General features: G+C 39.4%; 4 protein-coding genes, 1 long non-coding RNA gene and 1 other non-coding gene across 6 annotated transcripts; 4 read left to right on the forward strand and 2 right to left on the reverse strand.

Moving 5' to 3' along the window:
- Positions 1-34471: 34471 nt before the first annotated feature.
- LOC124284803 lies at positions 34472-46288 on the forward strand. The gene is made up of 3 exons (XR_006900648.1): positions 34472-34988; positions 39018-39023; positions 46278-46288. It is a non-coding gene; the product is annotated as an uncharacterized LOC124284803 (long non-coding RNA).
- Positions 35775-100637, reverse strand: LOC124284771 (RING finger and SPRY domain-containing protein 1-like). Its single transcript, XM_046720889.1, has 14 exons — positions 100490-100637; positions 94477-94941; positions 92824-92989; positions 88704-88830; positions 86308-86366; positions 84543-84609; positions 83105-83245; positions 80857-80966; positions 78252-78395; positions 75187-75298; positions 41719-41821; positions 39535-39687; positions 37112-37216; positions 35775-36742 (listed from the first exon to the last, which is right to left on the reverse strand). The coding sequence occupies exons 2-14, from the start codon at positions 94815-94817 to the stop codon at positions 36601-36603; spliced, it is 1770 nt and encodes a 589-aa protein (XP_046576845.1). The 5' UTR covers positions 94818-94941; positions 100490-100637; the 3' UTR covers positions 35775-36600.
- LOC124284783 lies at positions 58606-68058 on the forward strand. The gene is made up of 2 exons (XM_046720898.1): positions 58606-59567; positions 66333-68058. Exons 1-2 carry the CDS (start codon positions 59549-59551, stop codon positions 68003-68005), a joined length of 1692 nt encoding a protein of 563 aa, XP_046576854.1. The 5' UTR covers positions 58606-59548; the 3' UTR covers positions 68006-68058.
- Positions 100638-100717: 80 nt separating the features above from the next.
- Positions 100718-107162, forward strand: LOC124284794 (uncharacterized protein C5orf49 homolog). Its single transcript, XM_046720908.1, has 3 exons — positions 100718-100894; positions 103111-103230; positions 105617-107162. The coding sequence occupies exons 1-3, from the start codon at positions 100754-100756 to the stop codon at positions 105758-105760; spliced, it is 405 nt and encodes a 134-aa protein (XP_046576864.1). The 5' UTR covers positions 100718-100753; the 3' UTR covers positions 105761-107162.
- A 7557-nt stretch (positions 107163-114719) lies between these two features.
- Positions 114720-126078, reverse strand: LOC124284809. Its single transcript, XM_046720928.1, has 2 exons — positions 125882-126078; positions 114720-120160 (listed from the first exon to the last, which is right to left on the reverse strand). Exon 2 carries the CDS (start codon positions 120158-120160, stop codon positions 116555-116557), a length of 3606 nt encoding a protein of 1201 aa, XP_046576884.1. The 5' UTR covers positions 125882-126078; the 3' UTR covers positions 114720-116554.
- Positions 126079-143363: 17285 nt separating this feature from the next.
- Trnastop-uca lies at positions 143364-143450 on the forward strand. Its single transcript has one exon. It is a non-coding gene; the product is annotated as a tRNA-Sec (tRNA).
- The last annotated feature ends 729 nt before the right edge of the window (positions 143451-144179 follow it).

Raw genomic sequence — 144179 nt, forward strand, 5'->3', positions numbered from 1 at the left:
TGGTACATCATTCTACACAGACAGAAGTATATATATATACTGGTACATCATTCTACACAGACAGAAGTATATATATACTGGTACATCATTCTACACAGACAGAAGTATATATACTGGTACATCATTCTACACAGACAGAAGTATATATACTGGTACATCATTCTACACAGACAGAAGTATATATACTGGTACATCATTCTACACAGACAGAAGTATATATACTGGTACATCATTCTACACAGACAGAAGTATATATATACTGGTACATCATTCTACACAGACAGAAGTATATATATACTGGTACATCATTCTACACAGACAGAAGAAGTATATATATACTGGTACATCATTCTACACAGACAGAAGTATATATACTGGTACATCATTCTACACAGACAGAAGTATATATATACTGGTACATCATTCTACACAGACAGAAGTATATATATACTGGTACATCATTCTACACAGACAGAAGTATATATACTGGCACATCATTCTACACAGACAGAAGTATATATATACTGGTACATCATTCTACACAGACAGAAGTATATATATACTGGTACATCATTCTACACAGACAGAAGTATATATATACTGGTACATCATTCTACACAGACAGAAGTATATATATACTGGTACATCATTCTACACAGACAGAAGTATATATACTGGTACATCATTCTATGCAGACAGAATTACATATGGCACATCATTCTATATATAGACAGAAGTATATATACTGGAACACCATTCTATATAGGCAGAATTATATTGAGTTGAGTTGGGTTTTGCGTCACATCGGCATTATTCCAGCCATATAGTGACGAGAACAAGTTTGCATTAATAAACAGTGTAAGTACATACTCGGAATGAGTTTTATTTCAAAAACATATATTCATTACATTGTCATTTAAAAGCAGAAAAAGTCATAGCACCAAATTTAAAGGCAGGCAATTTGTAAGTCACATTTCACAGTTACAATTTATGATAGTTACATTTCACAGTTACAACTTATGATACAGATCAACTTCCCTCAGGTAGTTCACTATCAGATGAGCGCTCACGCTGGAGGACAGAATTATATATACTGACACACCATTCTATATAGACAGAATTATATATACTGACACACCATTCTATATAGACAGAATTATATATACTGACACACCATTCTATATAGACAGAAGTGTGTATACTAGCACATCATTCTATACACACAGAAGTATATGTACAGGTACATCATTTTATACAGACTGAAGTATATATACTAGCACATTATCCAATACAGATAGAAGTATTCACGCTACACCATGTATATAGTACATATAGAAATATATACACAGGTATATCATTCAGTACAGACAATAGTATATGAAACGGTTTATCTTTCTGTACAGAAAAAAAACTTTCAAAAACATATATTCATTACATTGTCATTTAAAAGCAGAAAAAGTCATAGCACCAAATTTAAAGGCAGGCAATTTGTAAGTCACATTTCACAGTTACAATTTATGATACAGATCAACTTCCCTCAGGTAGTTCACTATCAGATGAGCGCTCACGCTGGAGGACAGAATTATATATACTGACACACCATTCTATATAGACAGAATTATATATACTGACACACCATTCTATATAGACAGAATTATATATACTGACACACCATTCTATATAGACAGAAGTGTGTATACTAGCACATCATTCTATACACACAGAAGTATATGTACAGGTACATCATTTTATACAGACTGAAGTATATATACTAGCACATTATCCAATACAGATAGAAGTATTCACGCTACACCATGTATATAGTACATATAGAAATATATACACAGGTATATCATTCAGTACAGACAATAGTATATGAAACGGTTTATCTTTCTGTACAGACAGACGTATATAGATACATATATTAGCACATAATTCAGACAGAAGTATATATACTTGTACATCATTCAGACAGCGGTATACACGCTATACCATTACACAGACAGTATATACACTGATATATCATACAATACAGACAATATTATATACGGTGGTATATTTTTCTATACAGACATAAGTAGTTCTGGTAGTATATCATTGTATACAGACAGACGTATATACACTGATATATCATACAATACAGATAATAATATATACGGTGGTATATTTTTCTATACAGACATAAGTAGTTCTGGTAGAATATCATTGTATACAGACAGACGTATATATACGGTGGTATATATACAATACAGACAATATATACACTGATATATCATACAATACATAGATAATATATACGGTGGTATATATACGGTGGTATATATACAGACAGACGTATATACACTGATATATCATACAATACAGACAATATTATATACGGTGGTATATTTTCTATATAGTTCGGTATATCATTGTATACAGACAGACGTATATACACTGATATATCATACATAATCAGACAGATACTATATATACGGTGGTATATTTTCTATACAGACATAAGTAGTTCTGGTAGTATATCATTGTATACAGACAGACGTATATACACTGATATATCATACAATACAGATAATAATATATACGGTGGTATATTTTTCTATACAGACATAAGTAGTTCTGGTAGTATATCATTGTATACAGACAGACGTATATACACTGATATATATATACAATACAGATAATAATATATACGGTGGTATATATACAGACAGACGTATATACACTGATATATCATACAATACAGATACTAATATATACGGTGGTATATTTTTCTATACAGACATAAGTAGTTCTGGTAGTATATCATTGTATACAGACAGACGTATATACACTGATATATCATACAATACAGATAATAATATATACGGTGGTATATATACAGACAGACGTATATACACTGATATATCATACAATACAGACAATATTATATACGGTGGTATATTTTTCTATACAGACATAAGTAGTTCTGGTAGTATATCATTGTATACAGACAGACGTATATACACTGATATATCATACAATACAGATAATAATATATACGGTGGTATATATACAGACAGACGTATATACACTGATATATCATACAATACAGATACTAATATATACGGTGGTATATTTTTCTATACAGACATAAGTAGTTCTGGTAGTATATCATTGTATACAGACAGACGTATATACACTGATATATCATACAATACAGATAATAATATACGGTACGGTGACAGACGTATATACATGATTTATCTATACATACAGATAATAATATATACGGTGGTATATTTTTCTATACAGATATAAGCAGTTCTGGTAGTATATCATTGTATACAGACAGACGTATATACACTGGTATAATACTTGGGATTCCGGGTTTGAATCGGTGCCTTGTAGCCAAGAGGTAAAGGGTGGTTTAACGGATCAGGTTGTCAGCCTCCGCCAAGTGGTAGAAATAACTACCAACGTACCCCAAGGGCGCCGGTCTTTGCTCATGATATTAAGGGACCGTTCATAATTTATGGCTTTGTTATTGTGTGTGTGTGTGTGTGTGTGTGTGTGTGTGTGTGTGTGTGTGTGTGTGTGTGTGTGTGTGTGTGTGTGTGTGTGTGTGTGTGTGTGTGTGTGTGTGTGTGTGTGTGTGTGTGTGTGTGTGTGTGTGTGGTGTTTAAAAAAATGATGTTTTTGGGGGGTCACCCATTTTGTTCTGGCGAGGGGTCATCAATTTTGTACACACATGGGGGTCATTCATACATAAATTTTAGGGGGGGTCACTTATTTTGTACATAAATTTTAGGCGGGTCATTCACAATTGATAGCATGCTTCTCCATAAAAATCATCATCAGTCCCCTTACCTAGTCGCCATAAATTATGCATAAATTATGAACGGTCCCTAATCACTGGATTGTCTGAACCACACTCGATTGTTTACAGGCCTTCAGACAGCTGTTATATTACCGAGAACAGCATTAACACACAAACAATGAAATATATGTACACAGAGAGATTATGAAGGCCGAGGTTTCAAATGCCCCTTATAAATTTAGGATTTATATCAGCCGTAGAGCTGCCTTAAATACACAGATATTTGTATTATATACATCTAGATCTCGAACACACCCCCTCCACCCCAACCCCAAAACCCCACCAGAAATCATATAACTGAAATATTTCTGAGTGTGTATTCAATGATGATGAATTATATATTGTTTAGAGATTAGGGGCCCTATTTTATGAAACAATGCTGACCGAGAAGAAAAAAGCTGCAAAATGTAGTCAAACACGCTTGTTTTTGTAGCACCAGTAACACAGATGTCGAGCTCCCTGATACAGACAAAACAGCGAATCACGAAACTGAGAAAACATAGCAATATTCAGATGGTTGTCGGTTGTGTTGCCGTTTGCACATATTTTCACATGTTTTGTATATTTTCTCTATCTATCGTGACAGGACAAGCCGTCACCCCCTCCCCACAGAACACCCACACCTTCAGTCCCGCCAGGCCTCAATGGGGTGATGACGGTCATGCATATATTACCCTGTACCTAACCCAAATCGCGAGGCATAGACCAAGCTCTAACCATGACCTGATCTAGTTGAGAAATCTGTGTCAAAGGTCGACATGGTCGGTGCAACTATTTTGTCCTAAAACTCGCACAGGCTGAGATTTTGGGTTGTTTTGGGTTGTCTCGATTGCCAGTTGAGGCATTTGCGTGACATATCACTGCGTTCTGTCCGAAACACCTTAGCAGTTTACTGCAATAGTACTTAGTCAGCGCCCTCTAGTGCCCGACTCGAAAAGAGCCCAAGCTTAGGTTGTTGACACGGCTTGTGGCAGCGCATCGCCACTGCGTAGTTGAGCGCTGATCGATATTATCCATCCGGCTATTTTAAGACGCGACCTCATCAATATAATACATACCCTAACCCCGTTAGCCAATCAGATGGAAGGTTTCATTCTGTGGGCTGCGCAGATAACAGGCACGGCGCATAAATGATTCACGTGCATTAATTAACAGACAATGGCTTTCTGTGATTAATTATGACAAATACACCGAATGGTTAGTAATGGATATCGACTGTAGTGACTGTTCCACTCGAGTAGCTATTTTAGTTTCCTAGACTCCATTCCTTGTAAGAATACGCGTATTAATTTATTACGGTGTCATGGGACATTGGTGTAACGAGGAATATAACCAGATGTAAACAAATAGATCCATAGTCACATAAAATTGCGTATTTTGGATGAAACGGTATAAACTGTGCCATTTTATTCATATCCGACGAGGATAAACTAGGTGGTGATATCGAATTGTCATTATCACTAATAATTAATAATTAACAATTATGAGTGAAATGACTAATGAATATTTTACAAAAGCGTAATATTTGGAGTCTTACGTGTCTTTGTTAATTCAAAACCACTTGACCTATATTTTTATGAGATCATTCTCAGGTATAGTATAGGTCTTTCAGCTGAAGCAATGCGTTTACAAGATGTTGGGTGCTATGAACTCTCGACTACATTGTTCAGACGCAGGAATGTATTGAAAAAAACAATAACACACGAATAGCACATCTTTATCAACGGTCATTCCTTTCTTAGATGTACAATGTGTATTTATCAAATATTTTTTCTGATATGTTCCCTGTCTCTAGATAGTGGTAATTAATTGTTATCAAAAATAACCTGTGCCGTAGCTCATATATGTGTTTTTGACAGGATCAAATGATACGCTATAATAACACAAAATATTTTCCGTCCCATGTGATTCTGATAATGACGTCAAAACCGCGATGACGTCAAGCGTGTTATAAAACATTATATTATAGCGACCCTGACAGTGGTCCGAGCTAGTCACTGACCTACCAGGGCTACGCGGAAATATAGTTAAAGCAGTGTTTTCGTACACCAAATCCGTCCTCAGTAACACGAAAACCTTCCGTCTACAGTAGTTTCGACAATGTCGTTAACTATTAATCATATTCCGGGAGTGGTTTTCTGGTGTTAGTTTTATATTTAACCCAGAGATACAAAACGCAATGTTCTGAAGTCAAACTGTTATAGATGTTCTGTACAGCCGTATCGATCCTTTAAATACCTCACGCGGAAGCGCTTCTTTCCAACGGATTGTTTCTGGGCTAGCTGAGTAGCTTGGACCACGTCGACTGACAGCGGTTGACAGGTTACCTTAAAATGTCTGAAATAAAAGAGGACAAAACAGGGTTGGTTGTAGGTATGCGGAGTTCAACATCGCTACAAGGAGCTCGGGATGGGTTGCGAAATCAAACCAAAACTGACCGCGTGTGGTTCGTTCTGATTGTTTGCTAAATAAATAATGTTTTGAATACGTTTTTTAAATATTTTCGGATATAACGATTTCACATTAATCGTTTTTGTTGTATCCTATGTTGTACATTGTAGGTGATGTGTGATGATGACCATCTCGCTACTCATGCTATATGTTAGAGGAGGTCCAATTACCATATTTGCTGCCAAGGGGCGACTAACGGGATCAGGTGGTCAAGCTCGCTGACTTGGTTGACACATGTCATCGTATCCCTATTGCATAGATCGAGGCTTATGCTGTTGATAATTGATTGTCTGGTCCAGACTCGATTATTTACAGAAATAGTTATATAAAATCTAAACCTGAGTTGAAATTACAGTTACGCATGTATGTATGTGTGTGTGCGTGCGTGCGTGCGTGCGCGCACAGCGTACATATATACACACATAAATATATGTCAACTATCAACTTTACACAAAAACACAAGCACGCACGCGCGCACACACACACATACATAATGCACACATAAGCACATGTAGAGGATTCCAACGCGCGCGTGTGTGCTTGTGTGTGTGCGTGCGTGTGCTTGTGTGTGTGTGTTCACATTTGAGCTGGTGTGCTTGTACTAAATGCTCTGACACAGTATCTCCGCATGTAAGTGCCACCATCTTTAAAGTCTCTAGTTATGATGGCCCCGGGATCGAACCACAGACTACACGAGCCGGCACAGTTTCCTATATGTTTTTAAAAACATTATTCATTTTTTTTAATAACCACTCGCACAATGTCCATTTTTATAGTTCTGTTTATTCACGGTTATTCACATTCAAGTACTGGTTTTTATATGTGCGCCAAAACATCTGTGCACAGGTGGCCGGAAGTATTACCCTGCATGTCAACTGATAAGGTGATACGCTTCAAGGTATGATTGCTCACGCAACCGTCATCAAAGAAAATATCATATACCCTCACATTCCTATAACGAACTCTCCGACCAGTATCACGCCTCGCCATGTCAGCCTGTCTCACAGTCATTGAACTACATAATCCCCCTTCCGAGCCCGTATACTGAAATGGTGTATCTCGAAAAGAAGCGAGTCTGGATTTCATACAGATCTGTGAATCCTATATCCCACTGTAGCCTTACTCCAAGGATGTACTGAAGGCTATCTCATGTATGTATAGTAATTCTTTGACTAACAACTAGTCTCTGAAATGAACATATTTTACAGATAAAACAGTTCATAATAAAAAAATGTAACGAAAAGGAGCCCAGAGAGTTTCTTCATTTTCCCGAAACTGTGGCTTGCCACACATTCTGGACTTGCATGGGCGTTCTTGGATGTATTTGTTTCAGGGTCTGTATGACAGACTAAGAAATTCTATCCTTATAAGAGGTAAGTCTAGATAAGCGGGCAGTACAGGACTCCAGTCTGTTAGAGGGACAATGTGTTCTTTTTATTATGTTGTTTGTTAAATTATCACTTAGATGATTAATTATTACCATAGAGTTTTGTCCAAGTCTAATCTCACTAGAGCCCCAATCCAGATTCTGTGCAGTTCCTTGTTTGTTTAAATTAATATATTTTCAGAGACCAAACGTTTTTCAAGGTCAGGCCATATGACTCCGAGGGGACTAAGAGTTAAACTACTCGACGTGAGATCGTAGAACGAGCTATGATTCACGCCTTGGAGAAGAAAAAATATATTTTATTACCAGTGTAAAAGCGTCATGTGAGAACGGTTTAACCATCAAGCTATCGGCCTCTGGGGTTTCATATTTGAGAGTATTGCTGACTACAGACTGAAAAAGTATCAGTTAGACAAAGTACTTCATGACCCTGAGCGGTGGGTAGCCTAGTGGTTAAAGCGTCACGATGAAGATCCGGGTTCGATTCCCCACATGGGTACACTGTGTGAAGTCCATGGTGTCCCCCGCAGTGATATTGCTGGAATACTGCTAAAAGCGGTGTAAACCTTACTCATTCACTCTTCTTCTGTTATATGAATATTTTTTTGAGAAACAGGTTCACGTTATTTTGTTTTTCTCTTTCATAAAGTGCACTGCGAATTATCAATGCTTTTAAATTTATAAACACAACAGTAACTAGACTAACACTTAGTCTCTGAATATACATACTCTGTATATAATTTTGATACAAACAAACAATTCATTATAAAATTGAGAAGGAGACCCAGAGAATGGAGATTCAGAACCTGAGGAAATCTAGACTTGCTTCATTTAGGGCTTTAGCATTGCAGATAGGGTTAGGCGGAAGGAAAAATAATGTGGTTCAAGGACTGTGAGACGGGTTTTTACCAAGGAGGAAGAGAAGCAAAGGAACAGTTTCGGAAATCAATGAAGAAGGTAGTTGTATTTGCTCTCGTCTGTATCTAAACAAGTAGACTAACGCCACGTCAATCTATAGTTTTTGTATAAAATTTATTCAAGTATTGAAAGGGAGCCCCACTGAGGTGGGTGGTTCTGAACCAGTGGAAAATCTAGACTTCATTCATTTAGAACTTTTGCATTACACACAGGGTTGGTTGAAAGAAAGAATGATATGGTTCAGTGGCTCCGAGTCAGCAATATCACGGCGGGGGACGCAAGAAATGAGCTACACTCAATGTCCCGGGTCCTCAGCGTGACGAGCAAACGCTTTAACCACTAGGCTACCCCAGCGTTCAGAACATTGACACAGCACATGGACGCATAAGGTGAGACACCGCCTGGCTGAGAACGTCAGCGTTCAGAATATGAGCGCATTCTAAACGTGTAACCTCCACGTTTTCCGTCTAGTGTTTTCAGAAGTAGTACACCTGGAAGTTGGGTGCTGGACTAACACTTTGTCTCTGACTATATTAATTTTGATAGACAATTAATTCCTTTTAATCTGAAAGGAGCCCCAGTGAGATGGGAGCTTCAGAACGTGAGGAAATCTGGACTTGTTTCGTTTAGGGATTTAGTGTTGCAGAAAGGGCTGAGCTGAAGGGGAAATACTGTGGTTCAGGGACTGTGAGACAGACGAGTAGGGTGCATGCAAACTATGTGACAACCCAAGTGAATGATGCTCCTACCTTTGTCACTGTTCACATGACGGGAGATGAAGATGGAAAGATGGAGGCTCGGAGATTTTGCAATTCAGAAAGGTGTACAACTGTCACCACTGTGAAAAAAGGTTATTAACAGTCATTAACATACATGATATGATTATGGATGAGAGAGGTGGGACGGTCTCAGGAATGACAGGAATGTTCTGGGCCAGTTCCACAAAAAGTCCTTCTGACCTACTTTTACATATGAGTAGCGGTAAAGTTGCTGATGCGGCGTTAAGCAATATTCACTCACTCACTCACTCACTCTGTATTGTGTAAAATAAAACTAGGAATGACATCCTTGTCATTTGCATTTTTCTTGTCAGACAGGGAGATTTGGAAATCTAACGGTACAACATCTGGGTCCCGTTCCTCAAAGCAATCGTAGCGCTATGACAGTCGTAAGTCTATGTTAAGGTTTGGGAGTTGCGATCATCTTAGCTCTACGATTGCTTTAGGGAACGGGCCCCCGATGTGGTACCGTCAGATTTCCAAGTCTCCCTGTCTGACAAGAAAAATGCAAATGACAAGGATGTCAGTCCTGAGTTTTATTTTACACCCAACAGAAGACCAGCAGTGGAATCCAGGTACTTCAGCATGGACGGCTGGACTCGGAGGACCCCGGGGTTGATTATGTCAAAGAATAAAAAAGCCACATACCCCCATCAACTCGGCGCATCATATTTAGTCTCAGATCTTTTGAGCCACAATAAATAAACAAATAATACATGAATGGATACATGAGAATAAATGAATAAATGAATAAATGAATAAATGAATAAATGAATAAATGAATGAATGAATGAATAAATGTTCAGCGACTGTTTTCCGCCTAGTAACGTTTTTATAACGTTGATCACACGTAAAGATCCGGGTTAGACTTGGTCTTCAGTAACCCATGCTTGTCGTAAGAGGCGACTAACAGGATCGGGTGGTCAGGCTCGCTGACTTGGTTGACACATGTCATCGTATCCCACCAGCGTAGATCAACGCTTATTCTGTTGATCACTGGATTGTCTGGTCCAGACTCGATTATTTACAAACCGCCGCAATATAGCTGGAACATCGCTAAGAGCGACATTAACAACAAACAAATGATAAAGTTTGTAATAATTTGTTAAATCAAACGAAAACGGCGAAAACATCTTTCCACATAAATTTGTCCAAAGTACTCAACACAATATATACTCTACTCCAATTTTCAATATAAAAGTATTTAATTGTTCATATTATGATCCATATAATAAGGGCTGGATATTGCCCTGATTTTCATATTGCGATATATTGCAATAACTTCAGAGATATTGCAATATATGCTATGACGTGAAGGTTGACTACCGTGAAGGTTTCTTAATGAAAGTGCGTGCGTGATGATAAGTTTCATAATAGCTCTCTGTGTGTGACATCATCTTCTTAGTTGCTGTTACACCATTTGTTCAGGCTTCCTGTCCCCATTGTGTATGGGTGTATGCCAATGGTTTACAGATAAATAAAATGATATAGAGCTTTTATGTGGAATATTTAATTGAAGTATTGCAACAAAGTTTTGCGAACATAATGATAAAGGTAATAGTATAACATGATTTTCATGGTCAGTGTTGTTTGCTTCAACAGAGTGCACTTCAATGCAGGATGTACTTATTGTTACGGTATGAGGGTCGATCAAAAAGTACGTAGCCTAACTATATTCTCTATGTCCAATGTTTGAAAAGCTTCCAGTTTATTTTGAAGGAATCGTTAGCAAAACCATATCCAAAATTTCCCATGTGTGGGTAATGTGGTTAACCAGATATTTGTCATCACAACACATTGGGGTATAATATTTCTAACAAAATTGCAGAAAATGAAAAACGATTTGTCTTTTGGTACCTCTTGGATAATGGTATGCCCTCAGATAATGTCATATAAAATATGTTCAGTATAGTATTGGATGACTTCCCGTCATGATCAACAGTCAAAGATTTGGATTGCCTGATTTATATTTAGTCGGGGGGTATTTTTAAGGACACTCCCATTTTAATCTTTCAAAAACATTGTGTCCAGATATTCAAGCTGGCACAGTTTACAATATATTGTGAGCTGACACTTGTGTGACCATTCAGTATTTAGTTTGAACCCTTGGCATCATGTATGCATAAGTGCAAACATTAGAATAAGCTATACCTTATGATTACATCATCTGAAAGAGGGATGGGTAGTGTCTCCAAAACAAGCTCTTTCAGTCAACATGAAGGTGGAGTCACTTTAACAAGCGATTGTAATTTCAAATTGCTTTTTTATGAACTTTAATATCTAAGTGTGATTCTAGGGGACTTCTATCAATCTCAAACACACAAAATATTTCTTGCATATTTTGTTTCCTGAAGTTTTTAATGCATTTATTGTAGATTTTGCGGGTTTTTTAGGGTACCAAGATAAAAGGTCAAACAAAATGGGGATTGTGAGACTGGAACATAGCAAAACCAAATTGCTTGAGCTTGACAGGTAATATGTAGAAAAATAAAACATATCGTATCGTTTTCTTGGTGATTCTACATACTTTTTGATCGCCCCTCGTATGTCAGTGATTCATTCAGATTCAACTCCAATATAAACATGTGTTAACATGAAATATTGCAAAATGAAACAAAAACATGATTTAGGTGAACTACTTGAGCTTAAAAACTCATGTAACCTCCAATGCTAAGATCCTTGACTAGAATGTCATTATACAGTCCTACAAAATATATAAGACTTAAGCCCTTATGATAAATTGATAATATATGTCCCATTATGAAACAAACAAAAATAATAAAATATTTTGAATTTTGAAATGGACCCTCAGAGCCAGAGGCTCTTCTTATAAGTCCAAATAAAACATTGGCCCATTTTAGGCAACTTAATTCCTCCAAACTGTCGCATATGAAACCATTCAATCCCACAAAACTTGGTAGAATATTTGGCTCTTTTGGAGCCACTTAATAAAAATACTTCCACTTTTAAAATGTTACATGAAACCAACTGAAATAAAAGTATATTTGGCACTTTTAGAGCTCATATTGTTGCCATGGAAGTCAAGGTCATATAATTCAAAGGGGGCTAACTCTGGATGACCCAATATATTGCAGAATCTGAACCATATCGCGATAATCGTATCGCGAGATACTGTACCGGTATATACCGGTTTACCGGTAATATTGCACAGCCCTACACATAATACTTAAATATTGAATATTGGGGTGGTCCTTAACTTTTTTTTGTTGAGTATATTTCTTAACACTCGCGTATTTCCAGTTTTCAAATCAAATCCCAGTCCGCGGAATGTCAAGTATGTGCCTTAATGTACTTAAAAGGTGTGAAACAGCCAACGCGTGTGTCTCCAGCGCGTCAACACACAATATTTGTATTTACAGGGCTGTCACCAGTCCAGCTACGATCTAGACTGCTCGCCCCGTTTTCTGTTGTCTCAGCAAATTTGACGCGTGGAGTCATACTCAGTTTAAACTCGCTAACTTTCAGATTGAACCGGGCTTTCTTTTAGAAACCACAGTCCACACAAACAACTTGACAGCAAATTACAATCATTATCTTTCCCTGAATATAGTATGGGAACACATGACGGTTTTATGATGTTTAGGTAAAGTTATTATGTTTGAAAATCCGGCTAATGTAATCTGTTTCACAGTCCATGAACCAACTTATTTTCCCTTCCGCCCAGCTCTTTGTGCTATGCGGGGCGGTGGGGTAGCCTAGTGGTTAAAGCGTTGGCTCGTCACGCCGAAGACCCGGGTTCGAATCCCCACATGGGTACAATGTGTGAAGCCCATTTCTGGTGTCCCCCGCCGTGATGTAGCTGGAATATTGCTAAAAGCGGCGTAAAACCAAACTCAGTCAGTCAGTCTTTGTGCTATGTTAAAGCTCTGAATGAAGCAAGTCTAGATTCCCTCAGGTTCTGAATCTCCCATCAATATAACGAATGAATCAATGGATGAATGAACGAATATTGCTGTAATTATCGCATCAGCAATATTACAGCTATTATTTTTATTTATTATAAAAATCATTTGTTTCTATGAAAATTATACATATATTCAGAGACTAAGCGATAAGCTAGGACTAATGGTATTCAAATATTTTAACATACTCCAAGGCCAAATGTAGAGATAGTATCAAACCAGGTAATATGATACACCCGGCCTTATCACCCATACTCCATATCTTGACCATGCTGAACATCAGTGCTTGTCACCCTTCATTAGACCAGAGGGGTTAATACTCGTGCAAATTGTTGTGGACTGTGTGGGTTCATTCTGAGGCTAGTTCCCTAGCGACAAGAATTTGTGGAGGGTTGGAGGTGTCATGCTAATTACTGGATAACTACTTTTACTTATACCGAGAGATCCTAAATATAGGTACTTTTTTTGCATTTGACTTAGGATTAAACTCACTTTCAAAGATGTCTACGGACTGGAGAGATATCAGTATATATCAATATACATATCAATATCAAATATTTATTGTGAAAACGTTCCATACAGAAACAGTGACAATATTCTATAAACTACATAAACAAGATATATAATGAATCACATATATATATGATGAGCAACAAAACATATAATAATGCAGATGTGTATAATAATAATAATAATGGCCTAGGACAATCAGATCTTCTATATTTGTTTAAAGTTGTACATGTGGTAGCAAATAATTTCTATACTATTTGGATCATTATTTCTAAAAAGGAGGTTAAACTTTTCAGTGGTAGCAAGTCTGAGAAAGTTATTAATTTTAGAGGAAAGGGGGTTAAATAAGGACTTTCTTGCATCTGAATATTTAGTGCAACACATGAAATGGTGTGCTTCATCCTCAAGGACAGAGCATTTATCACACAGACGGTCCTCCAAAGGTGTAGGTGGTCTATGTCAGCTAGACGCTGTAAGCCAGAGAGAAACAGACACATAGTAGTTACATTATAACCTATTACTATTAAGGTGATCTTTACTGTGAGTGAGTATGGTTATCCATCGCTTTTAGCAACATTCAAACAATATCACGACGAGGGACACCATAAATGAGCATGAAGGGAATCGAACCTGGACTTGACAGGGGAACGCTTTAACCACTGCCCCTATTACACTGCACTGTTATACTACTCGAAACAAGTTACAGATCTCCTGATTAATCTGTCCGTGAAGATCAGGGTTAGAATATTGATCTTCAGTAACCCATGCTTGTTGTAAGAGGCGACTAACGGGATCGGGTGGTCAGACTCGCTGACTTGGTTGACACATGCCATCGGTTCCCAATTGCACAGATCGATGCTCATGCTGTTGATCAATGGACTGTCTGGTTCAGAGTCGATTATTGACAGACCGTCGAAATATAGCTGGAATATTGCTGAATGCGGCGTAAAACTCAACTCACTCACTCCTGACTAAACTGGCCGTGACACATTAACTATTGTCAATGTTCTTTAACTATAGCTATAGTGTAAATCCGAACGTAAGCATACTTTTAAAACAAATGTATAAAAAGGTACAGTTTAAAAATAACGCTTCGTCCTAAATAAGTTTTCAAAATCAACATTGTTTTAGTCATCGTTTGATATGCCGAGTGCAGGGTGACGGCCCCAATTGCTCCTTTGAAACATGCACAAGTCAACGTATGAAAAAATGAAACCGAAGACATTAACTACATTTTGATGGATCAACTGTAAATCTCAGATTATTTCGCAAAATATTTCCATTCCCTTAGCACATTGTATAATAAATCCACCCTCTAAAAATGTATTTTAGGTATATATTGCTAATCGTTATAACACGTCCTTATCGTCACCTGGGTGGTCGGGTAGCCTCGCGGTTAAAGCGTTCGTTAGTCACGATAAAGGCACGAGTTCGATTTCCAACAATGTGTGAAACCCGTTCGTGTGTCCCTGTTGGAATATTGTCAAAGCATAAAGTCCAGCTCATTCAGTCCGTATCGTCATCAACCCGTCCGCTACCTGTGTACCCGACAAGGAAGATGTTCTACGGCCAATGATTTATGTATTTCCTCGTTGTATAGGCCTTTATTACTTCGCCACGGATTAGATAAGAAGGACAGGATCTTATCGTGTATAGGGACACGGATCAGCTTCCTCGAACGGAAACATGTTTAATTCAAGTATTTCTCTCCATATCTAATGTTATGGTAATTCGATCTAAGATTATTCCGGCATAAACTTGAGTCAGTTGTCAGTATATAATCCGAATGTTTGAATTGTCTTCTCTATATCTTGATCTTCGTGGTATCTCTAACGCTGTGTGTATGCGGTACTATTGATAATTTATATGTCGTCAAACCGGAAGTTGTTATGGTGCAGCTGTTCTTTGTCACTCGATAATATGGTTTTATGTTGGATATATTTATCGACTTATATATCCTGCATATATGTTATCGTACGTCTAGCATAAAACAACAATTACAGGGTGATGTGAAAAGATCTTTAACGTAATATTGTTGTTTTGTATTTTTGATGTGTTCTGTTGTTTGAGAGAACGCGTGTGTGTGATTTTATTTGTTGGAGACTAATGCTGGTTTGATTGAGCATGCCAACACAGGTACCCTACTCAGGCATAGTATACTGACCTAGATCCAAAAATTCATACACCAGGCAGGGCAACAACAATTACCATCTTTTAACGTGTAGTGGTATAAAGCATCCGAAGGGACGCTTACATGTTATGATTAATACTTGTAAGGAAATAATTTGGCCTCATGTTTTACACAAAAATATAATTCCCCACTTGACTTGCTGGATTTCTCATAGGTGGATTAAGAGAGGGGGGGGGGGGGGTTTGCAGGGTGCGCACACTCCCTTTTGTCCTGAAATTTTATTAAATGACCATTGAAACGCTCTTGAAAAATGCACCCCCCTTCCCTTCTCAATAGTGTGCACTACCCCCACCCCTTCTCAAAAAGCTGTATCCGCCCCTGATTTCTGAAAATGATGTATTTCTACCTATTCAATCATCTGAACATCTATGCGGTCGGTCTCCATTTTCTCGGTGGATTTTCCTGTACTCGTTACATGCATGGAATAGCGTAAAACAGATCTCTTCTGATGCCAACGCTTTTGTATGTCACTGATGTGGCGTTCATAGCAGATTACAAAAAGAAAATCACGCCTGCAATTCGGACCCAGTGCTGTGGCCTTTCTTTCTCTTGTTTCACACAAGATGGTACTTCACGAGATCAAATCACCACTTGAGATCAAAGACTATGCCGCCGACAGCAACGAACCAATCAAACGTCATTTTACAACAACGTCTTTCATCCGGGACAACGCCATGTATAATCTTTGAGATGATTCCAGATAGACTATTGTGCAATAATAGTTTCAGTTGGAAATGATTTATTTTGTCGGTTGATTCGAAAGGATTTAAATGGTTTAGTTGGTTTAAACGGACCGAATCGTTCAGTTTGACAAAAAAAACACAGCAACATTTGGTCAGATGGGGTGAATCAAATGGATTGGAATTGTTTAATTATTCGATACAGGCTTCATCGTTCAGTCCTAAATTATTCAATTTCCGACAAGCCTTGCTGTTCGGTTTGAAATTCTAAGATTGGTCTAAACGGGCTGAATAATTCAATTTGAATTTTTTCGTTTTTGTTTGTTGTTTAACACAACACTCAGCAATATTCCAGGTATATGGCTGTGGTCTGTAAATAATCGGGCCTGGATCGGATAATCCAGTGGTAAATGTAATATACACAACTGGGATACGATGACATATGTCAACCAAGTCAGCGAGCCTGACCACCCGATCCCGTTAGTCGCCTCTTACGACAAGCATGGGTTGCTGAAGATCAATTTTCGGTTGCACTGCATGGATTGAGTGGGTGAGATGGATTTCATGCCGGACCATCACGGACCGGGACACCAGAAATGACCTCACACCATACCCATATTAGGAATCGAACCGTCGCCTTCGACGTGATGACTGAACGCTCTAACCACTAGGCTACCCCACCGACCCAATTCAAAGATTTATCTTTACATGTGACATAAAGAGGATTGGGGTCCACTTTGGGCCTGCGCCCCCAAACCTGCAACCCAACACCTGTAAGCAGGTATGTATCGTTCACGCAGCGGTTTGCATTAACTGACTGACTTACGTGGGCAGGAGATCAGTATATGTACAACATACTTAGCCAGTAATATCATATCTGATCGGTACACAGGCGGGACATTTTACAAATATTTTAGTTTTTCGAAACAGATGATGTAGTTAAAAAACAGTCAGAACAGGTACGACATTGCTCCTCGCCTTTGAGGATGTTTGTTCATACTATCGACCTCTGCTTTATCTCTCCAGGTTAACGGAAGAATTGCCGATAATGACAGATGTTTTATTTTAGTTATTTCCGCCAATATTAGTGATGAAAGACTGAAATGGCGACCTCATCTGAGACAACGGTTTGGATATTCTCATTGTTTATCAGGGGCGGTGGGGTAACCTAGTGGTTAAAGCGTTCGCTTGTCATGCCGAAGACCCGGGTTCGATTCCCCACATGGGCACAATGTGTGAAGCCCATTTCTGGAGTCCCCCGCCGTGATATTGCTGGAATATTGCTTAAAGCCATGCTCACTCACTCACTCATTGTATATCGCCGCACTCAACAATAGTCCAGCTATAGGCCTATATATGCTGGTGGTGGGTACATAATGGAGTGTGGACCAGATAATCCACTGGTCAAGATCTTGAGCATCGATCTATTCAATGGGATACGACGAAATGTGTCAACCAAATCAGCGAAACTGACGACCCGATCTCGTTAGTATTGGTTGACCAATTCTACCCCGGACCCGATAGAATAACTAAAATATGTATAATTTTGATAGTAACATATATTCCCATGCATTGAAAGGGAACCCCAGTGAGATGGGAGATAAATGACCCGGAACTGGGCCTAGATTTTCGAAGCTCTCTTAGCGCTAAGATAGTCGTAAGTGCCGTACATTAACATTAACTTACGACTATCTTAGGGCTAAGAGAGCTTCGAAAATCTAGGCCCTGGGGAAATCCAGACACATACAAGCGTCCCGGCGCTGTGGAGGTGATCAGGTCCGGGTTATTTATTGTAACCGACAGGAGATATAAATTCCACTGGGTAAACGAGAATGGTAACTACTCTTTACGTTAACTTTTAAAATACATGTATTTAAAATTTCGGCAGAACACTATATTGATGGAAGTCTACGATACTGCGTCCAGAAACACGAATCTACCGAACATGTGTTCAGTATTACCATGTCCAAATACGCGTACAAAATGACTAGTGACAATGGCGGCCGTGAACCGTATGTCGAATAATTGTGATAAAGTCAGCAACAACGAGGATAGGACGCCATGCATTCCACACAGAACATAATCTGTCAAACGAGACACAGCTTATAAACAGTCGCGAGACAGTGGTGGGTATTTTTATCACTGACAGTCTCGCTTCTTTCGCCGTCCCTCCTTATCTACGAGGAAATAATTCTCGAGGCTTGGGCTGGGCAAACTGACGTCACTGCATAGATGCCAGGTCAAAGGTCACAAGCCAAGGCTTTAATACGGAAGTGTTAGTATGTCAGTAGGTCAACCCACATCCGCTGCTTGATGGTGGCCCAAAGCGGGGGAGGAGAACAGAATAGCTGTGACGTCACAAGATCCCATCCTCTGCCCTAGTGAGGTTCGCTCCATGAAACCAGAGACCCTCTATTATATGGTCTCTGATGAAACTGAGATTAACAAAGAGAATCGTTCGTCTTCGTTTGTTTATGAAACTACGTTCAAGATATTGACAATATAATTTTATGTTATGCTTAAAACATTAGGAAACGGACTGTTAATAATTTACAACGATTTCTTCGGAGGATCCGCGCGGGTTTTTTATTCAGAAATATTGGTTAAATGTGAGGTATTTTGCCTGTATGGGTAAATTTCAATGGTATTTTCATCAGTGATTGCAAACACATGTCGACAATATAAAAAACAACAACTTGCAACATCAATATATCGAAATAAAACCACTGATTAGTACTTCAAAGAGAACAAATACCAAACAAATAATTACATTCACTGAGAATGTTCCGATTGTAGAAATCCAATAACGAACAAACCCGAAATGTTCTACCTTCCTTCAACTGTGAGGAAAACGAAACTGAAAGTAAAACAGAGGTGCGATTATGATATGAAATTTGTTTCGCAATTTCGTCGCAATACACGGATGTTTTCCATCAAACTCGCTTGATAATAGCGCCGAATATTAAGCAGTGTAAACTTTACATTTAGAGACGCTATTCCACGTTGTATATAATTAAATATTTATCTATTAAATTAGACTCAATTTTACTTTCTAGTCCCACAGCTTGTGATATCTTGTCACAATAGAGTGACGACTAGTGTTGGGAATTGGTTAAAATCTCATAATTGATGATTGGTTCATTACAACCGATCAATCATCGAAAATAATTGGTTAGCGTCATTTATGAAATGTGTTAATGCACACAAAAATAGGGAAAACACATGTAGTTTTTTGGGGCAAACTTTCACATCTTTAAAGGATGACTAGTATGGAGGAACATAAATTTCTTAGAGTCTTTAAGATAAATTATCATGACTTGGAACGAGCTTGTAGTGCTTATGAAATGTAACAGACAAAACCAACCTAGTGAAAAATACTGTTAATGAAAACATGTGTTCTAGAATTGTTTGTGTTCGATTATGAGAAAACATGATCGATTGCTTGGTCGTTTAGTCACTGCGATCAATCTTCGATTATTTCAATTAATCGGACCACCACTAGTTACGACCGACAGTATACTTTTAGATTGTCTTAATCATCATGATTATTCATAGGGAAAAGGATCGATCGGTATTAGACAGGTAGTGGTGGTAGTAGACAGGTAGTGGTGGTAGTAGACAGGTAGTGGTGGTTGTAGACAGGTAATGGTGGTATTAGACAGGTAGTGGTGGTAGTAGACAGGTAATGGTGGTAGTAGTCAGGTAGTGGTGGTAGTAGACAGGTAGTGGTGGTAGTAGACAGCTAGTGGTTGCAGTAGACAGGTAGTGGTGGTAGTAGACAGGTAGTGGTGGTAGTAGACAGTAGTGGTGGTAGTAGACAGTAGTGGTGGTTGTAGACAGGTAGTGGTGGTAGTAGACAGGTAGTGGTGGTAGTAGACAGGTAGTGGTGGTAGTAGACAGGTAGTGATGGTAGTAGACAGGTTGAGGTGGTAGTAGACGGGTAGTGGTGGTAGTAGACTGGTAGTGATGGTAGTAGACAGGTAGTGGTGGTAGACAGGTAGTGGTGGTAGTAGACGGTAGTGGTGGTAGTAGACAGGTAGTGGTGGTAGTAGACAGGTAGTGGTGGTAGTAGACAGGTAGTGGTTGCAGACAGGTAGTGGTGGTAGCAGACAGGTAGTGGTGGTAGTAGACAGATAGTGGTTGTAGTAGACAGTAGTGGTGGTAGTAGACAGGTAGTGGTGGTAGTAGACGGTAGTGGTGGTTGTAGACAGGTAGTGGTGGTAGTAGACAGGTAGTGGTGATAGGAGACAGGTAGTGATGGTAGTAGACATGTAGTGGTGGTTGTAGACAGGTAGTGGTTGTAGTAGACAGGTAGTGGTGGTAGTAGACAGGTAGTGGTGGTAGTAGACGGGTAGTGATGGTAGTAGACAGGTAGTGGTGGTAGTAGACAGGTAGTGGTGGTAGTAGACAGGTAGCGTTGGTAGTAGACAGGTAGTGGTGGTAGTAGATAGGCAGTGATGGAAGTAAACAGGTAATGGGGGTAGTTGCCAGTTAGTGGTGGTAGTAGGCAGGTAGTACATGGGTAGTGATTGTAGTTGCTGGGAAGTGGTGCTCAGATGAATCAAGATTTGCGAAGCAAAAAGTTATTTTTCATTGCTGCCATTAAGAACACGTGCCCACTGTCTTGGGTGGTCTCAAACAGGTAGTGGGGGTAAAAATATACAACGCTGAAACAAATAACATTTAAATTGAAAGTGAGCCCAGGTTACGTGGGGGATCCAGTATCCTCAGAAAATCTAGACTTGCTTCATTCAGAGTTTTTGCATTGTAGAAGGGGTAGTGAGGAAGGGAAAACAATGTGGTTCAGGGACTGTGAGACGGTGTGGGAGCTGTCAGTCAAGAAGGTGCTGCAGTTTGCTGTGAAGGGTAGCCTCCCTTGGGTGTGCCAGGAACCTATGATTCTAATTCCCTGTTAGGTTTGTCACTGTCGTTTCCCAAATTTCATCGCAGTGGAAAACATCTTAGTCCGGCATCACTTACAGCTCTCCTCCCACATCCAGAGAATAGTCGTTGATATAACGAAAATACGGTCCAAAAGCGGACCACTCACCCTGCTTCTGGTAAGTGCCGTGGAATGTAGTTCGGTTGATAATAGTTGTTTGGTTTGTTCAAAGTTTAACGCCGCACTCAGCAATATTCCAGCTATATGGCGGTGGTCTGTAGAAACACGAGTGTGGACCAGACAATACAGTGATCAACATTATGACGCAATTGGGGATACGATGACATGTGTCAACCAAGTCAGCGAGCCTGACCACCCGATCCCGTTAGTCGCCTCTTATGACAAGCATGGGTTACTGAAGATCAATTCTAACCCGGATCTTCACGGGTTGGTTGGTTTAAGTGCGTACCTGTCCGACTGGTGCAATCGTTTCCTGACAGTGGCAAATGGGGCTCCGTCTATCAACCACTGTTTTGTCTTAACCAGACTCGATCAAATACAGGCAACCGGCGTTAATCAACACCCGATCGTTCATACACACTGCCAACTTGCTACTATCGCCAATACACGACAAATGTCTGAGAATAATGTCAGCACGTATCGCAAAACAATGAACACTTATACCGCCGACTGCTTTCATACACCTATCTGATTACAATAAAGGTTGGGTGATACAACATATGTTCAGCTAGAGACCATTACTGGTACATTGTTACTGGATTCCTGATTAAGTCCATTTTCCTGAGGTCATGAAGGTAGGCCGGTGTTCGTAAGTATCGGCGATTAGGTGGAATTAGTATAGTTTGTGACAACTACATAAAGAACTTATAGGATCAGTTCACCCGCCCACGAATATTGTGCAATGAGAACTAGTTACGGCGAGGGTAGGACTTTGTGTCCGAGAACTAGTTCTCCGTCTCTTCCCAGTGGAAGGGAACTAACTCTGTTGCTACCAGCTGTGATCTGAAATGCATGTTTCAAAAATAGTTTGACAAGGTACGTGTATTCTGCTATAGGAAAACATGACCTGGTAAACGGCTGAGCGTTTTTGCGGCCTTGTAATGAGTGAATGAGTTAAGTTTTACTCGCTTTTATCAATATTCCAGCAATACCACAGCGGGAGGCACCATTGCACCCATGTGGGGAATCGAACCCTGATCTCCGAGGTGACGAGTGATGGCATTAACCACTAGGCTAAACCCCCCCACTCCAACACCTGTGAGGAACACCAGTCTATTGAATTATGTGTTCAAGATTAAATGCGTATTTTTCTTGCGCTTTTGATAATTATTACCATATACAAGTTTCTTACAAATGACAACATGTATCTTCTTAAGATGAAGCCTTCCCCATAACAGCATGTGGTTTGTAGTGCATATTGCTGTATGCCTCAGTCAAAAGTGGTTGATGGTATAAGCAACCATTCATGCAGCTTGAGTATTATGACACATACTCAGCCATGTGTAACCACCAGTCACAATTAGTCAGCTCTCAAAACAAGCATAGGGAACTGAGAACTTGGTTTGCCTGGAATCGTCAAAGGGAGACAATCAAGGAACTGAGAACTTGGTTTGCCTGGAATCATCAAAGGGAGACAATCAAGGAACTGAGAACCTGGTTTGCCTACCTTGAAGAACTGGGACCTTGGTTTGCCTGTGATCACCAATAGTAGACAGTCTCAATACATGGGGCCCTATTTTATGTGGAATCCCCAAAAGAAGAGTCATGAGGAAATGGTAACTTGGTTTGCCTGAAATCTCCAGACTGGGAGACAGTCATGGGACATGCACCCTCTTCTACCCGACAATACAGCTGGGAGAATGCATCAGGGACCTATTCTGACTATAAATCCTCAAAAAGGAAGGTTCCAACAAAGGAAAGTATTGTTCTGTTAAGAAAGCAAGAAAGTTGTGATGTGAACTTAAGATTGTATTATGGAAGAATATGGGCATCTCATTTTCATGGGAAATGACTTTGATGTAGCTTGAACTTTGGAAACAAGATGTTATTATGTGGTGAAATATAAGTGTGTTGTGAAGGTCTAGAGGTCTTGTCTCATTGTTAACATCATTTGACGAATCAGAGGTTGTTGAACTCAAGATGCTGTTTGACATGCATGAGAGGTTGCCTTGTTCATCAAAATATCTTTGTTCTCGTAAACCTTGAAGATCCCTTTGTTTGTTTGTTGTTTAACGCCACACTCTGTAATATGTGTAACTAATCGAGTCTGGACTAGACAATCCAGTGATCAACAGTATGAGCATTGATCTACGCAATTGGGATTTGGTGGCATGTGTCATCCAAGTCAGCAAGTCTGACCACCCGATCCCGTTAGTCGACTCTCAAAACAAGCTTAGGTTGCTGAAGATCAATCCTCACCTGGATCTTCACAGGTCAGTTCCACTGTGGTGTCCAACTACAGTTTTGTTGCAACAGCCAGGCAGTCATAAATCCAAGTGTCCGACATATAAAAACATATTTTCGTAAACTACAAGGGTTGTTTTTCTTCCACAAGGATCTTTGTTTGAAGTCACAGTAAGACAACACCTGTGGTATGAAAGAATTGTTTTAATCAGAAGTATGTATGGTACAAAGGTGTTGAGTGATGCAACACAGCTGACTGTACTATGTACATCGTATGGGCAGATGATACACAATGAGTATAGACAAGCAGGGAACGTCAGCAGCAGCAAGAACAACGGTGTCACTTGGAAGGAACTCAGAACGCTGGAATACATGGCTGTACAAATACCAGGGACCCATTCCACAAAGCGATTTAAGGTAAACGTAACTCCAATATGTTAACATAGACTTAATAATTGTAGTGCTAACATTGCTTTGTGGATAGGGGCCGTGGTCCTGATTCCCTCTTACACTGTGACATAGATAAACATACTGAAGTATTTTCTCTATCACCTACCCTCAGTTTTCTTGATGTTCAATACCCTGTCCACAGACAACTGTACAGATATGGCTGTTACCTTAACAAAGGAACAGCTTGTTAGGATGTTCTGTGGAATGTCGCCTAGATATGACCCTGTTCTGTGTTGAAAGCACAAACTGTGTGCATATACTACTCCATTTTTGAAAGGGATATTTCATCTGTCCAAGATATACAAAACTGATGCTCAAGTAAGCCAAGCGTATATCTAAATAGAGTGAGTGAATTTAGTTTTACACGCACTCAGCAATATCCAAGCTATATGATGGCGGTCTGTAAATAATCAAGTCTGGACCAGACAATCCAGTGATCAACAGCATGAGCATCGATCTACACAATTGGGAATACAGAATAACATATCTGACAATCCCTATGAAAACTGGGTAGTACATGTTTCTCTCAGATACAATTATGTAAGCTGTTTCTGTCAAATACAATTATGTAACCTGGCTCTCTCAAATACAATTATATAAGCTGGTTCTCTCAAATACAATTATGTAATCTGGTTCTCTCAAATACAATTATGTAATCTGGTTCTCTCAAATACAATTATGTAAGCTGGTTCTCTCAAATACAATTACATAAAACGTTCTCTCATATACTATGTACATGTATATGTACATATGTATATATAGGTTACAATCCACATAGAACCAGTCACTATGAAAAATACACACACGTTCAATAATAGGGCTGATTATACAAACATAGAAAAATTGGGATGCCATCTTATACCTACAAACTTTCACAATTAGGCCAGACCAATTTTATTTCTTGTTTTACAGATCCGCCTGTCGTATTTTTTCAAGAATAAGAAATATAACAAAACAATTTTCCCCGCACAAAAAATAAAATTCTAATGTTTTTATGGGCAAAAAATGTAAACTTACAAGAAAATTGTTTTTAGATTTTTTTTGCCCCATATGCACTTAATAAATTGCCAAAAGTAAAATACTTTGATTATTTAGAAGGAATATTACTTTGACTGGTGATTTTATTTTTTTTTTTTTCCCTCCTGCCTTTAGGTTTTCTGAGGACAAAAATCCATAAAACAAGAAATAAAATTGGTCTGGCCTTAGGGGTATTTGAGTCATAGTGTGAAAATACACCCTGAGAATGTGCCACAAATTATGAAACCAAGACCATTAAGGGTTGGTTAATTTAGCATTCATTTTCATATTGTATGAGAAAGGATGTATGGTGTATAAGCTTGCCCAAGGCTATGTTCACAAAGCAAGCTAAGCATGATGACTACTGGTAGGTAATACTCATTGCAACTCATCTTCTTTGTGGAACATCTCTATGGATAGATTACCTTGACTGACTGATATACATGTGTAGTTATTTACTGTAGGAGCGTGAACTGTAGTTTTGATATCTCAGCGCAATCTCATTTCCATAAGATCTGAGTGCTTGCTACCACTAGCGACGATCCCCGACCGCGTCATACCAAAAGACGTTAAAATATGGTACTTGTTGGTCCCTGTCTGGCGCTCAGCATTAATGGGTACAACAAGGACTGGTCGGCTTGGAGTCAGTATAATGTGTCTGAGTGGGGTATTCCTGCTTCACTGCGGCATGGTATTTCAGTGGGCTAGCACTATAAAACCAGCTTAAGTCTGGGCTAGTACAAGCAGCCGCACATACACATACATACGCATGCACGTCGTCATATGAGCGAAATATTCTCAAGCACGACGTTAAACCCAATTTCACCTCACCTCACCACTAGCGATGTAGTGACAGCAAGCACTAAGATCTGGTTTTGATGAGATTAACATCAGCATGTCAACTTGACGGGTGAGGAAAGCCCAAGGTGATGCAGGACTCAGACGTTTATCACTGTGGTCTAACATATGAGTATGATGCTGACAAATCTAGAAACATTATCAGGTTGAAAAGGGATCAAGGCCTGGATCAAGTTTGGCACATCTAAGCGAATTGTAGAGATTTAGATAACTGAGCCACTCCTGACAAGTTGTCAAGGGTGATTAACCAGTTTCTCTACAACATAATGCAGTCTTCCTGATACTTAGTGATGGACATTGCCATGGACTAGATGTTCCCTTCTGGAGAAAAGACCAAGGTTGATTCTTGACATGAGAACCGCAAGTAGGATTGGTCTCTCCTTAGTTCTGACCATTCGTATCATCCTGGTTCACACATTTCCCTCGGAAACTCCGACCATATTTGACTTTCTCAACAAAAAAACAGATCCTATGCTTTACTTTCTAGGGGAACCTGTGGCCTAGATCTGATTTCCCCAGAGAAACCTTGGGTCTCAGGAGGTTTTCCAAGTGTGAACATTTCCATAGACTGGTGATTTCTGTTAGGTCTTGAATGCGACCTTAGTCAGATTTCCCTGTGATGTGGCCCAAATTCCACAAGAGGCAATATTCCTACTTCTGTAACGTCTACCATGTACAGCAGGAAAGAACAATCAGGGCCCTTATTCTCAAAACGTTCATAGCCCTAAGAATTCTGAACTTTGATCGTAGCCAATGTGTTAAGAATGGGCTTAAGAAGTTTGCAGGGCTATGAACGTTTCGAGAATAGCTAGCCTGGACACAAGCAAACTAATTACAGAGAATAAACCTCATTCCTGCTGGCAGACAGATTGATACAAGGTCAAAAGAAGATTATATACTTCTCAAAAGAAGTTCAAGAACATGCGTTCAAGGACATATGACTATACATACTCTGTCATGGCTGGTATGTATCACGACACAGCCTTATTATTGTGGCTGTTCTTTAACCTATTTTGTGTACAAAGTATCCATAAAAATATATAGCTATTTTCCCTAACACTGATGATAATTTTATCTTTGAAAGTATATGTTACGGTTCTAATTTCAAAACAGCATTCCCTTCATAATAGACAGAAAATTACAATTTAATTTTGTATCACTTCAACATTTTGATCACATTTGTCCAACTGAGTTCCTGAGACAGGCTGAGTTCAAGAAAAAGTTTGATTAATTAAAAGAGAATGAGTAGAACAAGTGTGCAATTAAAGAAATTTCTCAACTTGAAGTTCTGAAAGCTTAAGCAAAAGGTTTTGTTTGTTGACAGTGTTTAGTTCAGAATATCCATGTTTAAAGAGTAAGACGTGAATGATGAATGGAATGATTTCTCATGTCAATAAATTCAATATCACACAGTCAATATCAAAATACCATCATGTGCAGTCAACAGTGCAATTTATCACACATAGTCAATATCGCAATATATTCCACAATCATTCAGTTTTAGTGTTACTGTGTATATACTGACACAATCAAGGATTCTGGCCACAGGGTAGCCTGCATCAACAGTTATTCCATACATCTGTGTGGTTTATTTGCAGAGAATATGACAGTTATTATCATACTAACTGAAACATCAAACATGCTCGAGTACAAGGAACATGATGTCGGCAACACATGAAACTTCTGCAAATCATACCTTTTCTCTAACTATGACTACAACTTTATTGATAACAACTTGTTTATTGCATAGAGCAACGTTTCCGTGTAGATTCTTGCACTGTTATCAAACTAAAAGCTAAAAGCTTGATGGTGTGTCAATCTACACCAAAATGTCAAAACATCACTCTATGCATAAAACAAGAAGTTGTTATCCACAAAGTTGTAATCTTCGTTATTGACTTTCCAACTTCTAGAAAGCTGATCAAACAAGCAATACATATCTTTCTTCAAGAATATAAGGTTCGGATGGGGTTGAAAGAAAGTTGAATGAATGAATGGCAAATTTGGAAGGGAGATTGAGGGAGGTATATGGATGGAAGTGAGTGAGTGAGTGAGTGAGTTTGGTTTTTCGCTGCTTTTAGCAATATTCCAGCAATATCACAGCAGGTGATTCCAGAAATGGGCTTCACACATTATACTCATGTGGGGAATCAAACCCGGGTCTTCAGCGTGACGAGTGAACGTTTTAACCATTAGGCTACCCCGCTACCCCATATGGATGAATAGATTGGTTCGTAGGTAACATGGATGGGGGTAGGTAGGGGTGGCAGGTGAGAAGAGTCACACTGGATAATGGTTCTACAAACTCTATTTCAGTCTTATCCTGACATGGCATCTAGAACAAAACCCTGAAGTGAAGCACCTATTGTTCACCCACTTTGCTGAAGCCCACTAGAAGGTATGGTGCTGACAAAGCTAAAAACATTATCAGGGCACATCTAGGATTCAAACACATGCCCGTAGGTTGCTGGATCCCCAAAGGGACATAACTCTGCACTGCACCATCAACGAGACCTCCCCTTCACCAACAGGCAGGAAAATAACTATGAAAAGTAAGTTAGGCAGGGAGGTGGAATGAAGACAAGGACATGCTTGAAGATAAAGTGCTGTGTTTGAGAGTTACCAAGGTTACAGTGCTTTGCTGGATATACCTCATCTCTACAGCCCCTTTGTAGTGCTGTAGAGTTTATTTGTTGTTTAACGCTGTACTTAGCGATATTCTACCTATATGGCGGCAGTCTATAAATAATCGAGTCTCTACCGACAATCCAGTGATCAACATAATGAGGAACAATCTATGCAACTGTCATCGTATCCCACTTAAGTAGATCGATGCTCATGCTACACCAGGATTGCTGGTGTAGTACTGGTATATACAGGCCTACCCGTGAAGGTCCGGGTTAGAATATTGATCTTCAGTAACCCATGCTTGTTGTAAGAGGTGACTAACGGGATCGGGTGGTCAGGTTCGCTGACTTGGTTGACACATGTCATCGGTTCCCAATTGCGCAGATCGATGCTCATGCTGTTGATCACTGGATTGTCTGGTCCAGATTTGATCCTGGTCCAGCCATATAGCTGGAATATTGCTGAGTGCGGCGTAAAGCAACCAACCAACCAACCCTGTGTGGTGTCAACAACACATCCATTATGACAAGCAGCAGCATATGCTAATCAGCAGCAAATAATCGACAGTCAGCATAACCATTTGTTTTTGCTTTGTTACAAGGACTTCAAAGACCTAATAACCACTCCATACTCTTTGTACATGTCTGTCAGTTTGGAAATCTATATGTTTGTGGGATCTAAACTCTCTGGATTAAACAAGCGTCCCATAGTATCTCATGTTTACTTATCTCATAAACACATATACGACATAACAAATGCCATCATTATAATAAAACTGACAGTAATAAATGTATCTCAGTAAACTTTGCCAACACAGAATATATTTACTCCAGTACATCACTCAAACAGTATATAAGGTAAACATGTGTCTTATTTCAGCCTACTTAATAGAAGACAGGGTTTCTTTCAAATTGTCTTGCTGTCATAGGCTCACTTTCTGACCCAGTTTACAAACGTTGTTTGTTGACATAAACTTTCATCTCAGTATTACTAATGATCACAAGAGAAGTCAGTAAATCCAAGGCTGAAGTTAAGTGATTAAGAGCAACACAGTTATCCCCCTTTGCCACATATACTGCACAGTTATCAGTATCTCATATATATCAGTATATCATCAGCATGAAATAAGGTGGTAGAGTGTTATAGTGTAAGTGAGGCATGTTCCTCTAGTAGTTAAGTCACAGACCCTAAATTGTCTAACATATGGTTAACAACAAGGACCACTTTTATGCTCAAGTTTGAACAGTGAATGTAAAATGCATTGTATGTTGTTTCCAATAAGTCATTTAATCTCTGATATGAGTCCATATTCTCACGGCATTTCCATTAACGGAAAAACATGGAAGCCTGAACTCTTATGAAGATGAATGTATGTTAAGTAACTCTTCAGCCAGGACATTTAAATTATTGTGCCACTTAAATATGAAATGTTAATTGTTTAGGCATAAAAATCAGTGCATGATTTGTGACAGTCTGACTTCTGGGCAAATGTTGGCCTTACAACACATCAGTGTAAACAAACAGGAACAAATACACTGTAGCTCACCTTTCCTTAACAAAATCTTCAAACTGGTTTAGGTTTCTGGTCAAATGTGAAATGAAACTGCTTTGGTGTATTGAAGTGCATACATAATCAACAATTACAATAAATCATATCCTGATAAAATCAGACTCAATTCAAGGACAGTCAATCAGAAAATCCACGACTGCAGGAACACCTAACTATTGTTATACTTGTAGTAGACAGCCCTGCCAAAGAGGGCACTATCTGCAAAATACATTACAGCCAAAATACTCATAAATGACAGTGAGGTAATAAAAGACATAATTTTAATGAATTACACAAAAGCTGATGATTTTTCCAGAAACAACCAAGCCAAGCAATACAGATTATCAGTGTATTTCGAATTCATATTGGCTAACAGTTATACAGACTTAGCCATGATGTCCATATTGGATTTTTAGGCATTAATTATTTCTTTATTAATAAAAACGTATGACAGTTGCTGTCTCCATACTGATTTAAGCTTAGAATTGACTGTTAAACACAGACAGAGTATTTTGAGAAACCAAATTATTCAAATACCCTGTGTTTATTCCTAATAAAATGTAATGACTTCTCAATAGAGCCATATATATGAAAATATAAGAATACAAAATATCCAGAATAAGTCTCACCTCAGTATTTTGTGTCAGTTTTATTACACATATCAAGACTTTCTTGAGTGAGTGAGTGAGTTAAAAGTTTATATCGCATCTGCAATATTACAGCCATATAGTGATGAAAGACTTACTTGAAACTTGCAACCTTTTTTACTTGCTTGTGGCATACAATGTTCAATGAATGATCAAGTGAGTTTGGTTTTAAGTTGTTTTGAATAATATTCCAGGTGTTGATGGGAGACTAAACACAAAGTGGTGCTGACATGTCTAGGAACCGGGATTTGAACCCACAATCATGGTTCTGATGTGTCCAAGGGACACAATCCTGTAGAGATCAGAGCCTCGAACAACTGCACCAAATGTGCCCCCAAAACAAATTCAACGAAAGAGGCTGAAAGGATCTATGACAAATCAAACTTTAACACCATGATCACCAAATTAAGAATTTCCATGGACTGGCTCTGAAGCTGCAAGATAAACCTCAGTGATTTAACATTATATTTTAGTCTAGCCACATTTCAACATGATAAAACTTATGATAAAATGTATTTACTTCAATGTATACAGGGTAATAAGGCTAATTTCCTCCCATTTCAAAGAATTAAAAAATATATTGATCAGCAGCTATTTAGAATCAGCTGATTGATCAGCATTTGTTTCTGCCACAACTTCACAGATCTTATTGGAACAATCCTTCAAAGATCTCTTTCTTGGAGACATTTATAAAGTGGCACATATCACTGATTAATTTATGATTTATATAGGAACTTATGAACTTGTGAATTATCAAATGCAGCTGCAGAATGCATACTTACAATCTCGAAAAAACATTGCTGATTTTGGAGGCATGATACTAGTTCTCAATTGTGGGTCAAATCGGCAAAATTTACCATTATGTATGAATCATTATGTAATGGAAACCTGCTATCTGGTACCTTGCAACATATTCCCTGCATACATAGTAATTATGATCATGTTATAAATTTTGTTTGAAAATCTCAAGAATAACATTATTTTTAAAAGATCTATTTTATACAATACCACTGGCATATTTCTCTCTCTGTTCTCCTAGCCAGAATAATCCATGCACATAATATCACCTGTATATGATAATTATTGGGACAGGCCAATTGCTTCCTTATCTTATAGATTTCATTGGTCAGCATACACATCACATGACCTTCAGCAATTCATATTCATGAACCAAATCATCCTTCTGCCTCAGTGGAGGATTATTCTTAAATAATATGCTCTTGATGTAGATAAATGCAAGTTTCAGGAAATATGTTTTACATTTGTAAATTCTGCCATGCTGAGGACAATCCTTAAAACAAGGAAACAATCGTCTTGTCTCATATTGTGACTTTTAGCGACTGGGCTGACAGTAGTACAGTTACCATGTATATTGCAGGATGGGTGGGTCTTGCTTGGTTCAAACTGGTTCAGCCATGTTCACAAAGTGATCTATGAATGTCCATGTTAAAATATAGGAGCTATTGTCATAACGATCACTTTGTGGAACGGACCCGGAGTGGGATGGCATTCTATCATAACTTCAACATTATTGCACCAAGTATGATTGCCAAAGATCTTCCAACGTCTAACAACCAATGAAGTGAGAATGGTGTAACAAATTCTAGTGAATTGTTCATTGTAACCAGTACTTGAAGTAGAGATGAAGAGTGATGTCCATCAAATACATCATGAAGGAAGCAAGGATTAAAAAGTTATTGTTCTGTGAGGTCTAATCATAAAACTAAAACACTTATCATAGTTATATACAGGACGTCGCTCCACAAGGCTATCTTACCATTATGACTGTAATTAGTCATTGTTCATGTATAGAAGCATCAGTCATCTTAGCACTAAGATCACTCTGCAGAACAGGCAGTGTGTGAAATAGCCACTGGTCCGCTAGCCCGTGGCTGGTAAAAGTCCAGTTGGGCCATTAAATCTCCACAGTCACTGGCCCAACTGTCTAGTGAATTTTCATGGGTTCATTTTTTAAATATACCACTCTCTCCGACTTGTTAAGTTATAATACACTTTTAAATCATGCAAGATTATGGCCGGATAAAAGATGATATTTTACCTTTTTGTAATATTTTGCTTAGTTTCTACATTCATATTTCTGGCTAGTGAATTATTTTGTGGGCTAGTAATTTTCAGGCATAGCTGGCCCGACCGGCTAGCAATATTTGGAAACTATTTCGCACACTGAGAACAGGGCCCTGAGTAAACTGTCAGGTTCCCCGAAATGAAGGCTTCGTATGACAAGCGTGATAAGTTTGTATTACTGTAAGGAACTCAAGACTGCCTTAGTGCTAAGATCACTCTGCAGAACAGGCCCTTGTAAAAAAATTAACCTTGATTAATCTAATTTCTTACACATTTATTTGATTCAACATAAGACTGGTCTCCTTACCCAACTTCAAAATGTTGGCATTTAAAGCAGAGACAATGTATGACACTAACCGATCAGTGTGAATAAATCGATAACTTTCAGGAACATAAAAATAAATCTTTGAGAAATCACTAACAGTTTCCATTCTATAGGCATCAACACTACACAAACACCCATAACACAAGTGACAATCAATGTCTAGGAAAAATACAAATAAAGGCTTAAGGCTTATGGGGTTCAATCTGTAACAAAACTGTGATTTTGCCTCACAAATTATAACAAGCATTCATTTGTCATACAAAAAATGTAGAAATGAAAGTGTACGTACTGTATTCACAATATTAAGCCTGCATCTTATCATCTTGATGACCCAGTATAATTAACTTTGTCATCAATGAAGACTAAACCTGAGAATTTCACAGAAAACAACAGAAAAGTCAGAGAATATATTTGCATGGTAACTTTCAGAATAGTTTTAGTTCACTGATGTTTAAATAAGTTTGTTCTCTGTCGTTCGAATTGGCCAACAAAACTTATTGTTTATGGTTTCACTAAGTGCCATGCTTTGTGAATTTCCTACATGTCAAAGATGCTTTTCATGGCAAATACAGTAAGAATCTTACCATGACAACCCAATCACTATTAAACCATAGTCAGAATTGTATACTTATGAAATAAAGAGAACAAATATCAAGCTTAACACTTCATGAATTGAATAATCAACAGTCTTAAAAAAACAAGACATTGTTAGATTACCCAAAGTCCTAAAAGATAAACTGGCAAAAAATCACAGCCATTGTGTTGTTGAACAAACAATATATTGTCATTAAATTTTTGTAAAGTGACATTATGTCGTCGATAAAATCTTCCAAATCTAGTAAAATCCAACATGTGATTAGTTGATCAATATAGAAAATTGTGGAAGTTTAAACATAAGCTGATGAAGTACTCTTCAAATGAACAAGGTAGATTCTAATGACAATCATCATAACCAAATAATAATAAAAAGATTCCTTTGCCACACGTTTCAACCAAAAGCATACATTATTTTGGTAACTGTCTGTACAACAACACCAACACAGTATCACTGACCAATCATTAAAAGCTAGTAAAATATCTTTCAAAAACCTTTGATCAGAAGACATTTGTTTAAAATTCATCTTATATCATTCTTGTTTCTCATGGTAAAGAACACCTTGTTTCCTAGCAAAACCATGTTTGTTTGAGATCAAAATTGGAACTTAGGACCCTGGGTAGTATTTTATCACATTTTTTTCAATATAGTACCTTGGTACTGTAGCTCACCTTTGTGGGATGATATAATGAGAGAAGACCCAGCTGGAGGATGCAAGATGCTGCTTCAAAAGAATCAAAATAACTGAATCAAACCAATTTACAATTTCAAAAACAACAATAATAAAGTTGTAGCCATTAGAAACTGATTCTTTACAAAGTACTACAACAGTAGTTTAGTAATATTAAAGTGTATATTGACAATACACTCCGGAAACATCTTCCATTTCAAGATGTGTCTACTTAAAAATAAAGCTCTGGCGTAGATGGAGTTTCAACTGTGGCATATCTATATAAAATCCCTTTCAACTGTGCCATATCTATATAAAATGGGTCCCCTATAAAGCATTGAATTGAATTGAATCCCTAGCCCAAATGATCTTTTCTAATGCAAAGAAATCCAAAGAGGCACATTAACTGTTTAAGGGTGTTTCCAACATCATCACTGTTTATGTTAGGACACCTTCAAGGTTAATTTCTTCCCTGTTCCATATATCAAATTTCTGATGAAGACCATTTTCAGAGCTGTCAACCCCTAAAGATGGTTTGGAGTGAGACTGAAAAAAATAAGCCGGGGTCCAGCCGGGGTCATGTCGAGGGCGACGCCCTGGTGGGGGTCTCTGGGGGGCAAAGCCCCTCGTCCCCGAAAATGAAGTTTAGTGATTTTCAGGAGCATTTGGAGCCTTCTGGTGGCATTATTTTGACACTAAAAGATGCATGCTAATAAATAATAATAAGCCGAATCATTCGCATAAACATCGTTTTAGTACTTCGTTCATTCAGGCGTTCTTTCAGTGTTGAACTTCATGCAAAAACGAACGAAAATGCGTATTAATTTTGAAATTATTTTCGGCTACCAGATATGCGTGAGATTATTATTTGGACGCGTGAGAGTGTGACATTTGTCAATAAAGCGTGAGACTCACGGCAAATGCGTGAGAGTTGACAGGTATGCATTTTGATAAAACAAACTGGAGGCTTCATTTTTAACTAAAAGTGTTCTTGATGCTTCTAAATGATTCCAATACTTTGAACCCAAAGACATAATCATGATAAAATATCTATATAATAAAAGAAAGAAAAATTATAATTGAGACTAACTGACTCAACAAACAGCTGGATAAAGGAACGGATGAAATCCAAAGACATAACCTCATATTGATGATGTCAATGTGAGAGTAAAACATGGCCACCTGCCTGCATCAAATCTTAAAAAATTCGTAAACTTGAGACTCAACACTATTCTTAGCCTAAATATCTGTCAATGGTGTAAACCTTTTTCAAGAGGACAGGATAGTGAGTTAGCAAGGCAATCTGAATAGATACATGTGTTACCACAGTCTGACATTGGAACAAAATGGAAAAAATAGCAATGAATATTTTCAACTGGGCTTGTCTTTGGTAAAATTTACGTCAACTGACTTGGATAAAAGTTCACCAAAGTATCTATAAAAGACTGTCTTTACAGCGTAAGGGCTATACAAAATGTTACTGACGCTGTGTCTCTGTCATACTGACTCCTCTGGATATACAACAGCTTAATATGTAGAAGAGTCATCGACTCGGTGATTCTTTCATAGTATTCACAACTTCTGGCTTGATTGCAGATAATACAAACATTTACAGAATTTATGAATATAAATTAGCATAACATCACACTTCTGTACAGTAAGAATGATAATATATATAACACATGACCGGAGGTCTAGATGCTTTAACAATCCCCATCAACGGTCTCTTGACGGGTCGTAGACGAGGTGTAGATGGGAGGACTAAAATGTAGATGTTATGACATCTGTGGTTCATCTGTGTTCTCATTGGGTGGCTCTGGGAGCTCGGTTTCCGTGGCAACCTCTTGTCGTTCCACTATGCTCATGCGACAAATTGGGCAGATCTCTAGTAGCAAGGCACAGACATCACAGAAACCCCTGCAACATCACCAGTGATAGAGTTAGTGAGTGAATGCTGTTTTATGCCGCTCTCGGTTTCATTTTGGCTCGCAATTTGTCAGAATTACCAGTGGTAAGCATAATCACTTGCAAATTCACAAAAATTGAAAAGAGAAAAACAAAAACATTTGAAAAGAAGTGTTCAAAACAAACCACACTGTCAAAGTAGATTCAAATTGTTCACTTGAAACATATGACTAAATCCTGTTGGCGATTTATCTTTAAAACTTTAAACACAATGAATTATGACAAATGACATCTTTTTACCTACCAAGCTGATTGTTTGGACAAAATTCTGTAAATCTCTCACCTACCCAAAACCCTGCTGCCAAAAGAATGTGTCCTTACCTGTGTTTACATGGCCTCAGCATGATGTTGGCCTGGCGATCAAAACAGAGCGTACAGGAATCTTCCTTCACAGTCACTTGCTTCAACAAATCCAACTTTTTGTGCCTGGAACATGAACAGTATATGTTTATCTTTCTACTTACTTACTTACGTTCTGAGTAGTGAGTGAGTGAGTGAGTGAGTGAGTGAGTGAGTGAGTGAGTGAGTGAGAGTGGAGGAGGAGTGAGTGAGTGAGTGAGTGAGTGAGTGAGTGAGTGGTGAGTGAGTGAGTGAGTGAGTGAGTGAGTGAGTGAGTGAGTGAGTGAGTGAGTGAGTGAGTGAGTGAGTGAGTGAGTGAGTGAGTGAGTGAGTGAGTGAGTGAGTGAGTGAGTGAGTGAGTGAGTGAGTGAGTGAGTGAGTGAGTGAGTGAGTGAGTGAGTGAGTGAGTGAGTGAGTGAGTGAATCAAGAATATTCTCAAGATGCAGTGTGAGGACATTATAGGTTGTTCACTGGTCCAGGGGGGCATGGGTTGATATACCGAAGGGCGAGGGGAACATAAACAAACATAGAGGGTACATCAACCCATGTCCCCCTCGTGACCAGTGAACAACGTATTTATCTTACCGAACATATCAATGTTAATTTTGAACTGTTTGAAACACAGGTATTGGATCATGCTAAGGAGTACCGGAGTTAGGCAACAGCCCATAAACTACTAACAATAAGTACCAAACAAATTCCCACAGTTTGGCATTTCCAGCGGGTAATACAAAATGTTTGCTTGTAAGCGGGGTACATTGACTGGATCAGCCAATCAGAAAACGACATTTATGTGTGAGGTAAGATAAATTTTATCATACAGTGGATAGTGTTTTTGGCAGGATAAAGGCAGATAAAACATATTTTAAGTATCCGTTGAGGTCACATACGGATATCGATGCAAAGTTTGAGAGATCATATGCAAATTTTAGAGACTGTTTTCACAGTGTAAACAAACATGGCTTCAGGTCCATCTATTGGCGATCGTGTCTGGATTGACAGCCGTGGTTATGGTACTGTCAGTGCTTTGATCCAAGATAATTCATGTCTGGTAATGACAGAGGGAGTGGATTACGAAGCCAAGATAGATATTCATAGGCTTACGAAGATACCAACACCAGTTCCCCGACCGACTGTGTTAGTGAGCAGACGGCACCAGAATCCAGGTGCCGAATGTCACACGAACATTAAAGTGTATTTGTTGTTCAAAAGGTTAATTGAAGGTTTCTGAAGTTCCACACTAGTCTGTTGCTATTTTTCAAATGTAAGCTAAGATTTGTTGACAACAATACGTGCTTTAACATAAAAACATACTGGAAACTAGACCTAACAACTAGATGAAAACTGTGTCACCGAGCTTGTGATGTAACATATTACTACGCACATATTTGTGATGTCATAGATCGCAGTGCACATTCCACGAAGTTTAGTTTCATGCTTTGTGGCAGAAATCACATTTTTAAAACTTATAACGTAAGAATGATATTGTATGATAAATAGGTTATCACACTTGTGTGTTTTGGAATGGTTAATATCCTGCATTAGGAATAAACACTATGTATTTAGCTCGCCAAGGCTCGCTAAAATACAATGTTTGTTCCGAAGGCAGATATTAACCATCCCAAAACACATCTCGTGATAACCTATATTAATAATAATGGATAGCATTTATATAGCGCAAATCTCCGCAAAGGACTCTTTGCGCTTGGGTATATTCCTCGGGTATACACAAGGGGAGACAAACAAGAGGTGCTAATGAAATATTGTGTCAAGATTTCCAAAAGAGAATCAATCAAGGGAGACATATTCTTCTCTCAAATACACAAATGGAGAAAAGCTTCGGATGTGAGGGACGTATCATGTCTGGAATCCCCCAAAGGAGGAGAGCACAGAGTGCCATATAATCAGTGTCCGAAATAAGGCCCGTCCGACTGCCCAAGACGGGCTAGATTTCTCACGGGAGGTCTAAATTTACTGCCAGCGAGCCCGATGATCTGGTAAACATTTTAGATAACATGTTCCATACATCTGAGTAAATTCACCATATCATAAAATCTAATTTTCAAATTGAGCATTACATTTAGACTTGACAATTTCTGTTTGAACACTGAACTGTCATATCGCAAGTTCAAAGCACTGCGTTGAAATATATTGTCACTATTACAGCGACACCTATCGATGTGCGGAGTACATACGCACGTCTCAAGTTCATTAAATTATTCATAGTAACTAAACATTGAGTTATTTTCTTTGAATTATCTGGTCTGGTTAAATCCATTTAAGTCTGATAACATTTTGAAGTTACCAGCCCGAATGTCTGGCAGGTTTTTTGGCTTATTTCATACACTGATATAACCCTAAAATGAGATCAGTACAGGGTGCTGGGACAACAGGAAGAACTGACCTGGGCAAGATTATCCTCTCCTCACTTGTCAGCTCCCCGAAGTCGTTGAAGCTCTTGAATGGTACATTGGGGGCAAAGCTGAATGGCTTGTCACCGAAGTTGAATTCACACTGTTGAAATGACATGAAACTGGCAGCAGCAAAGAAACCACTCCTGAAAACACACAAGAATATGTAGAGAGAAATGGTCCTGAGGCAGCTTCAGAGTTAACAAGAGTCATCAGAAGATGACATATCCCCCCGGTCCCCACATCTTTGAAAGAACAAATCATCTGACAGTTACTTAAAGCGCACCCCTCACTTTTGGGACTAAGTCCGAATCGTTTCCATGGAAACCGGGAAAAATAAAAATGCCAAAAATCAGCAAATAGCAAAAGGCACCACTTTAGGATCTGTTTGATATATCTACCATGTTTTTGTTGAAAAATATTGAACGGTTCTTGAGTTATGCTCCGGAAACGAAAGCAATCCTTACTTTTTGAGACTAAGTCCAAAATGTTTCCATGGAAACCGGGAAAAATAAAAATGACAAAAATCTGTAAATAGCAAAAGGCACCACTTTAGGATCTGTTTCATATATCTACCAAGTTTTGTTGAGAAATATTGAACGGTTCTTGAGTTATGCTCCGGAAACGAAGCCCACCCTTCTTTAAGACTAAGTCCAAAACGTTTCCATGGAAACCGAGAATAATAAAAATGACAATAATCTGTAAATAGCAAAAGGCACCACCTTAGGTTATGTTTGACATATCTACCAATTTTGGTTAAAAAATATCGAACGGTCTTTGAGTTATGCTCCGGAAACAAAATGATTACGGACGGACGGACGGACAGACGGACGAGGCGACGACTATATCCCACCGCATTACATGCCGGTGGGATAATAAGGGGCGGTGGGGTAGTCTAGTGGTTAAAGAGTTGGCTCGTCACGCCGAAGACCCGGGTTCAAATCCCGACATGGGTAAAATGTGTGAAGCACATTTCTGGTTTCCCCCGCCGTGATGTTGCTGGAATATTGCTAAAAGCGGCGTAAAACCAAACTCAGTCAGTCAGAGTTAATAACAACAGGAATAACTTGGAAAAAAATCAGAAATTCAGAAAAGACACATTGAGTCTTTCTGTAAGGTATCATTATCAAATGTATGCTTTGAAAGAATGTTATGACATAATGTAAACATTGTAACTTTTTCCACATGACAGTTGAAGAAGGCAACACTGTTACATCACTATCTTTATAATGATGTTTATTGGTTAAACCTTCCAAATGTCTGTTATTATCCAGTAGACTAATGGCTATTCACACTAAAATATAATGATACTTAGGCCAAACAAATATAATGTTGAGGTTCTGATTAAACCTCTATAAAATTTAGGGTAGTTAGGTAGGATTTTTTTTTAACATATTTTTTTTAAAGGGAAAGTACAAACTAATAACACATATATCAATGTGTAATTGTTTATTCAATCAAGCTTGCGGTCATCATGTCGACTTTCTCTGTCAGAATGACCGATATTGGTCAGTGCCGGGAAAACACAATCGTATCTGAAAGCTTATTTTATTCAGTCCGCTTAAAAAAAATGGGTCGGCTCCGGCATTCAAGGGTCGGTCGGGTAATTGGAACAACAACATTTTCTTTTAGGCCATATGCTCATCTAAAACATTGAAGTTTTGCTTATGGACATGTATAATAGTCTATGGAAATGTGTAAAAAGAAATTCAACATTTTCACTATTTAGTTTCAAGGGAACAATAATTTTTCTTAACATTCCTAAAAACTCTTAATGTCAGATTAATTCTTTTTCTCTGCACTGATATCCAAGCTGTGATGCACCAAGGATCCATCTGAGCCAAACCTATATACTATAGGTAGAAGATTTCAAGCTTTGCTGTTTCAGGTTCCAGTGGCATTGTAAAGCCATGCTTGGAAGTCACACAAGTACTGACACTTGAAACTTTGTATTTGAACAGTTTTACTACTAGTGAAACACCATTTATAATCACAAACTGTCTCTGATTTCCTTATTCATATTATTTCCTGCAAATACAGTTTAAATAAGCCGCATAATCTAGGTTGCCAAATCAGTAACTGGATGAAAACTGCTCTCACTTGTTTATTTTCTTCTAATATTTTTATTTCAATCCTGGTACATTTTGCTTCCATCAGAGGGAGAGGCGGACACTTACCGTGCATAGGTGAAGAGCTGAGTAAAGGGAGGCAGGGGATCTCCGTTCAGGTAGAAGATCAGTTTCTGACTATCCACATCCAGCAGCAGACCCAGGACATCACCTACAACAGAGAGGGGTCAATGAAGGTGTAACGTTGAGGCACAATCTGCATCATTTCACATATATAACAGGGCAGTCAAGTAGCCTAGTGGAGTGAGTGAGTGAGTGAGTGAGTGAGTGTGTGTGTGTGTGAGAGAGAGAGAGAGAGAGAGAGAGAGAGAGAGAGAGAGAGAGAGAGTATAGTTTTACCCCATATTTAGCAACCTACCAGCAATATCACTGCATGGGACACCAGAAATGGGCTTCCCATGTGGGGATTCGAACCTGGGTCTTTCGCGTGACGAGCTAATGCTTTAACCACTAGGCTACACCACCGCCCCTGTACCCACGTGAGGAATCAAACCCAGGTCTTCAGCGTGACAAGAAGACGCTTTAACCATTAGGCTACCCCCTTGCCCCCTTTGTGGTTAGAACATCACTCATAACACTGTAAACTTGGGTTTGATTCCAGTTATGGAAACAATGTGTGATGCTAGTTTCTGTTATCATGATATAGCTGGAATATGCTAAAGGTTGTTAAACCTTACTCTCTCACATATATCATGAGGGAAACAATCAAGCCAAAATGTAACAATCCATGGTGTTGGGGACAAAAAGTGTGATCCAGGTCATACATTTAAACCATTCTTGCTTGTTGTTCTATATGACTAGCATGGAGCACTTGGGACACATACTGCCATATGGAGTGAGTGAGTATGGTTTTACGCCACTTTTAGCAATATTCCAGCAACATTACGGTGGAGGACACCAGGAATGGGCTTCACACATTGTACCCACTGCCATATATAACAACCACCCTGGACATCTAAAATTACAGAGTCCCATATACACAGGTCTGTGATCGGAGTGGAACCTACTGGCAAACAAGGATAAGTTGAACACCCACCTGACAATTGACCCGTATTAGCATGTATGAGTGCTGCGCTTGCCATTGTTAGTGAAGGGGCCCCAGGTTGTCCGTGATCAAGTGTAGTGCGACTTGCTACACTGACGTGAGAGTCTTATGAGCAAGGCGTGTGCAGCTACATGTGGAATCAATTTCACTGTCATGTAATGCACATGCACTAGCCTACATCTGCACTACTTTTCACAAACAAAATGGGTTTGCTCATTGCCGTGCACCACCTACTTCTCGTAAATGCATTCTCTGCGCTGGTCCAACTTATCCTTGTTTGCCAGTACCTCATACAATACATGCATATTTCTATACATATTTCATCATTTGTAAATTAATACCCAAACCTAATCTAGCTCAAAAAGTAATATCATAGTCTATATTATGGATAACAATGTCTTGTTAACTCTTAGCTTGATAACAGTGCAAGAACCGACACCAAAATGGCGATAAATGCAATGAACAAAAGTTGTTATCCATAAAGTTGCATGCTTCATTTTTGACTCGCCAACTTTTAGAATGCCGATAAAACCATTAACCTACCTCTTATTACCCTCGCGTCATGGGTTTCCGCTGTATTAAGAAATTTATGACTATGAATATGATCGCTCATATTGCCAAGTCATATAAACTAAACATAGTGTTAGATGACATACCTTTGTATCATTTAATGTCAATAAAACATTTTTGTCATTCTGATGTTCATTGTTGTCCGTATCAGACGACAGGCAGCCATTGTGCACAAAATCTGGTGACGTCATGTTTCCATGGTATTTCCTACAGATCAAATTACGGGCACACAGCACATGTCACAATCTCACACATTGTCAACATCCAATCCGGGAGTGTCAGTGTCGGTTTACAGTAATAACGAATTTGATAAATTGTAATACAGTAAACAATTTTGTAGAATTAACACAATAGTCACATTTCTTCAGCATATATTTCCAGTTCATAAAATATGTAGCGTTAATCAACGGGATACGCGAAATGAAAAGTGAACAAACAACTTAAGAGATGACCCTATCGGGCTTCCATAGTTTAAAAAATAGAGCTGGGATTCCCCCCTTAGGTCACGTGATTTTTATTATTGATAACATCAGCTAACAGACGGGCGATGTTTGGAAAACTTTGAAGCTGAATAAGTTTGTAGAAAATGTTTGTAAAGATCACACAAAAAGTGCATTACCTGCTAGACATAAAATTGCATTAGTTTTTAATAGTAGATGACTGTACGTACGCATTGAATTGATGAAAGTCTGAACATTTTTTGCTTAGAGCCGTGCCAATCGACTGATGAACGTAAACAATTGATAGGCGGCACGATTTGGTGAGTGGCTCGTGAGAAATTATGTCATTAGAAAATACCATGGAAACGTAAGTACCACGGAATCCTATGACAGCATGATAATATTTGGCAAGTCTACATTACTGCAGTTTCTGTAGTCTCTCAGGGTTTTATCAAGTAATTACAGTTTGTTTTTGTAAAATATGTTCATTACAGAGTCCAGATGTTTGGCTGTAAGGTAATCATCAGGACACATTATAACAGTTGGAGTAAGACTGCCAGTATGATTACAGCTCTACCGGCTGGGTGTGTCAGCTAGCCTGACTCCTCTTCAACAAAGACGTGGAGCATGACAATAAACACTCACGTCTAAAAATGCTATCAGTATCAGCAGAAAGCTACACAGAGTCTATTTTTGCTACAGGACCTGGTCTCATGGAACAAAACCAACAACAACAGCTGAAATCCAAAACCTCCCACACCAGCTTTTATACACCATAATACCCTTTGTGTTGTGGAGCTGCTGTGGTCCTGCTGGATCTCAGAGGGTGCCAAACCGCTGTCAGAATAGCAGCCACAAAACAAAGGTGTCCTGCGTCTCACTGGGAGATGCATGGTTGGAGATACACATACACATAGGGCTGGTGGCATTTGCTTGGTCAACCACTTGTACCATTCGGTATAGACTAAGGCTTAGTCTCTGAATATATATAATTTTGATAGTAACAAATAAACCCCTTTAAATTGAAAAGGAGCCCCAGTTAGATTGGAAATTGAACCTGAGGGAATCTAGACTTGCTTCATTTACAGCTTTAGCATTGCAGGGACGGTTATGTAATAGGAAAAATAATTCAGTTCAGGGACTGTGACACTGACTACCGTAGGTAGCATATGTTAGGATTACACTTTCTCAGTGGACAGATTCTGGTACTTTCGTTGGGTTGAGTCCCATGCAGGGTTCAAACCCACACCTTCAGAGTCAGGCACCTAATCGCCAGCACACGTACTACATAGCAGGACTTGTGAACATACACATTATTTCCTAACCCTGCACAAGCAGCTGACAATCCATCTCTCCTCATAAGTCCCTGATAAGTTTCCATTCATACACTGATTTATTTCCTATTTGGGTCTTCCATGATGTTGTTGTTGGGCAACAAACAAATGCTCTTTACTGCAACTATGAAGTGGGCAGTTTGTCTGGTAGAGCATGCACGGTTATTTTTTCAGGAACACCAGGTATCATCACAGATTTCCATCAAATCTGTTTATTTTTTCACTAATTGTCCATTTACTACCAATGGAATGTGTTCTTGTAGATAAATATGAATTATACTGAAGCTATTTAATAAAGGTGACAAAACCTTGGCCTCAATGCCAAAGTGAAGTAGGATTCTATTCATTCTAGTAATCCCATCATCTATTATATCAACAGCCCTGCTCATGCTAGCAGACTTATTTAGCACACACACACTGGGGTAATGTATGCCTTACTTAAGAATAAATGTACTAAGGTCATCTTAAAATAATGACAATATATTATTGATAAAGGAAGTAAATGAAAAACACTTTTTTCAGCAACCTTTCAGCAATATCCAACAGGGAAACCTAAGAATGGATTTCACGAACTGTTACCCTGTGGGATCTGAACCTCGGGCATCAGTGACAAGTGAACGCTTTTACCACTGGATTACACTACCCCATGAGTGTGAAATCTGTGAGAAAATACTAAATGCATGAATTCTGTGACATCTTCTTCAGGTGTGTGATACCTGCTTGAGTATAAAATAACAAAGCCATCGGCAGCCGGCCCCTGCATCCTATTCAAACCCTGTCACATAAATCTTCCCGCTTCAGAACATATGAGCGATATTAATCAATATTTCAGTACAGAAGGACCACATATCATCACCCTATTACACAATGATCTACCATAATTCATATTCACTGAACATGATAGCACGTGCGCCAGTCGACATCAAACTGTCTCGCACAGCTCATAAACACACAAAGCATATAACACGAAATAGATAATATTGCATAAGAACGGACCAGCAAGTAGACAGTTTTGCCTCAGAGAGAGCTAGGACGAAACGAGAGCACACTGCCAGAACATATCGCAATGAAACAGAACAACACACCCTAAAACCATTAGTTTCTGCTAGCTCTAGCAAAAGAGTAACTTTAACACGTAATTATTTGTTTGTCCTCACACCACCTATAATCAGGGATGGAAATTGACTCAAAAACCAAACAGGCCCAGAGGGCCAGAAGGATTTTTTCTGCTTGCCCTGCAAAAGGTTAATGGTCCCTGTAACATAATAAGACTTTCAAATTTCAAATAATAAAGGCTCAAATGTTTATGCCAAGTGTCTAGAATGGAGATTAGATTTGGGAAGGTGTTTAAAGGAATTGAGAGGATGATATATAATTATCAGCCTGTGTCAACAAACTTACAGGCCCCATGGGTTAGTGGAATTATAATTATATTAGCCCAAGGTAATTACTAATAACATCGGTCTGCAGGTGAACGTTAATTTCCAGTCCGTCTGATAGCTTCAGAAGTGTATCATATTGGACAGTATCTCACTAAAGATGCCAATTTCTAACCTTTAACATTAGTCAAGCTGTTCTGGACCACTGAACCAGTCTGATACCAGGGTCAGAATGGTGTAATGATATGACGATACAGTATTGTATTGTGAGACAAGGTGTGAAAATGTCTTTAGGTCATGCGTCTGTAGCAAAACCAATGCTATCCCTGCTACAGAACAACACCTCAAATGTACCTGTACTCAATAACTTAGTCTGTCTCACAGCCCCTGAACCTCATTATGTTACCCTTTACAATACCCTTCCTTCTAACGCGAAAGTCCGAAATGAAGCAAGTCTACATTTCGCAGTTCTTAATCTCCCAGCTTGCTGAGGCTTCTTTTCAATTTAAATGAAATTATCTGTTTCTATCAAAATAATGTATTTTCAAAGACTAAGTGTCAGCCTATCAATAACTGTGTGAAGTCTGTGGTTGAAATCTGCTGCAACAACTTGTACCCCAGTTGTGTGTATCTTCACCTGGACATACGCCAGACGTCTACAGACTTGTACAGACACACCACTGTAGAAAATCACCCATGTCAGTCTTCCTCACAGTTCACAAACACACAAAACATGTTATTGCTTTCTGTTGTGAGCTGATCTATTGTGTTCTAACTACATAATATATTTTCCAAATGTCATACACTGTTCTTTGCTCTGTAGTAAGAGATAGGGGATACCCATTGAGTGGAGTCTCGTATCTTATCAACCTTTACCTCAAGGACCTTTACACCTTCCCCCCAAAACCCTGCCACACTGCATGTAAAATGTTCTCAGCTATTGGCCGAATTCCATAATACCACAAATATGGTGAATATATCTGGCCAATAAATAAGTACAATCCCTATGAAGCATCTACTATAGGCCAAATGAGACTTTAAAGATGTAAGCTTATGGCTTCATCGTCTATGCTTGCGTCATGTACAATGATGGATGCTCTTGTAACTTAGATCAGCAGGAGTGGCATGATTTTCTGAAAGTCTGTTGTTGATAACTACTGTTATTCTACACCATCCTGTAGACCTACAGCACTATCTTTCTGTATATACCTGCCTCATTAACAGCCAAAAATCAAATATCAAATAGCCAAAAATCAAAGCTGTATTAATCAATCATGATAAACATTTTGATTAACACACAAACATATGGAAAAACTCTGTATGGCCTGTTCCGGAGAACTGTTTTGGAGAACTGTTTCTGTGTTTTTACATAATGTTGGGAAAATAAGAGATTCCGATGTTTTTCTGTAAAAGCATGTCACTTCTTATCATATCTATGAATGTATTTTGGGCCAGTGGCCTAGTACTGAATACAATGTCTGTCTGTCTGTTTCTGTGTTTGTGAACATAGAACTATTGAGCATGTTAGCAGAGTGGAATCATGGCAACAGGTGGTATATTCGACAGTCTCATTTGATGGGGACTTCAAGTCTTGCAGTGTAAGACTGTCAGTTTAGTCATTTTGTCTGCAGCCATGCAAGTAAATGGGATCAACTGCATATAAGGACAGTAACTACATAAACTAATCTATTCGCCATGTTAACTGCCTTGCCAATGAGCAACCCACGACCAGCTTCATGACCAATTTGTGCTTGCCAAGTAATCCTTACAAGTGCCCTCTTATGAGAATAAAAATAAACATGACAGCTCATATTTTCTCAAGTATAATACAGATATTCTACAGAAAACACAAGCAGAAGGGGTACACAACTGCACTAGTATTGAGAAAGGTTTTGCTTCATCAACCTTGGGGGTGGAGGTGGGAGGCAGGGGGCAGAGGGCGCTCCTGGTGAGCAACTTTAACTGTTTAACCCTCTCAACTTTCCATACATCAAAAGTTGAAAAAATATGTACCATTATTAAAACAATTATATTTACAAAATAATCATTAATCATTACATGCCACCTGTCTGATCAGCAGGAACACTCATTCCATATGAAGTGATCAAGCTTTTTGATGTTTACCACTCTGGTAAATCTTAAAAACAATTGTATGGTGCAGACAAAACATAATAGGATGAACTGGGATTTGAACCCATAATCAAAGGTTTTCCCACAGGATGCATCTCTTACAGTGAGGGGCAGCAGGGTAGCCTAGTGGTTAAAGCGTTGCTCGTCATGCTGAAGACCCGGTTCGATTCCCCACATGGGTACAATGTGTGAAGACCATTTCTGGTGTCCCTGCCATGATATTGCTGGAATATTGCTAAAAGCTGCGTAAAACTAAACTCACTCACTCTTAACAGTAAATCATGATTTTTTACATGACATCCAGTTTATCTACTGTTATCATGAGGACTTGTAGAAGACTAACATATAATCCCTTAATTTTTTATGCATATGGCTAAATAGAACAGATTTTAGAGTAATAGTCTTTAAAGTAAGGAGTCTGTAAATCACCTAATTTCAGGTAGACCTAAATTTATCATCCAAAACTGTGTTCCACAGGAGATATCGCTTGTGTGAGATCAGACGATATCTCCTAGGAGATATCGTTTTGACAGTAGATTTTGCACAATGCCCTGACAATGCTATGATGTCATGAACTTGATGACGTCACAATGCTATGACATCGCTGCACTGCAAATGTAATGGCAGTACTGTGTTCAGAGATGTACATTTTTCATTGAAAACTAATGAAGAGTGATTTTTGATGATCAATAGAATCTCACCCTCGTGTCTTCTGATATCAAATACATGTATATCAACACTCGTTGATAAGAGTAAAAATATCCTCGGCAAGCCTCGGATATTTGTTACTTTATCAACTCGTGGTGATATATTTGATATCAAAAGACACTCGGGTGAGATTCTCTATATATGCTCTGGGATCTGTAAGAAAGACCATGCAAATAGAACTACATGCTTTATGGGTGTATCCTTATGTCTTGTGATTATTGCGGACAGTCACAGGTGCAATTCTTCTGTAAATATCGGGGACAATAAAGAGAAGCACAGTGTCTGGTAGTGAGATGCATATCATGTAATTCATTAACCATTGCCTTAACTGATATTTGTATTTTCATAGCACACAGTTAATACATGCTCCAATATGACTCAGCAAAATGCTTCAGTTCTGAAATTACCCCCCGATTACCTGTACACCATGGACATGAGCTGAAGTTGGGGAAAGCAGGTATCTTTAAATCCATGCTGTGATATGTCAAGGAGTATATTTTGGGCTACTATGTAAGTGATTATTTATTGTTGAAAATTTGAATAATGTCATTTATAACACAAGAAGAAATGTTCCAACTAGATATGGAGAATTTGTTTTTAACGCTCACCTACTAAAAGAATGTATTTGTCAGTAAAAAATCACTTGCACTTCTTCCACACAAAAAATAAAAAATTGTTTTGAAGCAGTGACCCCAAAAATATTCATGTTTTGAAAACATCACAGCCCCCTCCCTACACCTAAGAATATTAAATGGTGGGTGCATAAGGACACAAAATGCAGTCAGTTGCTGTTGGCTTCACGGATCCATTGTATTCTTTCCTCATTAATGACAAAATGGTGACGGAATCTGCCAGTCACAAACAGATGGTACATAGATACTATCGGTTCATGGTACCGCTGATAATGCATTCTATCAACAGTCATGATGTCATATTACCCTTATCCACCACATATATATACTAACAATGATCATAAAACTTTTGACTTGTGCCTGGGAAAAAATTAGAAATATTCCAAGTACACAATACACAGATTTTCCACATGGATAATTTTCTCCCCTGTGATAAAGCTTCACCTATTCTCCTCAACAATACAATCCACTCACAATACACAGATGATTAATTTTTAATTAGATCTCTTGGCAAGATTAACATTGTAAATGACGTTGAGAAATTGACGGGTAGGATCTGGTCTGTCATACCTTGATCAGTGTGAACCCCAGCTGCATATCAATAATCATATCTCAGCCAGTTCCCCCGGTGACGTGATGTCGGGGAGATAAGGCAGGGATTATCTTTGTCCTAAGCGGTACATATCCCCTCCCATATACCTACAACAGTGGCCGTTCCATGTCAACAGTCTCCTTTGTTCCTAGTCATAACTGTTACAAGCTGCCATCGACTACACCACCTCAATAAACCACTCAAGTTGGTAAACAACTTCGTAAGGATATTCATTGAAAAAAATAACAAATTAAGTTTTATTAATTATTATGCCATGTCGCAGTTAAAGTGGACATGAAGCTGATTAGATTGTTTTGATTGACATGTTTGTTGGTACAGTTAATGCTATAGACAACCAGGGAGGGATACGTGTGTGGAAGTCGGTATCTCCGCGGGTGGGACAGCGGCACTGACGGCAACCTCAGTCCTGTAGACACTCTGTGGCAGTAAATTCATGCCATGCAAGATCACACTTTGGTGGTGGTGCACTTCAACATGTAATATCTCACAAAGTGGACTATTTTATATATTTTTTTATTAGTTTTATTTTGAAATTTCAAAATGTCGCTGTTTCCGTTTTTGGCGGCATCTGATTCGGTCATTTCTCCGATTGAGCAATCAGGTAAGGCATATTGGTGTGACTCAGAGACATTCAGTGATCTGCATGTGTTGTTTAACTTCATGTCTCCTACTAAGTGAAGCAAGCCCATATGAACAAAGGCACCCACATCAGAGCAATGTCGGGCAATAATTTGACATAAACTAACCTGGCTTTGATTAACATATTTCAGTCCGGACTAATCTCGATGTGACAAATCCATTACTAGTCTTGTTGGACAATATCAGCTTGGACAGATGTGCCTTGGGGCAGTATTGGGCTTACATATCACTATAAATCTCCTGTACAGCCGCTCCAAATTAATTATATGTTTTGTGGATTTTAACGTCTCAGTATCAGGAAATACAGAGCAATATTATTTTTAATTTAAATTTTTGGAAATGATAACATAACATGACTTGTAAGAGAGAAATATTTGGATATACTTGGCATATGCTCATTCCTCAAAACTAAAGTAATACCAATAATTATTTTATATCTGTCATTTTTGTGCCTTAGCAGAAACCTTTTCATACACGCACAGTCTTAAAATGTAAAGTACTGACTAAATTCCTAGCAATCTATTACTGATCCAAAGTGACAATGAAATATAGCCTGGCTAGGGTTACAAGAGAACAGGTGTAACACATTACCATGTTTTAAAATTAAAAGATTTCAGGGGTCCTAGATTAAAATAACACATGAGAAAACCTTAATTACCCTCGATCACCAAACCTTTCTTAATCTTCAACATTGATATTCAGTACAATGTAATTTTATTTCAACAGATATGTTTGTCATGTAATGACTGAACATCATATACATGACACAAAGAAGAATATTCTCATGAATATCTTAGTTGAAGCAAATGTTAAATTTCAATACTCAATTTCAGTTAAATACTGGAAAAGGACAGCAGCTAAAGCCAATACAATCCACAAAATATTACACCAGCCCCAGACTTGCATGTGTCAAATCATGAATCCTTATCAACTTCATGAAACAAATTGTTAATTTGTAATTTCTGTTTGAGAGAAATTGTTTTGTAAGGACAGATGAAAATCTTCCCATCAGTAATGAGTGAGTGAGTGAGTGAGTGAGTGAGTTGAGGTGAGTGAGTGAGTGAGCCGAGTTTTTGTAATAGTGAGTGAGTGAGTGAGAGAATGAGTCCAGAGGAGTGAGTGAGTTTGGTTTTACGCCGCTTTTAGTAATATTCCAGCAATACCACGGCAGGGGACACCAGAATGGGCTTCACACATTGTACCCATGTAGGGATTCAAACCTGGGTCTTCGGCGTGATGAGCGAATGCTTTAACCACTAGGCTACCCCACCACCACCCAGTAATAAGAGGTATACTGCATTTGCCATTTAGACAATCTGCTCCAATAATCAACCCTAATGAACTTTTAGACAAATCCGTAAGTGATTTTAATAATCTACTCCTAAGACCAAAGATTTACATGAAAGTCCATACTTTCTTATGCATATTTCAGATTTATTATAGAAAATATTCGCAATATTGAAAACAAATGTTCAATTATTGACAACAGATTTACTTGTGTATGTCTTCAAAAAGTAATCCCCACCCTTGTAAATCATCTAAGCATCTAGGGGGGCGGTGGGGTAGCCTAATGGTTAAAAGCGTTGCTCGTCAAAAGTTCGAATCCCCCATGGGCACAATGTGTGAAGCCCATTTCTGGTGTCCCCCGTCGTGATGTTGCTGGAATATTGCTAAAAGCGGCGTAAAACCAAACTCAGTCAGTCTAAGCATCTAGGATGCTTATTAAAGCAAATAGGGTTATTTGAAAAAGAAATCATACATATAACATAATGAAGTGAATACTGGTTATATATAAGTAAAAATAATTGCTTCTTAGTTATTAACCCTCTTAAACATAAGCCACTCTATGCCTGAAATAACATCAATGTGACATAAAATATTAACTCTCTTCCTATTAAAAATAGATACACTACCATTTCCACATTTCCAACAAAGACATTTTGGAAGAGAAAGGAAAAAGAATCCAGTCTTTAAAGACAAATATTTTCATCACAAGATATTCTTTGAATCCACCACTAATTACAGTTATACTAACATGTCAATCAGTCTGTGCTAGAACCTAAAAAACAGTTTCTCTACAAAAGGCATTTCTTGTTGTCCATTTCTCATCACAGGTTCCATTTTGCTCTTCATTTCCCTCAAAGCTTTCTGCTTTTTCTGCTTCTCTGACATTTCAGTTGTTCCACAAATAGATCAGTGAAAACAAAAAAAGTTTTTCTTCAGTGGCCCATAAACACGAGGAGAATCAATAGCAGATCAATGACCGATTCATCTGTCTGGGCAGCGAGAGTTCTCCCATTCAGTACCGTCTTGAATAAGGTGCATCTCTTAACTGTGGTCATTCACCTTGTCTACTGGGTCAAGATAGATACAACATCATGAAGAACTGGGGGAACATATTACTCAGTATTACAAACTCACTGTCTGCATTCAAGGAAGCTGGATGGGAAGATTAGACTGACCATAAGCAATTCTGACTATTCATAGTTCAGTAATACGGCAATATAAAATATGTAATCAGTTTTATATACCCTTTTTTAGGTCCTGAAATATGAATATATAGTTGATGATGGTCTTGGCGGAAAGAAGTATTGTCTGAAAAGTTTTATCATTAATATGAATCTTTACTGGAAATGGGGAATGAAAAATTCTTTACACAAAAAACGGTTCATGTCGCTATGTCTCAAAAATGTTTTTGATGAAATCATACTATACACACAACTAAAACATTGATTTCTTGGATCAAACCTGTGATGTCATCTAGTTTCAATGTGTCACAGCTATGTAGTGTTCAACGGAATCAGGTGTGGACGGGGATAGCCTAGGGGTTTAGACCCAGGTTAGAATACCCACATGCGTACAATGTGTGAAGCACATTTCTGGTGTCCCCTGCCGTGATATTGCTGGAATATTGCTAAAAGCAACGTAAAACTAAACTCACTCACTCACTCATCGGAATCAAACGTATAACAGAAACCATGTTCATCACAATCACGAACATAATTTAGGCTGCATCCATGTATTTTTCTTTGCTTGCAGGTTATTTTCACAAAACAAACATATTTATTGACATACATCAATATTGTCAAAGGCACACGGACACCGTTGATCTGATTCCTGACATTCTCACTCTGCTGTTAATTACACACGTTTTGTTTGAGCCACAGCTGACGAGAGGTGTTCTTGTGATGGATCACGTCTCACTGCACAGTGGCATGAGACATGTAATTGATCAAGTTACACCGTATGTGCGTGGACTATTGGACATTCAACACTGTATGCAATAAAACCCTCGAACCCTTGAAATAAGTGTGTACTAGACAAACCCAGCTGATACAACATACTCTTGACATGACTGACATTAATCGCACAACAATCAAACTACCAATGGTCACTCAGTCCTGCCTACTTTCATCATAAGCAGTAAACAAAGCTGGGTCTCCCCACAGAAACACTTGTGTCTCGGCTATCATGCATTCCTAAATTATGAGTAGGCAGGCAGGCCATTTTCAGCATCTACTTTCAAATATTTCAAAAACTTCCATCGATGGTTAGTTACAGATGTAATCCCAAAACAGGACCTTAATTTAAAATGATGGATGGGTTAGGTTACCGGAAACAAGTAATTTTTTTTTGGTCCTTCCGATTGAAGCTGTTTGCCTGTAATGCCACGTATCTTCAGAGAGAACAAATGAATGATGAGATTTGATATTGTTATACAATGAATGGGGAGTACTGTGTGAGTTAGAAACTGAAGACACAAGGAAACTCTTGAAAACACTTGTAAATACTAGGAAACTCTTGGAAAAACTTGGAAACACTTGGAAATAACAGAAACCTCTAGGAAACACCATGGACTAACCTACCACTATGTCTGTAAACATCACACAACAAGGTATGTACCTGTTACTATGTCATTCTCAAAGACATGTATCCATGTCCAGCTAAATACTATACTCCCAATCATGAGTGTAAGGATCTGGTTGATTTATTATTTCAAGTGATCTCATTTGGGCGCAGAGCATTTAAAACTAAAGGGCAGATAATTACAGGTGATTAAAGGGCAGATAATTACAGGTGCTTTGTCACATGTTTCGAAGGTCTCATGGCGACATGCATGGTCGTCAGGCAAGTTAGTATGTTCGTCTTCATGAGAGAGCATATAAAACGGTAAGACAACATCATGAATTGATATGTTTGCAATGATTTGGTAATCATATAAGTTATTGTAAGTAAATAAATGAAAACTATGCAGTCCGTAATACGTTATGACTAAGTTATGTACTGTTGTAACCATTTGACATTATTGCTGTATGGGAATCTAAGTTAGTTTTGTTTATTGTTACAGTCAATCACATCTTAAGTCAACTCAATACAACCAATCTTCTAAGAATAAAGATATGACGTCGCTCTCTCACAATCATCGTTCGTTCATTCGTTCGTTCATTCGTTATAATAATGAGTAAGGCTCTATACTCTGTCACTGTTGACCAACATGCATTAACCCTGCAATAAAACTGACCACTCATCACACACCCCAGAATCCTTCTGACCAACATTGTATTATTGTTAAAGTGAGTGAGTCTGGTTTTCACATCACTCCACAATATCAAGAAGAGCATCCCCTTGGGGTTACAGGTTAGAATTGGTCCCCCACAAGCAACCTAGGCTGGCTGTAAGGAGAGTACATGGACAGAGTCGTAAGACTCTGTGACTTTGTTTATAGCAGGCCGTTATGATTTACTCATGTATTCGCTGAATCAAAACGTATCTCTTTATGAATTCAATTCGTTTTTCACTACCACTAGAATCAAATATTCATGAATTTTTAAAAAAAGATGTCTTTTTACTTGAATATGTTTTTTAAGAAAGGGGGCGGTGGGGTAGCCTAGTGGTCAAAGTGTCCGCTTGTCAGACCCAGGTTCGATTCAAAACATGGGTACAAAGTATTAAGCCCATTTCTGGTGTCCCCTGCTGTGACATTGCTGGAACATTGCTAAAAGTGGCGCAAAACCATACTACTCACTCACTGACTCCCACTATTTCTGGAAGTGAGATATGGCATATATTGCAGCCAGGCAGGATAATAGTCAACACTCCTTAATATTTCAATGTGGTCACTGGTTATGGTTGTGACAAATGAACAGTGTCTACATAGTCATGTCAAACATGTCAAATAATGAATTTTTTAATCATTTGACTGAATATAAATAATAAAACATGAACTAGTGACTTGTTATGGTATTGATATTTATTTATTTATTTGCCTCATTGTGAAATTGGTTGCAGCCCTAGCATACCCCTGTACCTAGACTGCATGGTTTGTAGCTCCCAATATCAATCATTGGGTTGTCTGGTCCAGACTGATAAAATTGTTAGACACAGCCACTATTGAGCATCAGTCTGGGACTAGTGAAAATCCAGAGGAACCAGCTGTTTTCTTACTAAATTAGGGGCGGTGGGGAAGTCTCGTGGTTAATGCATTGGCTGGTCACACCGAAGACCCGGGTTCAATTCCCTACATGGGTACAATATGTGAAGCCCATTTCTGGTGTCCCCCACCGTGATATTGCTGGAATATAGCTAAAAGAAGCGTAAAACCATAATCACTCACTCACTCTTACTAAATCAACAGATTTTACATTAACCAATAGTTAATGAACTACAAACTAGCCAGATTTGACCAATGGTGTCTACCCTAGTAAATGGTCCACTTTAAGCAAATAAATTTCATAACAAACTAAAAGATATAAGGATCTGTTGTATATTAAAGTCGAAATGCATATTATGAAAGATGGGTATAAGATGCTACTAATAGTGGTCCACTCGAGTTTCGTTATAACCGAGGGTGGTGGGGTAGCCTAGTGGTTCAAGTGTTCGCTCTTAATGCCGAAGATCTGGGTTCAATTCCCCACATGGGTACAATGTGTGAAGCCTATCTCTGGTGTCCCCTTCCATGATATTGCTGGAATATTGCTAAAAGCGACGTAAAACTTAACTCACTCACTCATTTGTTATAACCATAGTTTACTGTTTTACTATATTGATGAGAAAAAATTTACAACATTATCAGAATATTTCAGAAATATTATAGCATGGGACAGTACACACCAATACACTTCTCATAATATTCACATATATTCCAAACTTAAGCATGAAAGCCATGAGGTCCTTGTCAAAACCCATAGACTAACATTTAGTCACTGAATATATCTAATTTTGAGAGTAACAAATATACCTGAAATTGAAAAGGAGCCCCAGTGAGATGGAAGATCCAGAACCTGAGGAAATCTAGACTTTGTTCATTAAGTGCTTTAGCATTGCAGGGTGGGCTAGGCGGAAGGGAAAATAGTGTGGTTCAGAGACTGTGAGACGGACTAATGGCCTGTATATAGTGAGTGAGTGAGTTTAGTTTTACGCCACACTCAGAAATATTCCAGCTATACAGCGGCAGTAAATAATCGAGTCTGGACCAGACAATCCAGTGATCAACAGCATGAGCATCAATCTGCGTAATTGGGAACCGATGACATGTGTCAATCAAGTCAGCGAACCTGACCACCCGATCCCGTTAGTCACCTCTTACCACAAGCATGGGTTACTGAAGATCAATATTCTAACCCGGATCTTCAAGGGTAGGCCTGTATATACCAGTACTACACCAGCAATCCTCATGGATCCCAAGACAACCTATACTATAAACATTGTTTGTGTCAACTGGCTTTACCGTATCCCAATTATTGTTTTAATAACTGCTTTATCTGTCCTCATTGATTGATTGTATATACATGTACATCTCTGGCTTCCTGTAAATCTGGTATATATAACATGTTTTCTACAGACAGACAGACAGTATTTATTCAGTAAAAAGGCCCTCGTCCATAATACAATCAAGACTGACATTGTGTTTAGTGGGTGTTTTCTACACCTGTCTTTAATCACCTGAAGAGGGGGCAAGAAGTGGCCCAGAAACTTTGTGTTATACAATAAAGAAGAAGTTGCCATCCATATTCTTATCCTATATAAACACTCAGTCATTGCAAATATTATTAATATGATATCCCTTTCAACTTCAACTGAAAATATTAACACAATAATCATTGTCAATTCAATCTGAACAACAACGATGACGATAACATCAACAATTGATCATCACAATCAACAGACAAGAAATGATCATAATAGACCATACGAACTAACACAACCTATCACCAGCCTTAAGTATGTTCCCTATTTACATGTTTTGTGAGTGTAATGGGACACCCAGCCATTTAGACCTATTGTGAATGCCCTATCACGGATATTCCACGTCCATGCAGTCTGGCAAAACAGTGAGGAGGGACATTAAACCCCCACTGACACACAATCCCCCAGTTCTATTCACCAGTATACGACCTCAGTTGATGCTCAACTGGCTAGGAAACAAACACTCCTTCCACAATGCCAGTACTGAGTTGTGGTAATCGTTGATTATTTATGAACTGTGACCACGAGATACCAATACCTGATCATGGTGAGGAAATCATGCGACAAGTTTAAACAGGAGAAATATAAACTTCTTGTAACTAGTAACATGTCGGCTAGTGTCGAGGAGATTAAAACGTGTATGACACTCATGAATCTGCACCCCCTCTGACAAATCTTTTTCTAACAACTCAAGTATGTACAGTTAAGAGAGGATTATGTGACAAATTCTGTCAAACTTGACAATCAAAGTATAGGAAATCATTAATCCCAGCTTATTAACAAACGCATTTGGATAAGGCGACTCCTACCTACAAAGCACTGTAAAACAGTTTTGTTGTGTTTGATGACTGTTAAATGTTTGAGTGTGACAGCAAAACTGGAAAACATGAACTGTCTGGCGATCTCTTTCACTTGTTACCCAACTCTGCATACCTGTCGCACGACAGAAGTTTATACCTGGTTGAAGCTGGGATAGAAAACTCAACATTTCATATGGAATCTGAGATTCATCTGATACCATCGGCAAACTTACGGGAGATCTTCAGTGTGGATTGGGACTAAGTGTATGCGTATTTATTCAATAAGGATCTTGATATGTGATACACAGATATTGACTGGACATGAAGGAGATGAGATTGGCAGTTATGCTTGGCTGATAGTCGCACCTACTGTTCAGTTTAGACAGTAATGGCTGAGGTGTACAAGGCTAAAGACATTTGACACTGGTGCAGCTATCAAAGATGAACTTTTCAAGAAAACAAAGTGTTGAATGCTAATTATCAAGATTGTCGACTTCTCGGGTGCTTGTGGGTTCCTGTGACAAATGACCATCAGTGAAGATCAAATACATGGGTGGTTGATTTGAAACCCTTTTTGGAAATTTATCCCACGTTTACTGGTGAAGTTGATAGAACTATCAACATGATCACGCAACAAATTGGTATGTATGGTAGATAACTGGCATCTAAATATAGGAAACAGCTAGCTTTCTTGTTAGTCCGTGAAAGTGTGGAAAGTTTTACATGGTGCCAATACGTCATCAGGGCAGTATATCTTGTATTATTATGTACAACATCCTAAACACTGGTAGCGTACATGATGGACGCCATGTAACTGGGGTAATGTTTATGTTAATATTTATGTTTCAAGCAACATTGATTTGAGAGAACTAATGATTTACCCAATCTCATGTTTATGTTAATATTAATGTTTTATGCTGCATCGATTTGAAAGAACTAATGATTTACCCAATCTCATGTTTATGTTAATATTAATGTTTAATGCTGCATCGATTTGAAAGAACTAATGATTTACCCAATCTCATGTTTATGTTAATATTAATGTTTAATGCTGCATCGATTTGAAAGAACTAATGATTTACCCAATCTCATGTTTATGTTAATATTAATGTTTTATGCTGCATCGATTTGAAAGAACTAATGATTTACCCAATCTCATGTTTATGTTAATATTAATGTTTTATGCGATTTGAAAGAACATTTACCCAATCTCATTTGTTAATATTAATGAATCGATTTGAAATGATTTACCCAATCTCATGTTTATGTTAATATTAATGTTTAATTGCATCGATTTGAACTAATGATTTACCCAATCATGTTTTGTTAATATTAATGTTTTATGCTGCAACTAATGATTTACCCAATCTCATGTTTATGTTAATATTAATGTTTTATGCTGCATCGATTTGAAAGAACTAATGATTTACCCAATCTCATGTTTATGTTAATATTAATGTTTTATGCTGCATCGATTTGAAAGAACTAATGATTTACCCAATCTCATGTTTTATGCGCATGATTTGAAAGAACTAATATTTTCATGCTTATGTTAATATTAATGTTTAATGCTGCATCGATTTGAAAGAACTAATGATTTACCCAATCTCATGTTTATGTTAATATTAATGTTTTATGCTGCATCGATTTGAAAGAACTAATGATTTACCCAATCTCATGTTTATGTTAATATTAATGTTTTATGCTGCATCGATTTGAAAGAACTAATGATTTACCCAATCTCATGCTTATGTTAATATTAATGTTTTATGCTGCATCGATTTGAAAGAACTAATGATTTACCCAATCTCATGTTTATGTTAATATTAATGTTTAATGCTGCATCGATTTGAAAGAACTAATGATTTACCCAATCTCATGTTTATGTTAATATTAATGTTTTATGCTGCATCGATTTGAAAGAACTAATTATTTACCCAATCTCATGCTTATGTTAATATTAATGTTTTATGCTGCATCGATTTGAAAGAACTAATGATTTACCCAATCTCATGCTTATGTTAATATTAATGTTTTATGCTGCATCTATTTGAAAGAACTAATGATTTACCCAATCTCATGCTTATGTTAATATTAATGTTTTATGCTGCATCGATTTGAAAGAACTAATGATTTACCCAATCTCATGTTTATGTTAATATTAATGTTTAATGCTGCATCAATTTGAAACAACTAATGATTTACCCAATCTCACCAACCATTTTGTTTGTTTATCTATGAAACCGGCAATATTGATGGTGGTCTGTAAATAACTGACTGTGGAACAGACATTCCAAGGACTGGACTGGACAGTGGTCAAGCTCACAGACTTGGTTGACACATGTCATCATATCCCAATTGTGTAGATCAATGGTCATGCTGTTGATCATGATTGTCTGGTCCAGACTCAGTTATATACAGACCGACGCCATATAGCTGGTATATTGCTGAGTGCGGCGTAAAACTAAACTCCCTCACTCACTCCAAGGACTGACATCATGAGCATCGATCCATGCAAATGGGATATGATGACTTGTAGGTCTCCTAGCAGGACAACAAGATCCATTTAGCCACCTCTTACAACAAGCACAGGTTGCTGGGCGTCTTCTTTTATCCAGAATTCCCATGTGTAGAACTGAAGCATTACTGTTAATATGTATTGTTGAATATATTGGATTTGCTGATATAAGGAACTATGCACCAATGATGTGTTAATCCCGCGATTTCCTTATCAGAGTTTTTGATTGGTTAGTATTGCCACATAACTGTATACACACCTACAGGATTTACTTGTACAATAATTCAGTTATCAACATAGGAATTGATGGCAACTCATTTGACACTATTAGTTATGATTAATGAGACCTTTTAGGACCCAAGAATGAACTACTGTCAGCTAATATAAATGAAGCAGTGTTCTTGGAAGGATTAGTGCATATACAGTATGTACAATAATCTAGATGTATAAGACTAAGATTAGTCTATTTCACAGAATCTGTCACCTTAAAAGTGTCAGAAGTTTAGAAAAGTGTTAGAAAGATTTACTGGGCTCTATGAGGGTTCAAATATTCTGCATCATATTTAACCAATATTACCCCACTAAATCTTTCATGCATGGATCCAGAATGGGGTACAGAGATGTGCCAGTAATTGGGTATTTGAAAGTTAAACACATACCATCACTATAATAACTTATTTGATGGGGTGTGAAAACAAATTGCATTATTACTGAACAAGAACATGAAAATGAACCCACCCATGCTTGATCTTCCATGTATAACATCAGGTTCATAGGAAGGAACTTTGAACTTCTATTCTTACTTTAAAATATCTGTCTACAGAATGATTTTCACAGAGCTAATCCAATACAGAATAATTAAATATTCATCACAAACTCTTAAATCTTTTAGGATTAAAAATTCAGGGTAGAAATGAAAATGAAACTTATAATGGCTCATAAAAACTGAGAACCCAGTGTTACATGGCTTCATAAAGTGCACTACCTTCAAATGAAATCTACACTTGTGTGTTAATTCGACAACAAAAAGTGATCCAAATAAAAATATTTCCATTTCCATGACAATTCCTTCTCTTGTAGGCTTAAAAATCATGGTAGAATGACACTTAAAATCATAATGGCACATAAAAGCTGTGAAGCCAGTGTTACATGACCTCATAAAGTGAACTGCCTTCAAAAGAAGCAGACGTACACAAGAAATGCTGATCCAGTATAGAATAATTCAGATTTCAAGAAACTTTCTTTTCTGGTATGCTTCAAGTTTGTGGTTTAATGATACTTTAAAGTTTAATGGCTAATAAAAGCTGTGAACTGAATGTTACATGACCTCATAAAGTGTACTTCCATCAAATAAAGCAGACGTGCACAAGGCAAGTTATGAAACATCACTTCTGCACCAAACAACTCATGGTTAATATGAAAAGGTCATCTTTGTACTGAAGCCTAACATCCATGCAAGGAGTAAAGGAATAACAAAGCCAGGAGGCAATGTACAGCAAGCAAGACCCGCACAGCTTTCAGGCGACACACAAAGACCACCGATGACGGACTACCAGGCGCGTAGCTCCCAGCCAGCGAGGTGTGGTGGGACTACACAATAGTCTACAACAATGCCACCCCTGCTTTCCAGCCTCCTCCAGGCTATCCTTCCCGCCTGTCCAGACAAGCAAAGAGGGTCACTCTTGCCCCACTGACCAGTGTTTGTTGTAACAATTCACTTGGTTGACACTGGCCGTATTATTCAGAAGCAGGATCATTACTCCGCTGGTGTGAGGTGAGGCTGGAGCATGGTCCAGTCCACAATCAATGTGAGATTTGAGAGGATCTCTATTCTTGTATACTGTATTGACTGTCATTATCCTCTGTGACAGATGGAGGGCTGGATGGGGTTTAAAGTGTTTGCTAAACCATTTAAACCTGAGTGCTGAGAAAGTGTCCGCCATCAAAATAGCTCACTGTCAACACCACTGAGTCAATGACTTAGTTAGCCATGAGAACAATATTTACATTATGTCAGCAACGGGATTTTTCTATGTACCTGGAACATAATTCTGAGTTAAATATTTAAAGTTTTATATGGTAATTCAGCTGTTTTATTCCTTCAAAGAATATGGGTGTGCTATTCAAAGAAATTTGTATCTACATTCATTCAATAATTTAGAAACACAAAGAGAAACCAAATGTTGAATTAATTACTGCACCATGATTGCAGAATACAAGCATTTTATGCAAACTGAATTAATCTAGATTACTTTAAATGTCATTACTCAGTATGTAGATTATATAAAAGCAAATCTGGGCAGCTCTATTCCACAAAATAGGCATCAAGAGTAATAAATACAAAACATTATCAATGACTTTAGATGGCCAATATCTAAATAATTAAAATATTTTGCATCCATCTCTATAGTCAATCTTTAACCAGAGAGGTCAGGTATATGCCTGTTGTATATGAGACAAAGCACACAGGCTCCTCCTCGTGTGGTATAACACTCAATACTACCAGAGAGGATCTCTGTGACTCCAGAGTGACACAGCCTTATTTACCCTGTCCCCAACAGAGTGGTTTATAGGTTGTCTAACGGATCAGTCTTTACTGGCACTTCTACTGAAAGGAAATGATTATCACAAGACAGTGACGATGATGGAAAACACGCCAAGCAGATTACTGGATAGTTAAGATTGTAATGTCTCTTAGTGCACTGACAGTTGGGACAGTTGCAATGTTGCTGCAGGACTAGTCTCCATTGGTCATATCTACCTAGTTGAAACTTCATTCAGATTAGTGGTTGATAAATAACAGTAGATTTTCACCTGTCTTGGGCTATCGTCTTGGACTAACAGATTAGTAGCTGTTTCTAGTTTGTGCCAATTGTTTTTAGTCTAATGGAACAATAATAGCTCTTGGCAATGTTTTCAGTAGATTTCAGGGTTATTATACAGGGTATTATTAGCTGAGCTTATTACACGGAACAGAATTTTACAAGATATGGGTTTGAGAGTAGTGGCTGGAGCTTGTGATACTGGGCTGACTTCTATCACATACACTCACTCCTTCAACACTATTCTGTAATGAATCTGTATTTGATCATGCTTAATTTGATAATAATAGTTCAACCAGTGTTCAGAAATGATGTCCTTCTGTCACTGAGGTCTTTCCTAGGATATTTGACTCTTGCGGCCCTTCAAATCAGTACGTTTCAACATAAGGATTATGACAATTACTGCAAGGCTACGAAGCTTCATTTCCTGCATAACATCTTTTCAAAATAATGTCTTGATCTATCATTAAAGTGATACAAATATGATTGTCCATATGCTGGAAAATGATATTTTCTATTTTTACTTGATTGTGTATGTACCCTCGGGCTCCATGACAACTCTCGGGATGACAAGTTCATACACAGAAGTTCATATCATGACAAGTTTCACACACAGCAATATTACAGCAATATGATAGAGGTCTGAAAATAATTCTGTCTGGACCAGACAATCCAGTGATTGAAACCACGAGCATCCATCCATGTAACATAGTGTGTTCTAGAGAATATAGTAGTGTGTACCATTCACGTCAGTCACCCTGAATTTCATAAAACAACTGAAAAAAACCCCAGGAAAATAAAGCTCATATTCATATAGATGATTGCTCACTTAGGATGATCCAATCAAAGATTTACAACCAGTTTCCAACACTAGCTGCATGCCTAATTCCATCCAATAATTAAGCTGTTAGGGTCAATATGTAATAACCTGGCTGACTGCAGGTCAATGATCTATGACATCATGGATTATTGGTCGCACTATCAACCACTGGACATTCCAACAAGCCATTGTGACATATCGGTAAAACTGACTGCAGTTTGAAACATTTCATCCTCGCATACACTTGACGATTTCGGAGTACACCACCATTCTGACATTTTGATGTGACATATGTCAGCACATGGCGACGTAAAGCACCTGTAGCACTTGACTTAATCCTTCAGCAGAGAACATTACAGCTAAGCTGTGCTTGTCAATCTGTTTACACTAATCTTGTGTTGGTGTAAGATCTCAGTAAGCTCCAGCGGTCACAGATTGTGGCCAGCGAAGGACTGTAGGGACCATGAGTCGTCCTGACTAACCAACATGTAGTGGATGTAACCTAATATGGAGGAGTGTGGTACATGCTCAAGTCAAAAGGGAGTATGGACTATGAGTATGACTTCAAAGAGGTTCTACCTCCTGATGGGATAAAGCATGAGGGTAGGTGACCACTGTGGAGAGATATAAAGCAATAACAACTAACCTGGTATTCTTGAATAAAACATGACCCTGAGATTTAATAAGCCAGGGACTTAATATCCCCATTTGCTTTTATGGTTGCTTATGCCAAATCCATTCAAAGACACTTTCTGTCTGTTCCTGTAAAAATAATTAGCAGTCCATACCATCTCAACAAGGTAGGTGACCAATAGGGAGAGATAGGAAGCAATAAGAACCACTGAACATACTTGGTAGTCTTGAACAAACCATGACCTGAGATTCAATGTGTCAGGGATTTATGTAAGCATTCATGGTAACCATCCAAAATTCATTCAGAGACACTTTGTGAACTCAAATTTATGATGAACCTGTAAATAAAATAATCTGGGCCTAGATTTTCGAAGCTCTCTTAGCGCTAAGATAGTCGTAAGTTAATGTTAACAATGTGTGAAGAGAATTTCTGGTTTCCCACGCAGTGGCATTGCAGGAATATTGCTAAACTGGCTTAAAACCATACTCACTCACTCACAGGGTACTAAACACAACATCTAGACATTGATAAGAAATGAAAACCAGATTCTGGAACATTGTCCCTGTTTGTAGTGATCTATAAGCATACTAACTATCACTGTTTGTGTTTCAGGAAACTATTTTATCATGGACTCGGAACAACTGGTGTCCAATCCCTACCAGGAGATGCAGAGTGAGGCCATCGGGGACTATGGCAAAAAGTCCTCACTTACAGAGAAGTTCACCAGCGTCAAGAACAACGTTTGTGAGAATCACTTCAACATGGCCAGGTCTCAGCTTGAGCGGGAGAAGGACGTTCGTCTGCGTCACCTACACGAGAACACAAGCCGGTTACGGTATGAAGTGAAGCTGTTGGATCTCAACAGACGGAAGAATGAGATTGAAATGAGGAAGAGGATAGAACCTTGTCGAGACTTTACTTACGATGATACTCAGCTAACGAAGACAGAGAGACGACTGGGGGCTAATATTGAATCTCATTACCTTGATCGCAAATTGAGATACCCTGTGAGAGCAAAAGCTGTAAGTGATATCGCCATTACACCAGCCGTGGCACGGGCTCGGAGTACTCTTAGACAACAGAAGATGAGACCAGATTCTGAGAGAGCTGTGACGGCCAAGAGCACCTGTTCTAGCATGACTCATGACTCATCTCATGTTCGCGAAGCACGGTCTCGAAATAAATGGCCAGCATCCCGATCTGCCCCTCTGACATCAAGTAGCTACGGTTCTCGGGACAGATCTCGTGATAATCATTCTCGGTTCCCTACTATACACCATACTTTTGAAGAAAATTCCTCCTCCCACGATAAACAGAGAGGTTCGTCTCAGCATGTAAAGTTTGCCTTTGAAAGTCCCCATAAACTGATACTTTCAAGTGAAACGGGGGATTCAGTACATCCTGGTGACCACATGTACCGATCATACACCTACTACGGTGGGATGACCAGAAGGCCAACTTTCTACAATGACAGTTCATCAGAAGAAGAAAACGATGATGACTTTGATTCCAGTGAAAAGATTGACCTCCGGGCCATACTGTTCAGGAAATCCCAAAACGGGGACACCATGTCTGTAAAGTCTCGGCCACATTCAGGACTAACATCCACTTCCCAGAGCTTTGGTGTGAGGCGGTCTCAGGGAGCTCCACAGCAACTCACACAGGAGAAGCTCCAGAAGGAGACCAAGATGATCCAGAACAAGATCAACACGTTTCTAAGACGGCTTGAAACTGATCCTCCAATCAGGAAGAAAGTCTTCTATGACTCTGAATCTGAAGATGAGCTGATTGAAACAGGCGACAACACAATTCCAATTGTTGTGAAAAAGAAGAAACCACCACCTCCACCACAAGCACCACCACCAAAGAAAGAAGAAGTGGTGATAGAAAAGGAAGACTCTCCAGATTCTGCAGAGAGAGAGTGTTCCGAGATTCCTGAGAAGCGTAACATAAAGGATGCATGGAAGTATATCCGTGGTCACATGGCTGATGAGACACTGCAAGGGACTTACACTGCTGCAGATCTTGTTCTACAACAACTGACTGGGGTGCTAGTTGGTCACAGTAAGAAACCCACAGTGCCTCTCAACTGTGCAAGTCGAGCAATGAGGCACACAGCTACGTTCAAAATGAGAAAGGTCGTCGAGGGCCTGATTGAGAGCCGAACCAAATATGAGCAGCATGAAGTTGATGAGCTGAAGAAGAAGATGGATGGGGATGAGGATGTTGGGGTGCCACCTGCATCTGAAGCCTCATATACTGATATACCACAGCAGGTAGCATGAGATATGCTATGTTTACAATACAGATATACCATGGATGTAGCGTGAGATGCTACGTTTACAATATTGATATACCAGGACAGGTATTGTGAGATACGCTACGTTTACAATATTGATATACCACGGCAGGTAGCATGAGATACACTACGTTTACAATACAGATATACCATGGAGGTAGCGTGAGATACGCTATGTTTACAATATTGATATACCACGGAGGTAGCGTGAGATACGCTATGTTTACAATATTGACATACCACGGCAAGTAGCCGCGAACAACACAATGCTTACAATAAAGATATACCATATACAGGACATGAAGCAAGAGGACAATTAACAAGGTCAAGAAACTTGGTCAGAGTACAGAACAAAGCAAAGAAGAAGCTACCGCTAACCTTGACCTCATTCCACAAAGTGATCCTGATGATCACAGCTTCCATACAGAGACTTACTACCAACGTAGTGCTTCAGTCATTTGTGGAATAGGTCCCTGTTCATGAAAGTTGTGCAGGATTTAGACGGGAATGAATGCTAACACGTGTACCTTCACATCATCTTTTGGGAGAAGAGTACCACTGTTTGTGTTTACCTTGTGGCAAAGGGTTGTGTAGATTTGACAAAACAATGTACAGTGGTTGAGTTTACAAGAAAGTGCTTTATGTTCCAGTTTGTGTGTGTCTGCTTAAACTGGTGATGGAAAATTACTCATTTAGTAAACCTGTGATAAAAATTCAAAATGGAATATTTGTGAATAACTGATTTACAATTTTTGCGAAAAGCAAAAAAAGACCAGGAGTGTCCACTAATCAGCTGTTTGCTGTGGGTGTGGCCTTGGTGCGATGTGTGTATACCTGTAATCCAGGTGTCAACATATGTATAGGAAAGTACCAATGACATCTGATATTGGATTCCAGTGATGATACAGCTCAGAGGTTACACCAGGGTATGTTAATGTATTTGTTTCAGATTTCCACTAGGATCAGAGCCACAGATGAATCACTGGGTCTTCATAACAGTTGCTTTACATGCTGGGGCAATGGGGTTATCCAGTGGTTCAAGCGTGTACATGTCCTGCTGAAGACTTGGGTTTTGTTTCAACACATAGGTACAATGTGTGAGGCACATTTCCCCTGTCTCCTACTGTGATATTTTTAAAATATTGTTAAAAGCAGCGTAAAAATATACTCTCTTACTGCTATGTATTGAAGCAACCATCATGTTCGTGTTCAACAACTGCGTTTAACGCTATGTAACTCTAAATATTCCACAACTTGTCGTTACATTCTGTTACCCACCACTAAAAAATAGAGGTCATATTTTCAATTTGATGATTTCAAAATGCATGGGTGCCATTAAACAAAAACAACCTTAGTGCTACGAGTTTCTGCTAAGGTATGTGAGTTACCACAGTGTTAAGATACCTTTGTACAGTGGTACTCTAGACTAACGCTTAGTCTCTGACTATTTAGAATTTGATAGTAACAAATTATAAGTTTGAAAGATTTTGTTTCAAGTAACACCATTAACTTGTTGTATCAAGACCCAAAGCAATGAATAAAGTTGCCAATGGACAATACTGCTTTTCACTTTGCCTGTGCAAAAGAACCCAAACCTGTGATGGTTTATGTCAGAACACACCTATGCCATTCTCAGACACACGGCAAATATCCTATTTATGGCATAGCTTACTAGGGCAGTTTATCAGCGATTTACAAGTCACTTCTACAAAGCCGTTACATTACTTATTACTACACTACAGGAATTGTCAAATTTTTACTCAAATTTGGGAATCTTTACTGACATTTACTGCCAGCTTGGGGCCAAATATCAGCCTCTTAGCATGTCTAGATAATTCCTGGTTAACAAGAGCATTGCTGGTAATGAGTGTGTCTTGAAGTTGCCCACTGGCTATACAGAGAATACATGTCCACTTACTGTCTGACTGTAACAAATCATGCAGCATTAGTCTGAATGTTGACACTGAAAGAAATATGTCTGTGTACTCTGTAACCTCTATTAGCTTAATAATGTCCATACAAGAGATTTTCATCTCACCTACAGGCAATAAAAAAATATTCTTTGTCAGATTACTTTGGGTCAAAATGAGTCTAGCAGTGTGAAGGTATTACAATTAACTCTTATGAATTTCATTTGTATTTATTGATACTTATTTATATGACAGATGAAAAGACTGCTAAGGTTAACAGATATTTTTTTTAAATCTTGGCACTGAATATTTTGTTCATCTCAAGAGGTTTATATTTGCTGAAAATAACAATTTTTGTTCCATTATAATCAAAGGCATGTAAAACATGTTTGAAAAAGGCAGTAGAGATTCCAACAAATCAATAATATGAGAATCTGACAAACCAAATGGTTTCACTTCATTATGATAACTAACAGTAAAGATATTCACCTTTATTGTATAATTCTATTATTATCACAAGAAATATTCAGTCTTAAGTCCTATCTTGCTTATGAGAACATATTTTGGAGCCTATATTTTATTAATATTGCTGGACACAACAGAAGCTTCAGCTGCTTTAATCATATCAATATCTCAAACAATTTCTGAATATACAGATGATTACTAGTGCTGGATAGATTCTTGTATATGTATACATTCTGAGCTATTTAACTGTGATATCTGACATCTATACATCTGGGAAATAGTAAATGACCACCTTTTTTTGTTATCATGAGTCTCAAACCTCCATGTATGTTTTGGAAATTTTGCCAATACCTGTTGGGCATGTGGCACAAACACTGTGTGTCCTTCAAGATGGTGGCAAATACCGACACAGAGACGCAGGGGAAAAGATGGAAATGTCAAACGTTGAAACTACAAACAACTACAACTGTATATTTTAGCAGAAATGCGTAAAACAAAATATGGTTTGTGTTTACCTGAAATTTGTGGTGCTTATGAGTTTGTTATAACTGTACTTAACTGTCGTTCATAACGAATATGCTTATGAAGAACCGACAGATATTAAGAACCGTTTGGGTTCTTTTTGTCTCGGCCAGTTGCTGTGTGTTTTAGTCGAAATGCATATAGCCAACCATGGTTTTAACAAACTAAAATAAGTGGTCCCTTTGAGTTTGTTTTAAACATTGTTTACTGTATTGCTAATTAAGAGCATGTCACAAATCTTCAATTTGGGCTTTTGAATTTAAAATGATTATGTCACTTAGTGACAAAATAAATGTTTTGTCATAAAATTAGAATTATTCTAAAAAAATGACAATTTCACATGGAAAATCATGACAAGTGGTGCCCTATTATTCTGCTGGTGTATGTTACTTTGACTGTGATACTTGGATAGACTTTTCCACAAGGAAACTCAAATACATTATTTATTTGCTGCATGTGTATAATGTTACATGGAATAAAGATCACTTGTATTTCTTGTATTTGTTAATTTAAGAAAGATCCAAATGTATAGAGGATCAATTGCTGATGACAATGATCAAACCATGACAATCATGACATTACATGACCGAGCTAAATCTAAGCATGACACAATCCATCTCTTATCTTTCAAAACAACACACATCTTGCACATTCAAGCCTGATTATACCAACAGGAAATTCTGGGAATTTATTGTTCTAATGTTTTCAAACAAAATAAAATGATGCAACTGACTTAATGCACCAACCCATTCCTAAAATCACACAAGGTCTCAATAAGATGGCCTGGAGTTTAATGGCCATGACCCAGAATGAGTTCTGTCCTCAAGCAAGAGGATGATGTAACTTGCGGAATATTTGTTATCTAAAGCAACTCTCCCCAGCAACAACATCATATAAAATGCAACTTGGTCCTGGGATCCTGGAGTTTTATGAAGCTGTATAGGGCTTGGGTCATACTGAATGCATATATCTGTACTTGAAATGTTTGCATGGTCTCATAATGCCAGATGGGCCAACCTGGTGGTTATTGATGCTGAAAGGGTCGTTGTCGGCATGGGTACTACAGATGTGTACCCCAGGTACGTTTCTGTATACAGAAATGTACCCGGGCCATAATCAGAATACAGAAATGTACCCTAGGATGATTCCATTCAGCATTGTGGAGTTTTCTTGATCGGAACTGTCATACTGTTGTATTAGATGCTTTTGATTGGGTTATATAAGAGCATACACGGTATAACGAATATTTCACGGTGCACAACGTACACCACTCGCAATCAGCTGAACGGGAATAACTACATACGGTTTCGGTATTGGGTCGCGGAATATGGACTCGTCCGTCGTTTAGGGTAACGGGTACGTTTCTGTAGTTTGACTTTGTTTAGGGTACAAGTCTGTATACATAAACGTACCTGGGGTACATATCTGTAGTACCTGTGCCGACAACGACCCCTTCAGCGTTATTGATGATAATGAGATGACTGTCCAGCACAGTGACCAACAATGAGAAGAGCACAGTGTCACCTTCAGGCAGTGGGTAGTTGTTTAACCATTGACAATCTAGTACAAGAACTGAGAATCCAAGCAACACACAGTACATCACTAAAGTCCAATTAGTTTTGAACTGCTTCTAAACAATTCAACATGATGGGATTTTTTATATCATCAGCAAAAAAAAATCAGAATTAATACTGAATTAAGGTTGAGATTTGACAATTTGAAACTCAACTGCATTTCTAAAATCAAACAGTGAAACTCAAGCAACCTATTTACTAAACTTAAATTGTCTACTATGTTTGAGTTTAATATCGATTTCAGTTTATTCTGGAAAATGCATTTTCCTGCCTTTTCTCAAATTTGCATAAAAACTTTAACTTATGTCAAAACTCTAATTAATTTTGTTTCTTAAAATTGGGGACTGATCGTTTTCTGGGACACTGACGAAATGTCATCCAAATTATCCTAGAAATGTTTTATTTAAGTAATGATTGTAATGAAAGTCTTATTAATATTTGCTAAAATATTGAATATGTACTTATGACATTTGTCTCTAATAAAATAACTGCTGAAATCACCAGTAGTTTCACATATATACAAGGCACAACATAGCACCTGAAGACAGTCCTGTGGGAAACAGTATAAAGGAAAACACCATGTTGAATACAACATTGTCACATCTGTGATCCACCCACTAACAAAGTGCCTGGTCCCATGGTCAGCCCAGGAAGGCTGTTTGTCATTAATCTTGTATTGTGTAACCTAGCCCCAGGGGGTGCTGATGTAACAGTGTTTGTTCCTGGCTAAGGGTGCTGGATCACTGTCTCCCACCCAGTGGGGGCTAGGGCCAATACAGGCTGTAATTTACAGGGGTGGGATCAGTGCCGCTGTGAGTCAAGGTGGACAATATAACACATTCACTGACAGACACACACCCACTGATGAGTCCTCCCTGTTATTGTGAAATGATCACTTGCCTTGGCTTTTTATCTAAAAGTTCTATGGATGTCAATAGAGGTTTGTTTTGAAGGGTTACAATAAGCCAATAGTTTGAGATCAGGCAGCATTAAACATGCTCGGGAAGAATTGCACTGTTATCAACTACAGGATCAGCCTAATGAGGTAAATGTGACAGTTGGTTGTGATTGTGGCCTCATTAGAGGCATCCTTGGAGTAAACCCAGTCATTGATGAAACATCATGGAGCAAGTCTACAGATTCTCACACATGATTGTTGAATAACAAACATGTTTGTTTTAAGCAAACTGTGACATTCATAACCCTACACGTTTCTACAAGGCGTCAGGTTGTATGGTCATTCGGCAGACACATATTTCTTACTGCTGAATTTGTAAAGTGCTGAAATTTTTAAATGATTGCTGCCTATGGTAACTGAAAACCATTTTGTTAGTTGACAACATCCATAATTTACCCAAACTGTACATGTTAATTTTATTTTAAATATTACCAATCAATGATGGGAACGCTTCATTGCCAATATAGACTGCAACACATGACTGGGTTTTGTCTGAGCCCGGGTATTTTCCACGGGTCTAGGTCAAAAGCCCCTCAGGACAAAAGCCCCTTAGTACAAAAGCCCCTCAACCAAAAGCCCCTCAGGACAAAAGCCCCTCGAAAAATGACCAAAGCCCCTCACTTTACATATTAATGGGAAAATAAGATTAAAGACAAGAAATGTATTATACATTTTATTGCTTGAAAATATAAAGACCCTATAAATTATGGATTATAAATATTAAGTAATATGTAATTAGCAAATATTTCTAGAGAATAAGAAAGATATATATCATCAAAATAGGACACTAGCTCCCTTGTAATATACCCATTTCCTCCTTCGGAGAGCCTGGGTTTGGTTGTATTTGAAACATGTTAATAACACAATGGCAATATGAAAACCTTTCAAAACTTCAATGATATTGCCTCATATCAATATCAATATTACATTATGTATCACTGCATATGTGCAGTGCATACCTGTGCTATGTACCACTGAATGAACTGAACTGAACTTAAATACATGAATCAAGGTGCTTTTGACAGGGGTACTCAATTTAGCGAGGGACGTTTGTCCTGAGGGGCTTTTGGTCGAGGGGCTTTTGGCCTAAGGGGGTTTTGGCCGTTCCCCTTTTCCACTACCCACAGTAATTTACCTTGCACATACTCATCTTACAGGAACACAAGGTCTATACAGATATAGAACACACATATTCAAAGACTAAATTTCCAGGCTTTTCAAGCCTTTTAACTGTCTTATTAGCCTTAGTCTCGCAACAGTTGTTTTAATCCAGCATACTATATTTGGTTGCAGTTGGCTTTCACACCAGCTGTAAATGTCATGCCAGCCTGAACAGTTATCAGATTGGTAAACTGTAAAATTTTGTGTATCTTATTGTGACATAGGTTATATGTGGGATTACACTTTCTTAATAAAGTACAGATTTAGTATACATTTTTGTGTTGAGTTCCATCTCGAATAAATCCACACAGTGTGAGTTTTAATTGCCAATTAGGGTTCGAATCCTGGATGGAACTCCTGGATGGAACACAAAAAGATACTAGAATGGATACTTTACTGAGAAAGCGAAATCCCAAATATGACATATATAGATATTTCTTTTGACAAATTTCTAAATGGCACTGTGTATTCACATCTTGTAGTAAGTTGTAAATTGCCAGAGAATCGATACATCAATGAATCATGATACCCATTGTGACCACGCAATGTGCTTGTGTTATTGTTAGCATGATCCTACCTGGGGCCCAGCAGTCCTGTAGGTGAGGTTCACTGTCAGCGTTGTACCAAATCAGCTGGCGACATCCATCATAAGCCATGGAGAATTCGTCATCACCGATACCGTACCCTTCCTAAAATGGACACATGTATCTTGTACAATTATGGAAATGAATTTGTTTATTTGTGTATTCTAAACCATGTGTAGTTTGGCATTTGAAATGTTGTGTGACATGCGTTTTCTACGATTCCAAACTGACTGTTCTTTGTTGGGAACTTTAGGAAAATGAGTTTGTTCTAAATTGAGATTCACGAAATTATAAATAAGATATTTGTTTAACATTGCATTCAATGAAGTAGCATATAACTAGGAATTAAAGAGTCTGTCTTGGTCCTATTTTAAATGATATACAAGTGTCATCTCTACAAACTACAAGGCAGCTTGGTAGTGAATGTGTTCAACCGTCACGCTGAAGAGTGAGTGTGTGGGTATGGTTTTACGCCGCAATATTGCAGCAATATCATGGAGGGGGACACCAGAAATGGGCTTCATGCATTGTACCCATGTGGGGAATAGAACCCAGGTCTTCGGCGTTGCAAGCCAACACTTTCACCACTAGGCTACCCCACCGCCCCCTCATGCTGAAGACCCTGGTTTGATTCCCACATGGGTACAATGTGGAGCATATTTCTGCTGAAGGGGTCATTGTCGTCACAGGTACTACAGATATGTACCCCAGGTAAGTTTCTGTATACAGATATGTACCCTAAACAAAGTCAAAATATAGAAACGTAGCCGGTACCTTAAAACCAAGTCCATATTCCGCAATCCAACACCAAAACCGTATGTAGTTGTTCCCCTTCAACTGATTCTGAGTGGTGTTCATGTGCATCGCGAAATATCCGTTACTGTGTATTCTCATTACTTACATAACGCAATCAGATGTATCTAATACAACAGTACGACAGTTCCAGTCAAGAATACGACACAATGGGAATGGAATCGTCCTAGGGTACGTTTCTGTATTCGCATTATGGCCAAGGTACGTTTCTGTATACAGACACGTACCTGGGGTACATATCTGTAGTACCTGTGCCGACAACGACCCCTTCAGCCATATTTCTGGCGTCTCACATCGGGATATTGCTAAATGGTACAATATTGCTAACAGCTGCGTAAAACCATACTCACACACTCACTCACAACCTACAACATTAGTTGTAACTGTATTAACATAAACTGGAATTATTTTCATACCAATTTTGAATTGACTGATATTGATGCAACTTGGGGCAGAGATTGGCCCCTGAGTTCACTAAAGCTTAGCCTCTGAATATATATAACTTTTACACTAACAAATAGTCCCATTTAACTTGAAACGTAGATGGGAGATTCAAAACCTGAACCTGAGGAAATTTAGACATGCATTGTTTTGGGCTGTAGCATTGCAGAGAGGGTTAGGCAGTAGGGAAAATAATGTGGTTCAGGGACTGTGACACAGTCTACCCCCTTAGCTGCCCTAGCAAAATCCCTGCAGTGAGCCAGGAAGTGATTTACATGGAGCTTCTTTGTCTCACAGGCACCCATTATCAATAGGTTATCACATTACAGTTTATTACAATAATGAATCATGTACTGTGATGTGTACCACAATGTAATGCATGGATTCTTTCATCTGTAATTTGTTATTAACTGAGTCATTCAATTTGTGGTAACCCGCTCAAATTTCACAATTAGTCTCAGTGTTTGCACACTGTGATGTTATTGACGATTTTCTTAACATGATTTCTCTTTTCAGGTCCGAAATTGACCGATACACTGCACTTTTTTTTCATTTGTTGTCATTGGTCATTTTGCTGGAATTTGTTGTCACAACACATGGGTAACAGATACATTATAGATAGGGGTGTCAGGATACGATACGATACGTATCACGATTTTAAGGTCACGATACGATACGTATCGCGATACATAATTTTCGCACCTTTTCATAGCATTACCTTACCGGCAACGTTCGCGCTCGCTGATTGGTCCATCAAAATAGTCTAGCCAATCACAAAAGATGTTAGTTTCCAACCTAATTTTTAAGTAAAGCTAGCTACATCTATTTATCGGAGCTGTCTCGTATAATTTTACTATCAAGACTTTGAAGGAGATGGATATAGCATAAAAACTTGAATCAATAAAGTTTGAAAATAGGAATCGATACACGCAAGCATGTATTGCGTATCGTATCGTCAGTAAAAATGTATCGATGCATCGATACATTCACGTATTGCGACACCCCTAATTATAGATAATTATAATTATAGTGGTGGCGCGTGGTCCTGTGCTTAAAGCTCAGGTCACAAATCGGTGAAGTTAAGCAGCGTCGAGCTCGGAGAATCCTTGGATGGGTGACCGTGTTTGGCAGCTTGACTCCTGAGAGTTTCTAGGACTTTAGTCCTGCCCCACAACGAAGCACATGTGACACATGTGGTCTCACCTTAGGCAAGTGAGTTTGTTCAAAATCGTCTCTGTTCGCAGCAGGAAAATGGGTACCCGGTGGAAAAAGTCATTATACACAGGAACCTGAGCTGCGAAAAGTTTCGCTTTTTTTATCAGAAGAAACAGTTTCTAATTTCTGAATTACATAATTTCAAATCAACTTGTCAATTATGTAAACTTTACCAACAAAATGAAAATATGCATAACATTTTCGAATTACAACATAGCAGTATTTTATATCCTGTGCACCTCAAATTACATTACTTCACTTTACTGGGTGAATGTTTTGACCTACTACATCAAATATGATTGCAATGCCCCTAACATATAGGGGCATACAATAGCTGAAAATATAAATATGTTACACAATTTCATTTAGTGCTGTGAATGTTATTATTAACAAGATGTTACTTGACTGATTTTACTGGGGCAGTAGGGTAGCCTTGTAGTTAAAGTGTTCGCCCAGGAGGCCAGAAGACCCAGATTTGATTCCCCATATGGGCACAACATGTAAAGCCCATTTCTGGTGTCCCCCTGCCGTCATATTACAAACATGGTATAAAACCATATTCACTCACACACTGATTTCACTAACTTACATGATTGAGGAATTTGCTGTCTTTTGTGGCCCATCCAATCTGCATGACGCCTGCCGTTACTATGGTGACCTCATAGTACCATACACCTGCATCTACTTGGAAGGTACATCTTACACTCTCAAACGATGAGGCATCACATCGGGCCTGTGTAAAAACAATAGCATCAACACATGTAAAAGTGATGAGGACATGATGACATCCCTAAACAAAAGAGGACTCAATAAATAAATTAAAAATGACAGGTAGAACATCTATACACATCCCTAAACATCATAATCAATGTGTATATGATATACATTGAATCAATAAATAAATTAAACCACATTTGCTGTCACTGCACTGCAAGTAATGGTAGTAAAAGAATATCTTCATGCCAACATGATTTATGTAAATTCAAGTTACAAATTGAGCAGAAAATACTGTGTCGTGATGAGATGTTGGACATGTCATGCATTTTGTTTGTTTGTTTGTTTGTTTGTTGTTTAATGCTTCACTTAGAAATATTCCAGCTATTTCGCAGAAGTCTGTAATAAATCAAGTCTGGACCAGACAATCTAAGTCATCAGGAATATTCCAGCATGGAGCAGTCTGTAAATAATCAAGTCTGACCAGACAATTTAGTGATCAATGATGACGATGTTGGGTCATGACATGTGTCAAGCAAGTCAGCAAGCCTGACCACCACATCCCATTAGTCACCTCCCGGGTTGCTGGAGGCCAAATCTAACCCAGAGTTGATGCAAAGTTTTAGTTTTATGCTCTGTGCTATGTGTGTGCACGATATGGTAGGAAATAATTTAGAAAACGTACTCCTATATTTTCCAGTACTCCTATATTGAACAAATAAGGAGAACGTACTCCTGATGTTGAAAAATTATCTGGATCCCTGCCTCCAGTTTATTGTGTGTATAATTTATGTGTAACATATAGAAAAACGTCAGCGATACAACTGTCAAATAACCAGATGCAAGATTAAGATGCATTATTCAACACAGTAGGTACTTCATGAATGTGTGATGCCTGCATTTTGTCAGTAAATAAGGATGAGTAGAGAAATACAGTTGGGTAATTCCAATTAAGATGAATTGGGTCTACAAAATATTTCACAAGCAACCAACTCAGACTTAACATTAATATGATATATTGGGCATACTTTACAACATCAGCAGTTTATCTGGAGCTCTACAGACATATATTTCATCAAACAAACAGAGAATGAAGCAAGGTATATGCAGGTGAAGTTGCAGGGATGGAAATTAATTCATAATGGCCTAACACTTCATTTGACGTTCTAAACTACGCCGCACATACAAGATTAGAAAGTGAGTGAGTGAGTATGGTTTTACGCCGCCTTAACCACTTAACCTCTGCCCCACCGCCCCAGATTAGAAAGGACTTTCTGTCAGTACATGCACATACCAGTCAGTTCATCAGGACAAAGATGGATCACGGTGGGGATTTTATGATCACTTCCTATGGGCTGATATATACACTGAAGGAGTGAGTTGGGTTTAATGCTGTTACTTAGACAGTATTTCAGTTCAATCTCATCTTGTCAGCTTATTGTGACATAAAGGCACCAATATATCCAGTCCAGAGACTGCTGTTGCAAAATATAATTTATGAGTATGGTTTTGGTGCTTATCAACGGATCTGCAATTGGAATCCATGACTGCCTAATTCCTGGTAGAGTCAAGGGAGGCAACTCTGCACAGTAAACAAGAGTGAGTAAGTGAGTTTAGCTTTACGACGCACTCAGCAATATTCCAGCTATATTGCGGCGGTCTGTAAATAATCGAGTCTGGACCAGGCAATCCAGTGATCAACAGCATCACCATCGATCTGTACTTTACTAAGAAAGTGTAATCCCACATATAACATATGTTACATTTGATCACTTTCTAAAATGGCCTTGTGTTTATTACAGACCTATGTATCTGAACCAACATTTGTTAATTTTGAGTTGAGTTGAGTTGCAGGGAGGTGAAGTGAATTTTGGTGAGGTCAGGAGAAATTGGGTTTCATGTCTAACCAAATACTGTTAAACATATATAGTAATGTGCATGACTGTGCGAATGTGTAAGCATGAGACTGCTGGTACTAGTCAGAAATAATGCCAGCGTTATAGCATCTTTATAGAGACATGTTGCTGTATAACACAAACTCAGACACAACATACTTTCTTTCGCTAGCCAGTCTTTATTTTACAATTAATACAAAGTGCCAGGCAGGTTAACAAGGGAGAATAGTTGACGCGTGGGTGTGTTAACCCTGTTGTATTGTGGTTTTGGTTTGGTTAGTTGTTTAATGCAATATTCCAGCTATATGGCGGCAGTCTGTAAATAATTGAGTCTGGACCAGACAATCCAGTGATCAACAACATCAGCATCATTTTACGCAACTGGGATACGATAACTGGACAGCTCTCCTGACCCTAACCGCGGAAATTCGATTTAGTGAAACTTTCTGGGATACGATGACGTGTGTCAACCAAGTCAGCGAATCTGACCACCCGATCCCGTTAGTTGCCTCTTATGACAAGCATGGGTTGCTGAAGACCAATTCTAACCGGGATCTTCACGGGTATGTTGTATTGTGACCTTACCTCCACACCGCTAGATGAGATCTTGAGGTATTCACTGACATCATTGTTGTTGAGCATAACATTAATACCGTTCAGGTCGATGCGTTCATAAGTGAACTGCCTGCCCTGAAACATGAAGTGAGATTACTTAAGTCACATTCAAATGGAATCTCAGAATAAAACATGATAAATGGATACAAAATTGTCTCAGCTTCTATTTACCATTGCCTCATCTTGAATATGTGTCGGAGTTATTGCCCTTGGAAGTTGGTCAATTTTTGAAAAAGCACTTTTTAATCACAGCTCTGCTAAAACTCAATGGATTTCATTTTTGAAGGTACCAAACTGCTAGATAATGAAATGTGGAACATCTTTGCTTCACAAAGTTATGCAAGTCGATTTACCAATTACGCATCACAAATCTCTCTTATAGTATATCGTCATATAAAGCCCACACTACCACTCGTTTTTTCTTAGGTCTACATTCAAAAAAGAATTAGTGTTCTGGAAATCTCTCCAGCAGTTTGTTTTGCCTCACTGTGAGAAGAATACGCTTGACTTTTGACCACAACAAAGTCTGCAACATTTACCATAAATCTCAGGCCATATATACCACTGCAAAAGCGCGTGGGAGGCGATGGGAGAGACGATGTGAATTTCACCGACAGATGTAATTGACAATGACAAGGAGCTGTCAAATCTTTGCTGAAGCGTCATTCAATGCCCAAAGAATTACTTGCCCTTGAATTGACCTTTACATTACATCGGCATTATCCTAGCCATACAAGCGTCGAGAACAAGTTTGCATTAATAAACATTGCAAGTACAGAGTCAGAAATGAGTTCTATTTCAAATTTTTTGAATGGGTGATTAACAAATGCACTATATACACATAAATCTATGGTTGTTTCACAAGTGCAGTATATGCACTTACGTCTATCGTCATATAGCTAGAGGTCATGGCAATTCCAGAACATTGTCGTTTGGACCGTGAGGCCCAAGGACGAAGCGGAGGGCAGACCTGTTAAAAGAGAGCTATACCTTCTGTGGGAACTACTAAAAAGGTACATGACCCCATGACCCGGCTGCATTTCATCCGATCCGGCTCTGCGTGCCAAAAGCGTGTTCTGCCTGCGTTTTGGACGCTTTCTAGCCCTTCAATACACTTCAAACACCCATAACTCCGAGAGTTAAAATGGGCTCCAGCTGGCGTCCAAAGAAACAGTACAAGTGAAGGCAGCCACGGGGGAGGGTATGGGGAAGTCTGAAGACCCGTCAGTATTGCCCAGGAGGCAATCCTAGTTTATTATTATTATTATATGACCATAGATAAGCTGAATTTTGAGGAAAAAAATAAGCAGTCAGTAGAAGGGGGTCAGCTTATCTACAGGTTACACTTTCGTCAAACTTTTTTTCTTGTGGTAAGAAAACAACATCGTATTCCTTCACATGAACTGACAAGAGAAAATGACTTCGTCATTGAAGACATCAAATTTAAATGAGAGTCAATATTTACTATCCTTAACAAAATACATGAACACAAAGTTCCATATCAGCAAAATAAAAACTGCAGTTGACACGGTAATCTGGATTAGAATGTAAAGAATAGCATCAAGGAACAGAAGGTCACTTGCATAGTCAACAGCAAATATGTCAACATAGACAGACAGCTGAACAAAAATTGCTTTCATCTTTGACATTAAACTATTTCTGACAACAAACTCTAATATGGCATAAAAAAATAGTAGTTTACACCAATTACTGTTTGCATGTATGACCACATTTTGTGATTTAGATAAGAACAAATAACTAAACAAATAAACCTTTGCATAATACATTATCCAAGCCCTCAAAACTATGTGGATCTGCCCATTACAAACCAAACAATTTTATAACAAATGGATAATTAACTGGTTTAAAATATGACAAGTGTGACAAGGTTACTATTATGTTTACATTACAGGCAACATTGTTTTTATAAAATCATAAAATGTACTTTTCAAGTTTTGATAAGAATAATCAAATATGCCAATTTATTTAAATATATGCTTGACAAATACATGAGACAAATGTTTTAATGAGACAAATACATGAGTTTTATCCATTATAAAATGATGAAAATATTCCTATCAAAAGTGGAGTAATCTGATTCCTGATAAATCATTTTGGTTGCTATCTCTGATATTAATAAATTTGTGCTGATTTCTTGGAGCATAATGTAAATGTGCTAAAAACATGGAAAAACAAAAACCACAAAAGTTGGACTCACATAGGTTATCGAGGCACCAAGCAGCACAGAAGCCAACTTCCCTCTTGACGTAGTCAGAGTCATGCCACCATTCCTCCAAAACCAGCAGGGGATGGGGAGACAACTCTTTCATTGACTGGTTAATTGTTACCTTGTTCTCACCTGGAAAACAAACAAAAGAAGATATTGATTACTTACACATACATTCATAGTTGATCACATTCAAGATCATTATAAGTTGACCTACTTTGTAAAGAAACCCCATAGTTAGGAATAATTTCACATATTTTCCAGGTGCACAGCCATTGCACCAACAACTTGTGAGATGGATCTTTGATAGGTACCCTACTGTGACCATAGCAACATGAATGAAGGAGTGATTCAGTATTTAATGCAGGTCTGCACTGTATTTCATTTGTATCTTGGAATCACTCTTCACAATAAGGGACTAAACGACAAAGATTCTTGCTAGTTTTGGTTTCATGACTATGGTCTTGGTGATGACCCACTGTGTATCATTATTGACTCTTTGATTTGAAACCGTGAGTGAGTGAGTGAGTTTAGTTTTACACCGCTTTTAGCAATATTCAAGCAATTTTCCAATTGGGGGACACCAGAAATGGGCTTCACACATTGTATCTATGTGGGGAATCGAAACTGGGTCCATGGCGTGACAGGGGTGGTAGGGTAGCCTAGTGGTTAAAGCGTCCAGTCAGGACACCGAAGATCCGGGTTTGATTCCTCACATGGATAGAATGAGTGAAGCCCATTTCTGGTGTCCCCAACCGTGATATTGCTGAAATACTGCTAACAGCGGCGTAAAACCACACTCAGTCCATGGCATGATGAGCGAACACTTTTACCAATAGGCTACACCATCCCCCATCTTGAACACAAGAAACAACTCTGCACAGCAAATTGCATCACACAAGCCCCTGGAATACAACAACTCTCAAAACCACTGGGCTGTTGTTAGTGCATTAGAAGAGAAAACCAACAATGGAACAGTTTCATAAACTAATCTTCACACTATGACTGTGATAATGCAATGCAGACAAAATATGCAGTAAAACTGTGTTGTGTTAAAATCTCATAATGTGATGATTGGTTCACAACCATCGAAAATAATTGGGCATTATTAATGAAATTTGTGCACATAAAAATAAAGAAAAAACATGTAGTTCAATTTTGGGGCTTTTGGAAAACCAACAATGGAACAGTATGTTCATAAACTAATCTTGAGCCTTTAAGATAAATTCAATCATGACTTGACTGTGCTTACAAAATAATGCAATGCTATGACTGTGATAATGCAATGCTGTTCCAAAATTGTTTATGTTCGAGTATGAGAAATCCTGCTTGGTCATTTAGTCACTGTGACCAATCTTTGATCATCTTCGGACCACTACTCTTAAAATCTCTTTGTAGAGTGTGACCCTGATCATCTTCCTACTCTTACTTGTTTGTGCAAACTTCTCAAGAGCTACCATGGAATGCAGGACCACCACTGGAGGGTTGCAGGGATTCTGAAAATATACATGGTCATTGGCCTATAGCTGGCTCCATTAACATTATACTACAATCTAAATAAGAAAGTTACAATACTTTATGGATGACAACTTATGTTCACATAAATCAAAACATATTTAAAATTGTTCAAACATATATTTGTCAATCAAAACGATTTTCTTAATAGTTGCAATTGTTCCTCTCTTTCCCATCTCTCTGTTCTTCTCTGTCCATCTTGTAGAATGAATGTAAATAATACTATGTAAATACTACGGAGAGGGTGTTCTAAGTTGTATAACTTGTACCCAATCCTTTTCTCATGAATAAAATAGGTCTAAAACAAAAACAACTTCTTTAGTGTATTATGATGCAACGTTTTGGTGTAGATACAATGGTATAAGAATCTGTACAAAACGCCACATCATGATATGATAAAGAAGTATCCTACCTTTCTTATTACTCATCAACTCTTAAATGCCAATCATACAGTACAATCTAAATGTCCAGAATAACCCTAAACAAGCTTACAACAACATGATAACTTGAAACATTGTTGCCAACTTGTTACAAATAGAAATGGTTCCAGAGAGTTTCATGCAATCGGGAAATACCAGGGACAAGGAAATATTACATCTTTTATATAACATTATCTAAAACACATGATGTAAACAGGACAAGCTTGTAATCTCCATCATCATAAGAAGTGAAAAGTAAAAAAATAGTTTACTTCATGTCTCCATCAACTTGAAGAAACAACAGAGGCATTCAATGAAACTATCCAAATTTCAAGAATATATTCTTCATGTTGAAGTACATTTTGAGAACATTACTTTCAAATTCCCCAAATATCAAACACTCATATACCCTACCTCCTTCAATGTACCGATATACAAATTTCACCAAGCAGATTAACTGTAATTTTAATTCAGCTTATCAAATGCAGCCATGTAAACTCTTGGAAGTGAAACAATTCCTCCTTTGTGCATAAACACTGTGAGAACCCTAACGTTGCTGAACTCCCTAAAGCAGCGTATATTCGAGTGTGTCGAGTATTCAAAACTATGGCAAAGTTTGCAAAAACATATTCCAGACATAATCTGAATCTTAACTCAACAAAAACACAACTATAGTCTGTTTGACTTCATTTTAGACCAATAAATTACTCACTAACACAAAATCTAATAAATGCAACAAAATCAAACTTTGCAGTCACATGAAATCGACAAACCAACTCTGATGATTTGTCTCATAATTTTGGACACCCAAATCAAATAGTTGTTTAACAAACGATCATTATTATGCTGTCACTTTTCACTATTTCTTACACGTACAACTTGCACACCTGGCTGTTCTACCAGCAAGTGGTCCTCAGATGAAGTCAAACGGACTATACAAGAATTGAGAACAAGAACTGTTAATAACACTGACTGACTGACTGACTGACTACGCCGCTTTTAGCAATATTCCAGCAATATCACGGCGGGGGACACCAGAAATGGGCTTCACTCATTGTACCCATGTGGGGATTCGAACCCGGGTCTTCGGCATGACGAGCCAACGCTTTAACCACTAGACTACCCCACCGCCCCCTGTTAATAACAGCCACTATAGCAGCTGTATGTGTATTAGGAGAAATGTAGTGTACACAGACTATGCAGTACCGATGACACTGATACCTAGACCAACTTGAGTGTACTCAAGGTTCTTGTACTTACCAAATGACAGATGAGATACTGTAGAACGTCAGCTGATAACAAGGCTATACTACTGGGACCTGCAACCATGAGAATACAGTCTGATAATATAGCAAACAGGACACTTACTCTTTACACACACAAATCAACACAACACACTGGTATTTGACCCTTTTTGCCAACAGTAGCTCCTTTTACCTACCATAGATTCATGACACGATAAAAATACTCTGCAATGGAGCCTAGTGATGAAAGCAATCATTTTTCCTCACAAAAACAGTTAAATATTGAAACATATCCATACTAGTAACAGACAACAAAAATGAGGAACAGGTGGCTACAACGTATAACTGTACCCCAACTGCAAAGATCAATGCTGATGCTGGCAAACCCTGCTGATTGAGAGCCAGCTAATGAGGACTAGGTCATAATGATATATGAGTACATGTACCCCTACTGCAAAGACCTGACACTCCAGCTGTCAACCCCTTGTTGGAGATCTGGACTGGAATTCATTCTCTGTAACCCCTGCTTATTGGGAGCCAGCTAATGAGGACTAGGTCATAATGATATATGAGTAACTGTACCCCTACTGCAAAGACCTAACACTCCAGACTTGTTGGAGATCTGGACTGGAATCCACTGTAACTTATAGGGAGCCAGCCAGCTGTCAAGCCTCCTTGTTGGAGATCTGGACTGGAATTCATCCTCTGTAACCCCTGCTTATTGGGAGCCAGCTAATGAGGACTAGGTCATAATGATATATGAGTAACTGTACCCCTACTGCACAGGTTGACACTCCAGCTGTCAACCCCTTGTTGGAGATCTGGACTGGAATTCATCCTCTGTAACCCCTGCTTATTGGGAGCCAGCTAATGAGGACTAGGTTGTAATGATATGTGAGTAAATGTACCCCTACTGCACAGGTTGACACTCCTGCTATCAAGCCATTTGGGGGATATGGAGTGGAATATGTCCTCTCTAATCCCTGCTAATTGAGAATGAGGAATTACTGGTTACAATGAGTAACTGTACAACCACCGCACAGATAAATGTTCATGTTGTCACCCCTTTGTGGAGGATGCGGATCAAAATATTATTGAGGACTCAGCGGTTACAATGTGTTAGATACTCAACCGTTACTGAACAGATCGATGCTATCAACCTGATATGGGAGATGTGGATTGGAATACATCCTCTGTCACCCCTGCTTATTGAGAGCCCTCTATTGAGGATTCAGTGGTTACCTGGTCTTAGTAATTGTACCTCTACTGCACAGATCAACCTCTTGTGGGGGAGTGGATTAGAACATGTCTCTGTAATCCCTGCTTTTTTGGAGCCAGCTTGTAGTGTTGGGAATTGGTTAAAATCTCATAAATGATGATTGGTTCAATACAACCGATCAATCATCGAAAATAATTGGTTAGCGTCATTTATGAAATTTTCCTGTTTGCAGAAAAACATAAAGAAAAAAACTTGTAGTTCTTTGGTTGTGTTTTTCCGCAAATTTCACATCTTTAAAGGATGACTAGTATGTTAGGAACATAAATTTCTTGGGGTCTTTAAGATAAATTCAATCATGACTTGGACCGAGCTTGTAGTGCTCATAAAATGTAACAGACAAAACCAACCTTGTGAAAAAAATTGTTAATGCAAAAGGTGTTCCAGAATTGTTTGTATTTGATTATGAGAAAACATGATCGATTGCTTGGTCGTTTAGTCACTGCGACCAATCTTCGATTATTTCAATTAATCGGACCACCACTACCAGCTTGTGAGGACTGTGTCATAACTATGAGTGATCGGGCTCATCATGAATCATCTTAAGACATACCCTGGCTTGTTAGGTATTCTGACTTAAATTCATCAACAAGCTGTTGTAATACACTTAGAATATTGCTTACTGCAGCCATAATGATTTCTCTCTCTTATAACCATCCTCGATAATCTGCAGGGTATATGTTACGATAAATCTCCACTGTACCCTGGATGCATCTACGGCTCGGCCCCATGATTTTATTACCTCCTGGCTGGCTGGCTCCGCATTCTCACAGTAGCCAATCATTTAAGCCGCCCTTACAACTGAGCTTGCCAGTGTCAACAAAGATAGCGGCTTGTTTGCAGTGCGACTCTGATTTGGGGTGAAATCATACCGACAAATAGACAGGTCTGAAACCTTAAAAAATATATGCAAGAACTCTTTCTACCTCTTTCAGAGTACCTCTGCAACAATTATGTTGCCAAGTTTAATCGGTTAGATAAAATAAGCGAAAGTGAAGTGTGATTGGCACGCTCAACTTCCCAGCATTGACACCTGATTGGATAAAAAACCAGCAAAGGGAGGTAATCGTAGATGCATCCAGGGTATAGTGGAGATTTATCGTAGCACCACAAGACCTCCACAAGGAGCTGCTTACCTGCCAGTTTTTCTGCTAGACAACCAAGTATAACACAGATATTGAGCTGATGTGAGGGATCCTTGTAAATGCTGGCCGGCCCGTCCTCTCCCAGGTTCAGGTGTCTCTGTAGCTCCAGCAGGGCCTCCTGGGGGGACAAAGGGAACATCACTCTCATGGTGGGGGACAAGGGGAACATCACTCTCATGGTTGGGGGACAAAGGGAGCATCACTCTCATGGTGGGGGACGAGGGGAACATCACTCTCATGGTGGGGGACAAGGGGAACATCACTCTCATGGTGGGGAACAATCCATCACCTCATGGTGGGGGACATCACTCTCATCATGGGTGGGGAACAAGGGGAACATCACTCTCATGGTGGGGACAAGGGGAACATCACTCTCATGGTGGGGGACGAGGGAACATCACTCTCATGGTGGGGGACAAGGGGAACATCACTCTCATGGTGGGGGACAAGGGGAACATCACTCTCATGGTGGGGGACAAGGGGAACATCACTCTCATGGTTGGGGGACAAGGGAACATCACTCTCATGGTGGGGACAAGGGGAACATCATCACTCTCATGGTGGGGACAAGGGGAACATCACTCTCATGGTGGGGGACAAGGGAACATCACTCTCATGGTGGGGGACAAGGGGAACATCACTCTCATGGTGGGGGACAAGGGAACATCACTCTCATGGTGGGGGACAAGGGAACATCACTCTCATGGTGGGGACAAGGGGAACATCACTCTCATGGTTGGGGACAAGGAACATCACTCTCAAACATCACTCTCATGGTGGGGGGGAAGGGGAACATCACTCTCATGGTGGGGGACAAGGGGAACATCACTCTCATGGTGGGGGACAAGGGGAACATCACTCTCATGGTGGGGACAAGGGGAACATCACTCTCATGGTGGGGACAAGGGGAACATCACTCTCATGGTGGGGGACAAGGGAACATCACTCTCATGGTGGGGACAAGGGGAACATCACTCTCATGGTGGGGGACAAAGGGGAACATCACTCATGGTGGGGGACAAGGGGAACATCACTCTCATGGTGGGGACAAGGGGAACATCACTCTCATGGTGGGGGACGAGGGAACATCACTCTCATGGTGGGGACAAGAGGGAACATCACTCTCATGGTGGGGGGGGACATCAAGGGGAACATCACTCTCATGGTGGGGACAAGGGAACATCACTCTCATGGTTGGGGACAAGGGGAACATCACTCTCATGGTGGGGGACAAGGGGAACATCACTCTCATGGTGGGGGACAAGGGAACATCACTCTCATGGTGGGGGACAAGGGAACATCACTCTCATGGTGGGGGACAAGGGGAACATCACTCTCATGGTTGGGGACAAGGGAACATCACTCTCTCATGGTGGGGACAAGGGAACATCACTCTCATGGTGGGGGACAAGGGAACATCACTCTCATGGTGGGGACAAGGGGAACATCACTCTCATGGGTGGGGGACAGGGGAACATCACTCTCATGGTGGGGGACGAGGGGAACATCACTCTCATGGTTGGGGACAAGGGAACATCACTCTCATGGTGGGGGATGAGGGGAGCATCACTCGCATGGTGGGGACAAGGAAACATCACTCTCATGGTGGGGACAAGGGGAACATCACTCTCATGGTGGGGACAAGGGAACATCACTCTCATGGTGGGGGACAAGGGGAACATCACTCTCATGGTGGGGACAAGGGAACATCACTCTCATGGTGGGGGACAAGGGGAACATCACTCTCATGGTGGGGACAAGGGGAACATCACTCTCATGGTGGGGACGAGGGGAACATCACTCTCATGGTGGGGACAAGAGGGAACATCACTCTCATGGTGGGGACAAGGGGAACATCACTCTCATGGTGGGGACAAGGGGAACATCACTCTCATGGTGGGAACATCACTCTCAAGGGGAACATCACTCATGGTGGGGGACAAGGGGAACATCACTCTCATGGGTGGGGACAAGGAACAACATCACTCTCATGGTGGGGGACAATGGTGGGGGAACATCACTCTCATGGTGGGGACAAGGGGAACATCACTCTCATGGTGGGGACAAGGGAACATCACTCTCATGGTGGGGGACAAGGGGATCACATCACTCTCATGGTGGGGGACAAGGGAACATCACTCTCATGGTGGGGACATGGGTGGGGGACGAGGGGAACATCACTCTCATGGTGGGGGGAGGGGATCACTCTCATGGTGGGGGGGAACATCACTCTCATGGTGGGGGACGAGGGGAACATCACTCTCATGGTTGGGGACAGGGGAACATCACTCTCATGGTGGGGACAGGGGAACATCACTCTCATGGGGGACAAGGGGAACATCACTCTCATTATGGGGGTGAGGGGCAACATCACTCTCATGGTGGGGACAAGGGAACATCACTCTCATGGTGGGGGACAAGGGGAACATCACTCTCATGGTGGGGGACAAGGGACATCACTCTCATGGTGGGGGACAAGGGAACATCACTCTCATGGTGGGGGACAGGGGAACATCACTCTCATGGTGGGGACAAGGGAACATCACTCTCATGGTGGGGGACAAGGGGAACATCACTCTCATGGTGGGGGACAAGGGGACATCACTCTCATGGTGGGGACAAGGGAACATCACTCTCATGGTGGGGGACAAGGGGAACATCACCCTCATGGTGGGGGGACTAGTGGAACATCACCCCTGGAACATCACTGGGGACTAGTGGAACATCACTCTCATGGTGGGGACTAGTGGAACATCACTCTCATGGTGGGGACAGGAGAGGAACATCACTCTCATGGTGGGGGACTAGGGGAACACACTTCTCTCATGGTGGGGGAAAGGGAACATCACCTCTCATGGTGGGGGACTAGTGGAACATCACCCTCATGGTGGGGGGACAAGGGAACATCACTCTCATGGTGGGGGACAAGGGAACATCACTCTCATGGTGGGGGACAAGGGGAACATCACCCTCATGGTGGGGGGGACAAGGGAACATCACTCTCATGGTGGGGAACAGGGAACATCACTCTCATGGTGGGGGACAAGGGGAACATCACTCTCATGGTGGGGGACGAGGGAACATCACTCTCATGGTGGGGACAAGGGGAACATCACTCTCATGGTGGTGGGGACAGGGGGAACATCACTCTCATGGTGGGGGACAAGGGGAACATCACTCTCATGGTGGGGGACAAGAGGAACATCACTCTCATGGTGGGGACAAGGGGAACATCACTCTCATGGTGGGGACAAGGGGAACATCACTCTCTCATGGTGGGGGACAAGGAACATCACTCTCATGGTGGGAGCATCACCCTCATGGAGGAACATCACTCATGGTGGGGGGGACAAGGGGAACATCACTCTCATGGTGGGGGGACAAGGAAGCATCACTCTCATGGTGGGGGATGGAACATCACTTCATGGTGGTAGGGGACACTAGAGGAACATCACTCTCATGGTGGGGGACAAAGGGAACATCACTCTCATGGTGGGGACAAGGGGAACATCACTCTCATGGTGGGGGACTAGAGGAACATCACTCTCATGGTGGGGGACTAGTGGAACATCACTCTCATGGTGGGGGAACAGTGGAACATCACCCTCATGGTGGGGGGGGACTCATGGTGGGGGGACTAGTGGAACATCACCCTCATGGTGGGGGGGACTAGTGGAACATCACCCTCATGGTGGGGGGACAAGGAAAACATCACCCTCATGGTGGGGGACAAGGGAACATCACCCTCATGGTGGGGACAAGGGGAACATCACCATCATGGTGGGGGGACTAGTGGAACATCACCCTCATGGTGGGGGACGAGAGGAATATCACACTCATAGAACAAATGGAACTGCATGTGGTCTTCCGAACCTACATGTAATGGTTTCCTTCTTATCAGTTAGACAAAACCAAGAATGAGATTTGCAATTCAGTCACAGTAAAGCAGTGGAAATGATAAAGAGCATCTGGAGTCACCTGAAGTTTGCTGGTATATTGGAATATTCGACATATTAGGAGATCCTCAATTGTAAACTTTTACCATTAGCATACACCAAGGCAAGTTCCAGCTTAATTTCATTGAATTACAGTACGGAAATGAAAGACTTACTTTTGTGGGCAGTGGACATTCGTCCAGTAGCAGTGTGATGACAGCAGGGCCTACAGGGTCGTCCATTGGAATGACTCGGATAAGAGATTTGACGACATCCAGCCAGCCCTGATCTCTCTCTGCTGTTTTGTGTAGAGTCAACATGGCCGCTGGAGGCTCCTGGTCACTGAGAACAAAAAGGTGGCAAATATTTCACATGAACAGTTCATAAGTTTCATATCAGATAAGAACCTTACTTCTTTAATTTTGCAGCTAGAGGTTTATATAACATGTCTCAGTCTTTGAACCACATTTTTTTCCCTTTCTCCCTACCCTTTCAGTAATGTGAAAACTGAAGTAGGAAAGAAGAAAATGAAGTAAGTCTAGATTTTCCACAGGTTCTGGTTCCAAAACTCCCATTTCTTCTTTTCAGATGAAAGGGAATTATTTATTTCTACCATCATTACATATACATGTATATTCAGAGACTTAGTGTTAGTTTTTACATATACCTGTATATTCAGAGACCTAGTGTTAGTTTTTACATATACATGTATATTCAGAGACCTAGTGTTAGTTTTTACATATACATGTATATTCAGAGACCTAGTGTTAGTTTTTACATATACATGTATATTCAGAGACTTAGTGTTAGTTTTTACATATACATGTATATTCAGAGACTTAGTGTTAGTTTTTACATATACATGTATATTCAGAGACCTAGTGTTAGTTTAGGGTCCATAGGTCTACAAGTTTTCCACCTGACAAGATATAATTATCAGTCCAAACACTGCTCTAATGATTTCATTTTACTCAGAAAATGAATGGCCTACCTCTGGTAGGTATGAAATGATTAGAATAAAAAAGCCCCTATACATTTGACATCTCAGAAACACCACATCACTGATTATTGATCATATTGAAGAAACATTCCCTTGACTTGTCAACATTATCAGATTGAGGCTATATAGAATAAAACATTTCCTCATTCACCAAACTCTGCTTCCTCAACATCAGTCACTATAAACCAATCATCAAATACATCTAGCTGAATTTGGACAGTTCTTGATAGACATTTGTTGTATTTCTCAACACATACTTAGCCTACCTTTATTTCTTGTCTTTGAAACAACTGAGTGAGTGAGTGAGTGAATGAAGTTTAAAGCAAGAATAAAAAAATATTCCAACTGTATCATAGTGGCTTGTAAATAAAGAATTCTCAACAAACATTTACAAAAATTTAGAATCATATAAGTAAGTAGAATAGTACATGAATATGGGAGGGGAGGTAACTCATGTTATCATTGAAAAAACCCTGAGTAAAACCTGTACATATTATTTACTTTGCTCCAAACACAACAGCTTTAACATGTTCAAGAGAATATGCATCATACATGAATTTTATGCTATTTCAAATATATGAAATTGTTTTTTTCAAATCCATAAACCAAGTATACCAAAAAACAAAAACTTAAATATACTTCTAAAAAAGTTAAGGACTTTCCAATAGTTTCATCAAAATACTATAGTCATCTGTCAGGCCAGGATTCAGTATCACGAAAGTGATAAAAACTGTAAATTTATTGTTCTGGAAGTTCCTTCAACATAATAACATGCAAATCAATATTGAGCAGTTGAAAGTGTCCCAACATCTGTGGATCTGAGACTTACTTGTCCACTAAGGTCCGAATGAGAGCCAGTGTTTCTAACACTAGAGAATCAATACTCTTCGTGGCCAGCTCCGCCCCTCTCCCAGCTCCCCCGCTCCTCCTGTGGTGGCTGCTACCAGATACACCATTGGCTGTGCGCTGAGGGTTAGAGTGACCAGTGCCGCGTGAACCACGTGATCGGTTCCGGGAATCTCTATTCCGAGAATCTGTGTTATCCGTGGACTTGTCTTTACAAACACATGAACCCATTATGTACGCTCGAATAAACTGAGCACAGATGACGCGGCATATGTGCAGCGGAGAGGAAAATATATGATGGGTCAGCCAAAATGTTACTATCATGCCTTAAACCTTGGTTCCATCACTGAGTAGGTGCTAATCATCCTCCATACTGTGGCAACCTGACCCTTTCTTTGCCTCTGTTCATAGTGAAAACAACTGATTCCTCTTCACACTATAACTGTAGCTGAAAGTATAAAAAATTATATGCGTTGAAATATGAAAATAAAACAAATGAATGAGAATGTTACTTTATAGGATTTGTCATGGTAACTGATAAATATCTCACACAGAGTGGGTGAGTGAGTGAGTGAGAGTGGGCCACTTCAAACAGTATTAATTTTGTGCATTGGAAGAAAGCAGTGAGTGAGTGAGTGAGTGAGTTTGAATTGAATTGGAGTCCCTGAAACAAACTGGGCCATATCGTAGACCCTAGACATGCAATCAACCACAAAACCAACATACAACTACAAGACTTGACAACAATAACAGCTCAATAGATAAACAACTGGTAATGGTGTCTAACTCTGATAACTGATCCTTAAACATTTCCTTACAAATGTGGCTGTCACATTCTGCTAATAATGTTTGACGTCGAAGGCGAAAGCAATATTCAAGTTACATGGCAGTTTCATGAAAATAATCAAATCAGGATCAGACAATCCAGTGATGGATATTATGAGCAATGGTAACAGACCATCAGGGTACCATTACACTCACAAATCAAATCACACAACCTGACAACCCGATCCATTTAGTGGTCTCTCACATGAAGCAAAGGTGGCTTGGTACTGATTCTAAACCAGAATCCCAACAGGGGACAAATGTGTTTTCATTTAAACCAAACCATTTAAAACTAACAATAACTGTGCTAAATATATTTTAAAAACTGGTAATGATGTCTAACTCTCATAGTATAACAGGGGTAGAAATAACCCATTGCCCGATGCCTGAGTCCAGTGTTTTTTTCTGTCGGGCAAGCAAATATGTATATCACACTGTACCGGTGTCCAGTTAAATTTCCAATGTTAATTATGTTGTTTATTTAAAAAATCAACAAGAAAATCAGCCAGTATAGTGGAAAAATTATCAGGGCAAGTGATTTTACATGTGCCTCTGTACCGGATTACACTAGCAATTTTAAAGTTATTTCCACCTCTGGTATAAACTGCTACACATTGTACTATAACGTTCTACTGAATCTGTGCGCAGTGTCGACTGGCATCACTTTGAGTAGATGTTGGTACTAACATATAAGGATTATCATTATAGTTGATCATAATGTTATTGGAGTACAACATACATTCCACCAAGTCACCAAGCCTGACAAACCAAGCTCTAAAGGCATTGTGTATGACAAGGACAGGTTGCTGGGGACCTATACTTACCTGGGACTTGCCCTAACTTCAAATAACTGGGGAAGTCCTCATGACACCCCTGTCTATTATAAAAGTGTCAAGGTTGTATTTTAGGGGTCATAACTGTCCAAAGGATCAATCAGGATTTAACATGTCATGAAAATTACCATGCTGTAAGGCCCCTACACATATTAAAATTGACAAAGGATTTTGCTTAACATGAAATTTATTACATGACATCCACAGGGATGCAGAAAAGTCCAAAATCAAGTAACAATAAGTTATCACTGAGTTTGCTACTAGCTGGGTTATAGTATCATTTGCAATTAAATTACTGTAACAATTAATGTGTTGATCATGATACACAATACAATAACAGTATTAATAATAATATTTAAGTGTCTGGGACCCCCATTTTGTTGTCTAGGACCCCTGATAATTATAAGCATGAGTCCCAGGGACCCTCAAATACAGGACTCAAGGTAAATCCCTGATCAATGATATCTTAAATGCAAACAAAATTATCATGTGATGAAGTTTCCAAACAGTTAATATCACTACTGATTGAAATAACCCAACAACATTGTGTTAACAGTGTTCAACATTAAAGGGTTTTCTTGAGATTTGCTGCTCTAGTTTGGTGGGTTGGTTTCTTTTTTAATACCACACTCAGCAATATTCCAGCTATGTGGCGGTGGTCTGTAAATAATTGAGTCTGGACCAGACAATCCAGTGATCAACAGCATGAGCATCCATCTATGCAATTGGGGCACGATGACATGTGTCAACCAAGTCAGCGAGCCTGACCACCCGATCCCGTTAATCGCCTCTTATGACAAGCATGGGTTACTGAAGACCAATTCTAACCCGGATTTTCATGGGTATGTTGTATTGTTGTATTATAGTATTTAATCCGAGAAGGCTGTGACAAGGACCCCATGACTATGCTTAATTCTAAACACTGGCATATATAGTACTATACTGGGCAAAGTTGTCATAATTACAAACTAAATGATTTACCACCACTGACACAATGAAAAAATTGAATCACATATTTCAACACAAATGGCATAAAATACACAAGGTTTCAGCACAATGTCAGAGATGCCAACCCTGAATATAAGGAAAACGGAGTCATTACTGCCTGAAAGCCAGGCCTGAGCACCAAAGGTGCGAGTTGGGGGTGAGTGCGTGATCGGCTCTTTCATACGGACTATGATATGCATTCAGAAAAACTTTGTGAAACTTCATAGTCAATAACACACAATATACACAATCGACACCCAAAGGATCAGACGCTAAGCATCTGAATACTTTTACCAGTGTTCACTCAAATAAATCACTGGTGATTTACAAAATTGCATCCCGTAAAATAAATTCAGTATTTTTCTCAAAAATCAGAATTTTTTAAAGAGAAATCGGACAGCAGATTTTGTATTTGAAAATCAGAGTAACTCCGCTAAAATCAGAGTGGTTGGCATCTCTGCAATGTGCTCAGTTGCTATGACGAAATCTTCCCTTCTGGGTGTAGATACCATGGACACACAGAACAATTGGGTCCATGAAATAACATAACATAAGGACAAAGGTTTTTTTCTTACATTTGGAACTGGCTGTTTAACTTTGTTTTAGAGACAGAGAAGTCAGATAAGGAATTGTTGTCATCTTCATGCAGAGAGGTATGATACCATAGAAATTAATTAAATATGGTTCTTATTTGTATACAAAACAAGGCAGCTTCTATATCCTTCCCGAAAATGAAAATTATAAGTATACACATCCATTGACTGTGGTAATATTGTCAGCACTTTGTGTATGAAGTCTATGAGTAACATTAGTAAACATATTATCATTATGATTTACAATTAAAAACAGTATGCAGCAGAGAGGGTTCGGGTAATCCCTTGCACAGCCACGCTAGTAAGGCTCATCATCAGCTCAGGGCCCTTGCCCCTTCTACATGTAGCCCAGACAGCGAATGGGACTTCTCCCAAGAAAAATGCTGCCTAGTCGAACCCACAAAGAACTTTCCGGAGAATATGTAGACTCCCCAACACAGCAGCCTTCTGCATTACCCAGAGTGTCAGAAGGGCTGTGCTACCGGTGGAGAACCCGGGCACTCTCCTGATCTGTGCCAAGAGATCAGGAGGTACCAAACCAAGGGCACCGAGAACAATGGGGAGTCTGACGACAGTGTACTTGGGATGCAAGTGAGACATTTCAAAGGCGAGGTCTGCATATTTAGCATCCTTTTCCTGAATCTTGCAATCACATTGCTGTCAAAAGGGACAGAAAATTCATTGATATAAATAAATTCATTGGCTTTATCAAAAAGGACAAGATCAGGTTTGTTGGCTGGAATTCTTCCTAGGCTGTATATGGGCCTATTCCACAGAAGTTTGAAAGCAGCATTTTCCATGACACCCTGGACATGTTCAGGTTCGTACCATGGATGGATCCCGGAGTCAAAGCGAGAGGCATAGCGGAGACGGTAGTAAAAGCAACAAGCCATGCCAGCATGTCGTTTAAGATATGCTGTTTGTGCCAAGGAAGGGCATCCACTGACAAGGTGTTTGACAGTCTCTGTAAATTCATTGCACAATTGATATTTCATGCAAATATTTTCTTTTAGAATTACATTTAGACGAGTGGGAAGAGACGAGTGGGCAGCAAAAAGAAAGCCCCCAGTTTCACATTTAAGACCAGCCGACTTCATCCAGTCGAAGGAGTCAGTTGGATTACTGTTCTGTTAAACACACTGCATGTACACACGATGCAATGATTTCTCAGAAAGCTTCTCCACAAATAAACGACTCTGGGCAGACTTGGTGAAGGACTTCACCTGGTTTACCCCCATCACTGTATCATCCAGCAGTACATTGCAATCAACAAAATCAACCTCAAATTCGAGATTCTGTCCAACAACCTTGGCACGCTTAAAATAGCTGTGGAATTCCTTGCTTTTATCATGAGTCTTGACATGCATCATCAGAGGATCATCCGATAAATAGATATGTGCAAAAGTACACAATAAAATTCTATCATGAAGAGCCTCCACATTAATCAGACATATTATTATTATTATCATGGTTATTATAATCAAAGATGGTAGGACTAGAGCAAATACTAAAACTTTCCTCAATTTATGATAGATATCATGATGTAACCATATGTAGGAAGGTAAAACAACAGACTAATAAAGATGTCAAAATCAACCTATAAATGTATTAGACAATGCTATTACAATGTCAACTTCATATTCTAGCCAATTAGACAGAACAATTACTAAATATATTATATTACTTTCATTTACTTACTTTCATGCAGAGAAACTTGCAGAACAATGTCTGTATAAAAGAAGTAAAGCCTTCAACTAAACAGACAATAACTTTTTGTCAGCAGTACAATAAACAACTTAGATTTCCTACTGTGAAGGAATATTAGTGAAACTATGTGATTTAACATGTAAAGTTGACAGGTGGTGACTGCAAATAGATAGTGTTCGTTGCTAGATGAATTTTAATCCCAAACATGATCAGTCTGGACATAACTCGGAGCCATGTGGCTGTGTATTTCATCCTAGTACTACCATGCACCAAAGCTGTTGAAAAAGACATAACCTTCCATAACAAATCATAATGAAGAAGTAAAGATTGATGTATTTTTGTAACTGTAACTTAAAACTTTACATAATAACAGTATCCATCTATACTGTAAACTTGCATACAACATACATTCAAATGTACTGTCAAGCATTACCAGAGTAGAACATTACTCCACATGCATGACTGTCACTTGAAGATGAACATGATGATGAGTAATCTTCCATAAGTACAGATAATCAGAGTCCATTACTACATACAAACACAACTACTTCACTTGTTGATTTATCTTATTTATATGAATAATCAAACAAACAAATAACATAAGGTAGCCGTGTTTCTTGTATGACAATGTCAATTAAAGCGGGAAAATCTGAAATATAACTGATATCAAAAGCACAATTCCAAATAACAAACTTACCAGACCTATATGTTGATATGAACTCATAATACATTGACATTTAACACACACGAAAACATCTTAGGGAAAACGTTAACTTCATAATCAATTCGCCAGTGCTATGAACTAAATTAGATACACATGAATATGTTGTTTAGGTTTGATAATGTTTGTAATTCTGATATTACTGTCTTCCTAATGAAAATGTGGTATACAATTCATGTCAAATTTAGTCTAACGACAACGAGGTAGTAAACAACAGCGGCCACGTTGCTTAAACACAGGTATTATGGTACAAGTAGCCTTACACTGACAGCATAGAACGTCATGTATGTTTGTGCATAAATGATTAAACTAATAATATTCGTATTCCACCTTTAGCAGCCGACGTTCCGCCGCCATGTTAGCCGGGACTTTCAGTGTAATTTCTTCATTTTCCGGTTTATTTAAAAATGGTTGTGTATATATAGAAATACATCAAAAGACTAGATCAAAATTATTCACTAAATTAAAAAACGTCTCTTTGATTTACTGTTTGATCATTTCCTGAAACTAGGTGCGCGCCGGTGTGTGCGGTCCTGCTCTCATGAATATTCATTTCTTGGCAACAGAGCAACGGGAGAACTTGGTGTGGGAATCATGTCGGAGGTTATTCACGTTAAAACTGAAACTGACGAATTTTCCCTGAAGGGAAGAACATGTGAAGTGTCTTCATTTTCATTTATTCCACCAGAAAGAAAGAATCCACCTGAAAGGACGTACTTTGGATCGGAGAAGAAGGTGCAGTGTAAAGAAAGTTGCTCCCTAGTTGTTGTCATTGGATACAAATGGGGGAATATCGGGATGGAGCTTTTCTTTGCCCTGAATAGTTTACGTTTAACAAATACTTGTTACTCTTGTTTGTAAAAGCTCTAAGTGAAAGGCTCATGTAATTTTAGGACGGTCATTTTACGTCATTGTTAAGATATGAGTTCTTAACAATTAAGAACAGGTGCTTGTTTAGTAAATAAGGCATATAACATGGTAAACATTAACATAGAAATATTTTCAGAATGACAACAGGCCAACAAGCAAATAGGACATTTTCATTCCAACCCGAATGTTTGAGTAAGGTATCATTTTTCATGACCATAGCCAAGAAAATGGAGGCAAGAGTGGAATATTAGCAAACAATGATTGTCTGTCAAAAGTTGTAGTGCGGTTGTGTTATTCTATAGGGTGTGATTAAGGTCCATGGTTCAAATCCAACGACAGGACTCAGAAATTCTACAGCCTTAACTGGTTAATGTTGTCGCTTGTTATACCGAAGTCCATGTTCGGTTCCCCACAATGTCTGATGACTATTAATTACTAGTGTCTATAGATGTAATATTGCTAGAATGCTACTTAACATGTTTATAGTTTGTAAAACCATAGTAAAACACTCATGAGATGTCAGTGCTGTTACTGTAATTATCTCTCGTGAAGTGAGTGAGTGAGTTTAGTTTTACGACGTCTTTTAGCAATATTCCAGCAATATCACAGCAGGAAACACCAGAAATGGGTTTCACACATTGTGCCTATGTGGGGAATCGAACCCAGGTCTTCGGCATAATGAGTGAACGCATCAACCACTAGGATAACTCACTTATCTTAAAGAGGAGTATGGATTGCCCTTGCAGTTTTGTCCCTTAGGTGTGCCAGAATCCTAAGATCATGGCTTTGAATCTTAGCACCTATCTGATTTTGATTCTTGGTTGTAAGCACCATTACACCCTAGAATGAATGCAAAATGAGCTTACTCAAGTCTTGACTGATTTGGCAAGTCTAGATTGCCTCATTTCCAGAAATTAAGGATTTTGTTTTGGGAGCCATTTGGATTTGTTATGGCGATAAATATATTTTTAGGTATTTTTAAATATGTTTCTCTATTTTTTGGACTAAATGTCAGTCCAGCACAATACCAGTATTTCTGAGTTTTACCAAAGTGGTGATAAACCTCTCTCTGGGGTAGTCTAGTGGTTAAAGCATTTGTTCGTCATGCTGAGGACCTGGGTTCGACTCCCCACATGGGTACATCGTGTGAAGCCCATTTCTAGGGCCCCCTGATGTGATAATACTGGAACTCTGATTAAGCTGACAGGTTGTGATACAACTGAAATATTGTCCAAAGCACCTTTGAACCCATCTCACCCATTCCTTTGTTGGATTTAACACCATCCATTTGTTGAACCTTTGTCTAAGTGTTTACAGTATGAACACCTAAATCTTCCTGTTTTTCTCTTTAGCCTCTGCAATTGTACAAAGTGAACAAAACAAACAATTTATAAAGTAAAACAAACATGAACATCATGTGTAAGTAGACAACCAGTCACTGTTTTCCTATCACGTGAGTGAATGTTGTTTTGTGCTAAATCAGCAGCTAGTAAATACTAAAGCCTGAGTCATGCAACTAGAAGTTGTTAGCAAGTAAGGTGAGGTTACTTCTTTGAGTGGCATTTTAGAAGTTGTGAAGTACAATATGGAACAAACTTTATGGATAACAACTTCTTTTATTCGTGAGTGCGACTCATTTTATTCAGGGGAGGTAGTGGGGTCATCAGTTTTGTACACTTGTATTGGTGGGGGTGTCAGCAATGTACATAAAAATATTTTAAAATTATGCTTAGAAATTATGGGAGGGGGCAGGGGGGTCATTGTTTTGAACATGACATGCAGGGGGTTCACTTACTTTGTACATGAATATTAGTGGGGATCATTCACATTGTACATGCTTCTCCATTAAAATACTCATCAGCCCCCATAGCCATAAATTATGAACGGTCCCTTACTGAAAGCTTGGGCAAAACTGGTTATGGTATGCCGTTGAAGCCGTTCTTGGTGTTCCACCCCATGGCAGTGCAAAACTCAACTCACTCTCTATTGAAAATGGGATTGTAGGGTGGTCTCGTGGGTGGAACGTAGTTTGTCCTGCTGGAACCATATGTTAAAACTCACTCACTCATGTTCTTGTATAGGGCCGGTACTCCAGTTCAACGTATGACCGCCTATTCAAGTCGGATGACAGCTACAACAACAAACTCCATCGAGATGACCGGGAACATGCCAAGTTGAGAGGACTCACAGTTAATGATGAGGTTTGATATTGTACTTTACCTGGATAGAAGTTAACTAAGTTTGACCCTTACACAAATATATTCAAGCAGAGCTACAGATAACTTTTTGGGTCATTGAGTTATGTACTCGCTTGTGTTCAACTCAATTGGGTATCCTAATTTTCCTTTGAGTAACCAAATAAATTGTACCCACCTCACTCAAACTCATTTGGGTATTTTGCCATTTTCCATTTATTGTAAAAATATAATAAAGTTTAAATGTTATTCATATTGGATCTGTAATATGAGAAAGGATAACAAAGACTGCAAGTTGCCAAGTTCATGTGTTAAAATAGAACCTCTGATTTCAATCAATCAGTTTATTGCATGAAGGCCAGAGGCCCATATACAAAAGAAATATGTATGATATGTACAACATGCAACACACATGTTACATTGAATCTCTTCTCAATATAAGCGCACAATAAATAAATAGAGCTACCATATATTGTAATAGGGATGCTTTACATGAAAGTATTGAATACAGTTTTGTAGCATTAATATTTGATTGTAGCCATTGTGGAAAATACAGTTGCCCTAAATCATTATATGCAGGACAAAGAAATAGAAAGTGTAATTCATTCTCTACAGTATTACAAAATGAACAGAACCTTTGTGATTTTATAATAGATGAATATCTTCCTTGATTGAATATGCCTCATTTATTTTATCTATGCACTGGTAGGCGAGCATTTTTGTGTGTACGCATGTAAGATCAAATTTACGGAGTATTTCCAAAACTTCAAGCATACTTGTACGTAATAGACTTAATAAGAATTAAGTTTTCACATATATATTTGCATAATTTACGCAGATACGCAGCTTATCTGTACCTCTGTTCAAGAAAGCCCATGCAAGTTTGTAATATCTGGCAAGTCTTGATTGCTGCAGTTTCAGGTCTGAAATTAAGTCACATGTCTCCTTTTTGGTGTATTTGATGAAGATAGTTTAGTGGGTTTTTTATGTAAAATATCTTCATTTCAGAGATTAGATATTGTTTAAACTAAGAAAACCTAGAAAATCCACTTGCCCATGTAGGGAAATGTAAAGTACTGTCGGAAATAGAAATAGAAAAAGTTTATGTCTACAATTTATGTAGTTAATATGTGTGAAATATCTAAGTTCAGCCTAACTACAGTCACAGTGACAGGGAGATGTGAAATGTAAAAAAGGACTTTACTGAGGAAAGATTAGTGCAGAAATGAGAAATGCAGGTGTTTTTCTAAGTCCAAAGCGACTGATTTAGAACAGACCATGACTCTTTGCAAATTAGTGTGCGATGATATTGTATTGAAAAGGCACTTTTTAAATGCCCATTTTGAAATTAGACTCAGGTCCATTGTAAACGATAGCTGACGTAAGAATTAATAACTGTAATACTGAAAGTATTAAGGATTTAGCTACCATGGAGTCTCATTATCACTATAAAAACAAACAGGTAGGAGGGTCGTCTCAATAGCAAAACCAGGACGGATGTTGCAGACAGTGTTTGGGGTCGGGCTGGGGGATAGAGATATCAGCTAAGATAAGATAATCCTTTTGGGGAATTAAACTGGGGGAGTAAACGGCATGTCATAACAATTTGCAAATAACATCCATTTCTGAGGATCTTCGGGTGGCCATGCCACCTATATATTCTGAGACTTTAATACGATGGCTTATTTAAGCTTTTCTATGGATATCATACTCTTTTACATATCTCAACATAAACCTCATGAAAGAAAGACACATAAGATGTTAATCAATAGATGAGACATATTCAACACACATGAAAAAGCATAAAACATCTTTGAGATGACCCCTTGTGCCTGTAGGCAGCACATACATCTCATGCCATGTGAGTCGATGGTCTGTTGTCTTACCTGGCTGAGCGACTTAATTGCCATCTATAGTCTGATCTATTGTTTTCAGCAGCTACATGTATTTGTACTTTTTCTAAGTTTTGCCCCATTTTACGAGTAAACATGCTTTTCTGGATATCCTATTACTTATTCAACTGAATGCCCAGTTAGGCTAATGTGGGTAATTTCTATTTGCAATTGTGTAAATTTTAGGGATACAGAGTAACAGTCTAAAAACAGTTTTTTTTCTACTTCCAACAGTACTTAAGGAACTATTGAACGATCCAGAGAAGTGCATAGGGGTATCTACCTACCATATACTAGGACATTATGTGAAATAAATAAACATGGCTCAAAATCATTATGTTTTTTTAGAACATACTGTCTGCATTATTTTGACAATTACAGCATGATGTGTGTTTTGTCTTTTTGGTTTATTCATTGACTTCATTGTAATGAGGCCTTAATTGATATTCGTGTATTCTGTTATTTATTTGTACAATTTCCCATGGATTACTTTTCTAAAGGAAAAGGAAAAGATAGTCCCCACTCTTGCATCTTCTGAGTACGGACATCGGCTGAAGATCCATGTGGATCATCCAGACAGGGCACATGTCCGCATCGGGCACGTCAACTCGGAGTTCTATCGACGCAATGGAATCACATCCTGAGTGAGCTGTTGCTGGGGGTTTAGATGTTGGTGTTGGTGTTGCCGCAGAAGAGGCTAGACACACTGACGAGACGATTTGTTGACTGAGATTTTATTTACTGTGATACCAACCGAGTTACAAGATGTATTTTCCAACAAAACAAAAGTCACTGAAATGTAAGGTTTCAGAATTTTGTATCCACCTATTCCGTCCACAAACATATAGATCATTTTGACCACAGTTTATGGCAAGATGTTTTGGTTTGACTACAGCATACTTAGTAGATGTATTAGTCTTAAAAACAGTTCAAAGACCAACATTATTGTTTTCAGAGATTAATAGGGGGGTGGGGTAGCCTATTGGTTCATCACGCTGAAGACCTGGGTTCGATTCCGCACATGGATGCAATGTATGGAGTCCATTTCTAATGTCCCCCGCCATGATATTGCTGGAATTTTGCTATTACTTGCGTAAAACCATTCTCTCTCGGATTCTGAGATAAATTTGTCTGAAGTGATTTTACACTATGTAAACGTGATGTGAGAAAAAAATTACTGTGTCCAGAAAGTCTTTCCCATCTTTTTGCAGACTATAATTTGACATGAATCATTTCAAAGGTAGGCTTACAAAAACATCTATTAGCAATTTAAAATTCAGGGTCAAACAGCAGCAAACCAACTTTTTCCATGGTTTCACAAAGTCGCAGATATTTCTGTTGTGTTTGAAATAATGTCAGTACAATTTTTAAAACAGCCATGTGGCTGGAATGTTGCTGAGCATGGCACTCAGCAACAAACAAGAAACAAAAACAAATGTGAAATTGCTGGTTGACCAGGTATTCAAAACTGCAATGTGTCTTCAGATATATTAACACTGTATCCAGTACCTGTGAACAGCTTGGTTTAGCAGGGATTATGTAAACATGTTCTTCCCTGTCTGGAGTCTTGCCCAACTGTGCTGCTCCTTGAACACCCATGTATCAGGTATTTTTAGTGATATTTCAACTGCTGGTGTAAATAATTATTCAGTATTAATTATGTTGTGTTTTATGCAATGTATAGTATTTATGAACCATCAAACAAAAACCAATGCATTGTGATCCTGTTATTGTTTAAAGATTTGTCTAGTTACATTCTTACATTTTTGTCTGTTTTTATGTTATGTCTGTCTTCTTTGTGATTTTATTAAGCTTTGCTTGTATCCATTTGCAGGTGTTTTATCCTTGTAATTATGACAAAAATTTGGGTGATATAAAGTGTTTCCTCATGCAGATACTGTGTACAAATTCATTTCAGCATTAAGTGAATATTTACATTGCCAAAATTATTCATTTAACATTCAAACTACCGACACTGATTACTGTCAATGTCATAATGTCATGTTAGACATGTTGTCCGTTTGTAATAAAGTTATTTGATTGCAACTGAATTTGTAATTAATTTTTGCATCGTCATTGATGACATAAGGTTGAGGTGAGATGAAATGAAATGGGGTTTAACGTCTCATTCAAGATTATTGCACTCAATATCATCCACCTTTATTGTCCTTGTTCAGAGGTGTGTATCTGTTCATACTTTGTGGTTGTGCGTGGTCCTGTGCGTAGAGTGAGTGAGTTATTAGAGCTCACACGGCAATATTTCACATAAATGACATCACAAATCAGTTGAAGTTATGCAACAATGGGCGCAGAAAGTCCTTGGATTGGTGACCGTGTTTGGCAGCTTGACTCCTGAGAGTTTCTAGGACTTCAGTCCTGCCCCACAACGAAGCACATGTGATACATGTGGTCTCACCTTAGGCAAGGAAGTTTGTTAAAAAATTGCCTCTGTTCACCGAGCAGAAAATGGGTACCCAGTGGGATAAGTCATGTGACTATTAACTCACAGACAGCTTGGGTTATCCGGGGTATTAATAATATCAGTTAACTTTGTTTTGTGCTGTGAGCATTCACCTAGTGAATGTAGTTTAGTGTATTATAAGTGCACTTAGTATTGTTATTATTACTTATTCCAGAAATATTGTGCCAGCCCCATGAGACACCATGCTGCTTAAACTCATGGTGCTACTGACTCAGGGCTGACCAGTCATTGTTTAATACCCAAATGCCAAGTGCCAGGCACGGTAACGCCAAAATACCATCTTTAATCAATGTTTAATCAGACATGCAGAGATGAAACCACTGACCCTCTGTTACCCAGGCAAACACTCTATCCATTAGACCACCAACATGGTCCTGATCAGGAGCTGGGTTTCCAGAAAGTATTTTGAAAAGTTTGTTTGGTTGGTTGTTTAATGCTGCACTCAGCAATAATTCAGCTATATGGTGGCGATCTGTATATAATTGAGTCAGGACCAGACAATCCAGTGATCAACAGCATGAGCATCATCTACACAATTGGGACACGATGACTTGTCAACCAAGTCCACAAGCCTGACCACCTGATCCCGATAGTCGCCTCTTACGACAAGCATGGGTTACTGAAGACAAATTCTAACCTGGATCTTTTACAGGTATATTCAAAAAGGTATGAGAGGACTTCCTTTGACAATGTGTTGCATGTTGGCAACAATTAATGCTACTTAGTTTATACATTTGCGTTTTTGTAGTCATAAATACATGCAAAGATAGTGATAATGCTACAATATAGAATAAAGGCAACATATAACCATACTGTATTACTCAGTATTGGAATCCCAGTGAATTAGGATATATGGGACCATTTCTAAGGGTCGGATAAAAAAAGTCAATTTTGAGACTCTAAATTGATTTTCTTTTCCGGATAAAGTGCAAGGCCTACCACCCCCAACCTTAAGGAATTAAGATTTGTATCCCAAAAAGAAGTTTTGAACTGGTCCCTAAGTTATCTGAAACAGTGAAGAATAGCAGATGCACGATAATTGTCTCCACTGTTCCTCTGTGGATCAATACTTGCAGTATCTGCAATTGTTCTGAAGTTACTCCATTCTTCATTGTTCACACACTGTACTAGTCACTATATGGCTGAAATAAAACTGATGCGATATTTAATATTAACTCACTCACACATTGTGATAAAATGCTGATGCGACTTTAAATGTTATCTCACAAGTTGTATTAGTCGCTATATAGCTGAAATAACACTGATGCAGCGTTAAATTTGAACTCACTCATTTTGAAATTACGCTAAGGCCAGACCAATTATGTTCCTTGTTTTACAGATTTTTATCCTCGGGAAATCCTAAAGGCAGGAGGGAAAAAAAAAAATCATGACCAGTCAAAGTAATATTCCTTTTAAATACCAAAATATTTTACTTTTGACAATTTATGAAATGCATATGGGGGAAAAAACAATCTAAAAACATTTTCTTGCACATTTACATTTTTGGCCAATAGAAATATTAAAATATTTCACCACTGGTCCAATCTGGGAATCATAAACCTACATGGGGAATCAAAGTCAGATCCTTGGCATAATGAGCAAACACATTAACTGCTGGACCGCCAGCGTGATTTATCCAGGGTGTAATGATGGGAGCCCATCTTCCCCAGTCAAAGACATTGACAGATAATGAAATACATATCAAAATGTCAGGGGTTATGTGCATACATAGTGCCATACATGCTATGCCAGGAAAGGTTCTCAACTGCCATTTATTTAGGCATTACATTCCATTCATCTATCCATACAGGGGGCGGTGGGGTAGCCTAATGGTTAAAGCGTTGGCTCGTCAACGCCGAAAGACCCGGGTTCAAATCCCCACATGGGTACAATGTGTGAAGCCCATTTCTGGTGTCCCCAGCCGTGATGTTGCTGAAATATTGCTAAAAGTGGCGTAAAACCAAACTCAGTCTGTCTATACAGCTTGTTTTAACAACAGGTCATGGTATAGGTAATTAGTGTGGTCCACATTACCTGTCATCAAAAGCACAGGAAACACTTTCTCAACATCTCATCACAATAATTTCTACTGACACTAAATAAAGCGAGTTGTTATATAAATTAGTGTACTGCAGTTTTACGTGATTTTACTGGTAAATGAAATGGTAATTTGAAAATATTCATGAACTTACTTGCTCTAAGTTGTGGAGTGAGTGCGTTTGGTCTTGCGCCGCTTTTAGCATTATTCCAGCAATATCACGGCGGGGGGACACCAGAAATGGGCTTCACACATTGTACCCATGTGGGGAATCGAACCCATGGTCTTCAGCGTGACGAGCAAACCCTTTAACAACTAGGCTACCCCACTGCCCCACACTGATATGTCATTGTATCTACACAGATTAGTTAATGACCGGGGGAACATGCTTTAATGGCACTTTATAGGGCTGTAACGATGCATCGAACTATTGCTGGATTGCAATTGAGTCTCCGATAGCAATTAATCGATGGTAGAAAAGGAAAACTATCGATGCATCGATAGTTTGTGTGATTATCAATAGTTTAGTAAATGACTTTCGCTGATAAATGCGCAGCACAAAATTGTTATCTAATATTTATGTTTTGGTTTTTAATGTTTGGGTGCAGGCTTGCAGCTTCTTGAATGTGTTTTAACTGTTTACTTGATCTGGATTTCAAGTTTCCTGTCAGTTATTAGAAGAGACAAACTATTTCAACTTGTTTCTATTTCATATAAACTATACATTCATTTGGGAAATGACTTCAGATGTGACAATTCAAGGAGAGAAAAAAATATTTCAATAGTTGGTTGCTATAGACTATCGTTATCGCAATAGTTGTCTCCCCCTCAATTGTCACACCGAGTGATTTACAAGGATCCAAAATTTTATCCTATCAGCACCTTAGGTTGTAGGTTGTACTGGGTTTTTTTTCTATGACTAAGGGTTTTCCTGAAGATCCTGGACTAAGGAACACTTGTTACCATGATCCCGTCTTCAGCAACCACATTCCACCTGTGATGATCCGGGTTAGAATTTGTCTTCAGTAACCCATGCTTGTCTCCACCTGTGAGGATCTGGGTTAGAATTGGTCTTCAGTAACCCATGCTTGTCTCCACCTGTGAGGATCTGGGTTAGAATTTGTCTTCAGTAACCCATGTGTGAGGATCCGGGTTAGAATTTGTCTTCAGTAACCCATGCTTGTCTCCACCTGTGATGATCCGGGTTAGAATTTGTCTTCAGTAACCCATGATTGTCTCCACCTGTGATGATCCGGGTTAGAATTGGTCTTCAGGTTAGAATTTGTCTTCAGTAACCCATGCTTGTCTCCACCTGTGATGCTCCTGTGATGATCCGGGTTAGAATTTGTCTTCAGTAACCCATGCTTGTCTCCACCTGTGATGATCCGGGTTAGAATTTGTCTTCAGTAACCCATGCTTGTTGTAAGAGGTGACTAACAGGATTAGGTGTTCAGGCTCACTGACTTGGTTGACACACATCATTTTATCCCAATTGCGTAGATTGATGCTCATGCTGTTGATCATTGGATTATCTGGCCCAGATTTTGATTATGTACAGACTATCATATAGCTGGAATATTGCTGAATGCTGCATTCAACAAACTTTCACTCACTCATATGGAGATTTGTTTAAAAATTTGTCATATTATGTGTTGGGTTCGATAGAGGAAAAATTAGACGCAGACAGAATATATTTACTTCTTCAGTGAATGACCTCTTGGTGCTTTCCATCTGTCAGTTGGGTGTGAGATTGCCACAGGTTAACAGCTTGTGAGGCTTGACAGCCAAGGGAAACAACTCTCCACAGCTAGTTGTGACCCTTGGAATGTCAATCCAACATAAACTTCCTTGTAAGGATTTAAACTGTAAATGGACTTCTGCAGATGTTCAAAATGGAATATCCATGTTTGTAATAATTTCAGCTTAAATCCACTGAGAAACTTACAGAGTGAACCTGTAACATGCCATCATTAACATAACTGATATCAAATCCTTAATATGACATGCAACACCCATTACTGAAGTTTTATTGAACAAGTTAAAGCAAATATTTGCATATAAATTGAACATTTAGTGATCAGATTTGACTGAGGAAATTTATTTTCCGATAATGAAATCGTTTCTACCGGTAACCACACCTGTTTACATTAATGAAACCAAGTAGCACATCCAAACAGTACTGAACAGTTTTTATCACATTCCCATTGTGTAACATATAGTGCTGATAATTTTTAGTAGGATAGTTTCACTTTTATCTTAAGAATCAATTACAACATTGTGATCAATCACTTTCAAATCATAAATGCAGTTCATTAATGAGAAGGTGGTGTATGGTTTAAAGCTGTGAAGTAACAAAACTCAAGTCTTGATAAAGTTCATGTTCTTTCATGCTCACAAGTGCAGTAACCGCCTCCATGGTGTAGTGGGTAGAGCGTCCGCCCGAGAGCGGAAGGTCGCGGGTTCGATCCCGACTGCTCATACCAAAAGACGTTAAAATATGGTACTTGTTGGTCCCTGCCTGGCGCTCGGCATTAATGGGTACAACAAGGACTGGTCGGCCTCGGAGTCAGTATAATGTGTCTGAGTGGGGTATTCATGCTTCACTGCGGCATGGTATCTCAGTGGGCTAGCACTATAAAACCAGCTTCAGTCTGGGCTAGTACAAGCAGCCGCACATACACATACACACGCATGCACATCGTCATATGAGCGAAATATTCTCAAGCACGACCTTAAACCCAATTTCACCTCCTCACCTCACAAGTGCAGTAAAACTTCATCAAAGTAAAATCACTGTTCATAGGGGATAAATGAATGACAGAAAGAAAACAAAAAAAACCAACAACTTGAATTGTCCATTTCATCACGGTCAGTCATCATCTTCTTAAACCAACCCATGAAGATCTGGAATTGTTCTTCAGTAACCCATGCTTGTTGCAAGAGGTGACTAATGGGAGCAGGTGGTCAGGCTCGCTGACCTGGTTGACACATGTCATCGTATAACAATTGTGTAGATTGATGCTCATGCAGTTGATCACTTGTCTGGTCCAGACTTCGATTTTACAGACCGCCACCATATAGCTGGAATATTGCTGAGTGTGACATTAAACAACAAACCAAATACCATCTTTTTTAACCACTGTTGGAACTTCACATTGTAACAACTTCACAAATACTCAAGTATCCTAGAATAAATAAGGAATGTAAGTTTAAGTCAACATTGCAATTTATTCATTGACTAGGATCTTTAACATTCCTCTTGGAGGCATCCTGTTCAAAATAGTGGTACAAATAAACTGACAATACATAAATCATGACACAAGATTTGACATTGAAAACATCTTAAAATTCTAACCCTAGAAACAAATCACGGATGACCAAGTACAATGTCTACCCTACTTGTATACAGTTGTAAGAAATTTGAATAAATATCTAAAATATATCTTCAATGACATACAGATGCAAAAACCTACAAGACTCTTCCACAAAATGGTTATGGATTCAGAAAGAATTGTAAGAATTACATCCTGTATTTCACCAGACTGAACATGAGACATGAGAATATCCAGTTTCATATTCCGTTTCAACTTGCTAACCATCTTTACTCTTAAATGATAAATGGTTTGAAAAAATATTTGTTCAGACTTGAAGCCATTAAACAAGTCAGCGTGTTGTTCTGCTTCACTGCAGAATAGTCTGTCAGATGGGCGCCATCTTGTACCCCAAGATGAAGTATCAACGGCCTTTATCAGACAGAATATAGCCATTATATGGCCTATTTTTCAATCTAACAATTTAACATAAATTGAACAAAATAAAAGTTTTCATATTCAGTTTTCCGGAAACACCAATCAAGTACTGCAATTCTAAAAGAGAACTGATGACAGTCTAATGTCTGGTTAAAGATAGAAATCACATTTTGTGATCAAGGTTTGGTATATTTATGTTACATATTAATCTTATTTACACAACTATACACATGAACACCAGCATACGGTATATTTACATATAAATATGCCTGTAGATATAGTTCCCTATGCACATCAAGCTATATCTGGCATGGTGTTCCAATCTTGATTTGCATAATTAAGATCACTAATCATAATTATCTTGCCATTCACATACCGACATACCAGAAATCTTATCACCTGAAAGGATGTTAACCCTAAACATTGCCAGTCATCATGCTTTGTTAGTCCAAAAATATCAGAGGTGTCACAAAGTTGTTTGAAAGGCATCTTCAGAATTTGGGTAGCAATTCTTGGAAGCAATTGTATGGATTACAATTTCTTTAGTATCCATACAGCAACGTTTCAGTATAGATCCTTACACTTTATCAGCTTGACAACAGTAGATAACAGTATCATGATCTATACCAAAATCTCACCATATATGACAAATGTATCCAACTGCCAATTAAATATGATGATTTCAAGCCATATATTTAACCAGGTAACTAAGATCCATATCATACTGCATGCCAAATTTATTGACATTACGATGATTATGTGCTTTGTGACACCCCTTATATTACAGGATATACAGATTGAAATAAATAAGTGAACACAAAGTGATGCGGAGGTCGCAAGTTTTATATTGCGCATTCAATAACATCTGATATCAAATCAATAAGGCAGAGGGATCTGTTAGTATTTGGAGTTACTTTATCGTTCAGACCGCCTCCGTGGTGTAGTGGTTAGAGCGTCCGCCCGGAGAGCGGAAGGTCGCGGGTTCGATCCCCGACTGCATCATGCCAAAAGACGTTAAAATCTGGTAATTGTTGGTCCCTGCTTGGCTCTCGGCATTAATGGGTACAACAAGGACTGGTCAGCTCGGAGTCAGTATAATGTGTCTGAGTGGGGTATGCACGTCGTCATACGAGCGAAATATTCTCAAGCACGACGTTAAACCCCTTATCACCTCACCTTTATCTTTCAGGTGCTGTGACGTCGACATTGGTTTCATTTGTCCCAGTTTCCACATAACAAGCAACTCAAGCATCTTGCCCTTGGGTTCTTATATCAAACAGCTCAACACTCATCAATAGTTGAAAATCATGAGGCTTGTCAAAAAGAAAAGCCAAACCAGCTTCAGTGAAAGAGTGATCACCCATGTCATTTTATTGTGACATCACAATGGGCTACAAAGCATTGTGAAGCAGCTCCATATCCTATGAAAGCCATGTTTGAACTATCAAATAACCGTTTTCAACACTTCCCAAAATAATGATACAATAATAATGAACTACTTGTCCAAACAATAACTGCCACCTGTCTCATTCATTTCCTGGTTTGTACATACTGATGCCAAATTTTGTGTATGCAGATGTGAACTGTAACATTTCAAAAACTGCAGGGTTTTCACAAATTGTTGAACAGTGTCATGTTAGGACCTGGCATGTCACTTCACTTGGGAGGCAAGTCCAGAGTGTCCCAGTGAAACCAAACACGAGCCTGTCATCCCATTGTGACATCACAGTGGGCCACAAAGCATTGTATTGCAGTGATATCCTGTAGAAGCCAGTTTTGAATGATTAAATAACCTTTCTTCAGCACTCGTAAAAAAAATGCCATTGCTAATTCAGTAACTCAAAACCAAATACCATCCCTGCCCAAAGATTAATAGACTATGTCCTGTTGGCCTATATATTTCCCTGTAGAAGTTGACATCAGTTGAGTTCTGTGTTTATTCTTATTTGACTTCTAGAACTGCCTCTTGCACACTTGAAATCCCCGAGACCGATCTCCATTTGAAGCCTCAATGACCATTGTCTAAGACACCCTACACGTGTGGATTACATGCATGAATGATAACATCTGCTCTAACAGCTTGGAGGCTATCTAATACATACTGAGTTAAAGATAAGGGCGAAATGGTATACCGAGTTGTTATTAGAAGAACTGCTGTATTTTATCTTCGGTTTGGTTTCCCGTAATGCAATTAAAAAATTAGGTATGTTCGATTTTTGTACCGTCATTTCTATCTAGTCATAAAATGACAGTTTTGTTCATTCAAAATAAAGATTATGTAGGGTTTGGCTCTTGTCAATTTTCTGTATTATGACCATATATCATATACCAAACCGAAACGGACCCAAGTGAAGGCCTTTTACCAGTGTATGAAATAAGCCAAAAACCCAGCCTGACATCTCGGCTGGTAACTTCAAAAACCTACCAGCCCAAAAGAGATTTAACTCATCCTTCTCAAATACTAAAGAGACAGTGCCAGTGGACAGGTTATCTGAATAAAAAAATTTCACCTGTCTATCGGGCTGGCTAGCTGTAAAATTAGACCGTATGGCAGAAATCTAGCCCGTCTCAGGCGGTCGGACAGGCCTTATTTCATACACTGCGTTTACAATATGTACTGTACCGTGCTAAGAGCATACCGTTTCACCCCCAGTTAAAGAATTCCTTGCAACCAAACAGCAGATCAACATGATTAAAGTAGTTCAGTTACACCCTGGCAATGATGTCTTTCAGTTATTCATACAAAACATAACAGAAAAAAAGTGTCAAAAGTTTCGGTCTACCCTAATGTAACTTCTATGATCTTATGTTATTTTTCATCAAATATTGTATTATGCAGATCTATGTCATCGTCTTAAGGCAGCAGTTTAATGAAATCACAAGAGATAATCTGTATGACATTCTTGATCCCACATTCAAACAAATAAGTATGTGTAATGTTGAGAAAAAGAATCCAAACAATTAACAGGAAGCTGAACAAACATGAGAGATAAATGCATTTGTCAGCGAAGATACAATTGTTTGACCAGTTCAAAAACATTTGATTTTTCTCCATTTCAAGAATACAGTAACCATAACATCACCACCAACACAAGACATGGTAGTTTTAAATATGTGTACGTTTGTACAAAGGTCTGGGTGTCTTGGCTGGCCAGACCCATGGACGACATTAGTCCTTACCCGCGTCCCCCTTTTTCTTATCACCTGCAGAGTCCTTACTCTCACTTTCTTTGTCGTCACTTTTACTAGCTTGTGTCTTATCGTCAGATGTTGCTGTACTTTCTCCCTTCTCCGATTTACTTTCCTTTTTGTCAGATGCAGAATCATTTTCTGCCTTCTCTGTTGACGATTTTTCATCTCCTTCCGATGTGACTTTACTTTCATTGGAATTGTTCTCTTTTTCACTTTCCTTACTTTTATCAACCTTGTCATCTGCGGACTTTTTCTTGTCTGCCTTTCTCCCCTTCTTTTCATCCTCATCGTCATCACTCAGCATCACAACATCCTCAACAACCGCTACAGCTTTTGGGGCAGCACTTCTGTATTTCTTTGTCTTAACTTTAGACGTAGCTGTAGCCTTATCTCCTTGGTCCGTCTTCATCCTCTTGGTCGCAGGCTCATCATCATCAGACAGTTCAATAGTTTCTGCTGGCATCTTCTGCGGTTTGGCACTGATGGGCTTCTTGATAAACTTTGCCGTTATCTTTTCATCCAACCTTTTCAACTTGATGGACAGCTTGCGAAGATGTTTATCTCGAATGTGTTTGACATGGTAAGCTGGATGGAAACCCTTCTCTTTACAAATCTCACAGTTTCTTAGTCCTGATGGAGACTCGAGGCAGGTGTGTCGCAGCAGGGACTCCTTGTCGGCTACAACCATGCCACATTTCATGCAGGTGTGGTGAACGCGCATGCAGTGACGGGTCAAGTCGACATTGCGGCCAAAGTTGAGGTTACATAGCACACAAACACTTCCTTTGACCAGCTGGTTATCATTCTTGCCACTCTTGGGAGTTGTCTTGGGGTTGGCAGGCTTTTGCCTGGCTTGTGGTGGAGCATGTGGTGGAGCATGGGCTGCAGCATCAGGCTGAGAACCGGACTTAACCACGACCCCATGCACTGCTGCCATATGGCTCTCCACAACACTTTTGTTGCTGCATTTAGTTCCACAGAAAATGCACTTGCATTCTCTTAGGAAGTTGACGAAGGCTTTGTTGTGCACGATCTTCATATGCATTAGTATGTTGGGTACTCTATGTAGACAGACGATGCATTTGCCAGCAACTCCTCCGGATGAATCTTCTTTGTGCACATCAAGATGCTTCTGCAGACCTTGTGCTGTCCAGAAGCGAGCGAAGCACGTGGCACAGTACAATGGAGGGTGGACACGGTCAAACACACCATGTGGCATATCAATCCGATGAGCATAGAAGAAGTGGATTCTCAAAGCTGTCCGATCCTTCACATAGCCACCGCAGATCTCACAAACTTCAAATCCAGAATTTGGTTTTGATGCAGAAGAACCCTTGTCCAAGACATGGGTATTCATGCTGATGATGTTGTTGATTTTATTAGAAACATTGGTGGTTGGGGGTCTGACGTATGTAACATTAGTTTTACCTTTCACAGCAAACTGTTGGGCATTCTGACCCCTGAATAAGTTCACATTTGGAGCTAAAGTTCCTCGAGCCTGGAACGCTGTCCGAGCCTGTCCTTGTCCAAGTTTTGCCAGCAGAGCAGGATTCTTGAAAGCCTGAGTATTGACCACGGGACCTTTGTTCATCTGACCGTATGGAATGGTCTTGACCACCTGGTTACCACTTTGTACCACCTGACCCTTTGGCATAATTGGGGTGACAGCTCGTTGCTGCTGCTGATTCTGTTGTTGCTGCTGCTGCTGCTGTTGTTGTTGCTGTAGGCGATTTATGTTCATCAGCAATGGGTTCTTATAGAATGTTTTCTCCAGGCAATAATTAATCTCTGGGCCAGGCATCCATGACGGGTGGAGATTCAAGTTCAGTTTGAAAGTCTTGATACATCTAAACTTGTGTTGTGTAAGCTTGTTTCGCAAGTTGTTTTCATATGGACAGAGATTGCACTCCCAGAAAGGTGGTTTCTCTAAAAATCGAGCCTTTGTGCTATGTTCAGCCTCCATGTGGAAAGTGAAGGCCGAGCTGTTGCGGGTTTCAAATTCACAGTGAGCACAACGCAAGTCATTCTCTGTCATGTGTGGATGTTGCTTGTGCCAGAACATCACATTTTCAGATTCTGTCTGAAATCCACATTTGCACTTCTTTGACAATGAAAGTTTCACAGGCCCAACCTTGTCCTTAAGTTCTACATGAACTGATTTCAATTTATGGAAATCTTGCTTCTCTTTATCAGTGAGCTTACCTTGGTTGCTCCTCTTATTCTGAATTCTTACCAAGTCACTATAAACTGACTCCTTCACAAGATCCTGTCCAAAATCTCTCAGAAATTTAGCAACAGCGCCTAGCTCAGAATCAGGTTTCAGCTTGAAGTTCTTGGGTCTGTGATAGATACCTTGTTTCAGTTCCCACTTGACAAGTTCAATCATCTCGAAGCTATTACTGGGTGGACGTAGATCAACCTTATCGACCTTGTTCAACTGTTTGGAAGAAGTCACTGACGTCACAGCTCCTGACTTCTTAGAATTTGTGACCCCAACAATTGATATACCCGGGGTTGTTTTAATGCTGCCTTTCTGTGCTCCAGAGGTGATCATAGTGGACATGACGGCAGACGTAGACCCTGCCTGCAGCTGGGGGTAAAGAACAACCCCAGAGTTGAGAGTCAGACCCTGAAAAGATGTCTGTGGCTGGGAAAGGATGACTGATCCACCACTTTGTGTAAGGAGGGCATTTTGTACAGAGGGGATTACCATCCGAACAGTTGTCTGTTGGCTGGGTAATATACTGGCTCCAAGCAGGGACAGAGGCTGACCGACATTGTAAGCAAGGGGCACTACCTGTGAGGCAGGTTTGAGAGCAGCTGCTGGAACACTCACAGATCTCTCAGTGGCCACCTTGGGGGGTTCCTCCTTCTTAGGCTTCTTTTCGATGATCATGTCTTTGTAATCTTCATCGTCTGATGTTTCAGCGTCTATGTAACCATTGGAAACAGACTTCCTTTTTCGTAGATTTTTAGGGGGTGAAGCTTCCGTACCAGGTTTTTCTTTACTCTCTGCAGTGGTCCCTTCTGTACTGACGCCTTTTTTCTCTTCTTTACCCTTTACAGCATCTGTTTCCTCTTTTGCAGTTTTTGTTTTCTTATCTTCCTTGGTCTCTTCTCCTTCATCTCCATCTTTCTCCACCACTTCCACTTTATCCCCTTCTCCCTTATCTGCTTTCTTCCCATTGTCTCCTGGCTTTATCTCCAAATCTGGATCAGGCTTTTTCACTTCATCTTTCGCATCAGCACTACTCTCAGCCTTGCCTTCATCAGTCGCAGCAGCACCATTCTGTGCGCTGCCGTCACCTGCAGCATTTGGTGTCTGGTCATCCTGCATATTTTGGTCTCCATTTACACCAGTCCCCTCAGTGTCATTGCCATTCTCAGCATCAGTCTTCTCTGGTTTGTCAGCGTTAGATTTCTCAGCACTGTCTTCCACGTCACTTTCCTTGGAGTTTGCTGTTATGACGCCATCATCACCTGCCGTCTTCACACCTTTCTTGACTTGGGCAGGATCACTGTTTTCCACATCCCCATTCAGGACAGGATTTTCAACCTTGGCCTCATCGCTGTCAGCATCCATCTGTAACACAATGTCACTCATTAGCTAAACACAATACAATGGATCATGTTTGATTGTCGTTTACCGCAAAACTCAGCAACACTCCAGTTATATGGTGACTGTAAATAAACGAGTCTGAACCAGATCCAGTGATCGTCATCATGAGGATCAATCTCCACAATTGGGAAACAATGACAAGTGTCCACCAAGTCAACGAGCCTGATCACCCGATCCTGTTCGTCGTCTTTTACGACAAGCATGGGTTGCTGAATACTAACTCGAACCTTAATCTTCACGGCTTAATTGATCATGTATTTTATTAACATGATATTGTTTAATTGTCTGTATTAGATAACTGAGCTTGAATAACGGTTGATTAGGTTGGTGATCTAAAGTATTTAGGGGCCAATACTAGTAAAACCACACATAAGCTTCTGAGTACAATATCCATAACAAGCTGTTTTGTCAAGGGTCAATGAGGTCAGAATAAACAAGACTGACAACCAACCCACTACAGGGATTTACGTGATGCACAAATGTAGAGAATGGACGAAGTAGATCCAAAATACAGTGTCCGGAGAGATGCACAAAAATATGGAGTGTGTACCTACAGCGCATCAAGAGTTATACGTCGTTATTTCACCCATCACTCAAGACCACTGTCAGCGGGATCACTGATGTATTCCAGTCTCTGAAGCAATTATATGAACATACAGTACACTACACCATTTCAGTACTGTACAAGACCCTCATATCACCAGCAAAGACCCGTAAAATGTTTGGTGTGGGTCAAAAATGGATAGCTGTTACATATTAAACACGATCTTTTAATATGTTTTATAAGAAAGATACACACAATTTGTAATCTTTGAAGTAGAACAAGGTTAAACTAACAGTAATTATGGTCTGAGCACAACCAGTGTTTGCAATACTTTAATTTGCCAGTTGACCATCAGGGCCTGCTGCCCCTGCAGGCTTTAAAACCTACAGGCCCTGAATGAAATCTGCAGGCCCATTTTATTAAAAGTCAAACCAATAAAAACAAAATAGACTACACTGTACACAGCTTCACACTGTTTCTACAAAATGAATTAGCGAAGCCTATGGCACAGAGATAAAGTTTTATTTGTCATCAAAGACTGGTGTTGACATTTCCATGCACAAAGCGCTGAAATACCAGGAAGTGAAACTGTAAGTTATCGTAACATGGTGGATCATGGATGATTCCCGAACGTTAATAAGGCCTAAAAATGTTGTGGTTCCGATTACCCGACCGACCGTCCCTTGAATTCTGGTGTCAACCCTAATTTTTTTAAGCGGTATAAATGAAATAAGCTTTGAGATACCATTGTTTTTTCCCAGCACCGACGGACATCGGTCATTCTGATTTGACATGATGGCCGAAACCTTGATTGAATAAACAATCATACATTGATAAATGTGTTATTTGTTTTTACTTTACTTCTAAAAAAAAATTTTTTTTTAAATATCCTACCTACCCTTAAAGTTTAAAGAGGTGTAATCAGAACCACAACATTATTTTATTTTGGCCTAAAGAAAGCCCTCAAGGGGATGCAAATATTTGAAACTGCCAGCCTGACACAATAACAACCGGCACTGGGCCTCCGGTTTATTTTGAACGCTGAGCACAACAAATATACGCATCAATATGAATTATTGAGAATATTGATCTGTGTCAGTCATTAATAAATCGGAGCACACAGATTATTAAAGCAGGAACTTAAACCTATTTCACTGATACCACCATTCCTTATTATTAAGAGGTAACATTAAAGGGGAGATAATATAGGTGTTATTTCCCCTTGCAAAGGAACTGCTCTTTTGAAATAGTTTCCAGACACTGACTCTCACTGAAAAGTGAATGAGTTAATTGGGTTTAACACAGCTCTTAACAGCATACCATTTTATATCAGTTTGTCAGCTTAATGTGAGAGGAAAGACTTAAGTGGTGCCACTTTGCTGAAACCATGAGCACGATTATGGCGATGACAACCTAGAAACATAATCAGACCAAACTGGGATTTGAATCAGCAACCACTGATTCAGAAAGAATTTCGTCCGTATCCCCCCTTAAATTTCATTGTAGTCAAATCATATCACCTGAATATATATTCCTCATCTGATAACAATGAGTTTTAACATGTTTCTTTAATTGTATCTGAACATACTGAAAGACATATCCAACTTCTACAAGTGCCACTGAAAGAAATTGTTCCTCATCATTAAAATTTAGGAGGGGGGGTACGGGCGGAAGTCTTACCCTGATTTCTAGTATGCTCAATGGAAGGATCTATGCATGGGGAATCGCAATGACTTAGATAGCGGGACTTGAGCCCTCTTCCATGACAAGCGGGTCATACAGACCCTGACATCAGTATTATTATATAGACACTGTATTGTATGAAAAAGGATAAACCAACACCACTGCTTAACCGTGTCAAAACAAAACCTGTAATTTACATCACCAGCCTATTAATGATTCTGGCGGTGAGATTGCCTCATATTTAAAGCCTTCGCTCGTCACTCTGAAGACATGGGTTCGTCTCCAGATGGGTACAATGTGTGAAGTCCATTTCTGGTGTTCCCCTGGCATTTACAGATCAGCTCAAAACAAGTAACTGTTGCTATACAGCATTTGTAGTTAAGAAGGAGAATAATCCTGGGATCCAGAGGTTTGGTGATGCATTTGAATCTAGGAAAATCAGAAAACTTTTCACATAAAAGTTCATGACAAAAACTCAAATTTTGTATCGATATTTTGGAACACATTGTTATTTATGTCGATTCTGCTTTCTGTTTAACTATGATCACTTATCATTGCTTAACAACATCTGGTTATTACATGGCACATATAATATAGCTATCTCCTGCTGATGTCAATACAAATCAAGCAGCCCAACTAGATTCTGTCTCCTGAGGAAACTATCTTACATTTCTTCTGACACACCGGAATGATTTTACAGATCATGCTGAATGCAAAGCCACAGGTCACTGAATTTCTATCAATAGCCAAGGACATTAACTTAATGTATTTTGACATGTAAAACTATCTGAACCATAGGCCAGCCTGATTTTCATACACTTCTGTTATTTGATTTTGGACAATATCAAAATATTTTCCAAAATTTGCAAGCCAAAAGGCATTTAATTTTGAATCTTAACAAAAATCCCTCCGAAATCTGAAAATTGTGAAATTAAATTTATTATATTATATAGACTTAGGCCAAATTAAAAAATATGTTGTGGTTCCGATTACACCTCTTTAAAACTTAGGGTAGGTTGGTAGGAACTCTTTTTTTTTACATACTTTTTTACAAGGAAAGTACAAACTAATAACACATGTATCATTACTATCAATATGTATTTGTTTATTCAATCAAGCTTATGGACATCATATAGACTTTCTCTATCAGCATGACCGATATCTGTCGGCACCGGCAAAACACAATGGTATCTGAAAGCTTATTTATTCAGTCCGCTTAAAAAAAAAGGGTCGGCACCAAAATTCAAGGGTCGGTCGGGTAATCGGAACCACAACATTTGTTTTTAGGCCTTATGGGACCCTTGTCCAACCAGGTTTTATGTGGTGCAAAGGCTTGAGACCTGCATGGCTAAAGAGGCAGTCAAACCCACTTGACACATACATGAAAAGGAAAATGTTAAATGTTGAACACGCCCACTGCCCTCCGTTCCGAATTTAATTTAGTATAGCTGAATCTACATCTGTTCAGTGGCAACATTCAGCTTCGAGACTTCTGCAAATGCCAGTAAAACTCCCAAAATTGGAAAGCACAGTTCCCAGTTCATGTTACTTTGTGTATAGGAAATGTTACTTGGTGTTTACAGTAAAATACAGATTTCCAAGCAACATTAATAATAATATACACAGTTACATGAACTGGCAAACATGCATTCCAATTTGGGGGATTTGTTTGGAACAATGTTTATACTTCATTTTGAATAATTGCATTCTGGATTACAATTTGGTCTTCCGCAAGCCATGCTTGTCGTAAGAGGCAACTAATGGGATCAGGTAGTCAGGCCCGCTGTCTTGGTTGACACATATCATTGTATCCCAACTGCGTATCAATGCATTGATCACTGGATTGTCTGGTCCAGACTTGGTCATTTACCGCCACCATTTAGCTGGAATATTGTGGAGTGTGACGTTAAACAACAAACATTATTGCATTGAATGCAATATTAAAAACCTATGAATTTAAGATAAAATAATCCAGAAAATATCCCAATTATCACTATTAGGCTGCCAAGGGCACTTGATTCAGCATCCTAGATAAAACTCTGATTGGCCATTGACTAATGACTTAATAACCAATATTTTATGTCACATCATGAAAACAATATGCTTTCTCTAGCTATTTTATTACTTTTTCTTGATGTTTTGAATAAATGTACCAGTCAGCTGTTGAACCTCTCTCTACTGGTGGATCAGCTGAAAGTTGCACCCATCCTTATTGTCTACAGACAATAACTTGCAATAGCTATCACATAACATTACAACTATGCCTAGCTAAACTGTATTTATGTAAATGATCAGGTAGTGGCCGAAATCTATCGGTAATGAGTCTAGCCCCGACAAACCAGTGGTCGACATACGAACAACATCCCAAGTGACAACAGGTAAACTGACATTCAGTCAACAAAACCACTAAACTTGCAAGTCAGTCCACAATTAAGTAGAATCTAGGTGTTGTATTTGTGAATGCTACTGATGAAAGGCTGATAGCTACACATTTTAAGCATTTGCCTTAAAGTTTAAATTCTGGGAAATAAAATTAATCTGAATATCTGTTTCAAACTAATATATGAATATCTACATCAGCACATGGTTTTATCTAATCTTGCGGGAATATGCAAACACGGGATATCCAAACACTATTTCCAGGTACGATTATTCCATAAAATGGGGAGTTTCCTTTTGATCACTCAAGGTTGCAATATAACTTCCGCTGGAATATTTCACTAAAATATAATCTCCCATCACTACATTTATATATTACCAAAACAATCAAAATATTACACCAGTAAAACATAATAATTCAAACGAATTTTTTTGAAAATTAACATTTAACTTGAATATTTTGACTTTATGATAATCATATTCAATATTACAAATTCTTGTTGAATACTGCGGTGCCGCGAAAAATACTAACACTCAACAGCCTACATAAGATTCATAAATTAATATTAAACCGCAACAAAGATGGACATAAACATGTGGTCATCGCAGAATGTTAAAATTAATCTGATAATCTGTTTCAAAATAATATGAATATGTTACTTCAGCACATGTTCAATGTTAGCGACCTGAATGAGTCTCGTCTGGGTGTTCACTTCCTTCTCGAACAGAAAAACAATGCCCTTATTCACTTACAGACAGATTCATTACTTCTAGCTCCTAACAAAACTATGCTTCCATGTCCAATCTGTGTATTCTATTTCATTTACATGTAATATATGTTCAACTAATCATATAAACTACACACCAAGTCGCGTTATTGTAGGGGCCGACGGAAGACATTTCTCAGCATGGCTCGATTATCCGCCTTGCAGGGAAAACGCGCGCGCCGCGAAGCTTTGCTGTGTTCATAGCTACCGCTGAATATGTGTTATATTACCCCAATCATATAGATTGTGACTTTATAGAGCCTATTCATACACTTATTTCCAACATTTGGACGGATATATGTGCATACTCACTTTTCAAGTCAGTGATATGAGTGTGTAGGTGATTTTACAGCTCCGTACACCGATCCGCCATTCGGTTCAGGAATCAACCATGATACTCTCCCGCATTACGACAATCTATCATGGCGGCCAACTGGTCACGTGGTACAGTTCGCCCCACTAACTACGTCATACCCGGCATGCATAATATGGTGTTTCGACCAATCACGGTTCTTCTGTACCACCACGCAGACGCACACGTTTTGTTACCAAAAATAGCCTACAGTCGGGCAAAGTAAGATGGCCGCCACAACCCGGCCGTCCTCATTTACATATTTGTGACGTCACAAACCCGAACCTATCAGCGTCAAACGTGTGGGTGAAGGCCAAAATGGCCGCCGTAGCCGTTTTCACGTGCCGCACATGCCTAAAAACGCCCTGTACACCGCAGTAGGGCGTATCTAAATGGTTTGACGTCAGACTGAAAGACGTAAACCAAAAACACACGTCAACCTGTGATGTCTCGAGTATTCGTTCAGCAATGTATGGGAACGTTGCAGAAAAGTATCCACATTAAACGACGTCAAAACAAATGGACGTCAGATTATGCCTGCTGAGAGACTAAATGACGTTAATTACGGTACGAATTGAACGCAAACGTCTTCTCGACAGAGATACGGCTTTGGGGCTCATAGTGGTTTCTTATGCAGTCTTATTTAATTGTTCAGTGCATATAATTAGCTTTAATATTCTTGGTGTCAAAAATTACACATTCAAATAGTCCCGCCAAAGAACTATAGGCCTCAACACTGCTGATGAAGTCTACAGACAAACCACAAAGAATACACAACAAAAGCGGATTGTTCAAACATCCGTGAGGCTTCCTAACGCTATCTGCATTGCCACCCTATTGCAAACGTACGATGAAAGTGTCATCGCAAACAATAGCTATAGGGTCAAATTCACGTTCGAAGAATTCTCTTTAAGATGAACTCTCTTTGGCTTTGAATATCTGGACTATGTGACTCGATTGTGCGATGCCTTGGCGAAGTAGACATAACTACAGTTTCTGCAATTAGGTGGGGGCGGAGTGACCAATGCCTACAGCATGCCTACGACAACAATTTAGACAGCAACTCCCTCATGGTCATGACGGGCGGTGGGGTAGCCTAGTGGTTAAAGCGTTGGCTCGTCACGCCGAAGGCCCGGGTTCGATTCCCCACATGGGCACAATGTGTTAAGCCCATTTCTGGTGTCCCCCGCCGTGATATTGCTGGAATATTGCTAAAAGCGGCGTAAAACTAAACTCAGTCAGTCAGTCAGACATGGTCATGACCATCTCTACATTCACTACCTTTATGAAACGTCTGTCCGTGGGATTACCGGGCTTAGAACAGGCCCCTGTCAACCTATGCTGTTTGTAAGAGGCGACCAAACGGATCAGATGGTCTGTCTCCATGTTAATGTCGATTGCCTGTAGTTGTAACCTAAGCGTGAATCGTTGCTTGCATTGTACGCGTGGTCCTGGCCGTCATATCTTAACTCGAGTACAACGGAATCCGACTTTAAAGAACAAACAAACGAGTTAGGTTTTACAATATTCCAGCAATATCACGGCGGGGGACACCAGAAATGGGCTTCATTGTACCCATGTGGAGAATCGAACCCATGTCTTCGGCGTGACGAGCGAATGCTTTACAAACAAACGAAACATACATGGTTAAGTATGCAGGGGGTATAGTTAGCAATGGTCATGGGTATATAGGCACCTAAACATATTGCGACGAAAACCTCTCCATATCTTAAAAACTCTTCCCTAAAATAGCCTATCAAACGATTCCGACTAATGACTCACTATCAACCGTCGATGACACCAGGATTTCCTTAAAAAGTTGAGTGTATCTGTCCACCCTTGGTATCTGTCACAAATACACGCAAAGTCCAGTCGGTAACAATCGCGATTATCTTAATATGCATACACGCTTACTGTGACAGTTATCATTTGAGGCATGCGACGCAGTTGGAACCGTTATTCAAACCCGACAGAATGGCACCGCACCTCACGGAGCAGCATGATGTATATTGGAACAGGGTTGGAGTTTGATAGCCATGCAACTGTTAGATCATAAAACTCAACTTTCCTCATTATCAGTGGTATATGAAGTAATAGTCCGTCTCCCAGCCCCTGAATAGTCCGTCTCACAGCCCCTGAACACCATTATTTCCCCCACTGCCTTGCCCTTTCTGCAATGCTAAATCCCTAAATGAAGAAAGTGCAAATTTCCCCAGGTTCTGAATCTCCCTTCTTACTGGGACTCCTTTTCAATTTAAATGATATATATCCAGAGACTAAGCGTTACTCCAACGGAGTACCTATACTACACTCATCATATTTTCATTCAAATACTGTTAGGATCTGTAATTAAATACATCCAGGGTTCCGTAAGGTAAGGTTTAGCCTTCACTGACACTAGTTGTAAGTACCATGGTGAGGGAGAGTGTTTTTGTGTGTTCTTTTGCTTGGGGCTGGGGGCTGGGAAGAGGGGCGGAGGAACTTAAGGAATTCAGTTATATATTCATCATCGAACTTTTGAAATGGCCCCTTAGCATGACAATGTTTAAGAGGCTGTATATTTCCTCCCACAGCATAAGTCTTCATCGTTACTGCACTGAGTCAAATCGTCTCTTAAAATATATGCAATTTTTATAGAAACAAACATTTATATTGTAAAAGAGCCTGGTTCTGTGGAAAATCAATAGACCTGCGTCATTTAGGGTTAGATCATTACAGTAAGGGCTGGCTTGAAGTGGAAATAATACAGTTCTGTAACACCGAGACAGACTACAGCACTGTATGAACGGAGAAGACGCTGTTCAAGCAGTTACACGTGCATGGTTGTCAGCCTCTTGTAATACCGATGTGATCATTATCGTTCAGAGATTCTATAACTGAACACCATATTGAGTGAATCAACACCTGCATCAAAACAATAGTCCCGTGTCAACATACAAATATCTGACATTATCATATTCAACCTTCAGTTATACCTTGGGTCGGGATAGATAAACGTGTTTCACAGCGTGTAGAAGAAAGAAAAGAAAATTATTGTATTACAGTGTTAAAATATTTGCAAATATAAAAGCGTGGTTAAAGTAACATCCGTTTATAGGCCTAAGAGACAATTTGTACATTAAAATCAATATATAATTGAAGTAAAAGTAAGTAATAATATAATTCAATGCTCACAAATTCAACAGACACACACAGACATACATCCTCACACATGCACAGTCACCATGTATCCACGTACACGCATATCCACACAAGGACAACACACACACACACACCACACACACACTTCACCACCACCACCCCTTCCAACCCACTCACACATGCACAGCCACCATGTATCCAAGTACACGCATATCCACACAAGGATCCACCCCACCCCTTCCAACCCACTCACACATGCAAGCATAGGCCCAGACCTTCCATCCTTACACTCACACAGCCCCTCTTCACAAACTAGCAAATACACATCAGTACTTGCATACATACGCATACAATATTAACCTCAGATTACATACCCATACAAACATGCAAACACACACGTATATAACCAAGACATGTAACATATATCACAAGAAAATATACATGTATATCCAACACGCTTACTGCAAGACGTTACAATACGCCACAGAAAAAGGACATCTATTCCTTCTGACAGGTAACGTGTATGTTCAGTTTCGGCAAGGTCCACAATCAGTGATTATCACTGATGCAAACACTGACTGCTCAGCTTTATCTGTTAAGTTTAATCAGATGGTATCCGTATCGTTATTTATTAGCATTGATTATGATTATGAACATGTTAGTGGCAATGACCATTAGCCGTTAGCCATATGGTCATGAAATAGGTGCATGCCGTAACCCTCATAGGCGGATCCAGGGTGGGTGGGGGGTGCAGGGGTGCGCACCCCCCTTTTAGTCCTGAAAGTTTATTAAATGACCATTGAAACTGGTGAAAATGAAGTGCACAAACCCAACCCCCAACCAACACCCCTTCTGTCTCAAAAAGCTGTATCCGCCCCTGACCCTAATAGCGAATTGCCAAGGCTGTTGTGTACTCACTCATACAGTGGAGTACATTCCTGTGTTAAGTGGAATACATCTACCCAGTCTAGAACTGGGTACATGCGTATGCGCATTGTCCGTTTTTTATTCATGTTGTTTGAGTCTACAGAGAGCGACGGGATTTGCATGAGTTATGTGGCAAGTCATATACCTTCGTGTCCGACATTGAGACATGTGATGACCGAACATCACAGATTGCCGTCTAAAAGTTAAATTCCGCGTATGACAAAATAGAAACCACTTAATCGCCCTCAGCGTGAAAGTAGGTCATGCCGGTGTATGGAATGAAAATGTGTGTGTGGTCGACCAGACTAAAATATATCCATGCATGTACGCAATGCTTTGTTTAATCCGCTTTCGCAGCCCTAACCTTGTTTGACAAATAAACTACAAAAATGCTGTGTATATATATAATGATCACGAAAAACATGAAATAATCGATATTTTTATCGTCTTCATTTCCCTGATGGTGGATTTGCTACAGAGTCCAGATTCAGCCTCAAACTGGACGGCTTTCCTTAACCAGATTGCAGCTTGTACACAATGGTTGAAGTTCATATGCTGGGTTTTATTATTAAGGAGCCAAACACAGTAGCTTGAGCTGTATTACAGCTTAGAATTTCAAGTTAGTGCACATGTAATAAATTTGACTTGTTTCTGAACATTTTCTCAGCTCGGCGAGACCCGGATGTGAAGTATGCGGTCAAACGGTGCACCACACTCCTGTCGATGAAACGTCCGCGTCTAACACTTAATGGAAAACGTGCCTTTCAATATATGTAAAGATCGATGAGTCACCACCCCTTTGCATTCACTGTTATATTTAAACAGTTATATGCGGGTGTGGTCTTTCATGTTAAAAAGTAGACAGCGCCTACAGGAAACAACTGTGGTATTCAGCCAATCACTATAATGACCATCTGTACGGCGTTACATGCATATGTTATATAACGTATGGCATGCATATATTACAATACATAACATGAAGCGTGCCTATTTTACATTTGTCTCACATATCTTTTGAATTAAAACAAATATATGAGTGAATATGGTTTTACGCCGCTTTTAGCAACATTCCAGCAATTTTCTAGCGGGGACAACAGGCGTGGGCTTTACACATTGTGTCCATGTTGGAACTCGATCCCGGGTCTTCGGCTTTAACCAACCGACCCGTGAAGATCCGGGTTAGAATTGATCTTCAGTAACCCATGCTTGTCGTAAGAGGCGACTAACGGGATCGGGTGGTCAGCCTCGCTGACACGGGTGATACACGTCATCGTATCCCAATTGCGTCGATCGATGCTCCTGCTGTTGATCACTGGATTGTCTGGTCCCGACTTGATTGCTTACAGACAGCCGCCATATAGCTGGAATATTGCTTAGTGCGGCGTAAAACTCAAGTCACTCACTCACTTCGGCTTAACGAGCGAACGCAGTAACCACTAGGCTACCCCACCACCTATGAATGCATGAAAACAGTAAAAATGACTGTCATAATCACATTCCATAAAGCCATATGTCTCCTGTATTTATATTTAAAAAATACCACCGCCAGGTTTAGCATACATACCGTATGTTAGCTGGGATATGGACACTTTGTTAGGGCCAGATTAGTTAATGAATATTCATATCGCACGTCTGAATTTCCTTTGTTTCCATGTATACAATATCAGGCATATGTTTTATCTCCATACGTGTCAAGGCCATCTGTTCTTTTACACATGCACAGCCGGAGATTCGACACTTCTTTAACACGTATTGATCCTGTGTAGCTAGTTTCGACTGTAGCCACCGCATACAGCCTGTATACAGAGCGGCCTTCATGTTACAGTGTGACAATTACCCGTCCCACTCTTCATACAGACATGTGTCATGTTTACACTATTAACAAGGCACGTATATATATAAGGATTTGTCGTCCTATCGTATATTCCAGGTCGTGTGAAACAACGCGAGTAGCATCTGACTTCACCGTTTCTTGAACACCCGCGGCGTCATGCATATTTCATCATGAATCATGAATGAGAGACTAGTATGTCTCACAGTCCCTGAACCCAGAGACCTATTATATGGTCTCTGCTGAACCACATTATTTTGTATTAAATGTAGCAAGTCTAGATTTCCTCAGTTTCTCTGGTCTCGCTGGGGCTCCTTTTCAATTTAAATGGGACCAAGCGTTAGTTTAATCAGAGACCAGTGTTCATGGTAATCTGCAATCAGACAATGTACACTGCCTAAAATATAGATATTTGTTATTATTTTATGAAATGTATTTTTCTGAGTACAATTTTAGGATCAACTGTATAAATCAGTCTGAAATGAAATGAAATCGTGGAGACTAATCCCTTCTGCGTCTATTATATACGCAACTTTGATCTTAAATATAAGCCTGTTCTTAAAGTGTCGTATATTTACATGCAGACGGGAAGCTGATATTACTGATGAATCTGCCATGAACGCGTGCCCATGACGGAGTAAACTGTCGCCGAGGTCTTCTGTTCAAATATTGTCATTGTTAATGGAACCGGGGTATGTGAACACGGTATATATACAGATGTGTTAAATATCCTTTCCGAACACTAATCAGAAACCAGTCTTTTACAGAATCATATAACTCATGTTTACAAAATGCTTATTTAAACACCACAGACTAAAGCATCTACACTACATACATGCAGGTGATATTGAGATGATCGACCGGGGCATTGTGTCCCCAATCCCTTATTTTATGTTATAATATAGAACTGAAAAGTACAATAACATAAATCTCAATCAAAAAGAAATCCAATTTCATTACGGTGGCTTAATATGAAACAAAATGGCTATTCGATGATGATGCATTTGATATGTATATCATAAGATTATTTTTAAATTGAAAAGGAGCCCCATACAGAGAGAAGGGATATTCAGAAACTGAACCTGGGAAATGTAGACTTGCTTCATTTAGGGCTTTAACATTGAAGGAATGGCTCTTCAGAAAGGGAAAATGTGGTTCAGAGACTGTGAGATTTTTTCAGCCCACTAACGTCTTTTTAACGATTTTATATTTGATTTTCCAAATTGAATTTTAATGCATGTACTCTCTTGTTTAAAAAGACGGGACTGTTCACGAGAGAAGCTGAGTGGTTAAAGTGTTCGTCTCTCGTCACGACGAAGACCCGGGATCGATTCCCCACATGGGTGCAATGTGTGAAGCCCATTTCTGGTGTCCCCCGCCGTGATATTGCTGGAATATTCCTAAAAGCGGCGAAAAGCCATACTCACTCACCCGTAACCGTCCACTGTATTCGCGTTTATAACATACGGATAGCGTGAGACCCATGCATATATAGAGGATATTATATGAGTGCCCATGTCATACTATGTTTACGACACGAGTGCCTAAATGTTGGTATTTCCCGAGCGAGAGCGAGGGATATACCGATATTTAGGCACGAGTGTCGTAAACATAGTATGATATGGGCACGAATATAATATTCTGTTTATTACCGAACTCGTCAAACTGAGGAAAATAACCCTAATCTACTTTCAAACATAGGCTGTCTACCCGCCGTCGCCGTATGTAGAACGCAACGTCACAGAAGAAACGTGACGTCATAGCATTTTTCATGACGTCACGTCACCATGACAAAGTGATATTTTGCCCTAGGGCATCGTATGAAAAATATGATCCCCGATATGTTCGCCCTCGTACGTAATAGATATGTGTACGTGAGTGTAAAGACCCCGTATGTATATACATACTTCTAGCAGTCTAATATGAGTTGGATTACCATTATAGTTCTGTCTGAGTTATATAACACGAAGCCCTTATCTCTACTTCAGACATCGATGAGATATTGCGTAGTAATTCAAGTAATACCATTCCAGGCACTTAATATATCAGAAATAACATTTAGTTGAAGATTTCTTTTCAGTATAGGATTGTGTTTGGGGTTGCCTCTTGAGGTCTGATGTTTAGGAACTGGTATACAGGTTAGAAAGTTAGCGACTATAGGCATGCGTTTGTTTACTGATTTTACTCGCGGATTCGAACCAGGCTCTTCAACGTGACGAGCTGGCGCTTTAAGCATCAGGGCCCCGTTTCAGAAAGCTCTCGTAGCGTTACGACTATCGTAAGTCAATGTTACAGTATAGGAGGTACGAATGCTACGAGAAACGTTAAGAGATCTTAGGCTTACGATAGCTTTGTAAGAGACTAAAAGGGGCCCTGGTGCTTAATTTTGCGCCCTTATACGCTCATCACGTTGAAGTGCCCGTTACGACGTAACTGCGATGGCTAGATTCATATTCATATTGAGCACTATTCCAGCTAACGCTGTATCACTACTTCATAAAATGCAAATAAGACATGAAGTACTAGGAAAGCAGATTTTTAGGAGACAGTCAAGTCCAATAAAGCCTGTCCTATATTTGACAAATATATTTCTGTTACACTTGCAAAAAGTACTATTCATTCCCACTGTATCATAAGCTTGTGTCTATGTCACTTAGTGATCCAAGTGTGTGTCTTGTGAGTCCTTATGAGGTGGGAGATTTAAATTCCTGAGGAAAATCTAAACAATTGTTCATTGAGGGGTTTGCATTACAGAAAGGACTGGTCGAAAGGGAGAACAGTATGGTTCAGCGACTGTGAGACAGACTAGTGTGTATGTAATAAGCTTTACGTTGTGTACGTAATTAGTTGGTACGAAATCTGTGTCCATCTTCTCCAGAGTGTACTACATGTATGTTAATCCATACATGTTATTTGTACTTGTTGTTTAATGGAACAGTCAGCAGTATTTGAGGTACACGTATAAATACGGCAGCTTGTACATGATCGATATTTCTTTGAACGGGGCGTTTGTTCTATGATCTGTGGATCTGCTATATGTCCCCAAACTCCTGTTTCAAAGAATAACAATAATCCTTAACAGACAAATCCACCCAGCTGTGAATGGGTACCTCGTTCGGACGAGAAAGCCGCAATAACTCGGTGCTCCTAGAGGCTGTAAGAGTTGTATAGTTCCCAGGGAGTTGTGGTTGATGACATGATGTGCCGTTAGATTGACATCCAATAATCGAGGGGAAAAAATACCAGCGCCTTGAGCATGTACTAGTTGCCTGGATATGTGCGCTATATAAATATATCCTATATAATCAAGGGAGGGATTTCGTTTTTATAAGGTATAAACACGAGCAACTTGAGGAACACCTTCATTACTTGATCCATTGGAGATGTATCAATGTGCTGGGCATAGTTCCACTAACATAGCTATCCTCGGAGGCTCAAAACAATATATTAAAAAGGAAGCCAATAGCATCTCAGGAAGCTAGTTTACCGAGAAAACATTTTGTGAAATATTGGACTTCTATGGGGATATTTGGGGATAAGACAATTAGTCAAGATGTAGGCATCCCAATGGCACGAGTGGCGCTTCCCCTGCTATCTTCGTAATACAGAATCACGACAACTGCGCCATGCAAGACAGGCGATCTAGACTGAGTCTTGCTGATCAATTTCTTTATACATTTGAATCGGAATTTCTCATTCCATTGGCAAAATCAATGACTGGCATTTGGCGAAACATTCTTCTTTCAATCTTCTTACAAACATGTAAGCTTTGCGCAAATACTGTCCTTCACGTCAGTTATATGCGAACAGTTTGCTTCTAGACATCAGTGAAGAATCTCTGAGGAGACTTCAAAAAGTCCAAAATGTAGCGGCAAGAATCGTTACACGTGCCCCAAAGTACTCTCACATTACGCCGATACTGAAGTCATTACACTGGCTTCCGGTTGAGGCGAGGATAGTGTTTAAAGTACTCTGTATCACATTCAAGAGTCTAAAAGGCATGTCACCAGAATATCTAATTGAACTGCTAACCCCTACAAACCATCCAGACAACTGCGATCTGAAAGCAGATTTTTTTTTAAAACTCCTTCTTACACGCTGGCCTCTTATGGAAAGCGTTCTTTCAGTGTTTGTGCTCCATCGCTGTGGAATGAACTGCCCCTCGCCTTAAAACTGTCCCAATCAGTTGCTGTGTTCAAAACACTTCTTAAAACGCATCTCTTTTCACTGCACTATTAACTCTACTCAAACATTATTATTATTTTGTAGCGCTTTGAGCACCCACTTAGTGGTTGGATTAAGCGCTATATAAATTTCCAGTATTATTATTATATAGTTATTGACTGAGCTACATAGCTGTATAGTTCCAATGAAGTATTCTTATGTCGGTTCATGCAAGAACCACAGCTGCCAGATGCATGTCACGTCACCAGTAACCAGTATTCTTGACAGGGGCGGATACAGCTTTTTGAGAAGGGTGGGGTGCACACTTTTGAGAAGGGAGGGTGCACACTTCATTTTCACCCGTTTTCACGGGACATTCAATAAACTTTCAGGACAGGGTTGGTGGTGGTGGGGTGGGGGTTGCGGACCTCCTCAGGGTTCCTGTATCCCATTGAGGTTCAGATGCGACCATGTTATGTTGTTCTGTCATGTTTCCGTGTGGTTTGTCATTGATTTTAGAATATTAAGTAAGATTCTGGAAGTAATGCTTGACGATCGGCGTCATCATCTAGTAGTTTCATCGTTCCAAGTTTCAGCATTATACATTATGGGAATTTCGGGTCAGATTGTAGCCCGTTTAGATCAGGGTTAAACCTGATCGTCAGCAACACATGCTTGTCATAAGAAGCAACAAAGGGAGTGTGTGGTTAGGAGCGCTGACTTTGCCTGACGTGCATGCCACCGTATCCCAATAAGGGATTGTCTGGTCCAAGCTCGTTTATTTACAGACTGTCGTCATGAACCTGGAATATTTCTGAATGCTGCATCAAACATCAAACATCAAACATCAAACAAACAAAGCGTCATGCTTGTCAAAAATGAAACATACAACTTTATGGATGACAACTTCTTGTTTATTGCATAGAGCGACGTTTCGATGTAGATTCTTACATCGTTATCAAGTCATCCATAAAGGTGTATGTTTCATTTTTGAGTCACCAACTTCTAGAATGCCCATCAAACAATTAGTCATGCTTGTGGTAGGAGCTGACTGAAATAGGATCATGCTTGCCAGAACCAGCGACACTTGATTTCGTGTCATTACATTCCGTCCGTGTATTACATTGCTCCAGCTTCTCCGAGTTACTGGTTTACCTGGTCCAGTGCGGTTATTTACGGGCTGTCGGTTTGGTTTGGTTTTGGTTTGTTGTCGTACGCCGCACTCAGCAATATTCCAACTATATGGCGGCGATCTATAAATAACCGAGTCTAAACCAGACAATCCAGTGATCAACAGCATGGGCTTCAGTCTTCACAATTAGGATACAATGACAAGTATGCGAGCCTGACCACCCGATCCCGTTAGTCGCCTCTTAAGACAAGCATTGGTAGCCGAAGACCAATTCTAACCCGGATCTTCACAGGTTGTCGGAATTATTAACTCCACAACTAACCCCTCCTTAGAGCTCCGGCCATCGTAAGTATAACCAGACAGATACGTAAGTCGTTGAACAATGTCTCGTTCAAAAATATATGCCTCTTTGTTTGAAGAACTGGTTCCAGTAAAGTAGGCGGTGTCGGCCAAAATACTTTAAAGCCTTTCACGTTCCCGACGATCTTGGCCAAAAGTCTCGTGATGAGAACAAGAGTTGCGAACATCGAGTTCTTGTGATAAGAGCCGGCGGTTGCAATACGACGTACATTCCCCCCAACGTACTTGACGCAGCCCGTCTGCTCGCTGTTGCTGCCCGAACAACACATAGGCCTACCGAGCCTGCTGTTTCCGTCAAGCTGAAAATACCGCTCGGTCGGCTCTGCTGCGCTGACGGCGATTTCATATGACCTACTTTCCGACAAACCGACGACGATTCGACCTCCACAAGCATGCTCAACCCACGTGATATAGATTATGACGTCATCTGTTCGTTCTCACGAGCCTTTGTCCCAGCGTTGCATAGTAACAGTACTCGCCGAGCCGACAAGTTGGCGCGATCAATTGCTCAGTCACGTGATCTCGAATGTTGGCCTCAGTACGTCGCCCGTTCCTGCTGTATAACGGAACTTTTTTTTTGTCTTTTAGAGTGGGATCGCAAGATGTCATTTTAAAATCGGATTGCAGAGCATATGAACACATGTTGTATTTGAATTTGTAGCTCCAATAATAACGGTAATCATATAAACTTCCGTATTTTAGGTTGTGAATATTTATAACAATTTGAAATCAAAATGCTCGTTATAACACGATTTCCGTACTGAGACAGCTTCTCTCTATAAGGTATTCCTCGCGTAAAATAGAAGACCACAGACTCGAACATGATATTTTTAGGTCAGTAATGGAGGGTCGCTGTTAAAGTCATTGGGTGGGGATACTGATGAAAATGCCATACCGATGTTAATCACAAACGGCAAATCTACATTCATTTAAATGAAACCAGATATATATCGTGGCCAAATGACATCATGGGAATAAAGCGAAATCTCATATAAAAGAAATTGAGAATAATATTCCTTCCTGTTTCAATCAAGTCATGACGTGCAGTAAATATTGGGGATCTAAATTATGTTATATCCTGTCCCCAAACTAGTAGAGCGTGATGTGGATCGAGTTTCTCCACCCGAGTACATATACATGCATGGCCAGCGCTTGAGGTTCAGCAGACCGCAAATGAACCGGGAGACCTCCATGCTTTGACATGTGTTAACGTGCGATATAAATACTTCGTTTGTTATTTTAAAACCTCTAAAAACACATAAGCATTTGGTGTATACTTCCACAACAAATACGATATTTCTACAAGCAGGGTATGGGTGTCAGTAAGAAATATCTAGACCAAAGTACACCATACCCCATCCTACCCACCTCTCCCTTTGCTGATGATATTATTTTATTAAAATTATTGTTGTTTTGTTACTCTGACTACTGGGTCTTCTGTTACTGCCACTACTACTACTACTACTACTACTACTACTACTACTACTACTGACCCGTGAAGGTCCGGATTAGAATATTGATCTTCAGTGGTCAGGCTCGCTGACTTGGTTGACACATGTCATCGGTTCCCAATTGCGCAGATAGATGCTCACCGGATCACCGGATTGTCTGGTCCAGACTCGATTATTTACAGACCGCCGCCATATAGCTGGAATAATTGCTGAGTGCGGCGTGAAATTAAACTCACTCACTCACTACTACTACTACTACTACTACTACTACTACTACTACTACTACTGCTACTACTACTGCTGCTGCTGCTGCTGCTGCTGCTACTACTACTACCACCACCACAACTACTACTACGGGGTTTTTTCCTCGTTTGTTGTTAACGACACACTCAGCAATATTCCAGCTATATGCCCGCGGTCTGTAAATAGTCGAGTCTGGACCAGAAAATCCAGTGATCAGAGCATCGATCTTTGTTCGATGACGTGTTTTGACCATGTTGACAGTGCTAGTTTTTAACGACACTGTCAAACTGAATGTATGAGAGTGTTGAGTGGCTGGTATGTATCCCATTTGACATGCCTCACTTCAATACATAACACCCAAATACAAGTAAAACACGCCATTGAAAACATCATGGCTATTCGGTTCTAGTTATTACGAATAACGAATTGAATTCATTAAAGGATACGTTTCGATTCATTCAATGCAGTGCCATGTCACGCCCCTTTGAACTGCTGTTCTAACATTCACACCCGGAAGACATGGATTGTTGTTTCTCTCTCAGACCTCGAAGACCTTTCATGGTTGTTCTGTCACGGACTCCGAAGACCAGGGGCTCCTTTCACGAAGCAACCTTTACTAAGGTTAACCTTAACTCCCATTCTTTAACATTGCACTAAGGTTACCTTAGTGACTTACGGTCACCTTAGTGCTTTGTGAAAGGAGGCCCTGGATTGTTGTTCCTGTTATGGACCCCGAAGACCTGGATTGTTGTTTCTGTCAGGTGTCCCGAAGACCTGGATTGTTGTTTCTGTCAGGTGCCCCGCAGACCTGGATTGTTCTTTCTGTCACGGGCCCCGAAGACCTGGATTGTTGTTTCTGTCACGGGCCCCGAAGACCTGGATTGTTGTTCCTGTCACGGGCCCCGAAGACCTGGATTGTTGTTCCTGTCACGGACCTAGAAGACATGGATTGTTGTTCCTGCCACGGACCTAGAAGACATGGATTGCTGTGTCTGTCATGGACCCCGAAGACCTGGATTGCTGTGTCTGTCACGGACCCTGAAGACCTGCATGGATTGTTGTTCCTGTCATGGACACCGAAGACCTGGATTGTTGTTCCTGTCACGGGACCCGAAGACGTGGATTGTTGTTACTGTCACGGACCTAGAAGACGTGGATTGTTGTTCCTGTCACGGACCTAGAAGACATGGATTGCTGTGTCTGTCATGGACCCCGAAGACCTGGATTGCTGTTCCTGTCACGGACCCTGAAGACCTGCATGGATTGTTGTTCCTGTCATGGACACCGAATACCTGGATTGTTGGACGGACCGAAGACCTGGATTGTTGTTCCTGTCACGGACCTTGAAGACCTTGATTGTTGTTCCTGTCACGGACCCCGAAGACCTGGATTGCTGTTTCTGTCAAGGACCTTGAAGACCTGGATTGCTGTTTCTGTCACGGACCTTGAAGACCTGGATTGTTGTTCCTGTCACGGACCTTGAAGACCTGGATTGTTGTTCCTGTCACGGACCTCGAAGACATGGATTGTTGTTGTTCCCGTTCCCCATTCGCAGCCCATGAAGACTTGAAGGCGTAGATTGTTGATCCTCAAGGTCTAGTCCTAATTACGCATATTCAGATGTAGTTATATGCAGTTGTTAAACGATATACATTCTCTTTTCTCGATTGCTCTTTTGAAACCTAATATATTTCAATGAATGCAACCTAATTATCTGATATAAGATCATATACTATCATGTGCCTTCACGCCATCTTGATACAAAGTCATTTTGAGCTGACCGAGCGTTATTTTCCACAATGCATGTAGCATTCAGATATTCTTAGCCCCCCCATACAGTGAGGTTATTTCTTAGTGTAGTTTTCCATATCTACAGATGGACATCTCCTATAGTTAAAATATCCGACTCGATGACTCATATGTTAAAGTATCGGCTCAGTTGCCATGGTGATCAAGAGCTGAAACTGTTTTCGTATGCATGTAACCATGGTAATGTCCATTCAAGGGTCGAGGAAGCGGATTGCGTCTCTGTCTGAAGTGCCGTGTGACAAAGACTTACAGGGCAGAATCTACTTGCACAAAGATTAATCTTCTTATAGAGACATTCTGACCAACATTGAAACTGTATCATATACATATTCGAGAAAAACAAGTTTCTTAGGTCTGTCGTATTTTCGCTGACTCTCTATTTCCCCATTTTATGGAACATATCGGACCACACTATCGGAGCACACTGCAAATATGTGTCACATTTTTCACACAGGATAGACTCCTTACTATATGACCTTTAACCTTATTATAACCCAGACCCCGACCCTCTCCAAAAAAAGCCTACCAAACAATAAAAGACAACAACTAAAACAAACAAAAACAACAACCGAAAAACAAACAACACCCCACCACAACAACAGCTAGCCCCCATCCCCCACCTCACCTCACCCCACCACAACAACAGCTAGCCCCCATCCCCCCCACAACAACAGCTAGCATTTTTTTTCCCCCCCATCCCCACCACCCCATAGCCCCCATCCCCACCTCACCCCCACCTCCAAATTGTGATAAATTTTGGCCACCCTCGCTTTCATTGATTCATATTGTCATATCCCCCACCTCCAGCCCCTAAACTTGCCGGACCTCTCCCTTCAGTATAAAAGACCAGTCCCTCAAATGCTAGGAAATGTATCCATTTTTTCAATCCAGCCTAACAGCTAGAATATAAATTTGCAATCTCTATCCTAAATACACAATATCAACCACGACACACACATTAAACATATATGTTACTCCGATGTTATTTATATAGAACACTATTCGTCAAACAACTGCATGCTGTTTACACATAATCGTGCTGTGCTTGGTTCGAATGTAATTCACGTCCGAACATGCGCGTGCGTGCTCTTTGTTTTGTGGCGACGCCAGCCTGCAGGTCGGGCACACATGCAATGGTAGCCTTTCACCTTCTGTGCAATAGGTCACTGACCCATAACAATTGACCTAGGTCTGCTTATACAAAGCAAGAATGTAAACACAACAACAAAACATGCGGTTTTGTAACGTTCAAAATGTAACAATTTAGTGCGAAGAGGTGGTCACATATACACATGTAGGAAGCAACCATTTGATATTCATGAGTGGGTCCGCTTTATTTTAAAATTGTTATCAAGTCTTTGTTTCACTGATTTGAATTACATGTGCACCGGATTTTAGGTAAAAGAAATAACGTGCCTTTTTTTGCAGAAAGTGTGACCAACAAATACAGCTTTTTTATGCATGTAAGAAATAAATAACCTAGAACCTGTTTATATTGGAAAATGATGGTAGGGCTTGGAGGAAATGACATGGAAAATAGTGTGTGTGTGTGTGTGTGTGTGTGTGTGTGTGTGTGTGCGTGTGTGCGTGCGTGCGTGCGTGTGTGTGTACGCCTTTTCATGATATTTGTGTACGTCTAATAATATCTTCACTGAACACCAGGTAGGAGCACGAATTAGTTGATTTCTAAAGAAAGTGCGACAGGCTGGGTTAATCAAATAGTTTCAGGTCTCCCTCCTTTCGACCTCGGCCAGCTGTTTAGTCACTGAGCATTCAAGTGGAACGCCTCTTTACTGAAACTCCAGGTCGACATGCTAACATTTGTAGACGGTGTATTCGGGGTCGGTGTATTCGGGGTACATTCTCCTCGGTACACTTCCTTTCATTACGGATGAATAAACTCCAGACTTTGCTAGTCATCCTTGTTTACAATGTTATGGAGATCATGTCACCATATCTGACACATTTTGACGCCGACAAGGAGCATAATTGGAAAAATAGTTTGTTTAGACTAAGAAAACACGCTGTTTAAATCAATATACCCGTAGTTGTATTTGTAGGCAGAATTATCGTTGGCTTTATAGCCGAAATAGAGGCGCTAGGACTGGTGTACGGAGCTTGGTTGTCTATTGCCCTTTCTTTCCTTCAGCAACAAGGAAATAAATCAGCCATAATGTTTAAAGTTGTTAATATCAGTTAAAATAACTAAAACCACAACTATAACATAATCATTATGTACGTTTGTATTACAAATTGAATGATTAAATAAAACACATACAGTTTAAATTAAAACCAGAAACTAAAAGTATTTAAATCAACCCAAGCTAAACTAGCTTTGAACATGACGAGTCGCCTATAAAATCCTATAAAATCTAATTTAAAGTGCCCGGATGAACCTCAGTGGTCTGGGGTGCAGGCTTCAAACCTGTAGCCGACTGACGTCGGAGTGGTTCAATTCCACCTTTCGGGCGACTCGTGTTTCTTCTAACATTTTTACCACGATTCCTCCATTTTTGCACCGGTGTGAACGAACGCAAAACAAACGGGGGGCATGAAATTAATACTGTATCTCGAATTGTCACGATGTATAGAAAAATGTCCTCCCAAGAAAACATGCATTTTGGGAGGGGGGTATATTTTTGGGAACATTTCCCTCTACGACTCACGTATTTACTTTGTTACAGTTACATTATACTGAGGCTGAAGGGTCGTTGTCGGCACGGGTACTACAGTTACGTACCCCAGGTACGTTTCTGTATACAGATATGTACCCTAAACAAAGTCAAAATACAGAAACGTACCTGGTACCCTAAAAGGCGGACGAGTCCATATTCCGCAATCCAAAACCAAAACCGCATGTAGTTGTTCCCGTTCAACTGATTGCGATTGGTATTCATATGCATCGCGAAATATCCGTTACTGTGTATTCTCATTACTTACAAAAAGCAATCAAATGTATCTAATACAACAGTATGACAGTTCCGGTCAAGAATACGACACAATGGAAATGGAATCGTCCTAGGGTACATATCTGTAGTACCCGTGCCGACAACGACCCCTTCAGCCCAACTGAGAGCAATTTGCAGTCAAATAAATATTGTTTTAAGTCATTAATACCACCAGGCCACAAATAAATTTTGCAATGTATATCAAACTACCTCTATAAATCTAACTGTACTGTAGTGTAGTATGTAGTATGC

The sequence above is a fragment of the Haliotis rubra genome, unplaced genomic scaffold, assembly GCF_003918875.1.
Source record: "Haliotis rubra isolate DU_JTF1 unplaced genomic scaffold, ASM391887v1 Scf11, whole genome shotgun sequence".
Classification (NCBI taxonomy): domain Eukaryota; kingdom Metazoa; phylum Mollusca; class Gastropoda; order Lepetellida; family Haliotidae; genus Haliotis; species Haliotis rubra.

What these genes read in the sequence shown, in the direction of transcription:
- LOC124284771 (XM_046720889.1), bottom strand. Translation starts at nt 94,817, where the DNA reads ATGATAGTAACATTTTGGCTGACCCATCATATATTTTCCTCTCCGCTG. An exon ending in TGAGAAGTTTGCACAAACAA is followed by an intron (nt 83,246 to 84,542) that starts GTAAGAGTAGGA and finishes TTTGTTTTCCAG; the next exon opens with GTGAGAACAAGGTAACAATT. An exon ending in ACAGCAAATTCCTCAATCAT is followed by an intron (nt 75,299 to 78,251) that starts GTAAGTTAGTGA and finishes TGTCCATTTTAG; the next exon opens with GAAGGGTACGGTATCGGTGA.
- LOC124284794 (XM_046720908.1), top strand. Translation starts at nt 100,754, where the DNA reads ATGTCGGAGGTTATTCACGTTAAAACTGAAACTGACGAATTTTCCCTG. An exon ending in ACTTTGGATCGGAGAAGAAG is followed by an intron (nt 100,895 to 103,110) that starts GTGCAGTGTAAA and finishes GTTCTTGTATAG; the next exon opens with GGCCGGTACTCCAGTTCAAC. An exon ending in GACTCACAGTTAATGATGAG is followed by an intron (nt 103,231 to 105,616) that starts GTTTGATATTGT and finishes ACTTTTCTAAAG; the next exon opens with GAAAAGGAAAAGATAGTCCC.
- LOC124284809 (XM_046720928.1), bottom strand. Translation starts at nt 120,160, where the DNA reads ATGGATGCTGACAGCGATGAGGCCAAGGTTGAAAATCCTGTCCTGAAT.